The sequence below is a fragment of the Vanessa atalanta genome, chromosome 19 (assembly GCF_905147765.1).
Source record: "Vanessa atalanta chromosome 19, ilVanAtal1.2, whole genome shotgun sequence".
NCBI classification, from domain to species: domain Eukaryota; kingdom Metazoa; phylum Arthropoda; class Insecta; order Lepidoptera; family Nymphalidae; genus Vanessa; species Vanessa atalanta.
This window is the reverse complement of record NC_061889.1, coordinates 3,219,176-3,363,354: the sequence shown is the minus strand read 5'-3', so window position 1 is coordinate 3,363,354 and position 144,179 is coordinate 3,219,176. Positions and strand designations below refer to the sequence as shown.

The following is a 144,179-nucleotide window of genomic DNA, read 5'->3' as shown; positions in this document are numbered from 1 at the left end:
TTTATTCTCAGCTATGAAAAATCAACAATCAAGATCTGGTTTGCCAGTAATTTCAAATGTTAAGTCATTGGCACCACCGCCACCGCTTGTACAAACGACTACTCGTGCGAAATCGAAACGGCATCAGCCTCAGCCTGAACCGGAAATCGTCCAGGCTCCTAAAACTCCACCACCACCTCCCAAACCCCCAACACCACCTCCACCGCCACCCCCTAAAATATATAATCACGTTATTGTAAAAACTTTACCCCCCAATGTAGTGGCTAATAAGGGTACCATGGCCAAACCAATGATGGTCCCAAAGGGTGTTTCGTGTCGCCCCCATCCATGTACGAAAGAGTGCCAGACTGACCCGAGCCTGGAAAGACGAGTCCTCATTCCTGTACCTGTACCAATATATGTTCCAGTTCCTTGCGTCATGTGGTCTCTACCATTCCCAGTTCCTATTCCTATTCCTATACCTATTCCGACCCCAGTTTTTATCCCTACAACGAGGAATTCTGCTAAGGGTATTATGAAGGAAATAAACAAGATTCATGATAAAATGCCGACGGATCCCTTCGAAGCTGAGTTACTTATGATGGCAGAAATGGTAGCTGGTGATAAGAAAAAAGATCAGAGTGATTCCGACACTGAGGACGAAAACGGTACTTTTTGTTTTATTTTATAATTATTCACTTTGCACTTTACAAATAAATATCTAGATTTTAGTTTATAGACATTTTTGTACCATTATTAACGATTTTCCGTTTAAAAATTACCTGGAATAAAGTATACATTGATATCATGTATTGTCACAGAGGAAGGTTTTAGTCCAGTTGGTGGCATGGATGGAAACAATGCCTTTGGTGAGGACATGCTCCAGATGGCGTTAAAGATGGCTACAGAGTATGAGGACCAGCCTGTTGATTTGGAATCTGCGATGACCGCCAACACTATCACGCCCAGCTCTCATCCAGGAATGCCTGGTTAGTTTTGTTTTGTTTTAAGGTACACAACACATTTTAAACAGTAAATTTATCAGCAATGCCCATGAAACATTTCTATTTAATAAGTAACTTTATTCACCAAGAAGATTTAATATATCAAACATAATAATATAGGCATTATAATGATTTTAATCTCTAGGTCTCGAAGGCGAAGGTATGCATCAGCATCACATGATGGTGCTAGAGCAGCAGCAGCGGGCGGTGGCGGCGCTGCGAGCCTCGAGTGCGGCGGGCGTGGGCGCGGCGGCTCGCAAGCGCACGCCGGCGCCGCCCCCCGGCACGCGCCCGCGCCCGTCCAAGCGGCGGAGAGAGCCCGCGCCCGCGCCGCCGCCCGACCCGCCGCGAGAGCCGCAAGAGAAGCCCGATGCCAATATGTGCCTCAAGGTTTGTTCACTTGTGTTTGTGAATAGCCTGTGCCACTAATTCAATTATTTTTATTTCTGTAGTGTACACTATTTTATTCTAATATTTAAAATAAAATATCAACATTCTAAAATGGATGTGTAATGTAATAAATTTTAAATTTAATATTCTCAGTACACTTTCGGTGTAAACGCGTGGAAGCAATGGGTGATGACGAAAAACGCGGAAATAGAGAAGAGTTCGATACGACGGAAGCCGTTCAAATCCGAGATATTACAGTTAACAGCAGACGAGTTAAATTACTCTCTCTGTCTTTTCGTGAAGGAGGTGCGCAAACCGAATGGCAGCGAATATGCACCGGACACTATTTATTATTTGGTTTTAGGTTTGTTACATTTGATATGTATTTGTCAAATATTGTTACTGTTACTTTATCAATTCTACTTATACCTGGATGCCGTAAATATACATTTTTATAACGGTACCTCAATTCCTAAACACCTTAGTATGCCAAAAATGTTCGAATATTTGTACCGTAGTTGAAAATTGAAGATGCGGTTTGGGCAGGTTTAAACGATTTATACTCAACAGTTCTTCATGAATATGAATTCCATATATTATTTAAGACCCTGACCCTGATTTGATGTCAATTCAAGGTAAAATGGCTTAAATCTTTTTATTTCTGCCATTGGATTATATACTATATTGTCCTATCCATATTTCATAATTTAGATGATTTTATAATATGATTATGTTTTAACTCATTTAAAAATCTTTTTTTCGTAGGTATTCAGCAATATTTGTTCGAAAATGGTAGGATAGATAACATATTTACGGATCCGTATTACGAAAAATTTACGGATTGCTTAGATGAAGTAGCGAGAAAGTTTTCAGTTTTATATAATGACTCACGTAAGTGTATGATGTATTAATTTATGTTAAATTAAGATCCATAATAATAACTAAAAATAAAAATACAATTTCCAGAATTTTATAGGTCGATTTTTTATTAAATGTACAATTCATTTTCAGAGTACATAGTAACACGCGTAGAAGAAGAACATTTATGGGAAAGCAAACAGCTTGGTGCGCACTCACCACACGTCCTATTATCGACGCTTATGTTCTTCAATACTAAACATTTTAACCTAGTAGTGAGTATATTATTAACCTCAGCCGTAAATTAAACAAAAAAAAAAACAAATATTCAATCACTTCTATTAGTATATAACTGAAGTGATAATAAGGAAATGCTACCGTAAGATAAGGTGTGCGCGATTCCACAAATGAGTGACCTCTCACAATTAAATGGTAGCAAAAACTTTTTAAGGACACCCAGCTTAATACTACTTTAGATATGATTTTTAATTGATAGATACCAACGATATTTATTGATAATGTCTTTGTTTTATACAAATAAAATATATGTTTTTTTTTTTTCATTTTTCTAGACAGTAGAAGAGCACATGCAGCTATCATTTTCACATATAATGAAACATTGGAAACGCAATCCTAACCAGCCAGGACAGGCAAAGATACCAGGCTCTAGGAATGTTCTTTTAAGATTCTATCCACCCCAATCTGCACTCGGTAAGATCCTTGACAGTATTGATTCAGTTAAAGGATTACATACATTAAAAAAAGATTTATTATTATTTTACACAATAATTTAATATCTTTAATTATAGTTTTATTTCATTTTAATGTTTCAGAAGCGAATTCGAGGAAGAAGAAAGTGTATGAACAACAAGAAAATGAAGAAAACCCACTTAGGTGTCCTGTTAAATTATATGAATTTTATATTTCTAAATGGTGAGTAGGAGTATGTGTAATCTTTATAAACTAAAATATATATGCCAAAAAATTTATCCTATGACTACATTTGCTATATAAATTGATTACCTTTTCTTAAACATATTTTATACTACTTAATAAATAATTTTAATTTGAGTTTAATATTTGGTGTCGCAGTCCTGAATCGGTGCGCACGCGCAACGACGTATTCTACCTGCAGCCAGAGCGATCATGCGTGCCCGACTCGCCTGTGTGGTATTCGACGCAGCCACTCAGTCGTGCCGCTCTCGCCAAGATGCTTCACCGTGTCAAGATGGTCAAAGAAATCAATATCGCGCTGCTAACAAGCTAAGGTGCATACAGGCTATCCTTCTTATTAATCTTTATATACATAAATTTTCTGTATGTGTAACAAGACTGTTGGACCAATTTCGAGGATTTTTTGTGTGTATTGAGATGATTTGGATTGGACCCGGTAGATTACGCTTCGATCGGGAAGTAAATAAAATTCTTATTTCTCCATACTAACTACGTACTAATATTATAACATAACATAAGCAGCCCGTAAATGTCCCACTGCTGGGATAAAGGCCTCCTCTCCTTTGAGGAGAAGGTTTGGAGCATATTCCACCACGCTGCTCCAATGCGGGTTGGCGGAATACACATGTGGCTGAATTTCGTTGAAATTAGACACATGCAGGTTTCCTCACGATGTTTTCCTTCACCGCCGAGCACGAGATGAATTATAAACACAAATTAAGCACATGAAATTTCAGTGGTGCCTGCCTGGGTTTGAACCCGAAATCATCGGTTAAGATGCACGCGTTCTAACCACTGGGCCATCTCGGCTCTATATTATAAATCATGACTATTGAATTAAACCAGTTATGCAAAAATGTACAAAGTAAAAAAGATTTTGAACAGATTCAATAAAAAATAGCTTATTTCTCTTCTGAGTCCATTAATTCTCTTATTCAATGTGATTCCTAATAAACTTAAGCTATTTTTATTGCATTTAAAAAGTTCAACGGGGTACTACCGTTTTGGCGATTTATCGTTATGATTTTCATTACAGCGGCAATTTATAACTTGTATACACTTACAGTAAATGTTCTGTAATATAAACTTAAAGCTCCACATCATTATTATTGATACGTGATTTAAAAAAAAAAATTTGCTTTACAGACTTTGTTCAACAAATATATGGTGGCTTTGAAATTAGAAGAATTTTCGACAGCTTGTTGCAAAGTCCTGTCGCAAACTTATGGAGATTTATTTTGAAAGTGGTATAAACTGTGGTGTTGAGTCAAAACAAACAGTTTAATTGTGTTTGTAAAGTTGGTAACAATGTATATTTTTTCTACTTTGTATATCAGTCTGTGAAGGAACAGTTTATTATTATTAATATTGCCTATGATAAAACCATTTTTTACGATGTTCCAATGAATTAGACTTATGTACTGTGTGCAGGACTGTTTTCGTATGTACAGATTATAATTTTATTGTCAATAATTTCGCTGGAATAAATAATAATCACAATTTTTTATATTCGAATATAATTATAAAATCACTAAAATATTAATGATTATCGATTTTATTTGAGAATTTTTTAAATTTGTAAATAATCACGCCAAGCGATTTGCAACATAAGTTTGTTTTCTCTGTTGAAATGTATAGATTCATTTTATTTTAGACTAGCAAAAAATGGAGACTTGAGTTATTTTCCTCAGTGCCAGGATAAGAATTTATTACATTTGTGTAATATTAATTACATATTTGATATATAGTTATAGATTTAAGTAAAATTCCAAGTTTATAGTGAGGGATGCACACTTTTGTTGTAGTATCATTCATTTTATAAATCGTAAATATAACTAAAATATTCTCACAGATAGAAGTTTTTATTGAAATAAATGATAATATAGTTAAGAAGTCAGATTCGTATAATATTTTAAAGTATATAAGTGTAAGTTGCGAGGTTGAGGTAGTTTATTACTGTGTAAAAAGAATACTGATTCTCGTAAAATGTGTTTCATTGATACTGGACCCTACCCTAAACAAATATTGAATATATTTTGTATATTATTCATTTATAACGGATTATAGACTTGACAATTTAATATTTCTCTTAAGGTATTACTTATACATATGTTTTTTTTTTCTCGAATATGTATAAAATGAATTCTTTAGATGGTTAAATCTTAACTCTTTATTTTGATTTTACTTATATTTAGTAGTTTATTTTTATTTTACTTATTGGATTATTTTATCAATATCGATGATTACTGATGACAACACTGAGTTTTAAACAAAAAAATAGTTATTCGTACAAAAAAGTTTTATTAAAGGTAAGGAAAAATTACTGTTAATCAATTATAAAAAAAAAAAACGGTAAGAATAACATATAAAAAAATATATTTAATTAGAATTTAGTAACTGATGTAAAATATTTGCATGTACTTAAAACGGAATACCTTAATTTTAAACCCATCTTATTTTAGTCTATTTAATCAAATACATTAAATGAGACGAAGAGAACAATTTCATTAAAAATCAAATATATGAAAAATATATTATGGTAACATTCAAATTAATAATCAATCGTTTGAATGAATGAGAAATAGTATTTTTAAGGTTAACAAAATGAAGAATAAAGTGGCACGAAAGAGATTCGATCGGATCTCCCTCTCATACGCATTGAAATACTATCTTAAGATACCGCTACAAAAAATAGATCAATGTCTTTTTATTATAGCCATGTAGCGGCATAGTAAGATCGTCAAAGAAATTTTATTGTATTCGATTTCGTAATTCATATATTGTATAAATTTCTAGTAAAATTAAAAACGAGTAATAAATAAAATTCGTATTATTTTTTGGATTGAAAACGTAGTTAAATTAACGTACATTGAATTTAGTTTGACTTCCTGTCGTTGTTTACGATGAAATATGAATTATAAAAAATATATCCCGATCGCCATTACTACTAGCATGTGTTGTTAAATTAACGGTGTACAGTGAATTTGAATATCTGGCCAATGCTTATAAACAAAAGACATTTTGTCTAAATATGAATAGTGATTTTTTTATCAAAAAGAGTTTATTGTTCCTTTCAATTTTGGCGGGAGAGCTGGCACGTTGTTTTGTGATTGTTAAATGGTGATCTGTCAGCTGTCGTCGTCTGGCCTTCTCGACGCCTTCCATGGACTTCCATGGTTCAGAAGATTTTTAGACCAAAATTAATAGTGCAATTGTGAAATTCCTGTTGTGACACAATCGATGTGGACTTTTGATGATGCATCACGTATAGGTGCGGATATGGATGGCACGCGAACGTGCCCAAGCTACGACGCCGGGTTTGACGCATGTGATCAATTGGGATCAGTTTTTGAGTGGTCGGGACGTGGACCTGCGAGGGTTTTAAGGCGACGTTGTCGCAGTGAAGGCGTCGATCGGTCGCCGTACGAGGATGCCGTGCGCGAGCCACATCGCTCCGCTGATAGCATTACTCGCCATCATCGTGCTCTACCCAACAAGAGTTACTTTACTATAAACAACGGCCACAATTTCTGTTACGATAGATTTCATCACGAGTGTTCCCTTCCGGCTGCTGAAAACGGAGATTATCTAATGTCTCACGATACCAATATTCATCATGGGTAAGATATAGTAGTGTGATAATTCCTAACCTATTCCTGTAATGTAAAAAGTGATGAAATAATTTGTCGTAACCCTTTTTAGTTACCAATCAGGACGAACTAAATATCATAGATCAAGTCCAACAAGGCCATTATTAGTGACTACCTTATCTAACACGAAGGTTGATGATAGTCGTTTACCGAAAGTCGAAGAACTTTTTGAGAAGATGGATCAAGATATGATGGAAGTGACAATGGCTAAACAACCCCTTAAGTCAATACTCAACAATCCGTTGCCAAAGTCACAACCACATAGTATACTAAAGAAACCCAAAAATAGATCATACCAGGAATCAAAGTCATCTCTAGAAGGAAGAAGAAGGCAGAGAGCTTCTAGTGAATCTGATAACTTTTATTGTAGTTTTCACATAGGTTCTCCGATACCAGGATATGACAGGTTGGTTTATTGTATATGCAAAAGTATTTAAAACAATCTGGTTGGTATAATGTTTATCATTTGTCAAATTGTCAGTTTCTTTAATAATAATTGAAAAACATTACATTGTGTAAATATTAGTATTTTTTTAAAAGAATAACTTAGTTTATTTATATTTTGCAGTTTTATGGAATTACATTTAAAGGTAATGTAAAATTGCTTAATTAAACATTTTAAAAGTAAATATTTGATTTCAGCCATTTGTCTTATCTGTCAAGTAACATGAAGCGCGCTAAAGACAATTCTGGTACGGGATATTCATATGGTACAGCAATAGCTGCTCTCGGCAATTCTCCAGCTAAAAATTCTCAAATATACTCAAACAACTCAAGGTGTACATGCAGAGATAAAGTTATAGCACCAAAGGAGGATATATATAAAATGCATATTTTAAGAACTACTGCAATAAATAATGACAATGTTGATGATATTTCCGATGAAGTGGTAAGTACACATTGACTCTATATTACAGTGGACTCTCGGTAATTTGGCCTCTAACTAATCTGGCACCCCCTGTAATCCGATATATCTATTATTATTGAATATTTTTTTTTCAATCTTCGCTAATGTGGATCATGCATGGTTGAGCAGGTTGTTTGCACCACTACTATAGTGCTCAATGTTTTTTTGTTTTGATTCTGATTGCTTAGTTTGAATTTGACTACATACGATAGTAGATTAGTAGGAAGTATGATTGGTACATCAGAGAATAACATGGAATCTTATGATTGGATATGTAATTTGTTGGATTACAAGCTACTCTTTTTAAAAAAAATCCAGACTGTTGGGGGTCTTAGGCAGTACTCTATAATCCAACAATTTCCACTCCACTCCACTGTACTTACATTTTTATAATAATAGTTCATAATCAATATATTTCATCCAGATTCAATATAGTTAACTACAAATAAGAAATTGATATTATTAGACTTAATAATTGAATATAACAAAGATAAATTATGAGGTTACAATATTTGACATCTCAACGGTAGACATGATGGAACATGTTTATAAATATAAAACTGCTATCAATCAATTCTAGTGATACTAAAAATTATTACATATTTTCTAGTGTTGTATTATTTTGGTATGCAAATATGGGTTATTTTTAATAGTACTTGATCTGGTTTTATTTTAAATATTATCATTATCTGCAAAACAGTTGGTACTAGTGGTTTTGTATGGGTGCAATTTATTATGGTTTAAATATAATTTATATCATATAGCATTCGGGGATAATATAGCTTTTTATCAATGAAAAAAAAATTAGGCTCTGATCATTAGTTTTGGAGATTTCCCCATATATACAAACAAAAGAAGTTTACCTCTATAATATTAGTATAGATTTTATTTAAAAGATTATTATTATTATTTAACTTGTTATTTATAACTCCACTAACAATTAAACATATTATTAGGTGTTCAAGCATTTTGTAAAAAATGTGTTTTAATTAATTGTTTAATTTAATTTGACTGTCTCTTAACACTCTGCAGAGTTATGTTTGGTTCAATGATTTCTGATCCAATTTTTACCTGGCGACATATCTTTAAACCCTGTCCAAGGACTGCTTAATACTTTGTTACTGATAAAATTGAATAAAAGTAAGCCAATTAATAAATATAATAAATAAATTAAAATATATATATTGTTAGATATAGCATTTACATATGTTGATGCTGCTTGTATCAATATGTTAAATATAGATATGTATTTTTATCCAGACTTACTGTGATCCGTGCAAGGTCTGCTCCTATTTATTCCAGTGATACGAACTGTAAAATACACATGACATTTTAGCTGTTTTTATTGATTGATACTGCATTATATATTATGCATTATTCAAGTTGAAGAACCTATAGATATGATACAATGTAAGGTTACCTGAGTATATTAGAGATATTTGAAACATCTATACAAAATTTACTAAATTTTTATTAGAATTATATTTTTAATAATTCTAACTCTTTTGTCGGTGATAAGTACTATAATTATTTGATAAAATGCATTTAATTTTTTTGTGATACTTTCTCACATTTCTATCTTAATTACTTTCTTTGTTTTTATTGAGTACTTATAATTGATATGTCAATAAGCTAATTCGATTTTTTTTATTTTAAATTAATAACATCCCTACATAGTTAATAAAACATATTTCTTGAACAGATAAAAAATTTTGTTCAGCTCAATTATATTTATATCATTAGACAGACAATTGAATTTTTTAGTTTGATAACATGAGTCCTTTATTTAATATTTCAGAGTACACACATAATAAATTAACATAATTATCATAAATTCGTGATTTTTATCATGACTATCAGTAATTTAATTGATATTTCGATTTTTAATTATTTAATAAAGGGCCGCCTACACACGTTTTTATTAAATTAAAATTAATAAACATTTAATTTCTAAATTTATTTTTCTTTTATATCCTTACTATATATTGAATAGTTTATGTGGACGTTTTTTTATCTAGCTTGATTACTGATAGTATTAAATACGTAATTTAAAATATACTTTATTCAAGTAAGCTTTAACAAGCACTTCCGAATCGTCATTAAAAAAAATATTAAACGGAAAGCTACAACCGTTTCAGATAGTTCTACCGATAAGAATCGGCAAGAAACTCAGTAGTAGTTAATGGTGTTAGATTAATCTGTTTAAATAAAACCATATAACTATGTCATAATAATTGCAAAGTTTGTCAATTTTAACTCCTCTATAACAAGAGTAAAATCTATACATTAGATTGAATTATTCGTTGATATTTATAAAATGCGTTACGGAAATTGAATTTTTTTATTGTATTTATAGATCTGTCTAGTATTGAAATGTTGGAGAAACACCACTAAATAATAGGTAAATGCTGTATTTAATCATATATTTTGTTAAGTTCGAAAGTGAATATATTTTTATTATTTGTAGATTTAATATAATGGTAATACTGTTATTTTATATTATATTTGTTAAGAATAATTTTGATGCTCGGTTCAACATCAAATTTAGATTATAGAGTTTCAATTTGTTTGTTATATTCGTTACAAGAAAAACAATACCTACTTAGTTTAAATTATTCCAACTCGATTTGCATGTTAGTGGTTGTCTTATTGTCATTGAAAATTAGATTTGATAAGTTGTATTTTAAGGCGATTTCACGGTTCGTTAAACACCTGGCACATCCCAGTACGGCGCCTACGAAATATTTACGCGTTTTATCCGTATAACAATAAACCTTATCTTAATATAAATAAGGTAGATAATTGTTGTAAAAATGTTATTATAAAAAGTATATTAAGGACTACTACACTGACGCACAAATTGCTGCATAAAAGGGTAAAAGCAGTTGTTTTTTACCACCAAGTCGATTAAGGAAGGGTGTATTCTCGTGCGATAACTGACAGCAAATGCACGTTCGAAATTAAAAAAAAAAACATTTTCAAAACTTCACTTATTAGTTAACTATAACGTATAACTTTATTTATGACATTCTTTCGTTATCATTGTTTTCGTAAATTATTATGTTATATATAAAATTAATTGAAAAAGATTTAATTCGTGATACGCTCGTTTGTGGGTGGCCTTTCATAATTTCGCACAATGTAAATTGTTTACACAAGCGCGTAGCCGCATCTATCGTGTTGCGGAAGTTGAGTTTTTTTTTTACAAAGATATTTTCGATGTTACCGCGAAGTGTTGTGACGACAGGTTTTATTGCGAGACTATACTTTGTGGTACGAAAATATTGAGCAAGTAGTGACTATGAATATATTGTTTACGAATGCTAATAATAGTGGTCCAGATATCGTGGAATTGACTCATTCATTATCACCATGCCATCGCTGAAAAATATTATATCAAAGTTATGTCACTCTGTAAGTCTTTTCGTTTTTATCTGTACTAATAATAATATTTATTTAATCGTAATAGTTTAGTTTAAATTTCGTACGATAAAATTATTTTTCTTCTGATTCTATTTTCATGATCAAACTAAATTCTGTTACTGCGGCCATAAAGATTTTAAACGCGTTATATAATGCAATTGAAATTTCTTTTTATATGTGAAATCTACAAAATTGTTGCGTACTAGTATAGTTGAATGCATACCGGCTGTGGCATACCGGCTTGAACTTGTTAAATATTAAAATTACTGTCGAAATTTTCTTGGTAGATTAAGTTCTTCATCCAGATACTGAAACTACGAAATCTTCTGAATAATCTTCTATACCATTCACTGTCGTTTATGATTAATATAGTAACAACACAAAATATATTTGCAATACATTTTTGCTCTGAGAAAATTACAAATCGTTGATATTATACGAGCACATATTTTATGGTAATAATAACAGTCGTTACTTGCCTGCGTTTGAATTCCTTACCATTGACGAATACCCCCACTTGATTAGGTGCCGTGACGTTTCCACCTTCGTATACCATACATCATCGATCTTTAAATAGTAAAATTAATAATGAAATTGATGCATCTTTTAATGAAACATTTTCTAACAGTCCACTAAAGCACGTGAGTGGGTTTAGGCTCTTATTGCGGTAGCGATTCACGAGACCGGGCGATATGCCAAGTGTACGAAATGTCAATACGATGCATTAATACACTTACCACCACACCGTTTCGATGCTTAATCGATCGAGTGCAGGGTTTAAATATTATTTGTTATAACAAACGCTTTTCCAAAAAATCGATAGGAATTATAAATCCCGAGGCCGGAATCACGGAAACCTTGACATGATTACGGTTACGTTTAAAAAAAGATCGTTGACGAATCCAAGGTGCGGTATGTGCAGTGAAATAAGTAAGAAAGTGATTCCCTTGGTGTTCCAGTGATGGTTGCCAAAGGCATCCGTGTTACGGAACTGCGCAGCGCTGGTAATTTGTTGTATTAATATATATTTTTTCGTGGCTATTCTTGTACCAACTCAAGTGTTGCTTGATTGTTAACCTGTTTAACGCTTTCCACGTGGCAGGTACGGTAATAACGTGCTTTCAGTTTACCGATGTTTTAATAGTAAGTGCTTAACATATCGATATTTATTTTAATACGGATTTTCAATACCGTAAAACTTTTATTATTTCGAGTTATTGAGATATTTCTTTGTTTTATTAAACACGTGTTTAAATATCTCGAACGTTTGTTAACTCTGCTTGGCGCAAATTGAAATATTTTGAATGTTTAATTAAGTATAAAAATATTATTGACTGTCAAAAAAACTATCACCAGTTCGGAAAGAATTACCTCAGACATGAGTAGAGCAACTGCGAAAATTTCAATTACTGCTTCGTTCCCGATATCACAAATTTAAACTTAAATTTTACTTCTTTAATAATTGAGCTATACAACGCAAAATTAACTTCTTAAATTGAGCTTGTAGTTTCTGATAATACCGTTTTCAAATATAGAAACTCTAACTTTAGAGTGTTATTGTCTATGACCCGCGGTTTTATAATCGTAATATACGATGAGAACATAACCAAGGGCATCTCGTTAACAAAATATTTGTACAGGTTGCCAGATGAGTTGGCCTCTATTAAACCGTTCCTTAGGGTAACAGCTGGTATACAATAACCTTACTTAATAAATAGGGTTTTATAAAGCAAACATATTATTTTTCAAATAAAATATATTATTGCGATTCAATTATACAAAATATTTTGTTTAATAATGTACCATTATTTGATTAGGGTAGGATTTTGTGCAAATGGTACTGAGTATCACCCAGTCCCTCAGTATTGCGTATAATAGTAGTAATCCATTGAAATTAGAGGTACAAGGAATTTATAACTTATAGATCCTATACTGTGTATAATAATGTAAGAAATGGTTAATATTGACTAACAATGACAATAGGCGAAATTAAGCAGTTACACACATTTTGAAACTTAAAAAAGAAAACAAAATCTCGCTAAAATATTATATACATATACATGTATAGTTTTTATGTACAGCGAATTGTATTTCCAGTTCATGGCGCAGCTGATTGACGCGATGTCAATCACACTAGACGGTATCAACTCGTTACTCGTCTGCAAATTCCTTTATTTTCCAATATTGCTTTCTGACTGGCATGTGGAATTTAAGAAATATGAAACAATTTGTTTGTGTGCAATATTCAAATTATTTACATCTATTTTATACGGTTAATAGTCTGTCTCTTTCTAGCGTATTCGGTTAAAAAAGATAGCAAGACATTTAGTGCTGTCAAATAAGTATGTATTGTGTTCAACAGAATTGTTATCATGTATGAGCCAAGTGCGAAATATACAATTTTGATAGATATAATAAAAACTATATTCGCATCTTACCTGCGTATAATATTAAGAGCTAATTCTGTGTCTAGAAACAAATAAAATACAAAATACTAGCTTTGTCACCTCTCCAATACAATATTTTATGAAGATAAAGTGCAAGATCCTAACAATATTACGCGTTCGCCCAGATCTTAGCCAATTCGAAATAGTGCTTATTCCAGAAAGCTTTTTCTAAAAATAATCTTGTTGAAAGAAAACATCGTGATATACCTGCATGTGTCGGAAACAATTCTGCTACATGTGTATTCACCAACCCGCAGTGGAGCCGCGAAGTGGAATAAGCTCAAAATTTATTAAAAATACTCTTTTTTCGTGTAAGAATAATTTCAAATTGTGTTTCATCACAACAATACGATTGAATATTTTTTTTTCGTGTCCTGTTATTGTAGTATTAACTCGTTAGGTACTTAAATATTTTTTTATGCATATAACGTATTCTGAGACTACATAAACTATTTTTAATCTACTAATTTGTTTTGTAATATTTATCTTTTAATATCATATATATCATTAATATATATTTATTTATTAAATTTTCGTAATTGTCTATCATCAGCCTCGCCAAGATACTCATACGCCCACACGTCCCGCGGTCAGCCCCGCGCTGCCCGTCAGCTCGGTGACGGCGATACCTGCCGCTAAGAAAGCCGTCAAATCCAAGAAGAAGACTAAGACGAAAGCGAAGGTCGCCAAGATGAAGATTAGCAGTAGGGAGTGTAATGGAGACGACGGGGAGGTGGATGAGTGAGTATAGTAATGATGTCTTAAATTTTGAGTACTTACAAAATAAGCCCGTGTTATAGATGCTCTTGAAAATGTAAAGCTTGGTATAAATATTTTGTATAATTCAGGAGCTAAGTTGCGATAAAAAGCTCCAAGGCGAATAGCAGTATCCATTTTTCGATGATGCATTCATAATTCAACTCTTTAGAATATATAAGAAGAAAATAAAATATTGTCTTTAAACAAACACAACTTGACAAATAAAAAACAATTACAGCTCCCACAGTCGGTCGCCGTCACCTGACCCGACAATAGAGACATGGCAGATGGAAACAGATGCAGTCACAGTGATAGAGAAACAAGATAAGCTCTCTGCCCCTATAAAGAACGATATAGAACAAAACTCTATGGTTAAGTTGGCCAGCAAACTCAATGGAGCAGTCGTGTCTCTTAAGAAAGCACCATCGAAAGGTAAGTTTTGTAAAATTTTCATTTATTATAGAAACAAACGGTATATACTTTGATAACAATTATAATATATCCTATAACGATGTCGACATATCTATAAAAACAGACAATTATCCTTTAGAGACCCAGAGTGACTTCTTCCTTATCGATTTCGTCATTTAGTCTTTCCCAAGGGAGACTAGACATATGCGCAGGAGTGTGTAAGGAAACACAAAATTTTGCCTATAAACTAGACCTTTGTTTCACTTAATTTGCATTATAGAGTCAATACTTATTCAAAGACATTACACCTGTTGTAATTAAATACATTATATCTACAAAAAAAAACGGTTACTTTATCAGTGACTTTAGTCTTGGTCATCAGAGTAACATATATAAATTATGCATATGTATAGTTTAATAGTGTAAAAAATAAAATATATATTTGCATCACTTATCTAAATAACGTATACCAAGGTAGTAACGCGATCTTGTTTTTTTTTTTAAATTAAGATTTGATAATTTTCACAGCTGGCAACATAAGCAAAACAAAATTAATGATCGCGAAAAAAAAGAAAAAAAACTTATTTGTTCTCAATTGTCTTGTGTGAAATATTCGTGGCATTGAGAATTTTATTAGCAGTATTCTTAATATGTTTTGTAAAATGCAACACATGTCGCCGAATATTCGTTTTCACGAATAAAATCTTAGCATCAAATTGTACTATTTTTAAGACACGTATATATTTATAATGTATGAGTAAATATGTATGAAATAGCTTATATTAGTATTCTTGTAAAATATCTGTTGTTTCAAATATCAATGTTTGTATTTTACAGAGAAGCCTAACAAGGATCAACTATTTATGACCGCTTTACACACACCTAATCCCTTCAAAACAATAGCCACTCGAAAAGGTTACACAAAATTTGATCTTCAAAATTGTTCATACTTCAATAAATTTGGCTTAACAGTTTATTATTTTAGCTAAACTGCTGTATCATTATATGAATCATAGCTTATGACATTTATAGACTTAAATAGTAATAATTTATACGACATTAGTGCTAGATTATTTTAGAATTACCAAATATTCTCTAACAGTATATTTGGTTAATAATGATTATTATTGTTGAAAATTATCGTACGTTTTAAAATGTAGCATAAACTCAGGATACAGAATAAGTCAGAAGATAAATTCAATTTTTTGCCGCGCAATGTGTCCAAGAACAATATGAATCTACCCATCTTCTCTTTCACTTAGTGTTGCTAGTTAAATTATTATAATATTCGCTAAAACAGAAATTAATATATTTAATCTGAAATAAATTAAAAAAAATAAATTAAATGAAATGAAATGTTATTTTTTATTATTTTTAAATATGACAGTGGAAGGAAGATCAAACTCGATTTACGCTCTAGTGTTAGTCCACGCGCTAAAACGTAAAATCACAGTATTTAGGTGTGATTTATGTTCCTTCCCATTTGGGACGCGTTGGCGTCTTCTGATTTATTCTGTATTCTGAGAGTATTTATTTCAAATAACATATTTAGTCAGTAACTGCTTCAGGGTTAAAATTGATTTAGCTTATAATCATATTGTTGCATAAAAATAGTTGTTCCATAGACAGTTTAATTAATTTACTCGAAAAAAATAATAAAAAATAATTAAACATAATACTATTACTGACTTAATTTACATTAAGTTTTTAATAATATAATAAAACCTTTTCACAGAATCATCTCCAAGCTTACCGGAGTCACTGACCAGTTGTCTCCGATCATCCCTTTTTCCACGAGTACCGCCTTACCTGAAGTTCGTAAGTCACGATGAGACAGTTCCACTGAAAATACCTACAGCGATTCAGAAACATCTCAAGTGGAAGCTGACGACAATCACTCCAATAGTTGTTAAGAAAACATTGACGAATTCTGGATTTAGACTGGTTAAGAGCGAGTGTGATACAGCGGAATGTCCTCAAGAAGGTATTGTTTGTTTTAATCTGATATAGACAAATACAGCCTTAAATTATTTGAAATATAAATTGTATGAGAAAGTATGAGTTTGGACTTCATTATAATTAATTAATATATTTGTAATGGGAATAAAAGCCAATACCATGCTATATTATATATATTTTGCATTTATATAATGTTGTTTTTAGAAACTGTAGACTGGATAGGTATATGGGGTAAACATATGAAGTCGATAATGTTCCGAGCCATTAAAGACGGGCAGAAGATGAACCATTTCCCGGGTACTTTTCAAATCGGTCGAAAGGATCGTCTCTGGAGGAACCTTCAGAAGTTAGCTTCGAAGTATGGAGTTGCAGAGTTCGGTATAATGCCTAAGACCTACGTTCTGCCGCACGATTTGAAGATATTGAAGCATGATTGGGAGAAATATGCTGCTAATAACGAAAGATGGATTATTAAACCTGTAAGTATTTGTTAATTACAATTTCAGGGGAATCACATTATTCACATATTGGAAGAAATCGCCAAAAATGCAATCATTAATTCAGTGTAGAAGATTTTTTTTCCAAGTAGTGTACAGTAAAAGAGTACATCTATGTATTGAAAAAGCAAATACATGCCAAGAAATACATCTAATAATTTTATTTATTTATGACAATTTTAACATCTAGCGAACGTTGACGTAGCGATAAGCGTATATGCACAAGCACAAACAGCATCAACTGTTAAAAAACAAAGAAATAAATTTTTAAATCAGGTCATAAATAACGGACTTCTTAGTTAAAAAAATGCAGACGAATTGATAACCTCCTCCTTTATTTTAAGTCGGATAACACCAAATACCTCGACCTTAATACATAATATTTTGAGCTATATACTACAATACTGAATTTCTTTCTAGCCTGCTTCAGCCCGGGGGACTGGCATCAAAGTTGTATCTCGATGGACTCAAATTCCTAAAAAGAAGCCGGTTGTTGTTCAACGTTACGTATCGAAGCCATATTTGATAAATGGTAGCAAATTCGATCTGAGATTGTACGTGCTCGTGACGTCAGTACATCCTTTACGAATATATTTATATAAAGACGGATTAGCTAGGTTTGCTTCGGGTGAGAATTTATTTTCATTTTATAAATAAATAAATAAATGAAAACCTTACGGCTTTTCACTTTCCATCAGGTGAGCCTCCTGCTCGTTTGCACCCAATTAAACAAAAAGACTATATTTTAAATATTTTAATTTTAATTAAAAAATTAAAATATTAAAAAGTTTTAAAATTTTATTTAACATTTATTCTTTTTTAAAACTAAGTTAGATAAATGGAATTTAGTCAAAAATTATTTAAGAAAGTAATATGAATTGTATATTGTTTTTCAGTAAAATACAATGATGAGCTGTCATCATTGAACGATAGATACATGCATTTAACAAATTATTCAATTAACAGACTGTCTAAAAATTATACTCCCAACGAAGATTTCGCAGCTTGTGAAGGACATAAATGGTAAATATCTTCAATGAACATTTTAGCATTAGCAGCCCGTAAATGTCCCACTGCTGGGATAAAGGCCTCCTCTCCCTTTGAGGAGAAGGTTTGGAGCATATTCCACCACGCTGCTCCAATGCGGGTTGGCGGAATACACATGTGGCAGAACTTCGTTGAAATTAGACACATGCAGGTTTCCTCACGATGTTTTCCTTCACCGCCGAGCACGAGATGAATTATAAACACAAATTAAGCACATGAAAATTCAGTGGTGCCTGCCTGGGTTTGAACCCGAAATCATCGGTTAAGATGCACGCGTTCTAACCACTGGGCCATCTCGGCTCTCTTCAATGAACATTATAGTTAAATTGTGTGTGAACAACCGTCCGAACAACCGTCTATTAGAAGTAAATAGCATAAAGGAAAACAAATGATACGTAGTTTATGTTTGTTTTAAGAATTTAAAAAATGGATAATTAAAAAAATAAATAAACAGCATCTTGACAAAATCAAAAATAACAAAAACTGTTTGATTTAGTATCTTATAAAATTCCACTTGAACTTAAAAATGTATTAATTTGAAAATCACAAGCTCATACATTAATTTTATGTATCTAATAAACACAATATCTTACAGGACACTTCAAACCCTTTTTCAATACCTCAAGACTGAACAGAATGTAGACATAAATGCATTATGGGAGTCTATTAAGGACTTAGTAATCAAAACTATTATAGCCGGCGAAGCTAGCATCAGTTCGTTAACTAAAGCGAATATAACTTCGAGATATAATTGCTACGAGTTGTTCGGCATTGATGTGCTTCTCGACGAAGATCTGAAACCTTGGTTATTGGAGGTGAGAATTTATTTTTACATTATTTTTATCTTTTTTTTTAAGCAAATTAGTAGAAATACATTACTTAGTTTCTTTATTTCCTTTTTTTGTAATCATGAATTTTATAACGTATTAATTTAATTTAATTGTGGTTTTAATATTTTGTTAAAACAATTCAGAATAATTCTGTACAAATCCTAAATTTAGATAGAAAATGTCAGCACGATGTATCGTATATAAAACGTCCGATAGAAGCGCGGATGTAAGCAACAAAGTTTTGTGTTCTTTGCAGGTGAACATCTCGCCCAGCCTGCATAGCGCTTCGCCGCTGGACATACACGTCAAGGGCCCGCTCGTGGCGGCCGTGCTCAACGCCGCGCAGTTCCACGTGCCGCGCGCCGAACAGGTACACGCACACACTCACACGCCTCGACGCACACGCCTCGACGCACACGCCGAACAGGTACACGCATATACTCACACGCCTCGACGCACACGCCGAACAGGTACACGCATACACTCACACGCTTCAACGCACGGGCCGAACAGGTACACGCACACACTCACACGCCGAACAGGTATACGCACACATTCACACGCTTACAGATAGATTCACACACTTAACTATACATAAATGAAAAGCCCGGGAAGTCTTGGGGAATATGTCTATAATAATATTATATATGCAAAAGTATCTCTGTGTCTGTCTGTTGCTCTTTCACGGCCAAACTATTAAAACCTTTATAGGTTTTAATAGCAAGCGAAGCTGCAGGCGAAAACTAGTGTAATATAAAGAAGGAGATGGAGCTACTCTTGACTTGAGACAGGAAGCCTACTCCCAATTGTGAAATATTGATCTGCTGTCACTCGAATCTTTTAATGATTTCACATTTAAGAATTAAATTAATAACTTATTTTTATTTTTGGATTTCAGGCAGGTCTACCGTATGATAGTAGATTGTATACAGTATATTTATCCAAGGAAGAGAGGGATAAACATATAATATATACAAACATGGAAGATAGAGACCTGGTAAGTAATTAGATCAAGTATTGCTAAACTATTATTATGACAAATCTCAAACACTCCTCCAATAAATATTAAGCATATTAAGCAATATTAAGCATATTCAAAAGGGGGCAACAGTCATATTAATTTTTGGATACAGTCCTGAAAGTCTCAAAAGCAGCCTGGAGGGAAGTTCGCAGTATTTATACTTTCATGTCTCGGAAAGCAGGCATCATTCCTTCGCGAAGCTAAATTCCGTGGAGTTGAAAAATGATAACAAAATGAACAAGAGTTCCCTGTGCAGTACCTCCGCGACATCCTGTCGACGCTGACGCCGGACGACGTGCGCCACCTGCTGCAGGCGGAGGACGAGCTGACGCAGAGCGGCGCGTTGCAGCGCGTGTTCCCCACCCGCCACTCGCACAAGTACCTGCCCTACCTCGCCGGCCCGAGGTACTACAACCGCCTCTTCGACGCCTGGGAGACGCGGTACGCGGACGACAGGGAGCCCGGTGAGTACGATTGTTCTGCATATTTTAGTTGGATTATTTATTCCCTTTATACGTCTTTATCTTACCTAAGATATGACATCAAACAAATAATAGTTTAAATATATTAATTACATTTGTTCTAGTTTATGTCATAGTTACTAAGACAATAAGAAATCCTTATATAAAGTGATCCCGAGTGCGACAGAAATGTGTACAGAGAAATATTACAGAACATTTTCTTTTTATTGCTATTGGAAGAGCGAATGGTAAAATACAATTAGATAGCATATAAGTAAAATAGGAATATTAAATTAAAGTGAAACTTAACTTATTTTATGAGTAATAAATCAATCATTGCAACAGGCTTGCTCATGACTATTCATATTTAAATTCTAAAATCGAACAAATATAATCAACCGTATGTCTCGTTCGGCAGGTGTGGAGCTGCTGCGCGCGCTGTGCGACATGGGCTACCACCTGCAGACGCCGGGCGTTCCGCTCAAGGTAACGCGCGCCGCACGCTCGCGCACGCACGCGCACGCACACGCACACTGCACGCTCATGTCATTGGACGATTACATGTCCGGGAATGTTCAAATGTGTATGAGTATGTCGATCGTTGTTTAAATCGGGACGATCCCAACGCGAAACTGAAATGAAAACGGTTACTTCGAATATAATCCGCATTGTTGGTCAAGTAACATTATGTTTACATATTATCGTACAGCTATATCGACCGTACGTTATATATGAAACAAATTTTTGAATAGCATATCCCAATTAGTTTGGGATAATATTTTTCTTACTTCATCGTAATTAATTTCATAGATAAAATATTATTCTACTTCTAATTTAATTTCGTACGATAAAAATAAGCTTTTCTTTATTTAAATTCTTTCCGTGTAAATATTTCATATAATATGACATTAGTGTGGAGCAACGCGTTTTCCTCTTCTAATCGTTCTTCATATAAACATATATATTATGTATATTATCGTATTGGGATTTGGTTTATTGTCTTGTGTATGTATGTGTATCATTTTCAATCTTCACTAAGATGAAAAATATCCATTCATTTATTTAATTGAGTTTAAAAACATGAAAGTTTAAAATTATCTTTTACACTTAAAACACGTTCATTGACGTTGTATTTTATTATAAACAAAAACGTAATAAAAGCTCGTATTCCTGTATAGAAAAAAAATAAAATAGAATATTTTATTAGTTAATTTTTATTTTTTTGTTATTAGGTAACACCAACAGAAGTGAAGATTGAAAATAAACAAATATATTTTGTATGTTTATTTTATATGTTTACGTTATATTTATACATATTTTCATATTGATTATGCCCCTTATATACATTTTTTATATAATTTTTCGAGAAAAGGCTATAAACACTTCACTGCCATCGTAGGATAGGTTAATGAGTTAGGTAATAAGTCAAAGAGTGTTATAATTGCAGGCCAAAACCGGAGTTAGTGTGGTGAGATATTTTCTGTTCAAGCATGACATTTTGTCCTTTTTTTTGTCAATTTTTATATAATAAAATGATCGCAGTCAACTAGACTTTGAAGAGAAATAGTATTCACATTTAAAGATCGGTTTTTCTGCAACGTAATATACTTACATGAGGGTGTAGTATTAAACCTTTTTATTGTCCATTTTCAGTGTTTGTATTGGATATAATAATCAATACGCAAATATCGTTTGCGTCTATATATTTGTAAAATAATTAAAATGAAATGTTGTAACTTGTCAGTCTTAGCATGGATACTAAGACGTTTTTGTTGTGGCTGTCAGGGCAAAGTCACAAATGCGCTCAGGCGAGCGTACTTGGGTTGTAAACACGTCGCTCACAGTAAGTGTGTAGATAGGAACGGCCGAGAGAATATGGCAACGTCGACTCGAGCGACCACCTTAGTATTTTGTATCTGTACACAGCTAATGGAACCACTAGGGCTGCCATAGACAATAAATAGCAGTTCGTTATTTGAAAATAGACATTACAAGCTAGATACTCAATGTTAGTGCTAGACATTTGAACGACAAAAACAAAAGTTAATGGAACATTTTGATTTATCTAGATCCGGATATTTTGAACTTGTATATTTGCATATTGTTGTTGATATGTTATTTTGTTCATCGTTTTTGCTTAATCCCGAATTGTAAAAGCAACCAAATGAATATTTATAGAATGCATGATTGGATAAAATGTGTATCCCTTGAATACTTCACTGGCGATGTGTTCGAATTTTAAACTTAACATTATATTTTTTATAATGATAACTATTTTTTAGAATACAATATTATAATAGAAAGAGAAATAGTTTGTATAAAGTAAATTATTTAAATAATGTAAGCTCAATGTAGTTACATAAAATCGTAGTTTATTGTAATTAATTGAATATTATTTTTCAAAAATAGAATTCGTAAAGGCTACATACATAGTGTATTTAATGAAAGCCGATTGTTGGTTATGAATTATTTAGTTATTATGTAATATTGAATGTATTGTTTTTTAGTCGGCTACGTTTCGGGAGCTAGGAAATGTATATGACCTAACAGTTTTATTATCTTCATCATCATTGTAACAGGTAATACAAGTTTTGTTTAAACGCTAAAATGTGTTGTGGTCCCGTATATTTGTTATTAAATATTGTGCAGTTATTTTTTGTAGATGTGTAAGTCGGTTAATAGGCCATTTTCATACGAGTTTTATATTTAGGAAGATTTTAAGATTTTTTAGATAGCTCATTTACAATATTCGTGTCGAATATATTATATATATTTTTTTTATATGTAAAACTTATTTATCTATATACATACATATTATCATTATATGCTATTTATTATTATTATTTGTAATATATTATTACACATTGCGCTTTAACATGCTTTTCTATTCATAGATAACATTTTATTTTTTAGTCAAATGAATATCAACAAACTGACAATTATTATTTATGCTTTGAAAATAGTGATTAATGTATTTTTCATCCAGATCAATAGACAAAGAGTTTTGTAGTCTTTTAATTAAATATTTATTATACAAAGACCTTCAAGGTGGTTTGATTTTTGTGTGTATTATAAAATTAACTATCAATAACTAAACAATAGTTGTAGTGTTTTTGGATGAAAGTCGCATATTTGATCTTAACTCAGTCAAGTATATATGACATTTTTGTAACAGTTGTAGCGTTTTTTTTTTTAAATCAAAATCTGCGACTCTTGTCTTTTTTTTTTGTTATCATTCGCCCTCTTCGTTGTTCATTCATTATTTTATGCTTGCTGTACACTAACCTCACGCACCATTTAACTCGCGAAATGTGCTGTTTTTCCATCTCATTGTGAAAATTAGATGTGTTATATCCATTATTATATATGAGCCTGGGATTACATAAGCCGGAGCTTTTGAGTAAAAATCCAGAAGCACCACGGAATTTATAAAGTGCCTATTTTGTGTTTATAATTCATCATTTGCCCGACGGTGAAAGAAAACATCCTAAGGAAGTCTGCATGTGTCGGATAGAAATTTTGTCACCGAAGTTTCGTTGGAGCAGGCCGATAGAATAAGCTCCAAACATTCTCAAAATGGAGGGAGGGCCTTAGGCTTAAATATTGGGTCATATACAATATTTTTTTATTTAATTTCCTTTCATATATAAAGTTTAATATGAATTTGGTAGTTTTGTAGGTAATTTAATTAATAAATATAAGAATGGATTTAACAAACTGTCGCCTCCAACATTTTATTATATTTACTTTCCTAGATTTTCTCACATTTATACCAAAGTAAAATAATCATCCATCATTCGCTTTATTTTGTATTGATTCTCATTTAGCTAAATTGCTTTAGCATTAAATATCTCTAGTTAATTTAAGTAATGTATAAGCTATTGTTTTAAAATTTTATAAGTATAATATTTATTTTTCAGTCCAAAAATGTTTTTAAGTACTTTATACCATATGTAAATCAGCACAAACGTAGACCACAAATGCCGCTTTACCGACCGTTAACTGTCAGTTTAAATTTAGAAATGTTTTTTTTTTTTAGAAAATACATTATTTCTTTTTAATAGACCTGTTTTAACTACTCGTACTTTAATTCATTAAATCAGATATAAAGACTGGAATCTGTCGTAGCGGACTCCATCCGATTTGAACACATACGCTGTACAGTGACGGTAGTAAGGCGGCAGGTTAGCGAGTGAGTAACGGTGCCCCCCTCCCCTCCCCGCCCCGCTCCGCTCCATCTCCTGCTCCACTCCCGGTGTTGTAGCGGGCGGCGGCTCAGCAGTTGGATCGTTGCAGAATGACGTGGACGCGCCGTCGCCGCCCGCCTCGGAGAGGCCCTCCGTGCCCTCGCTCGCGTCGGAGCGGGCCTCCACGGTCTCGCTCGGGCCCCTCACTCCCGCAGGGCCCCCGCGCGCCTGCGCAGACTCGTTGCCCCGCGCGCCGCCTCTCGCGCCGTCCGCCGCGCTGCAGCCCCGCGCCTAGCGCCGCGCCGGCCGCGTCACCGTCACCGTCGCCGCCGTCACCGTCACCGTCGTCATCTCCGTCGCCGCCCCCGCCGTCACCGCCGCGCACCGACCTCAACATGAACGAATGCGACGAAAAAGAACATTGCTGACACGTTGCCTGTAAGCCAGTATACAATTTCTGCTCATTTCTTTCGATCGAGTATTGTAATGTCATGCGGCACGTACGATGTATGCTTTACAAAATATAATGCCATCGACTAATTGTCAAAATCTTAATGTAGCCACCGTCAAACATACGAGCTACCTAAGTTTAGTTTTATCTTTAACTTGTGTTACAAAATGTTTCACTCGAGTCACACTGGAGCCAAATATTCGACTCTACTGCGCACTCGTTCCTGTTTTATGAAAAGATTTGTTCTAGAATAATCGATTGTAAATTTAAAGTATAAAATTCAACGATTGGCAAATATCTGCTTCTTACTTATTTCAACTGTTAATGCGATTAAAGTTTGACTACAAAAATAGTTTTAAATTGAAAGAAAGTATAATATAAGGGATGACAAATAAATAGTAACATACAATGTTGTATGTGGGTCTTTGACTAGAACACACGACGCGTTACTGTCGCAAGCAATAACGGTTGTATGTGCAATTGGCATTTACTACGTACGGCTGAGAGTCCAAGGCCCCACGGTTACAGGGGATTCCTATTACTTTAAATTCTTGTTATAATATTTTTCTACGGTCTCATTGCTGTTAATGCTGCCATCGATTGGCACGCGACACGCCTTGTGTGCTCCAGTTTATAAGATAGACAGGAGCTTAATTCTCTTTAGTATTATATAGTTAAATAGATTCTGTGGTAAAAATTAATAAGATTATGTCAAACCACTCCGTCTTCTTCATTTCTAATATTTTGACATTCCTTATTTTACTTCATTATCATTCAATTAAATTATTTAAAAAAAAAAGTTAAATTAGATGTCAAATAAATTTAAAGTATAAGGTTATGATATATTTAACATAGTACTCTCTCTTATACTTTGAAAACGCAAACGTCGGATATAAATTGCATTTGATTATGTTAATATAAGGAATGTCGGGTTTGTCAAGATGTATTTAAAAATTATTACAATGTGTTCATTGTATACCTAGTGTTGCTAGATTAGTGGATCGTGGTAAGCTTGTGATGTCATCGAATCGTGTTCAGATATGTTCGGTTAGAATCGATTTAAATTTTATGTGTATATATCATGGTATTAAAATAATCGATTTAAATTTTGATGTCAATAGTATTCATTCCTTTTGCGAAACAGTTAAAATGCTAACCTTATGAATTGTGTTTTAGGATATTTTAATTAGGTCTGCGTATTTATTTGTAACGATGTCTTTGGTATTATACGCTTTTGGAGTCGCCAATACAAAAGATAAATTTGTGTTCTTTATTTGCATGAATTATTATTTTGATAAATGTTAAAAATACTTAAAACATGCTTTAAGTATAAAACATTTTTTTATAATTTGAAGGACAATGAGAATTCATAATTCGTCCTAACTTATGGTATTGACGTCTTCATAACTATAATATGCTGATGATTTCGCTGAACGTATTTTAACGTACGACTAATGTTGATATTTTTTGTTACTCTTACTACATATACTTTGGGCAGTCCATTTTATACCTTTAGTTTTGAAAACTCGAATTTTATTAACATGTCATATAGCAATCTGTTATTTTTGATCGCAAATACATATAAAATAGTAGTTTTAAAATTGTAACAACCAAAGATATGTCAGGCTATCAAATTGAGCAATTTCTTAATGATTTTGCGTTTACTCAAGCTGAACAACTTAATAATAAATATATACGCATTTAATTAGTGTTTCGGTGGTTTTTTTTATACATCCCTATGGCGAAATTATTATGCTACATTACTTTGACATTGATTCCGACGACGGTATATATTATCGAAGTATGCAAACACAGCATTTCTTAAAATCCCATTATGGCTAAGGACGCCAAATCCAACACGACCGGAAAAGTAGGTTTTTTTCTAGGAATGGGCCGAAAAAGATCCGGGTTTTCCAGGGTTTTTTTTAATGCCTGCAGTGTTTTTTCAAGATCTAGATGCAGTAGTGCAATAGAAATGTTTTAAAAACTAACTTTTGCAAAAACTTGGAGATGCCGGGGATCGAACCCGGGGCCTTTCACATGCAAAGCGAACGCTCTACCACTGAGCTACATCCCCGATAGTGAACATGTCAAAATACTCAATCTATTACATAATAAAATATATTTCAGTAATTAAGGCATCAATATTTTTTTATTTTTATAACGTAGTTCACTTTCATCAAATCAACATAAAATACAGTATACACATTTCGGAGTGATTTATGAAAAATTAAGTATATGACAACGAAAACAATCTTGTATTTCCTTGCCAACTTCACAAGGTTAGTTTTTTGCCAGGTGGAGCCAATAAAATATAAACGAATTGTTCTTTCCCCATGAATATAAGAAAAATTATTAAGAATATCCTTTTTAATTTTTCCATTCTTCCTATCAAACATTTTTCAATATTTGGTACTAATAATTCTGATAATATATTAAGAGTAAAATATATCTGATAGCTATAAAATGATTATACATGTAAATAACAAAGATTTTACATTGGTATACCAGCAGTATTACGAAAACGAGGAAGGCAAATTATGACTTGTGGTGAAGACCGTAGGAAACTTGGGTACTAGTAACTAGAAACAGGACAAGTAAGCCATCAATGAGGCCTGCCACTTCAAGGTATCACTACCAGTGGTATAAATAGATGTAGGAATTTATTTACTAATATAGCATTCAGTTTCTCGTTAACAAGGAGGCCTTGAAATTTAAAACATGAATATATTCATTATTTGAATGGGAACAAAGCGATATTTTGTAAAAAAATACTTATGAATGAAATGCTCTATGTTGCTACAGAATTATTTATTCTATTTATAACAATTTTATCAACAAGATAACACAGTAATACAAAGAAATATTTTAATCAAGATCATTACAAATATAGAGATTAAAGTCTGACTTTAATAATTATATGAAGCGTTATATATTAGTTAAAAATATGAAATTACAACATCATGTTAACTTTATTAATTCCTTTATAAAATATATAATAATGTTTTTAAAATTAATAAGTTATCTATCAAATATGATGACTAGAAATAAATATATTATAGCTTTTTTTTCATTTCAATGCACAAATTTACATTTGTATGTTTATATTTAAAAGAAAAATTAATACAATATGCTGCCTCCGTCAACTGACATACACGATCCCGTTATACTCTTGGCTTGGTCACTTGCTAAAAATGCTATAACACCAGCCACATCGCTGGCTTCAACTGCCTTTTTCATAGGTGTTCTGCTCACAATATTCTGAACTAATAACTCTACTTGAACTTCAGTTAATCCTATATCTTTTAGGATGTTAGTCTTGACAAAGCCAGGATTTACAGAGTTTACACGAATACCATCTGGTGCTAATTCCAAGGCTACACATCTTGTGAAATGGTCTAATGCAGCTTTTGAAATATTATATGGCAAATAAATGGTATTGGCCTTGGAAGAAACGATACTAGATACGTTAATTATGCTACCCTTGGATGCAGAAAGATGTGGGACACACAACATCGTTAAATGGTAAACCGCTCGCATATTCGTTGACATAACTCTGTCATATTTCTCCATATTCGTATCCTTTATTCCTCCAGTAGCTAATACACCAGCATTATTAACTAAAACATCGAGTGTACCATAGTGTTCTATAGTTTCTTTGACAAGTTTTTCAACGTCTATATCTTCTGTTAAATCTGCCACAACAGTCAAAGGCTTTATTCCCTTAGCCTTCTCACAATACAAAGCAATCTTTTTCAAATTATTTTCTTTTCTACCGGTTAAGGCTAGCTTTGCAGATAATTTAGAGAAATATATCGCTGTCGCCGCTCCGATTCCTGAACTTGCGCCAGTAATTAATATAACTTTATTTGTGAAATCCATTTGAGTTATTGATTATTATTATTTTCAAATAGAACCTTTCTAAAGTATAGCTCCTATTTAACTGGCCGTTGAATAGTGAATAATTGAATATGTATACAAAAATAGTTTATATTTAGATCTTTATATACAAACAATATTGTCTATGTAGTAGTATGTAGTATTATGTAATTTTTTGACATTTGGTGTTACCTGCTTTTAAATCAGATTTCTACTTCTAATAAGTATTTAGGACAATACGAAACAGTACCTTAGAAAAATAAAATACCTGAGTTAATTTTTCAATATCGTAAAATTAAAATGTGTTAGACAGCTTCTTTTTTTATTTTTTTTTACCTTCTAATTTGTTAACTTTTTAACTATCCAGCTTAAGACTTGTTTTTTTTAGTTTAAATTTATCGTCGCCTTACTTTTCGATATCATTCGATTAACGGTTTAAATATAAAATCGTTTTTTTATTAAAATTGCTGTCACTATAGCTTTAATACGGATTATAGGCGTAAATTAAACCATCATGTCAGAACAATAAACAAGTAAATTAAAATCTCAGCATAACTACTAAGACATTCCTGCACCTTCTGCGTTAATCAAAGAAAATGAGTCAAACTGAAATTAATGAAATTGATATAAAATATAATAAACTTTTATCTTACTTAAAACATTTCATGTAATTCTAGTTTTAGATTATGATTAATATAGTAGGATTTAAGAAAACAGCAACACTGTGCTCCTCGAGTTATGTGATCATGTGACACTAATTAAGCATTTTGGCAATAGGTGGTATAAAATATATTACAATACTAATATTTGTCTACATTTAATATTTATACTGTGACAGGACCGATTGAATTTAACCTTGTAGTTGAGAGCTAAGCAAATATATCTTTTCACCTTTTGACCTTGCAATATTAATACAGAGTTAAAAAAAAGCTTCCCTAATTAGAATATATTTCGCAAAAGAAGGAACTAATGACGCGATTAGATAGGCGTTGAAAGATCGATGGCTCAGTTATATAGCCTCCACGGTCCGGTCCGCGAAACCGTATTGACGAACCCTTTTTTTTTTTTGTTTAACGAGGAGGAAATGCATATACTTATGCCGCCCGGTCGGGTAACCCGGACGGGGATGTGGAACTCAACCGGGAACTAATGCCCCGTGCCAGGGCACGCTAATGCTAATGCCCCGTCCCACCCACTAAAACCATCCTCGGGTTTCCACCATGCCGCCGAGTGGTGAGGCCACGGGATCGCCAAGGGCATACAACCGCGACCCCACCAGCGGCAGCCGCCGTAAGGCGACTGAATATACATGGAAAGCGCGCCTAGTGCGCGCCTTCTCCCTCATCTTCCACGTGGGAATGTGGCAAACTCCCCCGAGTCCACTACTGGAGGCTGGGCGTCAACGAAGCTGACGCCCTGCGGCGGATAAGATGGTAGGCTCCAACGCTGACCGCTGGTGTAAAACACCTGGGAGGCTCGAGTAGCGAGCCCTCCCACTACCTCCTAGCCAACGAGGCTACTCACATGGCCCGTCCTGACGCCGATACCAGAAGCAGCCCCGCGGCATCCCTCCCGCCAGTCTTAGCCGTGGCCGACGAGCAAGCTCAAGCCGGCCCCGTTGCCCAGGGTACACCACGAGGAGGTGACTGACATGTACCCCGTATTGACGAACACTGGCTTATAATATGTTCTCAATTTGTCTTATATTTCTTAAATATAAACAGTACGGACTAAGGCCAACTTTACAATGTTTGGTTGCAATATTATATGTTATTAAAGTTGTCTATAATGTCCACGAATTGACCTCCGACTCAGCGGGACCGGATGTTGATTTACTGAAACCGAAGTGATTTATGTAATAATCGTGACCATGTTTTAATAATATATTTAGTAAGCATAATGCTAAATGAACTATTTGTTTTGATTCTAGTACTTAGTAGTTAGTACTTGTACCTATTATCTTGTATAGACTAGTTATTTTTTGCTGTGAGGCTCACATAGTATTTTCGATTTTATTGCTAATTTGGCTATCAAATATTTATTTACCATTTATAAGTAAGTAAAATTAATTTAAAAGCCTACATATTTGTATTGTATTTAAATAATTTATCTCGTGTTCGGCGGTGATGGAAATAATATTTCTAGGGGTCCATATTGCGTAGGCGGATGGGCTAAAACGTGTCAATTTTAGCTTACATACAATTTTGGTCTTGCCCCGCCCGCCTATATACATACTGCTACTTTTCCTCTATATGCAGTTAAAAATTAAAATGTATCAGAAAACTGAAAATGCTTTTTAATATAAATCAGGCAAAGGCAATGTTTTCTGTTTTGCGGTTGTTCAAACATGAGTTCAACCATATCTATAATTCTATTTTAAACAAGCTGATATTGATATATTTACCAAATCTGAATTGAATTATAAAAATAAATTAAAGAAATATTTTTACTATAACATTTTAAATTATATTTTTGTTTCTTTGTTCTTATATATTTACGTTATAAATTGAAATTTGAATTGTTTTTTTTTCTTATAAAATTCATAGTCTTTTTCATTTTTGTTATTACTTAAGTAAGACTGTCAGAGAGATGTACATTGAAATATTATAAGACTTGTAGGTATAGAATTAGATACTTTGTATATCACGTTGTCTTCCCAAATAATAAAAATATTGACTTTAAAAATATCGCTACCATCGTTTTTACCCGAATCTAAAAAAGAAAAATAAAACAAATCAACTGTTTTTTTAAATGTTTCATTTAAATCTAGGTTACTGACTACCTTGCCCTACCTGATTACGAATAAAAAAGTACTTGATACCTATTGTAAATATTTAATAAAACTAGTTTTGTATTATACATTTTAATAAAATAAAATAAAATTAACATATATTATTTTCGACCCAAAGGATATGTATTTGTAAAAATGTGAATTCCCTACCCTTAGATGTGCGGCAGTCGAATAATATATTCAAGACCTAAAAGATGCATATTATTAGAAAAAACCAAAAACTAACACATTTTTAAAATAAATTAAAATGCAATCAGAAGAAATGTGACAATTTTTCAGCAGATTTTTCAACGTAGAAATATTTAGATAGAGAAATATCTAAATATGTCTTCTGCTATACCTGTTTCTAAAAATTGAAAAAAGGGAGTTTTATTAAAAAGTACTATGCTTATTTTTCAATCTGCAGCTGAAGAAATAATAAACACATCGTTAAAGCAATTATAAAAATAATATAATTTATATTTTATGTATTATTCTGTTAAACATGTCTCGTAAATCATTCGCTATCCGTTTCTGGGGCAAGACATTCGTCTTAGATCACATTTACATATAAAACATTCCAATATATCAATTCGGCCACGAATGCAATTTGTGAATGGGTCCCATAAATAACTATTTCCCGTTTGACACATGGCGACCCTTCGCTTAAGCGGGCAACACCGCTCTATGTTTTCTCGCGTTTATTTGACAGATGCGTTCCGAATTTGAAAACCGGAAGGATTTTTCAAACGGCCCAGCCGCGCAAATCAACTGTGAAATTCAATTGAGCGGCTATAAATTTTCTCGCTTTGAAAAATGACTCTTTTTATCATTTCTTTCTGTTGTGAGCGCCATATTTCTTATTGCTAGAATTTATATGGGTTATTTTTCAACCGCTTTAGTGATGTTTAAGGTTCCATATTTTTAGTTGCTAGTTATTATTAATATATATTGTAAATAAGTAATTATGTCACGTCAATAGTGTAAATTTAAGGCGTGTGACATTGAAGAATACCCTATAATAGTAGTATACAAACGCCTATTCTAAAACATAATGCATCTTTTGGTATAAGTTTTATGTTTATCGATTTAGTACTTTTATCAGTTAGGTGTAACAAATATAATCCTCTGTTTTGATTTATTAGTATAGATTATTTTGTGAACTGATTTGAAAGTGGGTATCGGTGGAATTTATAATTAAACTATATTTCGATTATAATAAATGTGAACTTAACATTCTATCACCCCTATTTTCGATCGAGTAACCGTAGATTCGCGTATTAAAGATTCAGTAACAGCGCGAAGTACGGCGCCATTACCGCGATGGATGGTGCCGGTGCTGATGTATCGTCTCATCCTCGGATTGCACTTGGAATGGGCTATAACTGTCAATTTATATGTTTACTAGCTACAGGTTGTACGATTTACAGAAACTTATACGTAATACAGAGAAACAATAACGCGAATTAATGCGTTGCTCATATCGCGCTGGGCTTGAGTTACAATGGACTAGATTGTACTTTTTACCTTTTGTTTATACATACATATACATATCTACGCAAAGCAAAAATATTGATATTATGGGTATTAATTTCAAGTTTTATGTTAATATTCCAGAAAAAATAATAATAAAATTTCTTGATATTCTCAAGACAATTTATTATATTTCGATTCTTATTATGTTTTGATTTTAAGAATATATGATTACTAAATTAAAATAATTCTTTGTCACAGTTAATTTAAAAAAAATTTGGAGATGCCGGGGATCGAACCCGGGGCCTTTCACATGCAAAGCGAACGCTCTACCACTGAGCTACATCCCCGATGAGTAACATAGTGTAAACGTTGCTCGATTTCGAATATACAACAGTGAAAGCCTTACTTACGTATTCGGGCGACGCATGTGCATGGTTGGCATTTCAAACGAGTTACAAACATGAACTTTTTAACATCAAGGATATGCAGAAGTAATAACTATTACGAGTGTATACGAACTACAATGTATATGATGCGAAAAATGGACATTTTAGCAACAAATTAATGGCTATTTTGTATCTCAAGTATCTAGGTATATTTCATAATTATGTTTGAAAACGAATATATGGAATATACCGTAGAATACATGCAAATATGATATTAAAGGGACAAGCAGTCATATAATACTTGTCTTGGTATATCAACTAGCATCCAAGGTGTGATATACAGGCGTCGTAAGTCATTCTTAGGGCTAATTTTTTCGAGTTTTATGACGTAGACATAGATGTAGCCCGCGGCTTCGCGAGCGTTTTAGGGGTTGGTTATCTGGTGTTAGACATAAAAGAGTATTATTCATAAACAAATTTCAACAAATTCGGTTCACTGGTTTGCAAAAGAGCAACTGACAGACAGACAGAGTTACTTTCACATTTATGATATTAGTATAGGCTATAATCCAATTATTTAATTAGCTGTCATCTAGCTTCCCTGCTGGACATAGGTCTTAGGTATTCTTTGGTTTCTTAAGCATTATTATCTTAATATGTGGCACTTACATTCTACCCGGTCGTTTTGCTGATGTTGTCACTCAACCTAGCCCGAGGGTCTCAGGGTGACCAAGTCTAACTTCCACTGAAGAAGCTGTTTACCTTATTGCTCATCATTCTGCGGCAAATGTTAACAGTCCACTACTTCTTAAGCTTGCTAATTCTCCAGGATACGTCGGTTATTTATGCTTTCTGTCGAATTAACTAATTTCTGATGCGACCCTTTAGTAAAACTCCGACCATGACTTTTCTTTAGCTCGCCGATAAAGTGTGAATTGGTTCATCAGTAATCTTAATTATCCATGTTTACGTCATATCTTAACTTAAAGTATGTTTTAATTAGAGAATTTAAAATGTGTTATATTGCTTAATTTCCATGATTGGCGGTGTATTAACGGTGTAAGGTCTAGAATATACTTTTAACCAGTATTTACGTGCGATGGTTACCAAGCTAGATTGAATTCTTAAAAAAAAAAACAAATTGATTTGACTACATTTTTTAAATATTTTTTATTTTAAAGTATAGTAAGTATACAAATACTGCGATCAAATAATACAAATTCGTTGGTTTATATAAATTCTAAATTCAAGTGCAGTCCTAATTAAAACAGAGTACCCAAATTTTTCTCAATTTCCCCGCGATCCAATAAAGAAATGCAAATGAGGTGCGGCCAAGAATTATTGCGTTAGAAACTAGGGGTGGCTATATTTTTCTAATGCTATATCGATAAACATTGCCAACAGTACCGATTAAGTAGATAGTTGTAGGGGTTATAGATTGGAATATTTCTTATTTTAAACAATTTCTGTGTCTCTGATCTATTTGGTGACTTAATCTAGTATGAAGTTGAATATATGGATAATTTTTTTTATTGTAAACGATAAAATGTCCGATAATCTCCCTTTTTTGTAATATTGATGAAGTCGCATCACTAGGCTCACCTACCGTCCTCGCGTTGATTGTAAAAAAGTTTTTATTGCTAATTCCGGCGTTACAGGGTGCAGCCCGGCCATTCTACCGCGCTTGTCAATCTGCTGTAAATGAACTTTGGAATGACTTCGACATTTGTTTTACTGTCAATTGCTCGTTTATGTTTTGCGGTTAGTTTTGTACATTTCGTGTTTTCTCTCGTTTTTTTTTTATTATAATCTATAATTTAAATGTAAACTTTTGTACACAAGTAAATCTCATCTGAGTAATATAAAAAAATGCTGAATTAATAACATTTCGTATATTTTGCACGTAGTTAGAATTTTTTTTTAAGAAAAATTTTATTCTTCATTTTATGGCTTAAATATAATATAAAAATCTGAGGCAGGGAAAAAGTTTTTACGGTTATTTTTAACTTATACATTATTTATTATGCCATTATTTACTAAATACTTTTTTTATATTTTTCACATAATTTTAGTCTTTGTTTGTGAAACTATTAATAGCATATTATGTTAATAATAATTTATTAAATGATTACAAAAAAATAAAAAATTAAGGGCGATTAAAGTTAGTGTTATGCATGACCATGCATTTTTTTGTTTTACATGCATTACAATAATTGTGGCAACGTAACTAAGTGACAAAAATTGGAGATGCCGGGGATCGAACCCGGGGCCTTTCACATGCAAAGCGAACGCTCTACCACTGAGCTACATCCCCTTGTATTCATAGTATCTAAATACAGTAGCACGAAATAAGAAGAGCTTCTTTCATTAAAAAAAATATACATAATTATCATCTTAAAATAAAACAAATACCCGCTGTTTAAATACCTACACTAATGATGATATTATTATAAAACAAACAGTTGAACAAATAACCTTTCAATTCAAACTCTTGTTAAGTATTAGACCTTCCTACATCTGTGATCTTGAAAATTACGGTGTTATTGATAATATACATCGATATATAATAATAAACTACGCAGTGCAGCCCTCAGTTTTAGTAAACTTCCCAAAAACCATCTCTGTTCAAAAGAAAATAATGTTTTTAAAATGAATATCACAATTAGCTAATGTTTTACATATTTTAATATTTACCCTATTCGTTCTTAAATATCGCTGCTGCCTGAAAATTAGCATCAAAATGGTTTTAGTGAACAGAAACAAGAAGATAGATCACAGTGGCGTGCAATTGGAGATGCCTACGTCCAGCAGTGGACAAGTTTGGGCTGCTGCTGATGATGATGAACAGAAACAATGCCGTGTTCAAGTGTCTTAAACTTAGAGTCACGATTGTATTGTAATTTTATTCCGTGTAAACCTCATTAGTGTGGTATTCAAGGCAGAATAACAAACGAAATAATAAAAAAGTAAACGTAATATTAGAACGCAATTAAATTAATGGATTCAAAATCAAAATATTCTTTTCTCAGGTATTTTGTTATTACATAATAAAATGTTTATGTGTATATAAAAGTATTTCCACACAAAATTAAAGGGTCTTTATTAAGTTTGAATTAAATATCAACGTTTTATAATCAAATAGTACGTAAAGCATTAAATCATAGAGTTGTCAAGGGGAGTGCGTTGTGGATGGCTGATGACATTCTTCGACGCCCATAAAAATATTTGCACGCACCAAATAAAGGATTTAATCCTATTTAATGAATTGACGCTATTATTTAGAAATTATGATCTATATTTTTATATAAATACGGCTTCATCTGAAAGATAATTTGAATTGAGAGGTGGATTTTGGAAACTGTAATCTTATATCAAGGCATTTAGAAGTGAATAATAATGAAAGCATATCTTACAATTATATTATTGTTTTAATATGAGCTATAAATTAATAAATGCTAGATTATAAACAGGGAGTTAATGTCATAGACTAGTTATAGTAATGGACCGCCCGCGTCCCGACGTCTAGAGATTTAAACATAAAGCGTAACCTTGGGGCTGTGGCCTTGAGGTCGTGGGTCCTGTTTTAGACGGCCCTGATGAGGAACGCAGCTGGAATGGCTTCATGCTGTCGTACACTAAAAAGAATAAATAGTGTCGTGCACTAAAGAGAAGTTCAGATGGGGGAAGATCACCTTGACCCCTCAAAGAGAGCTCAGCCGAGCTACGAGCTGAGCATAGCACGTGAGGGATAGCGTTGTATCGTTAGTTATATCGACACGATTCTGCAACCCGACAGATCTGCGGTAATGGCGGCCATCGCATTGGTTATAGTGGCTAGGAACCCATTTCCCCCCCAGGGGATGGATACGTTACTGAAGCTTACCACTGCTTAAAAAAGGTATATTAACGAACTAAGCTTAAACAAAACTATATAACATAAATCACCTTTATAAAACCTTTTATTGAATTTTATCTTTTAATAACATTATTTATTAAAGATAGTGGATACTGAGTTTAATTTATTTTGGAAATTAAGAAATAGGTGAGGAAATTGTACGTGGTGGATGCAGTTGTACCTCTTTTACGTGTATGTATGTATGACCAAGTCATGGAGCAGCTTGATGGTGGTGTCAAGTCCTATCTGTAAAATTATAGCAGGTGTTTTTATTTTAGTTTACGAAAGCAGATAACCAAACGCACCAAGTGAGTGGTAACTAGTCCATAGTCATCGGCACTGCAAGCCATGTGAACCGGTTCACAAACCGAGAATGCCCTTTAATTTATGGGTTCTAAGTAGTTTAAACCCGATTATAAATACCCTGGCTGACTTAACCATTAAACCTGAATTTGCCAATATCGTTAAAATAAATAAATAATAGGTGACCACACAGACAGGCCTTCACAAAGACTACTACTACAGGCTGTCTAGCCGTGGCATATTTGCAGCTGTTACTTTCACTGCTCTTTGCTAGGCAATTCATTTATAGATGTTACCAACTTACTTTTTTAAGGACTTTATCCTTTAAAAAAGAGCGCTTATAGCACCGTCTCATAACATGATCGTGCTCGGAACGTACTCTTTACTGTTTCATAATAACTTTCAATACAGGTTTACTATTAACACATTATATTCATTATAATAAGTGCCTGTCTATATGTAATGACTGAGCTATATGCATCATATAGGAAGTTACTCGTGAGGAAAATTAATCTCAGCTTCAGTACTTGAAGGCAAGGTATTGACAAAGTTATCGACTTGATGTTACATACGTATATCTACGTCTATCGCTTTCTGTAATACGCAGGGGGCACGTAGTCGGCACGTGACCGGCATCTTCCGTTTCCTGTCACAGATACACCTAAAACGAAAAACAAGATGGAAATACGGAAAATTATTTCGGAAATAAAATTTCTTCTCTGGTAACACCTGGTTAGAATGCAAAATATTTTAGAGAAATGATTTTTAGAATTTCGTAAGGACTTAATAATTTTATGGAATTTATTTTGTATTATATATAAGTAATTCAATTTCTGAAGTGATGTTAGTATATGTTAAATCAATTATATATCAATGTAACATAATATATTAATAATAAAATAGAGTTACCATTAAATTTCTTCGGAGTTCTTCTCAGCGTCTACATTCCGGTCAGGTGGTAACTTTACTTTTAATTTATCTTGTTATTAATTTAATTGTACATCATTATTTAAGGGATTTGATGAAAAAGGAGTAACTACTGAGTTTTTGATGGAATCGATATTTCGAACCAGTGGTAGTTTTTTATTAGTGACACGACTAATATTTAATAGTTTAATATTATAATATAACGATGCAAATTTGGTTGTAGTCTACTTGAATAAAATTGTCATAGAAGTTCTCCTAAATGTCTACATTGGATTCGGTAGGTGACGTTGTGCTCGTTTTACAAGACTTTTTTTTAATATATTAGGTCCTTACATATGTAATTGGCGTACTTATTGTATGGGAGGAATTTAAAGTTTTTTTTTGTAATTAATCAATGCACCGTTGTTATCTATGTATGGATGTGTTTATTGATCCCTTTACTAAAAAACCACTGGGGAGAACTGCCACATCGGAGTTGAATTTTTTTTCCTTGAAAGAAGTTGTCCAAATTCCGGAAAAAATGGTAATCTGTTGGAACAAGGTCTGGAGAGTATGGTGGATGTCGCAAAAATTCCAATTGTATTTGTAAATTTATATTTCGCTCATCTAACTTAGTGGTTGTTTGTTGTGCAGAGTGTGTGTGCGTTGTGTTAAAGCAGCAGTGGCCTAGAGCGATTGACTAATCTTAGTTGTTAAGCAGCTAGTTCTTTCTTCATGGTTTGCCGTTGCTGACAATAGATATCTGCCATATTCGTTTGGCTAGATTTTAGAAAGCTGTATTGAACAACACCAGCGCTAGTCCACCACTCACAAGTAACTTTTTCTGAGCCAATTTACGTTTAGGACAGGATTTGGCTAGGTCTTCGGGGTTGAACCATTATCCACTTTTCATCACAAGTAATGATACGATTTCAAATCTTTTATTATTGTGTCGGTTGAGCAAAGTCGACGCGTGTTTGTAAGTTCGATTCACTCAATTCATGAGGTTCAAGTTTTTTTACTTTCCCGATTTGTTTCAAGCGGATTAATACAGTTTTTTCATTTAACCTGAAGCCTGCAGCTATCTCTGAAGTGCTTTGTAATGGATCCGCTTCCATAATAGTTTTTAATTCTTCATGTTCCACTTTGGTTTCCAAAACTAAAAACGTACCTTGCTTTCTTTTGCGACACCAGCGTCGTACATATCATTAATCCTTCGAGCTGTTTCTGCAGTACTGGTGTCACAGAAAAAAATAATGAGAAAAAAACAAATGAATGAGGAGATATTTCAGATGAAAGTGGTCAGTACGATAAAACGCTAATTTCATATGTAAGGACTTAATATATAAAAAATAAAAAATATTTCATCTGTTCGAAGTCGGAACGGCTAGTAATAAGTATATATTACGAATTATTCGTTGTTGTTTAATCTAATGTATTCTATTTTTTTTTAAACAAATGACCTCGATGACTCAGTAAATAGAATACGTTGATTTTAGCCAATGAAGTCAAACCAGGTCAATCCCACATTTTCATTTGTTTAATTTGTGTCTATAATTATTCTTGTAATCAACTTTGAAGAAAACCTTGTGAGAAAATCTGTGTGTTATTATAAAGTGAGGAGGTCTTTGCCCAGCTGTATGCTGTCTCTTCTACTGAGCCGAGATCTCTACTCTTATCATCAAAAGGATATATATCCAACATCGCATCCAATGTTTTTTGCTTTATATTTAAGCATGACTTTAATACATATTAAAAGCGGATTGGTTTTAACAGATCCGTCGTCTGAAGATCATGTTTACACCATATTAACACTAAATTTTTTTACAATTAAATTACAATATACTATTCATTCATTATTAAATACAAATAAAATTCAATTGCTCTTGTAAAGTGACGAAACTGCTCGTATTATTGCAATAAAGTTAAAAAGAAAGAAAATAGTTTTTGACGTATTCTATTTATGTACTAACTTATTTCGGCCGTCAATCTGTTAAATAAGTAATGTAATACAGGTATACAACAAAGTAAGTAAGTAAGCTGTATAAAAATAATAATTTTAAAATTCAATGTGAAATTAAAATGATATAATTAAAATCATAAAAAAAAAATTAGCAAATATTTTTAATTTTGTTAATCCTTTAATTTAAAATCGATTGGGAAATCGTTGGAGTTAATTAATGCAATGTTTGTTGAATTGAATGAATGTTTTATACGAATTACATACAATTTGAACTGAACAGAAATTACATTAATATATATATATAATATAATTATAATCATACAAGAGAATATGATTTTTTGCGTATTTTTAAAACCAGTCCGTAAATTCTGTAGAATCTACGTACACGCGTAGTAATTCTCCGGGCACCCACGTACAACGTACGTGATGGGAATCCGTCCCCCTAGTATTATGACGGTAGGGGGTGATTAGGAAAAAGATCAGCTTGCGTGTTGCGGCGTCATTGGAAGGTGATAACTGAAAATTGTTTTAAATTTAATTTAGTGTATAGATTTTTGAAAGCTTTATTCAATTTATTATATAGTGCACTTGTCCAATTTGTTTTTATAAAAATGGAGATGCCGGGGATCGAACCCGGGGCCTTTCACATGCAAAGCGAACGCTCTACCACTGAGCTACATCCCCCTTGACGATTGATACAAAACAAGTTACAAATATGCACTGGCACCAAAACAAATATTAAAATAAAACCGTTCCTTATATCGCGTCACCAACATTTGGAAGTTCGATGTCATGTCTCTTGTGCCTGTCATAGCATTGGCTCACACAACCTTCAAAATGGAACACAACAATACTAAGTTTTGCTGTTTGGTGGTAAAATATGGCCGAATGGGTGGTACCAACACAGATGATCATGCACGAAGCCCTACCATGAAGAAAAAGGAGTACTAGAAGGTAGAAGGCTTAAATTTTTTTTTATCAATTTAAAATGTGTTTTGTTTTTACCACCTAAAAATGTGATTTTTTTTAGGGTTAATTCGTTAAAGACACTATTTTGCTAGATTATTCATCATATCTATCGAAATGAATTTCAGTTAAATTATAAAATTTGAAACCGAACATAATTGAAAGATTATAATACTATAGAAATTTTATACGTTTGACTGTAATGTGTACCTTACATCTTCATCCTATTGACTGTTTACAATCACGCTAGATCGATTATAATCGAAGGGTCGTTATTACTTTACGTGCATTATATTTTCTGCGTTGGTTGTTTATGCCACGACTTCCAAACTTTATTCATATAGTTGGATTTTCTTAAATAGTTTCATTTCGAATGAAGTCACTTTTATGTATTCGAATATGTAACTAAAGTACATCGTAATACGTGAATCATAAATATGATCATTTATGATTTAATTGTAAAAAACAGTTTTAGAAATTTAATATAATTAATATCGTTTAACAGAGATATATAATCAAAATAGAATATTTTTTAAAATAGCTAAAAGATATTCACAACTTTAGAGTATGTGTGTGTGTGTTATACACATATAATATGATAGACGAATTAATATATAAAAAAATGGAGATGCCGGGGATCGAACCCGGGGCCTTTCACATGCAAAGCGAACGCTCTACCACTGAGCTACATCCCCTTTGACAATTGAAACAAAACAAGTTACGAATATACAACTATATTACACATGAAAAAAATTGTATCATATAAATTATTTTAATTGAAGGATTAAAGGATATGTAAGTAATTAATTTGAAGTAAAAACTCGTGAAACAAAATGTTTTTATCATTTAATTAATTAAATTGTTCGCTTAATTTATCATCGGGGATGTAGCTCAGTGGTAGAGCGTTCGCTTTGCATGTGAAAGGCCCCGGGTTCGATCCCCGGCATCTCCATTATTTTTATAGGACCAAATCACAAACCCGATATCTATATTCAAATATAATTAAAAAAAATACTTAACAATGCATTATTTCATTTTGACATTCATCTCATATTATAAAGAGGTAAAATTTGTTTGTTTGTATGCTATATAAGGGTATAAATTATATGTAAATCATTTAATTTTATTTACGTGGGAAGCGTTCTTATGTGTATAAATTTTCATATTGAAATTCTAAATAAGGTGAAACTCTAGTTTGTTTTTTTTTTTTATTTCAAATATTCTTCTTTGGTGTCTATTCCCACACGATGCGAGACACACTGCCATTAACTTAAACCTGAAATTCAACATGGGAACTCATGATTTACAGTAGCAACGATAAGCTAAGCCACTACACAACGACGCAGTTGAATTCCGATCAATAAAGTCTATAAAGAAAGGTTTTTATCCGACTTATGCTTAAGGAATCCGTCTTAGCGAAACAAACGAAATTCATAAAAGTAAAATAAAAACTTCGTGGCGATTTTAATCCACTAAACAATCTGTCACATTCTTCTTTATCTCATTAGATTCAGGCGAAATTTCCAAACAATAACAGTATAAAAAGCGTCCATCTTAGCTCAGATGGTTTTTTACGAAGGGCACTGACCGGTTCCGCTGTTATATTAAAAAAGTGTCACAATAAGTGCTAAAAGATTACTACTGTGACATGTGCTTGGACAACATCCCGAGGTCACGAAAAGAGCGTTTTATTGGTTCTATTATAAAATAAAAATTAAGTTAAAAGTTAAGGTTAGTTTAATTTTGAGCATATTTATGCTTTATTGGAGGTTTATGTTACCATCAATTAATTTATTTCTAACTTTGATCGCGCGATTGATTTTCGAACAGAATATTAAATGTTTTGAGCATGCTGAGTGCTGTATTATAATATAAAAATATTTAAAATATACTAAGGATTCCGGTAGTCACATTTCAAAAATGTCTCATGTTGATTGAAATCAATATTATAAAAACGTTTACTATACTTAGACACTGTATGAATACAAGTTCACACCAATAACTTGATGTATCAGAGCTTATCATTTTATAAACAGTCTGCATCAATATCTACAATCAAAATCTTTTTAGCTCTAACAAAATAATTACTTATTATATATTGTTTTATTTTTAGAGTATCACACACTGTATCGGTTTGTGTATTTTTCGATTACTTTTTGTGAATAAGCCGATGATGATTTAAGTAAATCAAGTAAATAAATAAATAGATTGTATGCATGCTATAAATAGCGTTGTTATTATGATCTCGTGGTAAGGTTAGGAATGCTAGTAGTATTCCACGTTCAAATTTGATTAGTTATTTAACTGTAATTAGCCGTTATTTATATCGATTATCTATATAGGCTCGAAAGAGAACCAATCTATTTCACTAGTTGAAACTGTAAGACGGAGTTAAAAATAAATGCATCTTCTTTTCAAAAGGGAGAGCAGTTAAAAAAAAACAGGTATCATAATATAAGTTAATAATATAATATCCACTCTTGAAAAATAATTTAAATACTATAATTATATGAAAAGTTGTTTAATGTAATGAAAATAATATTCTACAAATAAACGTTTCGTAGCCCCAAGTAATGGCTATCGGGAGAGCAGTAATGGTGCATTTGCCCTGCGACTGACGTCGTAAATCATAAGTAATCCGGGGGACATCGTGGAGATCACAAATTGTTTGATTGCATCTTAATAATAATAAAAAAACTAGATATTAAATATTGGTCAGATCTTATATTGAAAATCGATTTTGAATTTCAAGTGCTAACAAATAATTATTTGTGTATTCAAAGAGCGGAGTCAGTTTTAATACGTGAAATTATTAATTACAACATAAAAATGGTAATTATTTATGAATTTGTCATAAGTGTGCCTTATAATAAATAAATGAATGACAGAGATTTGACCGTGAAACGCTGAAAGCGCTTTTTGCAGCTGGGGTGAGCGAATTTCAACAGCGAAGTTTTCCAAGTAACGATATAGCTCACATAGCGGTATCCATATAGGCATTCTTCAAACAACATAGAGTTAATAATTATAGTTTTAGTTAATACATTGTACATTCATTGTTTTCTTTTTTTGAAAAAGTTGTGACATAAAAAAAGCAAATGTATATAGCAGTAGTAGCTTATAGTTAAATAAAGGTGCGAATGAGAAAGAAATGGAAAAAATTACAATTCTTATGACGGATATAAAATTATTTAACATACATAGGCTTTATTATTAACTCCTCAACGCTATTGCTTCTGAAACGAAAAAAATATTAAATTGTTTTTTTTTTTTTAGTTTTGTTGAGCAACAATGTTTTTATATTTGTTATCAACAGCCTGTTTTGTGTTTTTCTATGCAATGCAATCAATAAAAAAGAATACAAAAATATATAATTCGAAATTCAAAAAAGGCTTTTGTTACAAAATTATACTCCCGTAGGAGTAACTCAATTATAATATAAGCAAACGACTGTATCTCTCGAATCGCTCTTAGAATGAGAAAAATCCACATATAATTTAACAGCGTACATTAATGAAATAAATCGTCTTACTCATCGTCTCCTAATTGCCAATCGGAAAAAACCGGTCGCATCCACTCGATTTTCTTGAACCATCAAAAATCCGCGATCCACAGAAAAATCTCGATGCAATAAGAAATCTTTCGAAATGGCATTTTCGTCAATGCGAATTTAATACGTTTCTGCTTACTTCTCCATCATCACGTTCTTTTTGTCTTTATGTTATAGTTTGTTGCCTAAATGCATATTAACAAAACATTTAAAATTAAGTCATATATACTCATATTTAGAATTCATTTTCTGTTGCACTTTTGAAAATGCACTGATTTCTATATAAAATGCATTGTCGACTCTAAAATTTGGACCAAATAAGGGTGATATTGGTTTGAATTATAAAACTGTAGACAGTTTCTTACTTGTAGTTCCGACTCACTTATTTTGTCCATACTAAGACAATGTATGCGATGAATTCGCGAATCTACGTAAAAACACACACGGGATTTTGTAGGGCTGAGTGTTGTGCACAATATCATATTCTGACCAAATAAATAACATAAATCAATAAATAATAATAAAAATACATTACAGAAAATTCTCTTTGACTATTGTGTATTATAATAAATACATTAAATAGAACAAGGCTATTAGTTAAGTATTATAATATTATTATGAATTATATCCAAGAACCGTTGGATTCTAGAGTGGAGAACGCGAATCGGCAAGTGTAGTGTAAGAGTGGTTCGGTGGGACGAAGATGTAGGGAAGGTGGCTGTAGAAAGTGGATGAGTAGGGCCGAAGATCGGGCTCAGTGGCGCGTCTTGGGGGAAGCCTTTGTCCAGTAGTGGACCGATTATGATGATGACGATGATATGAGTTAAGTAGTAATGAAAATTTATATATATTAAAGTTGCAGGTTCAATCCTAAATTTCAATCGTAAACTTAATTCTGGTACACACACTTATTAGTGATATCTTGAACATAATATATTGGTATAGAAATTCATGTGCACGATTATTATTTATGTACCACAGTCAACCCTATGAGATTTCCCATCGGTTTCACGGTGTGACTGAGATGTAGGTATGTAGATCGTAACCTATTGTTCTGTCAAATTGACGCCTCATGAGTCATCCTGTACTTAGTTTTAGCATCTCGATTTTCGTGCAGATGCGCTGTCAGTATGGCGGAGATGTTTTCATTATTTAAAATAAAAAAATAAAAAACTGTGAAGTATTTATTTACGTCCGTTAATTTTATTTTGTACAAGCAAAACTATTAGCTTTATGTAATTCAATATATTTTTTGTTTAACTTAAAATTTACTTGTGTACTAATATGGTGTATTTGTTGTGTTTGAACACTGGCTCACCCTATAAACCAAATTAAAAAAAAAACTTTTTTGGCTGTATGATATGCGATATGCGACCATCAACTTGGTGGTGGCTTTGAGTATGATTGCCCCCATTAATGAAGTTGTCGAGTTCCAATCAAACATTTAAAATCAGAATTAATCTTCCTGATATTTTAAGTACAATAATTTGTATCAAATTAGGACGACAGTAATAATATTAAGGAACAAATCAATCATTGCTTTTAAATAAATTATATTAATAATAGACTATTTACTATAGAAACATTCTGAATGACATTTGCTGACCATAAAAAGGCCGTAAGTCTAAAGTTTGTAGAACGAAATTAGTATGTACTTTAATTACAAAGCCTGGGTCTCGGTTCATAACCTACCAATTCCCAGTATTTATTTTACATAATACATATATTTCCAAAGATATATTTGTATCTAGAAAACAATATTATTCGTAACACAATTATCTAATATATTGTATTATTGTAGACACTATGTATAACGTACATACGTATAAATACAACTAATGTAAAGTTTATAAGATATTCGGTGGATAATTCTGATTTAATTTCAACATCTAAGTCGCAATTATCTGCTTCAGTGACTTTGACCCGTGTATCAATTTTAAAAGAAATATTTCACTTCAAAAATTCGTTATATTATTTTTCTGCTGATGATTCAATTCAGATCCATAAAAAGTCGAATATTATAGTCGCTTTTATTCTTAACTTGTTTAAAGGTGCACAGTAAAACTTGTTACAGATATTCACTTTGAGAGAATTGTGATTGATTGGGTGTTGACTCTACAGCTAAAAAATGGAGATGCCGGGGATCGAACCCGGGGCCTTTCACATGCAAAGCGAACGCTCTACCACTGAGCTACATCCCCGGTGATCATTATGCGAAAATTATCCATTTAGTAATTTTATACCAAGTAATACAATATATGTTAAGTAAGCATACACGAACGTTCAATAGAATAATAATTGTTTGTTCAGCCGATAGATGTATTTACATAAGTATGTACGTATGATTAAATTCATCAAAATAGAAAGTAGATAGAAGCTCAGCTATTCCACCTTAAAACAGCAAATAATTCGTATTACTGCTTTTTGTTTTAAAGGTTTATGTCAGCCACTAACAATAACCCTTATCCGCCAAGAAGTAGTGATCGCACTATACAAAAAAAAAAATTAGAAGTGGAAAATATAAATTTGAATTTTAGGTCTAGTTTGAAGTATTTGATAAAGATCTATTTATTTATTTATTGTACAGGAAACAAACAGTGAAATAATTACAATAAAATAAAAAAAATATAAAACAATTCTTAAACCAAAACAGTTTCCATTTATAAATTAATCATAAGTAATTACAAAACAAGACATTTTTATATTTAATAGGTGCATGAAATTATATAATTCATTTATACAGTTTAATTTAATATAAATTTAATTTTTTAAATCAAGAAAACATAATTTAATAATCATAAAATTAAGTGTTTTTTATAATCTGTGTCAAAATATTCAAAAGCATATATGGGTCAGAGGTGTAAAAGACCTACTCGTAGCATCAGATGGTCAGAATTTAATAAAAATTCTTACGCTATGTCAATGTATCAGAGATTAATATAAAATTTTAAAGATAACATCGTAATATTTAGAAAAGTGGTTTAGTAATACATATAAATATTATCATATATTCATTTATAATATAGTAGTGAGGTTACTGATTTTGTTTTTCATTAAAGGCTAGGAGAAAATTAAGTTAAAAAAAGTAAAGTCATTATACCGTGAAACTGAAATAGCTGATTTTTTTCGTTTATTATAAGAAAAATCAAAACGAATTAAGCCCTTAAAATTTAATAAAAATCGTAACCTGATCTTAATATTAATTTTATAATAATACAATATAAACTAATTATTAACAAATAAAAATATAATATCATTATTAACCTTTAATAATTCCCTGTAATATCCAATCTAAGCTTAAAAAAAACATAAATACTAAAAGATACCAAACTATAAGAAATATATTATTCTAATATGTTTGCATTTTTGCCTGTTACGTTTAACTACTCAAACAATCATTATGAAATTTTGCATACAAGTCAAACGGTTTGTACAGAAAAGGATATAACGTAACTAACATCTGTCCCCACTCAGTCGTATACGAAGACAAGGGTGCCTAGTAATGTAAAAAGTCATGTTAGGTTAAAATAGATTTAAACCTATAAGTAGAGTCGAATGGAATTTGATAATTGCAGTTAAAAATAGACGGCAATTCTAGAAATTTAAAGTAAATTATAAATAGGTATTTGCATCGTGCATTGTTGTTCTTAATTGGCAGAAAATAAATAAAACTATTTTATAATTGTGTAAGTAATACAATATATATTTGTTTTCTTTAAAATTTGCTTAAAAAATGTCCATTGTTAAGTAAAAATACTATAACGACGCATGGCGTGACGAACTTAACAAAATTCCTAGATATTCATCTTTTTTGTTACAAATTGTTTTCTAATTTAAATTGAGTACATGTTATGTAATCCTTTGATCGCGAAGTTTATATTAGAAATGGCAACCGTATTTATATATTGCCATTTAAAACGAGTAAGAAACTATAATCAATACATGTCTTCTAATTCGGTCATTACAATTTTGAAATTTTTTTAATATAATAATTTTGTATTTATAATGATTTAAGGGTATTTTATGATAGACCTTTGATGAGAGGTTAATATTTAAAATAGGGATGTACATATTAACAGATAAGTAGGTGTTTTTAAGATTACAAATGAATATAATATAAAATTGTTATACAAAGTCATATTTAAAATAGTCTCTCCTGGTTCCCACCCGACGCAAAGCTGCCCATAATGCAGGCTGCATTTCCACGCTGTACGGCAATGGACAACCTCTGCGCCAGGTAGGACCCGGAGCGACTGTCAAATCCCCTCTCTCTAAGGCGATAGCCAATCTCCCTGATTAAAGCAATTCTTTAATTAATTCTTTAATTAAACTTCTATAATAAATTTAATAAATTGTACTTTAAAATTTCAAAATCAAAATTACTCAACTTCATAATAACATTTTATATCATTACAGTATTGATTTAAAATTAGAGCTACCATCGGTTCAGAATGTAGTTTCCATATAATGATTTATAAGGTTTAGAACTTCTATTATACTCAGAGTTCTGAGACGTTGATACGATTAACAATAAAAAGGTACGGAGACAAGTATAAAAATATTCAGTCTCAACGCAACGATAAGTATTTTCACACTGGGCGTGATAAATATTCAATAAATCGCATAGTAATTTGAACAAGCTCCAATTTTTTTATTATTTAATATAATTTTTATTATAAATATATTATCATTTAATAGAATATTGTGTTAAAAAAAATAACAACAGTATTTTTATAAGAAATCAATTTTGCAGCCGAGCAGTCTCCATGTTTAACGATTAGAAATTCACAAAGGTTTTTTCGACCATAGAATTTTATATAGACTTTTATATTATACATTCTATCGTACATAATAAAGCACGACACATTATTTAATGTCCACAGGAAGCTAAACAACATTCTATAGTGTTAGTTTACAACGAAACGATTTCAAGGAATTTATAACAACGTGTAAAACAGCCCTAAGAGTCATTATCGGCCGTCTCAAAGTAATTATAATAAATCCAAGGAGGTAAGGGACGTTTTTGCTTTTCGGTTCATCATTGTCTGCTCATATACGGCGGATAGGCTTGACCGGTCTTTGACGAGTATTAAATTTAACATCGATTTGTTGACTTAATCGACGATCAGTGTAAAAATGGTGTGCTAATTAATCTCTACATTTAGGGCGTCTAATTTTGTATCCTTATGTGCGTGGATGCTAATGAGATTTTAGTAACGATATTCTACACTAATTACTTTTTTAAATACTAATTGTCGTGGCATTAGAATATCATTCGTGATCTGATTAATTACATGTACTAATAATTTAGGAGCCGTTTTTTTTGCAGTACATCTAAACGCAGCGCGTTTCGGAGAATGTTTTAGTAAATTACAAACTACCTGGATAACATCTGCCGGCGGTTTTGCTTGTACAATAAGGCACATTCATACATGACATAAGCGAGTGAGTAAAAAATTTACAACAAATTCCGGTAAATTAATATAATATTTCAAAACTTCAAGTCGATATTCAAAAAGAGAACTATAATTATAATTGATGCAAAGTTTACGTATTGTTTTAGTAAAAACAATGTATACTTGATATTGATATTTATTAAAAAAGTTAGTTACATATAGTGTCTTGAAAAGGATAGAAACGTTTATCTTACGTGTTTTAAATAATATAAATACTCCATCGTTATTATTTAATAAGATCGCAAAAACTTATAAAAACAGCCAAGTACGAATAAAATTAAAGTATATAGGATTCTGTATAGTCTATGAATACGAATTAAAAATGTATTTAGGATTAAATTCGTACAAAATTAATTTCAAAGAATAATCCAGTTTGAACTGGTTCGAACAATTTACCAAACGAATTTACATTTCCGACTATTTATTGAGTAATTTTAATAACAATGCGGGCTAGAGATACTTCATTGCGTCTTTTATAATCTGTGGACCCTTAATAATATAATAATTATAGGTATGCAATACGAACGAAATAAAAGTCGGAGTATATATAATATATACAAATTATTTTCAAAAGATGAAAGGGAACAATTGTGTATTGTACATATTTGGTGTACGGTTTTGCTCGTGTTTTGTATTATAAAAATACGACATTGGAATTAATATGTTATTTTCATTGTTTTGTTAACGCATCTATCTGTTTAAGGAAAGACAGGCAGCTCTATCCCGACCGGTTCGCAAGTCGGAAGGAACGTAAAATAGAAGTCCTCGTCCAACAGGTTTTGGTTAGGTACATATTACTTTTTGTCTAAATCTAACCATCTAATGTTTTATTGTTTTTATTTTATCAAATGTTTGTAAAAAATTCGATATTTAAAATCCGATTTCCGAACGATTTTGATAACGACATTGAAAAATGCCCTCAAATAAAAACTAGCGAATGCATTTGAAATACTTCAAAATTTTTCACACCTATCTGTCACACCGAACCGACTATCTTACATAATATTCTTTAGGTTTCATTGTTCTACTTTTTACGAGAACAAAGGCACCGAAACCAACACGCCGGGCATCCGAGACATTTGCGACATCGATTCTATATCGATACGAAAGAATCCGCGGCCGATGCCACGAAACATTGTCATATACAAGTAATTGTATATAATTGGTATTTCTCAAGAACAATGAGTGGAAATTACCCTTTGAGTGAAATAATTACAGTATTTTTTGCACGACCCGACGGCTTTGACAAAAGCCGGTACTTTTCGATTTTATATTCGATCGCAATGTATCGGTTATAGATTGTTTCATTGAAAACGATTAAAGCGAACTCGCTTTAGGTAATGTTCATGTAACTGGATGATTCGAAATTAAATGAAAATAAAAAAGTTTTTATACAATTTGAGTATGTATTCATCGTGCATAAATTTTACAAATTCGTACGCGATGTCACTCGGTACAATTTAATGTAAAAGATACTCAAATTATATACATCTGTCGATAAATAAACTCATGTAGAACTTAACATGTGAGTTTAATAAGACTTATTTGTACATAGCTTTAAATACGCCAACCATCTGTTCGTTTTCAGTTTAAAAAAAAAATCATTTCAACAAAAAAATGTTTGCTCAATACGAAGATTTCGCTGTACTTTAGAAAAAGATCATTCTTACCTAAGAGGAACCCATACATCGTGCAGACCCCGAGTCAATTCGGTTTTTATAGGGTTTATGTTAAAATCTGGAATCTCATTTTTTGCAGGACGGTTTATGTCAACCCCCCACTCGCAGCGCCTTTTTCCGTTTTATTTAAAGCATTAATGAATAAGAATAGAGTTTGAAAAAGCGGCGTCGTTTGATTTAATACTTATCTTTCGAGATCAGTTGATAGTACGCTACTCTAAGCACTGCGGAACCTTAGTGTCTACATTTATGGTATATGTTATGGCGTTTCGATGCTATCTCCCAAGTTCTGTAAGTACGCTATCTTTCAAACCCCTCATGTATAATATCGGACAACATTAACTCGTGTTCAATATCAATTGTATTCTATGGAATGAGGAATCTTATAAATGTTTTTCTGTTTGTAACTTAACGACTAGGCCCCTGAACTCGTAATAAAATTTGACATTAAGGTGCACTGTGACATGAAGGGCAAATAAATTATAAGTATTTAGGAACAAAAAAGTTTCGAACTGGAGATAATGCGAAAAAGTTGTTAATAATAATTTTTGCATTTGTCTACAATTTGCAATAACATTTTAAGGTTATATTTATAAATTAGAAATTTAATGAATTATAATAGGATTACGTTATGTGCAGTTATTAAATCACAGTCTTGCAAGTTCTAAATATTTAAATAATCAAAAATATGTTAGAATGTATCTTTGGATTTTGTATACATATCTTAGTTTCAACTAATAAAAATTAAAAATAAAATTATTGTTTAGATTCGCAGTCATTGGTCTCGCGGTCATTAGCGCGGAATCCTGTTGCTTTGATCAATGGTCAATGGTCGTCATTAAAGTATATTTTTATTTGTAATGGCGGTCTGTTGAATGGACTTGATGGTTAGTGATCACAGCTTTCATCAGACATGAGTCGCGTAAGAAGTATGGTATAACTTGCATCATCAATGCTTTATCGAACCTGGGAACGAATTAGTTATTTCCTTTATACCTGAAAATACACTAACTAACACACTTCAAGGACCTGTCAAAATAACTTTTTGTCTCAAATGCTTTATCGCCAATAATTTCTTTTAAATGTGTTATTTTTTGTATTTTTCTTTATTTTTTCTTTCTTGTTATGTTTGTATTATCGTTTTTATTCTTTATACTTATGTATTTATATTATATACCTGTAATTTTATTTATATTGAAAATATAATATGTGTTTTTATAATTACATTTATTTATTAGTTTTAGTTAGCATTAGCATTATCAGCCTGTAAATTTTCCCACTGCTGGGCTAAAGGCCTCCTCTCCCTTTGAGGAGAAGGTTTGGAGCATATTCCACCACGCTGCTCCAATGCGGGTTGGCGGAGTACACATGTGGCAGAATTTCGTTGAAATTAGACACATGCAGGTTTCCTCACGATGTTTTCCTTCACCGCCGAGCACGAGATGAATTATAAACACAAATTAAGCACATGAAAATTCAGTGGTGCCTGCCTGGGTTTGAACACGAAATCATCGGTTAAGATGCACGTGTTCTAACCACTGGGCCATCTCGGCTCTTTAGTTATAGATCAATGATATTTTATTTATTATTACAGTACCACCCATTTCTTATTCGATGAGGTATCACCATTGGTTGTCTGGAAGAGATCGCGATGTAGCAATAAGGTCGTAAGTATGCTACTTTTATTAAGGCTATATGCAAGTTTTTTTTCTCTTTTACAATAAAGTATAAAGTGAAGTAAAGTAAAGTGTACAAGTAAACCGGTGCACTTATGATTTAAATACAATATACTGTGTTGCGCTGTTTTATATTCAGTACATACACATACAGGCCCTCACAAAGCCCAATACAATTTCGTTTTTAAAAACAACAGATCTGAGTAATTATATCTGTTAAATTATTTGCGCAAACCTGGCTTAAGTTCTCTTATCCCTTTGAGGGAAAGATTTGTAAATATTTCACTACGTTGCTCCAATGCAGTTAGAGGGTTACAAGCTATCAACTATCGTGAAATTATTTTAAATAAATGAAACCTTTTACATAGACGTATAAAGTCCATGCCTATCAAAAATAATGTACGAACCACGCACAGACCCACACGTATATACACACGTACGGGTAAGCAACGCACACACTCAAGTGATCACGGTTGGGATTAATTTAAAATAAGAAAATTAGTTTTAAGAACTAAGTGTAACACTTTTAAAATTGAACTTGTAATGGGAATTTACTTCTGACGCACGATTAACACTAGATCAGAGGTCTGAGCTGCACTAATTTAATATGTAATGTATGCAATAAAGTAAATTAAAGTATTTAAAGTTTCCCCTCAATATCTCCCTCCGTCGTTGAAGACGAGACACTTACAAACATTACTTACACAAACAATATTCGGTTAAGATTCACGTATTATATGACATATTTCTGGGATTATTACCGCAATGTTACTAGTGAACAATAATTGAAATAATATTTTATAATTTCATATTTTGTTTTGCATTCTTATTTTAAATTAAAAGTAGCGTTGGACCAGCATTACAAAACGAATATTAAAATTTAAGCAGTTGATAATTTGGTGGATTGTTTTCAGAAGTGCGCCTGCGTCGAAGTGCGTCTGCGGCTTTTGCCCCTGCTGACCAACCACATTTTCTCTGGCTTGTTATTGCAGTAATTAGTTAGCGGTAAAACATTAACATGTGCTTAAAAAAGTAGTAAAATAATGAGCGGAAAAAAAGTTCGAACATTTTTTTAGCCGGGGCTCAAAACAAAAATGTAATTTGTGGGTTGAAATGATTTCGCGAGATGAATGCTACAAGGATTCTTCTGTAATTCTGAGCAAACATTTCTATCTAGAGATATATTTCTAAATTTTTTAATAATGCATAAATAAATGCAGCAATTTAACACGTTAAATAAATAGTCTACGTAAAGGAATATTTGCCAGAACTAAAAACAGGCATTGACTTTTCGGGATACGAATGTTTGGTAAACCGATGGAATTTCGAAGATATTAAGAATACTTGGGCCCATATGTAATAAAAATTCAGTGAGTATTTTACATTGAACGAGAAATTATGCGTCATATATTTTTATTTAATTTCTATAAAACCGGAATACCACAAGCGTGCGGAAGGCGGAGCGTGCATAAAAAAATATTGCTATAATATTTAATAAGTGTAAAACGTCGATTGGACAATTTTATTGACACTCCTATGAAGGATATCGGCGGCCCAGCGTAATTATAATTTCAACCTATCAGAAGATCGCGACAAGGTCCTTTAATTACTTTAATTGGAGCATCAATAAGCCATGATGGCGACTTATCTGATGAGTTTAATTAAACCGTACATTAATTACATTATAATTACTGGCGGACAATGACGCCACCTGTCGGCGGAATGCCGAACTAACGATCGATGTATTGATCGATTGATCGGCCGCTGAAATGTGCCGTGCGCAAGCGCATCCGTTCGTATTTGGAACAAAAAGGAACCTATGGTACGGCCACGCAATCACACGTATATGAGCCAGCATTTATATTGTTAAAATATTTAAGCGACAAACCGTGGAATTGCGAATGAAAAAAAGTCATAAATCTGCAGGTGCCGCCTTTGATTGACTTTCCATTAATGTATTTAGTTTTTCCTCATATTACGAATACGTACATGTATAGAATGGAAAGTTCACTAATTGCTCCTAATTGCAGCTAACTAATCATTAAGACTTCGATCGAAAGTTCAACCTTACTCGACTGGGCTATTGTTATCACTCAATTTTACGATATGCGATAAAGAAGAAATGGCCGAGCGAAAACAAAAACGAAAGAACTAAGCAATTTATTAATAAATCTTAACGTTTAATGGCTGGCGCAAATGGTAATTAAAAAGTCGGGAATGCTAGAAACGACTACAATTAAATTAAAGAGCAAAATCAAGTACTTATGAATTCGTTAATGGCTATAAATATTCTATTATATTCGCCTTCATTTTATTGTTATAAATATTTTCATCATATATTTTCAATAAGTCACGTAACAACTTAGTATAACGAGTTCTATCTGTATATGTTTACATATTATGTTAAGATAATTAACTATGTCATATATATTTTATAATATATATGACCTATTTTAACAAAAAGTTAAACCATTTTTTTTACAATTAAAATGTCCGTTGAAATATATTCAGATACATTTATCATTTTTCTGACTCATGAGAACACGGGGATCTTAATCGTGGCTCAAATCCGGATAAGTGATTGAATTACTACAATCCATTCAAGTTGAAAATGGTCATCTTGTATATATGGGGTAGTGGTATGTGGAAGCCAATGGATGGATATAGTGATCATTTACCTTTCGCATTTGATGACCTGTAATAATAGTTAAAGAGGCGTTGTCCAGCAGTCAGATATTAGGTTAATCTCCATAATCGATAATTCTAATTTAAATTAAAATGAACACACTAAATAATCCGTTTCAATTGTCTAATAAATTCAATTTATGTTAGACATTACAAATTATTATTTATCAATTGACACGCAGTACAGGTTATTTGTTATCGAAGATAATATCGTAGTTTAGATAGGAATGAAGATATCACTTGTATTGTTAGTCGGTTGCGCCTGCGCACAATGGCGCAGCTTCAACCCGTGCGCGCCAAAAAATCGCCTCCACACTCTATTGATACGACATTGACGGATTCGGGCATCGCTCAGGGCTGTGAAAATAACAATTTATATATTAAATAAATTGTTTTATATCATTGGTTATTTTTAAATCGATTTTACTTGGTGTTTATATTTTGTGTTAGTCATTCAAATATTAATCAGATAAAAAAAAATAGTTAATATATTCAGAACTTAAATGTTAATGAATGTATCTCTAAGCAAACTTGTTTTAAACTATATTAATAAGTAAATAGACTTATTTAAGGTGGGTTTATAAGCATCATAAATGCATATTATATTAGAGAAAAGCCAGGTATTTAAACTTTCCTATTCAAGTGAAAACAAGAATTTTTCTTTTTACGTTTGTTTTTCAATAAAAAGTTGTATATGTTATTGCACCCGTGTGAAACTAGCCAGGTAGGGTAGCTAATTGATTATAGAGTAAATTTACGAGGAACACATTATGGTGGCAACAATGAACGCCTAATGACATTTTGAACTAATAATTCTATTAACAAAAATATATATTTTATTTAGCAATAGATGAAATTAATTATGAAGATACCTTTTAATATACGCTTGCGACATTTGTCACTGACCTTTAAGTTTTGATATTTTTTAATAATAAAATGATGTTGACGAAACAAACCGTCACCCCTGATGTAATATACATGGTAGAGACGCCGCCCTGACATGTTTACGGGCCAATTATTTGTATGGATTCCACCGTAATAATGATTTCTTGCGGTCCGTCCGTCCACACCGCTTCATATATTCAATCTTTTTGCGTTTTCACGAATTTTGTTATATTTCGGACTTGGGCGCGAGATTTATCGATTATTTAAGTAAATTAACTTTGTATAAGGAAGTCCGGTTTTTATGACATCCGCGAGTTTGTGCGTCGCCTTATTTGCGCCTTCGATTTTACCTACATTTCAACCAACCGCATAATATGCATAAGAACAAGGACTTGGGATTGGCCGTGGGCGATTTTTCATTTCGACGTACATGTTTGAAAGTTTTTTATTTATACAAGTGTTAGATTTCATTCATTAGATTAATGTTTTATATTGCAATAAAATCAGGGGATGTAGCTCAGTGGTAGAGCGTTCGCTTTGCATGTGAAAGGCCCCGGGTTCGATCCCCGGCATCTCCAATTTTTTAATACCAAAATTGATCACTGCTTACGTTTTTTAATTACTAGTTTATTTGCGATGAATAGTTCTTGATATTTTGAGAATAAGGGAGTAATAAAATATTTATCTAATTACCTTGCAAATAATATTATTATCATCGATAGTAAAGAATTATTTAAGCCATATATATATTAAGATTTCAAACAGACATATTAAATTGAAAGAAGATTTTACTCACAATTGAAAATACAATAAAAAATATATAGATTCAATACAGTTTATTAATAGTGACAAAATATAAATAAGATTATATTTGTTTTATTTATATTGCCTTGTATATCTCTTATTAAAAAATCCAAAAATATTCAATTGTAAAATTTAATAGAATCGTTAAAGAGCGTTTGAGTGCTAAAAGAACAACACTAATGACTTTTTAGTTGATTTCACACCTTGGGAATGAGATGATCGCCTCCAGGCTATTTCAAATAACGAAATTATGTTTATTATTATTGTACATGAAAACATGAAATCAATACTTGTGTTATTGTTATTAAGAAATAAAAAAAAAAATCCCGTTGAGTTTCTTTCGTCGGTTCTTCTCGGGTCCGAGTTGCTAATTTCTGAATCGGTAGTAGATTTTTGACTATTAATAAGTAAGTGTAACACTTCCATACTGAATTGAATTTGACCTTGACTGCCATAACAATAGCTGCATCCCCCCGGCTCCACTCGCATGAAATTCAGCTTTAATTTTATTGAAAAAAACAATACTAGGTTTATATACCTGGCAGTAGAATATATGATGATTAAGTGGTACCTGTTCAGACAAGCTTGCACAAAGCCCTACAAACAATTCATTTGTAGCTCGTCACCAATATTCAAAAAATGTCTATTACCATTTTGCTATTGAAACCTTTAAGTTCATCATTCTCCTGCCCTTATCCCAATTTTATTTGTCGTCGGCGTAGCATGTCTTCTTCTTCCATACTTCTCTGTTTGACGCCATCTCACAAGTAACATTATTTCTAGCCATATCGTCTTTCACACAATCCATCCATCGTTTCATTGGTCGTCCCTTATTTCTATATAATTTTTTTAATAATAATGTATATTTAAATTAAAAATATAACAATATCAATTAAAAATTAGGATACACAGTTAGTTTAGAATGACAAAACAACAATCCTAAGATACATTTTACTTTTTACTACGAAGTTATGTCTTGCCGTCAACTAACACTAGGCTAGCGTGGCCTACTAATATCATAAACAAAAATGTTATATACGAGTTTATTAATTTATTCATAAGTTTTAACGTCTGCGTCTATTTGCACATGTGTGTAACAATTTAAACACAGAACACTATCTGTGCTTAACGTTCGTCTGTTCGTTATCTGTCATCGGGGATGTAGCTCAGTGGTAGAGCGTTCGCTTTGCATGTGAAAGGCCCCGGGTTCGATCCCCGGCATCTCCATTTATATTTTATTATTATTGTGAGTATAACGAATGATATAAGTTTTAATTTAAACCATATAAAGCATTTATTTTTGCTACACATACATTACAACGATTATAGACAAGAAAATAATTAAATTCAAGGAATACAGTGTAGGTAGCAAGGGGTTCATCTCAGTATATGCTGTGCTAATGCACAACACTGATTTTCAGATGGCCCCTGAAATTGAGTGAACATAAAGACACACGCGTGCACACGAGGTTTTTTAATTAAATTTTCACGTGTTCTGGTCACTGGGCTATGTAGGTATTTTTATATGTTTTTCTATATTGTTTAATTCGCCAAAAAAGAAGACATTTTTTGAGACCGGTCTTGTCATCAGTACGTGTGCCAATTTTAAAGTTCATCAGATGTCTTGAAGAAGGGGAAACCTTTAAAGATTCTGTTTCCTACTAACAGATGAAGCTAGTAAGACTTTGTGTTTGTACGTTTGTATATATGTAAACGTATCAAACCGAAATAGAAATACACTTCAGAGATAGATTATATAAAGTTTGGTAGAGTTGACATATCATTTAAAAATGTAATTTTTTTTATAAAATAGGTAGTCAGACGGGCAAAAGGGTCATCTTATCGGAGGTCACCGCCGCCCGTAGACATTGACGCCGTAAGAAATTTTAATCATTCCTTACATCTCCAATACGCCACCAACCTTGGGACTACTAGTCATCACAGTATTTAATTGTTTAACAAAGAAGTATATACTTCAAATAATAATCATGAAAATTTGCCGGTACAAAACAAACAACAACTACATTACAACATGCATACAAGTTGTATTTGTGTTGTAATGTAGTAGGTAATTGTAATAAAATCAAATTTCGTTTCACTTAAGTTGTCATCGGGGATGTAGCTCAGTGGTAGAGCGTTCGCTTTGCATGTGAAAGGCCCCGGGTTCAATCCCCGGCATCTCCAATTTTTTAGACGTATAGTCACAATTCTGTAACTATTACCACTTCATTTTTATTATTTATCTACATGAAATAAGTATTACAAAATAAATATGCTATGATAATATTTTTATAGGACTTAAGGTCGTTAGAATCTTTATTCTAACGACCTTAAGTAAACCTTCTTATCCATTTGAATATAAAACATAAAGTCACAGTGCCATATAATAGAAAAATAAATAGATTTAACCATGGGTATTTAGAAAAAAAAACAGGAGGTACATTTGTAATCTATACTATTAAATAAAGCTGAAGAGTTTGTATGTTTGTTTGAAGACACTTATTTTAGTATCTACAAGTAAGTATATCTGTTACTACAGAACATTTCTTTCGCGAAGGTGCGTTCCACGTTTAATTATTGACGTGCATCATCGTAAGCATAAAGACGATAACCAAAGTACAAATTAGATCATATTTGCCAATAGACAACCATCAGATCTATACTGGTAAATAAGTAATTGTTCGTTAGAGAAACTTCTGATTTCTGACATACGATCTGAAGCCAAAATATTTGATATCCAATTAATGTTGGAATAATTGGATATAATAATGGAATTTAATTTCAATTTTAAATCCGTTTCCTATTTAAAAATTTCCTGTTTTTCGTAGTAATATCCGAAACAGCCTCTCGAAGGCGTCTGACTACGGATCGATGGAGGCACGTGACTTGACAGCCAACTGTATGTACTGTAGATCGGGTAACGTAATATTCATTATAACAATACTTTTAAACGAACTTGGCTCTTATTGTAAGTTGTATAAGTACCATAATTTTATGAACGTGAGATATTTCAGCTCGGTATACATTAAAGAATTTTCATAAAAACTGTAATACTCGCGTTAGCGCTAAACTACTCTGTTTTTAACGACTTTTTGAAAGCCATATTTAATTTTTAAGAATAAATATATTTTTATCTTAATTTTCTGATAGAATATCGACTACGGTTTTTTATACGTTTGACGAAGTTGTTTATTAAACATATAAGGCATCACTTTGTACAAGATTATATCTATTAATTAACTATATTTTTGTATATGTTTTTGTTTTATGTGTTTATCGTTCACCCGATTGGAGTGAAACTTTGCACAGCTGTTGTTTACTTGTGCGCGAAGGTTTCTAACAAGGTATAATCAATGGATGATAGGAAAAAAAATATATTAACGTAGATAAGTAATTAAGCACGTTACTTTGTTTTGGAAATAAAAGGTAACTTGAAAAAATATCAGTAAAAAAAAAATAAGAAAACTTATAGATTTGCAATTTTTGTATTCGATAGCAATATTTATTGCTACAAATGGTATTTTTTTTAGCAGCCTGTAAATTTCCCACTGCTGGGCTAAAGGCCTCCTCTCCCTTTGAGGAGAAGGTTTGGAGCATATTCCACCACGCTGCTCCAATGCGGTTTGGTGAAATACACATGTGGCAGAATTTCGTTGAAATTAGACACATTCAGGTTTCCTCTCGATGTTTTCCTTCACCGCCGAGCACGAGATGAATTATAAACACAAATTAAGCACATGAAAATTCAGTGGTGCCGGCCTAGGTTTGAACCCGAACATCATCGGTTAAGATGCACGCGTTCTAACCATTGAGCCATCTCAGCTCAAATGGTAAATGACTTAAAATTAAATATACTTTATTCATCTATGTGTACATTGGTCTATTCAGAGTCTAGGTAAAACTTTCAATAGTAATAGTACGACTATATTTTTTTCCGACCCGTACGTTATAGTACCGAGAAAAGTTATGCAAATCTTCGAAGTCTTGCGACATACTTGACCCTCCACGAACCAGTAAATAAGGTTTATGAAATGCCTTCCTCTCATATAGTTTTAGTACAAATAACTATTAATAATATCTTGTATATATAATCTTGTTTCAATTGTAACTATTTAGTACTAGATTTTTTATCAATCGATCACGTTTCTGTACAATAATACTGTTACAGGCTGTATTATTGTTAAAATAGTGTCGTATATAACGGGTATCTCAGCTAATATTAGACATCTAAAAGTGAGTTTATTTCGAAATTGCAAATGGATATTAGTATATCGCAGTTGCTATGTATGTCATATATAATGTACATTATATACTTATTAACTGTCTCGATAGTTTATAGGCAGTAGATCAAATAAATGTATATGTTGGGCTAATATAAAACTATTGGTCTATATATCAAGAAATTCTGGAAATCTATGAAAAGTGGAAGTTTAAAAGTCGTCAGTGTTGATATTCTTGTCTCGGAAAGTACATAAAACGATTACCATTGCAACTGTCTTATTTTCAATCTTGTTGGAATTATCATCCCATTGGATTATGAGAGCTAGGACATAGAGGATGCAAAAGAAAACTTTCCATAGAAATTGGAGCTGTGATAAATTTTAACAATTCCTTAAATCGCTTATGCGCCAACAACCATGGGAACTAAGATATCATGTTTCATGTACCTGTAGTTGTATTGGCTTACTCACTTTTCTAACAGTAATACTAAGTATTGCCTATCCAAACGGGCTTGCACAAAGCTATGTTGGCTAGTTTTCCTTGACTTGGTTTCGTGACCGAAATCAGCCAGGGCATCATCAGATGTCACGTATAGTGTATTTTTCTTCAGTTTTTTTATACGTAATTAGATCAAAGATATTATATATATATATATATATATAATATAGAAAATATATATAATATTATTTATTAAAAAATTACATTTGATTATAATATTTCAAATGAGTATTAGTTATGATCATAAAAAAGTAATTTGTATGTGATTTTCCCATTACTTTCCAAATACGCCCCGTATGAAATGAGTGTTATATTAGGTACTTATAAAATGATTATTAAAGCGTAAAAAAAAATTAATATTTTCTTTATTAGTAATTAAAGATTACGAAATAACAAATTTTACATTATACTCTTTATAACGGCTAAATCTATTATATCTTTGCAAATTTATCTCTACTATTATAAAACGGTTCTTAACTTACACAAAGAATTAGCCGAAGTATTTCCATAGTCATAAAAAGTATATTTTCCTTTAATGTTCACTGTAAAGTCTTGAATTTCGGTAGGTCTCGTTTCCTCAGTGTTATCGATTGCCGCCTACGCCTCAAGAATACCTAATGTGAAAGCTTGCACATTTATAAAGAGGTTTCTGGTGAACCGTATTTTCAATACAATAACGATCAAATTCGTATGATTTGTTGTGTACGAAGTATGCGCTGGTTTTGCAGAAGGTCAGTATAAAATTCTGAGGTACTTAAAGAAGATAATAGTAAAATTTCAAGACACTTAATAGGAATATAAATTTAAAAAAAAACTTAATATATTTTTCATCAAACACATAATGTTGAATATCAGCTACGACTATACTTAGTCCTCGGTATAATAACCAGACTTTCTGTTTGTTTGTCGTATACCGCTGAGTATTATATAAATTTATATTAGATGTCCCGCCATATAGGTATATAATAACACTTTAGTAGCTATGACCAAAATAGTCTATACTAGTCTATGTATGCAATCAAATTTTATTAATAAATTAATGATAGAATTGAAAAAAAAAATACAGTATATGATTTTTATTATGAATGATCTTAAATTATCGATAAATTTTTTAACATAAAAAGCAGTGTATATGAAACAGCAATTATGTATAATTTAAATAATATTTCTGAACATATTGTGTTATTGCTATATCTACCTAAAATATATCATTTTTTTAAATATAAATAAAGATTTTTCATATAATCTGTATAAATCTAAAATCAATAGCTGTTTTTGAATGCAAAATGCAACTTTCTACAACCAAATAGTATCCTAGTTTAATAAACCCATTTTCATCATCTTAAAACTCTACGCCGTAGCACCGTAGCCCGTAAAGGGTGCTTATGCTGTAACAAAACTAATTTATTATCCGTCAGAATTCACACGTAATCAGCTGACCACGCCCATCAGAGAACTCCCCTCTACATCGACGTTTCACGACCAATGAGCACGCGACATTTGAATTTTAAATCGGCACTCGCTCGATATAGCTGTTTCGCTCTATTATAGTGCGTGACACTTGAGACGTGTGTAAAAACTCGATTTTTATAGGTTTTTTGTGTAAAGCCTAAAGGATAATCTTTGTTGGTTTAATTTTATCAGCATTGTTTTCTGTTGCGGTTCTCGTTTAGATGACAAGATATTTATTTTTGGTTTCGTTTCATATTTTCTTAGTTAATATACATGTTTGAGCTTCTTACGAAATGATATTAAATGTTATTTTTATCAGAACCGAAATAGAAATGAAGATTATCTTCATGAATCCATTTAAAAAATAGCTAGCCTTTTAAATATGTAATTTTTTTACGCTATTATTTTTAATTTTTTTACTGGTAATTTTAATATATGTGTACTTTTTTATTCAAGTTATATTTTTATAGTTATATATAGAAATATAACTTTGGGGATAATTAGTCAGAGGGTCGTATATAACACAATGTCAAGAATATAAAATGCAAATATAACAAGATATCGCAAATAATAAACATGACGTATGTCACTTTAATTTATTAATTACACATTTTAATTTTTTTCTCTTTAAGTATATATTTCTTTATTGTGAATTTTTTTTTATATTTTACGACATTTTAAAATAAATATTAAATATTTTGTAATGTATATTTTTTATTTTACTCTTTATTGAATTTATTATTCAAATATAATTACCAAAATTCTCATTTTCACATAACAATTACTCATACCTTCAAGACACAGTTACGCATTAGTCATTCTGTATCATTTCACTGAGCAATTACTACACACAGCAAATATAAATTGAACCCTAACTTCTATCACATATCCTCCTTTTTATGAGAGCTAATATGAACACGGAGGGGAAGAGCAGATCAACTAATACTGGGAGTTCATTCACTTGAAAATTGCTTGACAGTTATAAACAAAATGTATTCGGGGTTAGGTCATAGGTGTAATGTCGTGAGAAATGAGCTTATCTCCTTTATTGTCAAAGCATTTTGATGATAATTGTACATTTCGAATGGTTAGCTTTTTAGGTTTTTTATTAAAGGTAGATATTTAAATTGGCATGTATGCTGAATTGTACGGTAAGATCTCGTGATATTAAATAGCTTGTTAAATTACGTAAAGACGTGTTTATGTTTTTAAATAAATTACTTTTTAAGAAAATTCTATGTCGTTATTTTTGAAACAAAAAATAAAATAAAAAACGCATAATTTGTTTATTATGTTAATAGGAAATCGTCATTTATTTAATAGCCATAAATACATAAGTATTTAACAATTATTGCAATATCCGACAGATCTATCGTAAAACATTTTCCGTAAACAAAAGATTAGCGAAAGCAATAATTAGGGCACACCCCAATAACATGGCGTGAGACGTGACACTAGCGCGCGTCACGTAAAGGTAACCCAATTACAACGACGTGACGTTCAGATATTCGACAGCACGCCCCGTCGAGCCGCTGTGCTCGAACCGGGCTTGTTTCGTATGCCGTACGCTGGGCCGGTTCGACGCACACATCCACGAGTATAGTTTTGATAGCATCCTCTCAATGACCGCTGGACCGACAGACTCGGCACACGTGTTCGCGGCCGTCTTCACCAAAATGCATGTTAATAACACATGCACACGCGCGCGTTTCAGAACGTATCATTGCGCGCGCGGGAAAAGTTTGGCAGTCGACGTTCGCGCGCTTCTGTTTTTGTTTTTTTAAATTTCGGGTCCTCTATCGCGACGCGGCCGTGACTGTGGATTTTTTTTTGTGATTTGTAGTCTGTGCCTGTGCTAGATTTTTTGTGTCATAGTGATGTAGTGACGCTACTTTTGAATACTGGTATAGTAATAGACGGTTAATTTTTCAGCATCACAAAGTACTAAACTACAACATTGATAACTTTTCAATTTTTTTTCCTATACTTTATTTGCACACTCCTTATTAAATAATGTTAATTATTAAATTATTATAATTGAAAATCATTAAGCTAGTAGGTATTGTAGATAAGTATTACTAAAGTAAAGATAATTTAGCGAGTCTTAGTTTTCACTCCCGCGCACCCGAGCCAACTCAAACAGATGTTATTGCTTCACAAACATTAAAAGTACCCAAACCCGTAATCGCTGAGGTTAACAAAACACTGCGCAATAAATACTTTAGTGAAGAGTAAATATCGTAAAGACTTCAATAATAGGTGCCGATAAAACATACGAAAAATATTGAGTGCGCACACGCAATTAGTAAATATATCGAATGACGGGGTCATGCTTACTAGTGAGTCCGAAACGAAATCTTTAATGATTTATGTATTACATTGAATTATACTTATAGTTATTCAAATTTTAAAAATGAAAAATATTCTATTTCACATTAGAGCTGTGTGTTTTGTAATTTAATGTTGATGTTAATTTAATTAATATGACGTCTTAGATTTATCATTAAGATAGCAAGATCAAGGATTTGATTGTTTTTATATAATTATGGCAAATAAAATAGAACATTTGAAATTATTCAAAGCTGAATAAATATCGTTGAACTGTTTTTAAAGTGAATTTAATTGTACAAAATTAACGACCACAGATTCTTGCAATTTTATGACATTTAAATTAAAAGTATTATAATCTCGTATCTTGTATTTTCTACCCTTTCAATGAAAAAGTAAATTAATAAATTGAAGTACTCAAAGAGTATATTAGGCTTTCGGGTATTTGAATAAGTCATGGATTTAAAAAAAAGTTTATCTATGTGTACGTGTTAATAATTCGTAATAAAGATCTGGGTATGATAAAATGCAAGGTTCACTTAAGTGGTTCTTCTTGTCACAGTATTTAAATTAAATTAAATTGGAACAATAATTTATTCAAGTAGTCTTTTCTATGAACTATTCAATTTACAAGTCCGTCATGTGAAGTCGCAACGGAGTCTAAACGTGAATTTTATCGATGAGGACCGACATGGACCTCACTAACTTCACTTTCATAAAGTCATATTAATATTCGTTTTTTGGAATAATGTGTAACTAAACTAATTTATTAACATTTAAAAAAATCATATGATACGTTTATTAATGATATTTTTAAAAATATCATGATATAGGATTATTTTAATCGTCTGTTCAAATAAATGAATGAAATACATTTTTAAATTGTAATATGTATTTATTATGTATAAATAAAAACAATATAAGGATTTCAATCAATTTAAGAGATTTTTTTTTAATAATCGTTAGCAAATTTTGAGCAATCGAAGATATAGTTAAGGAGAAAATGCAATACAAGACTGCATACGTATTCATTATATTGTAGTTATTATGCCGCGGAGAATCGAGAAAAGAATACCAGCAGTGATTCAGTCTTCAATTGCAATTCCGATACTTAGAGTGAAAAACTAACCAGTTCAATATATGAGTTTTATTGCGCTACTAGTCCAACGTCCAGGTGTTTTAAGTACAAACTGAAAGATATAATTAGAGGCGAATATATTTGCGTCATTTGTTCCCTTCAGGATAATCCGCTGTGGCTCCAACCAGCACGGAACCAATGTGTCAATGTAGAATCCCAAAATATGGCATATTATGTAAACCAGATCTATTGCCATAATCATAATTAATTCCAGAGCTCATTGAGAGTAGGAACATTGGTGGCAATAACCCTCTTTATTCTTTTGCACTTAAACTTCTTGGATAAAGACAAATTTAATTGTTAATTTAATAAATTAATTATATAAATATCTATTCTAGGAAAAAAAATTATAAACAATAAACTATTGTGATACAATCAAAATGACATGAACATTTAACTAGAACCATGTGTTTGTATAAAAACTAAAGTGAAAACTAAAAAAAATCAAAACAAGAATGAACGTGTGTTAATTAGTGAAAATGGAGCACCCAGGTGGATTCGCATCCTCCCCCTGGGCGGCCATGCTGGGCCACGGCATGCATGGCATGATGCAGCACGAATACACGCACCCGCACGCACACGCATCCATGCCAATGGATCTGCATGTGCCGCAAGCTTTTCCGTATTATCGGTAAGTGTACGAGTTTCTTTTAAGCTATAATTATTGCGAAAACAGCCATCGAATCGAAGTTTGGTTATTTTATAAAGGAAATGCAGTTAATGCGGTGCTCATTAGGAATAATTAAGCAACGTGCTCGTTCGCTCGGAATACTTTATGAGGTGACATGTAAATTATTACATTATAAGGTATTGTAGGTAATTTAAAATCTTAGATCGTAGATGTCGAACGTTGTTTCATTTATTTATATTTGGAACGAGCGGATATGGCTCAGTGGTTAGAAGATGTAGATCTTAAACAAAAATTGCGGGCTTATATCTGGATATTGTATTTCATTTATGCTTATGTATACGAGATTCATCTCGTACTTGTGATAGTTCAAGGAAACTTGCATGTGTCGAATAAAGTGCAGACGCACGTATCTATCAGCTCTTATTCGACCAGTTGTAGCAATCTCCAAATCTATTCCATTAGAAGTCTTGAAAGTATGACGAAATTTTTGGGCCTTATTAATAATTTTATATTGACAATGAAAATGACCAAATGCTGCAAAATATCTGAACAGATTCAATTCTCTCTCATGATAATTATAAGGTATATAAAATAGCAGCTCTTCTCGATTTCGTACGGAATTCAAGAATTCATTCAGAATGTATACAAACCTGTCGTACCTCCTCTCATTTCTGAAACGTAAACCTTATAAAATAAACCTGCGTTCCAAATTTTAGCTTTCTAGACTTAGTAGGTTTCTTTAATAATAGCATTTTTTTTTATGGAACTGTAATAAATATTAATCAGTCCTTATATCGTCAATGCGTCACTAAAATTGAGAGCTAACTTGATACGTTCCTTGAGCCTGTTGTTACACTGACTTCAAACGGCAACACAACGATACTAAGTGTTGCTGTACGGCGGTAGAACACAGACGAACTTGCTCAAAACTCTACCGCCAAGTAGTAGTATAGTAGTCAGCTAGAATAAATATTTTTAAAGTTTCGATACCAATGCTTGTCGAAGTGTCGGTGTTTTCATTGAATTTATACATATGTTTCCGGATTTTTGTAGATAATTATTAAAAGTTCAATTCAATTTTTGATATTGTAGAATCCATCCTTGAATAAATCGAAATGTCAAGTAGTCAACAATGAACAAACGTGTTTTTGAAATTTTATTAAATAAAAAATTGGCTATTGTTGTCGGAAATAAATTTTAATGCAATGTTTTTTAAGCCGATTCATTGTACAATGAAATTGTAGACGAGAGTTGGGTTATAGCAAATTATATTTTATTTTGCTTCTGATTTTCCTTACAACTTGTGATACAAGCTATATTTAATAGAGACGATATGTTTAGCTAATAATAACTATAAGTCAATTGAAAACATTCATATTAAAATTAAAATTGTAATACTTAACACCATTATTATAAAGCTGAAATTCGAACGCGCTAATCTTTAGATAGTTTAGTTCAATTTTTATTATGTTTGGTAGCACCTTTATTGACAAAGGGCAGTGACATTAGAACACTGTTTTGCGGGTAGTTATAACATTTATTCTTAAAGTTTGACGGTTGGTGTCGTTTAAAAGTCTATATTTTTACAATCAACTTTGATAGTTAGAAGCACATAATGTACTAGTTGACGTTTTAGTAGTTTATCAATGTTACTACTACTTGCAATACGATAAGAAGGGTAAACACGATAAACCTTCCTATATTTCCTGTTATATATTATTATACAAGTGACGTGTGTGCGGTGTGCACTGTCTAAGCCAATTTCAAAATTACAGACAAATTAAACTTTAATACGATATACCGAAGATGTTTCGTTTCTTTTTTTTTCAAAGTACAACAACTCACAATTTAAGAAAAATGTGATTGGAATCTTATCCTTTTAGTTTTCAAATTCAAATTCACCTATATTACTACTAGCATATAGTTTCACTAATAAGGACAAGTTTCTCGTAATTTTTGGCGGTAAACTGAAGAAACATGGTTAAAGCGTAATGCGTTCAACAACATTTTAATTTTTTTTTACTTTATTAAACATATGAATGGTTCAAAATAATGCTCAGATTTAAAGATGTATGTGTGTGTATATGTGTAAAGCAAAGTAAAGTTTTTGGCATGATTCAGATTCTCATCCGCCACATGCAGGTTTCCTCGCGATGTTTTTCCTAAACGACGTCCACGAGACGGACTAAAAAACAAAATTAAGCACATAAATTCAGTGGTGCCTATCCCGGGTTTGGCCGTAAAATCATCCGTTAAGATTCAAATCTTCTAACCACGGGGCCAGCTCATCCTTATTGTGTACTCACATTCAGTATTAGAACATCTTGTTCTAATTTCAAATTACATTGAAAACGAATATATGTATATCTATCTCTTTCTTATTTTTATAAATAAATATCGTAATAAAATCAAATATTTTCTGATAATAAAATTGTCGTTTACACTTTGTCGATTTTCCTTGTCAGTTATCAGTAAGCGGCAATAAATTTTGGTGATAGTACGAGTTTACAACTTTTAGTGATACTACAAGATATTCAAAAAATAAATTTAAGCAGTAAGAATTATAAGCAGATATGGACCAGAAGAGATCGCTTGCTTGATTAATACTTACGAACAATACAAAACTTTAATTTTCCCGTGCGAAGTCGGGTAGTTAGTACAAAAAAAAGAGGAATTCAAACGTTTCCTAAACGAAAATATTTTTTTGTTAAGCCGCATGAAAATAAATTGAAATTCCGTTGAAATAAACTGTATAATATTCTATTAAGGAAAACAATAATTAGTGCCACACTAGTTCACGTCTACTTCTACACAATCTAATGATACGCGTATCTTATTTAAAAGAAAAGATGTTATAATTGTCTATTAAACGAGCGTTATCCAGTGCGGGGCAAAATCTCAGCGTAAAAAGCAGGTTCCTCGGATAAGGTTACCTATTACGGCTGGATGCCGCGAGCTGCGGGTTTTTGTATGACACGTCGCATAAAGCACGAGATGAGAGGATCCGAGGAAAGTTACGACTTTACGATATCTGTGTTCACTTTTTAGCGACCGAGGGAAGTATTTTCGTATTTTCAAGGAAGTTTCGCTTTTAGGAATTCTCGTGTGTGTGCGTGTGTACGTGAATGTTTGGTATGTGTTTTTTGTCGTTGAATGCTTGAGTGATGGGTATTGGAGTGTTATTTTAATGGAAAGTTTCATTTTGAGTACATTCGTTGAAAATGTATTTGTGTTTACATTTATCTATATTTTACACACTAATAAGCCTAAATATCAATTTAGGCTTATTAGTGTGTAAAATATAGATACGAACTAAATATATTACTTTGTAACATGTTTCAACTATTTTAATTTGAAAGGTATAATATAATCGAAGTGAGGAGTTTAAATTACATAAAAGGGATAAATAAGGAACTGGCAATGATTAATAGATTACTTTTACCTTAAAGAAAGATAGATAAAAAACGAAGAATGAATTGTAAAATCATGGCTTTACTTGATAGAACAAAATAGGACGCAGTAGTGCTAGAGCATTTCGTTTAAGCAGCTTTGACAAATAATGAAATAATAGAGGAAAAAAGGGATATACTTAGTATCTATTTTCCGAATTTACAATTTCTGACTACCCTGCCTATCGGTTTGTTTGTATGTCTGTTACGATTTCACGGTTAAACCATTTGATGAAATTTGGTTTTAAGCAAGCTTGAACCCCAAGGAAAGATAAACGCCACTTTTTATTCCTTAAACTTACGATCGCCCAGAACACGCGGGCAAAGTTGTGTGCAAAAACTAGTACTACAAAATTTGGAAAGTGTATTTAATTAAGTATTGAATTAATGTAACAAAGAGTTAAATTTTTTACATATATATTCTTAATAAATATTGTTTGTATGTTTGTCCTCTAAATATCTTCTAGTCCTATACTTCACGTTATGTGAACCGTTATTCTACTTGTACGAAGCCGGGATGCGTAGCTAGTATAAAATAATAAGGTAAACAAGTATTTTTTAGAATCAGTAGGTACAGAATTAAAAACAAAAAGAATAATATTCCCTTGAGCAAAAAAAGAATGATAATACAACATCAGTACAATTTTTTTTACAGATTTTGTTAATTCCAATTTAAAATTAATCGTACAATAAACTTACTTCTACAATAAAAAACAAAAAACTAACTTAAAGAAAAATATTGTATTAGAGAAATGTCTTGATGCGTTTATAAACTGGATATCGCCACTAGTATTTTTATTATAACCGCATTTTTTTCACAAATCATATGAGCGTATCGTATTCGAATCTGGCGTCGTGTGTCGTCGTCCTACCGCACTATAATCTGCGCGTACACACTCCGAAATTACAATCAAAATGGCGGCAACCGTGTCATTTCGCGGGTCGATGTGGTCATCCGATCTGATCCTAATTACAGTTTCTTATAGAGTCCGGTTACGATTTGTACGACATCGATAGCCTACCTGCCTATAAAAAGTTGTTTTGCTCGCATGAAGCGTTGCTTTTTTATTCTTTTGCATTAGCATTTCCCTCCTGGATAGCTCTCGATAATAAATCGAATTGATACATATATTGAATAAATGTTGCCAAGTTTTAAACTTTTTTTAACTTTTTCATACCCATGCTGTCTTTTTTTTAAAAAAAGAACACATACGTATTTAAAATAACTTAATCAAAATTTTCATTTCTATATATGACCAGAGAGAGAATTAATAATCTTAAAAACTTCAACGAGAGATTGTTATGAACATCGCACTAATTCCTTAATATACGTGACGAGCGTTACTCTACATCCGAACCTTTTTACACGTCCACCAGTATTATTGAACACGTCAAGACCACCTGTATGAGAGCCCGAAATTAAATAAAAAAGTGACATTCTCTCAAAATTTTTGACTTAAGAATTAATTGTGATCGAAATACATGTTTTTAATTCAAGGAGGTTCTTATTGTTATGTCAATATTTGGTCTGTTGCTATTGAGACCACTTTATTAGTTTTGGTGTCGATTGGTTGCGTTTGTCCGATTTCTCTTAATCATCAATAATTAATGATGAGCGACCGCCAGCATAATTAAAACAAATACCTCGTATTGTAAACGGAATTTTGTTTTTTTTTTTTTACGTTTTAAATTTAACTCGAAATCGGAGCATTGGTTCTTTAGATACCTATATATTTTAACGAAATTATATTCATCAACAGATGTAGTTGATATGTTGCAACACATATAGTTAAACATATCTTTTTCACACATTGAATAAGTTTTCAATAGATTTTTATGTAAAATATATAAATATAAAAAGCAACTCATTAGTTTGCTAGGCCAATAAAGAACACTATGAATATGTTGTTCTTAGCTGACGTTCGTAGGCTACCATTTAGACAGTGTTTGAATTGATTTCGTATGTATTGTTAGTCGGATTAAATTCTACCATAAGTGTAACCATCAACCAATTAAGGAACATAGTCGAACAAACTTACTTGGTGGTAGGATTTTGTGCAAGTCCGTCTGGATAAGAACCACCCACCACCGAACAGCAGTGTTCAATATTGTTGTAGGTTGGTGGCGCATTGGCGCTGTAAGAAATGGTTAATATTTGTTACAGCACCATTGACTGTGGGCGGTGGTGACCACTTACCATCAGGATACATTTCTTACATAAATCATAAAAAAAGCTCTTAAGTTTATCCATAATACGAGAGCAAGCCTTTAAGCCCAGTAGTGGTTTATTGAGTTTTTATTAAAGTAACAAAAAAGATTGAATAAGGACATTTCCTTTTACACTTATAATATTATTTAGTGTCAACTAAAACATTAATAGATACAAAATAACAAATTTACTTTTGCATTTCTCAATTTCTCATTTTAAAACTCTTTATAAATATCCTATTAGAGCGTCTTTATACGGCATTCAAACGACTTTAAACGCTACTAAATAGCAAAATCAAAAAACGCTACTTACTTCGATTGCTCTTTAATTCTTGTGCAATGCTAGTAAAATATTCTTCAATTAGTCGAGTAAAGAGTAAAGACGACTTATTTACGGTCGAGTCAAGTTATATTCTATGTGCGGATTTACCTCTGAACGATAGTATTCACAGTAATTTTTTATAATGTTTTTTTTTTAATGTGAATGTACACTGAGCACGATGGGAGTAATTTTAAGGTCCAATTTAAGGGGAAAGTATAATAAGTAACGTCTCATTGAAACGTTTTCGATATAAGATACGTTAACGTATCCTGACAACTTCGTTGTAAATTATTATTTTTCATAATTTTGGTAGACAAACGAGCGAAAGTACTATTAACGGTAAGTGGTGGTAGCATTACTATGCTACTAGTATAAATAAGCTTTAATTGTTAACAAATTTGTTTATAAAATATATTTATAATTACACATTTAATGTGTTATGAATTTCTAATTCTATGTATTTGGTTGATAAATATTGTTGTAGATATTTTTCCACGCGTGATACATACCCGCGAATTTCTCTAGAAAACATTTTTTTTTTTTAATTTTTAACTTACAAGGCTAAGGACGAACTGGATAATTACACTGTGCGATTTTTATTCCGCCATTAAAAGCCGCACCGAACACGTCTAATATGTATCAAGTTAAGAGTTTTTCAAGCGAATTTTAAAATCGTAAATGCGTGTATTTGCTTCTAATGGTACGAAATGATATAACTCCTTCATGCTATTTAAATATATATTCAAATCATATGTGTTAAAACGTATAAGTATTTCAGATGCAGCCTAAGTATTTATTTTAATAAAGAAATTTAAAACAAACTAATCGAAACAAATTCACGCAGGTGAGTTTAACGGCAACTGGTATATCTTGTTAATAATTTAAAACAAACAAATTGTTCCATAACGTAGTTTATTCTATTTGTCGTACGAGTTGATGGAGTTATCACTCTATTGTATGGCTCACTGACTGTTCATACATACATAGCCTTAATAATTTGCAGTGGAATGTAAAATTTAGCATAAATTGCAATCGGTTTTATTTTGACTTTACTTAAATTAATTTTGCCAAATGACTTTGAATCTTATGTTCAAAAGAACGTAAGAACTCAATAAAATATTGTCTCAATAATAATAATAAAGCGTGGTTATTCTATCTTTTTATTTAATTTATAATATATTTAAATGTCAAATTTAATTAAGACTAATATGGATCTTAATTAAATATTAGGACATTAATACAGAATAAATCAATTATGTTAATTAATTATTTATTGTTCTGCTCATATATAAAAATAATCACCAAATAAACAGCATGATTAATTTAATGGAATTCGGCTTAAACTGATGTCAAGACTCTGTTATATATAAAACGAGTGTGTGTATGTGTGTGTGAGAATGTGAAAGTGTGTGTGTTCGTTCATATTGTATGTGTTGCGTATATTCTAATTGAGACAAAACTTTGTCCAATTGTCGTTAGTACACGTTATCTAACATAATATGTAGGTAGGCCATTACAATAGGTAACATGGGATTCGTATCACTCAATTGTTTACTAATAAATTTAAAAATGCATCGATAGATGCCAGCGTTTAATTTATGTTTTTTTTTTATATTGCCATGAGCTCAAGCGGCATCTTATAAATCCACGATAACTGAAGCACTAGACGCGACACTATGACGCATTATATCATGACATAAATAGATATTAATGAAAATTTAAAAGTTTTATCGATTCGTTTTCACGGTATCTCTTTACGGAAGAGATCGGATTAGTCTTAGAGTAAAACGTTGTATATGAAATGAGTAATATTATAACCGCAGGACCGACGTTGACGGATTGATGAAGGTATAAAGCACTCCTCTGTTACTTTATTTAGACATGTAGGATCTATCGAAGAAAATAAAAAATCTGTACACTTAAGACATGTGGTATTGTATATGTAGAGGGGTATTTGCACACGAGATGTACGATAACTATCTTGTTTTAATTTAAAAACAGGAAGAGAATAAATTTGTATTAATATTTATGATGTGAGAATTTATAGCAATATTAAGACATCTTGGTATTTATTTGTGTACATATGCTTAGAAAACTTTTTTTAAAAAATATGTATTGATGTATGGTCCAAACCGTCTCCTCAAAGAGGTGGCTTTAGCCCAGTAGTGGGAAGTTTACAGGCTGTTAATGTAAAGTAAAAAAAATGGCTGAGTTTTCTATCACAAGTCAAAAAATATAATTAGAAAACGCGCCTTGAGTCGAAATTTTATGAGTTAAATCCTTTGTATGTCGAAATTCTTGTTAAGTCGAAAACTCCTTAACTCGAAATTTTTTAAATTTCTCTTGTCATTCGAGGTATCGGGATTCCACTGTAGTTATAAGTTTTTTTTTTTTAATTATAATATATTATATTCGAACAAAATCAAACAATTGATTTCGACTAATTCTAGCTTTATATTTTAGTTGCAATGCACATACCAATGTTTGTAAGGGATCGCTTCCAATGTCAAAACTGACTATCATCCAACTCTTGTATAATTTGCTCTATACGTAAAGGTTTTAAATGTGCCACTGTACTAAAACTTCTCACTTTAATGAGATGGTTTGGAGCTAATTTCAGCAAGCTGCTCTAATACGGGTTAGGGTATATATATATGTGGTAGAATTTCATTGAAATTAGACACATGTATGGTTTCCTCACGATGTTTTTCTTTACCAAAATAATACTAGAAAATCCGAACAAAAAAGGATCAACATTTTTACGTGTTGAGACACGGGACAGAAAAACTGAATATTCTTTTAAAGACCCGACCCAAGATTTGATCTCAGAACCGCGGGATTTGTAGCCTTTTTATATTGGTCACTAGACCACTGAGGCAGTCAAAGTTTCTAATATGTTAACTTCAACGTAGTGGCTCGCGTCGTATCAGATAATTGCTTACAAGGAAATTGAAAGTCTGACTGCCATTAGCTAGTAAATAAACGAAATACAGTTTTAGAAATGTTTCGATAATTAAGTTAAAAGCCGAGACGACCCATTGGTTAGAACGTCTGATTTTTACCAAAAACTGCAGAGCGAATCCGTGGTTTCGTTTGTACATATATAATTCATATGTGCGCGATGGCGAAGAAAAAAATAGTTAGGGAATCCACCACTAGACCAGTTGAGTATTTCTCAACTGGTCTAGTACATCCTTTTCCATTACGGCCTGAATATTGACTTAAATTTAAATATAAAAACATAAATTAACCATTTTGGAAACTGAATTGTACCGTTAAACACGTATTCTACATACAATATTTCGTAAGGCTCCTTAACCATGGCTAATTGCCCTATAGAAATTAATTCGAAGTCGGCTTGTCTATCGATGGATTGTCGTGTGAATGGTGGGTAGACGCCGTGGCGCTGATAGTGGTATAATCTGATCACATTCATGTAATGCATCGGAGGCGATACGTAGGTGGACCTTTAGATTTACCTTCTGCTGTGCCCAAGTTTAGTTTATTTTATATTACCTTTATGATACTAGCTTCCTCCCGCTGCTTCGTCCAACGTGTGTGGGGTTTCAGAGTCATGGTATAAGATACTTTATACCAAATTTAATTAAAATCCATTCAGCCGATCATACGAATTTTGATCGCTATTAGATGGTGATCTATAAGATCCCATGTATTTTTTTTTTTGGTAAACTTTCTATGAAGTACTAAATCTAGACATTTTTATTAATAGTTGTATTTTCTAGTTTAACACTATAAACTTAAATAGTGTAATTTTTTTTGAGAATACATACATTTAAAAAAATGTCTATATTTTTGATCAATCATGATTATATATAAACATATATTTATTGAAAAATTGACATACCATGTAAATTGATTGGTAAGAATCTAAACTCACGTGAGCCATGGTTCTATATAATATATGTTGAGTAAACCCGTTTGCGCAATCAAGCGCGTGCTTATTACGGCATAATGCTGCTAAGGCAAAACAAAATGCGGGGTTTATACAAATGTCAAAGATTTAAACCGCGTGGCTTTCGGGTTACACACACATACTCGTAAACAGCATACAATACAAACTAATGTGTGCGTTTGTTATTTCCCAGTTATTTGACTAGTCAAATTATTAATTGTAAGCTTTAACATCAATTTTGAAAAAGGAAAGCGATTTTCTTTCAAATTTTGAATTGCAAAATAGATGATCATACTCACCTATAGCCATGAGCACTGTAGAAAATAAAAACCAGTTCTTATCTCGAATGCGCCGCCATCCATGTGATCTAAGATGTTTTGTATAATACACTTAGTGGTTTAATGTTGTACCATATAGTATATTAAACCATTTATAATTCGAATATTGACAATTTAACCGAGTAAAAGATTGAATGGTGTGTGAACTAATGTACAAGTATAAGAATATTTTGATAGTGTATACTGTTGAGCTATTCGAGTCATCGCAGGACATAGTACAGGGCACAAATGTGCACAAGGTGTGATCTCTATTCCTCCCTTTACCACCAATACAATAGGTATTAATGTCGCCTGTTTTCAGACAATTTTTGCGTCAATAGCGCAATGGATTACGGCCCGCGTAGCGATGAAAAAGTTGCAGGATCGATACTGACCTCTTGGGCTATTGTCATCCCCATACCTAACCCAAGCTTTAAGCTTAACTGGAGGAGTAAATACGAATATTAGTAATACTTTATACAATACTCTTCTAAAAAAATGTGCTTGTTAAGAATAGCATTATAATAATTATATAATGTGTTAAATGTATTAGGAATACCGATTTTACGGGAGTGACACAAAACAAAAAACAAATTGACATTCCAAAAATGGTTCGGATATAAAAGTCTGCGAAGAAATAATTCACGTTAACAAATAAATATGATAATTGCTGTAAACGTTACTTAGGGGCTAGGGAAACTAGGGCTTCTTATTAATTAATTTAATTATGTGTAGAATACGTTCTACGTTAGCTTAGTTTAACACAAGTGTGAACGTCAGATTAGTTTAACGCCAGTTTAAAGAAACGAATGAAGGTAAAGATACAAAACAAAGTGGGAAATATCTAGATTAATAACTATGCTTTACAAGGACTTAACAGACAATTCTCACTAGCATTTTCATAATAGATCACTACTTACTCGGAAGCCAAGTAGTATAACCGAGCAACGGTGTACGGTAATTGTGCGCAAGCGCATAACCGCAATGTCACTACAAAATCATGCTTATCAACCGCGTAATTCTGTCTAATCATTGCCTCTCATTGCTGGGTATTATACTTTGATTATGTAAACATTTCAATCTCGTATTGTAATAATGATTATAGCACTGGTGTTATATCTATTCTAAATCCGAAAAAGTAGTATTATATAAAACTTATTTTATAATGTATTAGTCTTTATATGGCATAAAACCATATTATTTAATTTGGATTATTTAAAATATAAAAATATGTATAAGAGAAAACTTGGTACTTATGGCATACTACTCCGATACTGTTTTCCTTCATCGCTAAACTCGAGATTTATAAGAATTATAAATAAAAATTAATCAAATGAAAATGAAGGTGTAATGTAAGGATTTTTGTACGTATTGTAATTTCTCCGCAGACGTGCTGTCCGTGGCTTTGTTATATCATATTATTTATAATATTAATTATGTTATTTTAATGTGACTGTATTTTATTGCCAAGCAGCATCACAATTATGCTGCTTGGCAATAAAATACAGTCACTGATTTTTGGTTAGTTGATTGTCAGTTAACATTTATGCTCTCTAACCACTGAGCCATTTGGGCTTTCCACTAGGCCATCTCTGCTCTCCGATATACTGTTATATTATTTACATGTACTATGTCAATGTTTTTTTTTCTAGAAACTATTTACTTTAAAAAATATATCTATTTCATGTATTTCTTTGTATGTTTTTGGTGTTGTATTAAGCATATTAGTATATTATTTAAAGTTTTCTCATTAATTTATTTATAAACTGACGAAATTATTCTCGAAAAAAGTTTAAGACGCCTCAATAATTGTTTCTGCCATTTAAAAGAAACCTTTCAAAGAATTTCACTTTTTATTTCTCCCTCAGGGAGCGAGATAAATAAATTTTCGACTCATAATTAGAATGGGAGTGGATAATCGTAGTCGCGACATTCCTTAAAGGGGAAAGAGTGGAAAAACTGCGAATAAAAGAAACGTGCGAACACAGCGTCGGACGATTGAGCACAAATGAAAGGGCGCCGGACTGAGGGCAAAATCAGGAAAACAATTGGAACAGCGCTGGCTGTGGAGACGAATGCGTTATATTTAATTATTAATTTCAAATGTGATTGACTGTCCTCAGACAAAGACTTTTGTGCTTTCAAAAAAAATTACATAGCCGAGATGGTTCAGTGATTACATCACGTTTATGTTAACTGATAATAGTGGGTACTAGTTAGGGCTTGAAATTTCTTCTATATATGTATCCATATGTATCAACCCGTAGTGGAGCATCATGGCGGAATGAGCTCCATAAATATTCAGTAGCGATGAATTATATACAAATTAAAATGACTTATGTTTGAGTATTATTCAAATGATTATCGAAGTACAGAAAGTAAATACACAGTTTAATGGAAACTGCTTAAAGTTTTTTAATATTTGACCAACATAAATAAATAGATAAAGTTAGGTTATGTACCAAGAAAAGATTATTACAATAATTATAACTGTCATTTTTCGTAGTTTATTCACTGTAAATATTTCTTCTTAATAAATTAGGTTTTGTAGATTAATCTATTCCATATCTCTCATAAGCCACATTTGCAGGCTGCGTCGAACAAATGGGGTGTGAGAATTAAAAGGCGCTCAGCGTCCCGTTGCCTCTATTAGCCGTTTTGATTATTGGCAGACTTTAAAACGGAATTAGGACTGTTTAAACGACATTTCACTTTCCTTATACATCTGCAGCTGTCTTGTTTGAAATGAAGATAATTTTTTTTTAATTTCATTTTAATATAAAAATTAACAATCAAATTAACTTTCCTTTATAGAATGATAAATACGGAAAATTGTAATTTAAATATAAAAGTGCCTTGTTGGTATAATGGCTCCTTATATAGTAGCAGATACGGAGGACTACGACTTAAAAAAAAATATATTTCGTTGAATGAAGTTAATCCCACATACATTGGGGTAGATAGGACTCCTCACCATCTAGTAGGAAAACCTACTAAAAAAACAGCGCTTTACACTTAGTAGTGATTTTTCGCGCATGGTACAGTGATGCCACGACGGTTGGCACACGTATGTCGGTCAGCTAGTCCCCCTAATCCTAGCGACATTTGCATCAGGGGGAATAAAGTGCGGATAGATTTTCGGTAGAGTGGGTCAGCGGAAGCATTCTAGAAGCTCCTACTTTCATTCTGAGGACTCCTTTTGAGAATCATTATTTCTCAGAAAGCGACCATTTCCTTCTAGCATCTTAGATTGGACTAATCATACTCCACTGACCACTATCAGGGAATGCCTCTAAGGACTCCATGTGTCACATTTCATCACGGTATAAAGCGCCGTCTCACTCGGACTTAAAACCTTGATTAGGTCCATGAAACTTCTCAGAAGCAGACAGGAGTTATAAAGTTGGTTTTATACTCTAATACTTCGGAAATCAAGTAAAAGCGTAGTTAAGTTGTATTGGATAGCCGTTCCATTGGATTATGAGATTGATTCTCCCGCTATAGAGAGTGTATGTATGTTTTCGTGTGTACTCGTTTGCTATAATATCTCCTGCATTGGGAACACACGATAAGCACCGCGCCACCAGACCAGTCTATTGATTAAATTTACTTATATTTCAAAAGCAAATAATGACATTAATAAATTCCTGAATAAAACTTACATATAATAGTACTTTCTACAGAAAGGCAGATGGCAGTTACACTAGCCAATATACATAAATAATAACAAACTATATTGACCGTCGTAATGCAGTTTAATTTGGTATATTATAATCGTTGATATTATAATCGTAATAACGTACGAGACGGACATATGTTGTAATTTACAAGGATCTGATAATATTGTCAATTAGATTGCTATTTGTTTTGATATTGAATAAAAGTAAATAATCACAAATTGACAAAAAAAAATCCGCTGAGTTTCTTTCGCCGGTTCTTCTTAGGTCGGGGTATTTTCTTTTCCGAACCGGTTGTACTGTTTAATTTGACAATCAATAAGTGAGTGTATTTTGCTTTTATATTGAAAAAAACAATTTGTCTCAATTAAGATCGGATTGGTAAAAAAAATAAAAATATATCAATAAAACTTAAACAGTTCTTTTTATATAGGTACATGTATTTACAATCTGTTATTAATATAAAAATGATTCCAGCTAAGAATACACTTGTAAAGTTACGAGAAACGCTTAAACTTATGAATTTGTCACAGTTAAATTAACAGAGCGGTCGCGGTATGCAGTAAATTTATGTCCGCCATTACCTCGTACAAGGCAACAGTGACAAAACTCACACTTTATAGTCTATTTGTTTTATTGAATAAATAATTTTATTATCTGTGCCGGAGAGTTATGATACGTCTGCAGCGTGTGGGGAGTGAAGACAAATCGCGTGACTGTGGGGGGCTTTGGAAGGGTTATGGAATATGAGCTGGCGTTTTGACGCTGCGTTTTTGACGCTTCGCTGACAATTGATGTAATGTATAACTATATATGAAGTTATTCATTTGTTTGGCTTATTGCGTAACTTTCATAATTGAATAATTTTTTTATATATATATGATAAAGTAAGGAGTGAAGTAAAATTACAATCGTCTAGTGTATACTTACTTTATTTCAGTTTTGTTTATTGAAAATTTAGTTTGTTATATCTAATTGCGGACACCCTGCGTAGTATTCTGTTAGTACATACTTCGTATGTATCTCGTGATATATTGAAAACCGAGTTAGATTCATGAGAAATTTAGATAAGTTAATGCTTTCAATATTATGATTTTATCCCATTATTATTGTATTTGTACTATTTTGTGACTGAGTTTATTCTTACAGAATAGCTCTATTAAATCCCGTGGATCGTGGATCTTAATTTAAAGTCGCTGTTACGAGTGCAAGTTAATCACAGTTAGGGCTTTTAGCCATTTGAGTAGGCAGCACCCACTCATCAATAATTTTACTACTAGCGCAAGCCAGTGTAATGGGCGCAAGGAACATAGTATCTTGGTTGATCAAACTATGACAAGCGAAATTTAGATGTTTTAAGGAGTTGTTAATATTTCTTACACCACTGTAACTCCTTACGCGTACGTGTGGAAGTAACATCTAGTAAGTTGGCCCATTATTTCGCGCTATAATAAATAGATAAAAAAATAACAATTTAAAAAAAAACGGCAATACTAAAACGTATATACCCATGGCTGTAATTCTACATTACCCCAACAACAGAAGAATAGGTTTAACAATATACTTATATAGCTGATGTGATGACATTTAGTTAATGTGGTAATTCTGTAATGTTTTAAAATAATTTATTTATTATTTAAAAACACATTTAAAGAGCCGAGATGGCCCAGTGGTTAGAACACGTGCATCGTAACCGATGATTTCGGGTTCAAACCCAGGCAGGCACCACTGAATTTTCATGTGCTTAATTTGTGTTCATAATTCATCTCGTGTTCGGCGGTGAAGGAAAACATCGTGAGGAAACCTCCATGTGTCTAATTTCAATGAAATTCTGCCACAACTGTATTCCACCAACCCGCATTGGAGCAGCGTGGTGGAATATGCTCCAAACCTTCTACCCAAAGGTAGAGGAGGCCTTGCCCAGCAGTGGGAAATTTACAAGCTGTTAATGTTGTAATGTTGTATTTATTCAAACCGATTTTCATCTACTTAATACTCGGCGGCGAAGGAAAAAATAATGAGATAGTTTGTATGTGTTGAGTGAACTAGTGCATTCAATCCGCATTGGAGTAACATAGTGAAATAAGCTTTAATAACCTTTTATTCAAAATGTGAATGTTTGAACCTCAAACCTATGCTGGTTTTTACCAACTTTTACTCTAATGACATATTAATTTTTAAACACTAACCTCGTAGAACTCGTATCGGATTTAGTATCAATAGTATTATAAATATATTGTTGCTTCATTTTCATTAACAGAAAATAAATACAAGTATTAATTACCCATTTCTCAGTAAAAGACATCTGCCGAACAGTTAAATTACCATCAAAACCACATAAAGCATCGTCGCGTGGCGATATCTCGCTACACTTTCATTAAAACAAACAAAATACAAGCAAAACGAATCCCACCATTAATTAACTTCAACACATAACGAGCGGTGTCTCGATTGCGTCTCATTCACAAATTACTTAGAACTAGCTTTTATCATGCTACTTCGTTCGTTTTAAAATTGTTTTTTTTTTTAATATTTTTTATTAATTCATATATTTTTCTGTTATTTATAATTAACGATACACGATTCCTTCTTTGTTATATTATTAATTTTTTTTTTATTTTATTTTTTTAACTTAACAATAAATTAAATTTAAAGCTGGTTCAATATATTGATATTGTTTTTTATAATTATTTAGTAGTATACCTATTATTATATATTTTACGTTTGGAGCTTCAATGTTCATATTGGTGGAAGGTAGTATAATAAAATTGCTCAGAAGCTTAGCTTTGGCAATTAATAAATTTCCATCACATTTAAAAAAATACTCTTTATAATATATATGAAAAAAGGTGTGGAATTGGTCAAGTTAGTTCAATTATTTTATTTAATAATCTATGTAACCGATTGTCAAAGAAGAGTAACTACTGAGTTTCTTGATGGTTCTTCTTGGTAAAATCTACATTCCGAACTAGTTTATGTAAAATTACGAGAGCCCTTTTGAAAAAAGTAGATTTTGATTTGAATCACCACTATGTAGTGTCTATACATTTATTACACGTAAATTAATGTGAAAACTATACTATGTAAATTAAGAGATTGGGTAAGAAAAATAAACTACTACCAATAAATAAGTCTAGATTGAACTATCCTATAATTTCGCTAATATCATTATGAAATATTTTTAGGGTATTAGTCTATTTTGGTCGAATTACGTATGGTCTGTGGGGGTATACATTTATTACAACGTAAAGTTTTAATAGAACTCGAGATGACAATCGTCGGACGGAATTTTAGGTTATATAACGTCTTCATTGTTCTCTCCGGGAACCTCGGAAGAGACCTATGTCCAGCTGTGGATTACAATTAGCTGACGTTTATGATAATGGATGTTTCAGCATATGTACATAAAATTGTAGTTTGATGTGCACAGTATAATTGATCTTTCATTATGTTTTTTCTCTTAATTTACTGAAATAATTAGTGGCTATTAATAACTTTTTTTTTTAATTTTAACGCTCTATAAGTAGTCCTTTTGTGCAGCATTTTTATTATTTAACATACAATAATTTTGTTTTAAAGAAAGATTTTTCAACTAGAATTAATATTACTATTGCTTGTTAATTTTCAATGACAAGTTTTGGTTTTTAAGTATAAAAAAACACCTACTTGAATAAAGTATAATTTGATTTTTTGATTGCGATGCCAATCCCCCTTGGTAGTCATTATAGTAGTGGACTATTTCCCAGCCATCATTTTGGTAGTTTTTAGCTTACGAATTCGCTCTGTTGATGACTTCAGTCAGTCAGTTTTTTGGATACCCACATTTTGAGATGGGTTCTATTCTAATCTATAGAAACACGGTACACCTTTTAAATGAGATATTAAGATTTTATCATTCACTTTGTAAGCTGTTTGCACAAGTTATCTCCATGTGTTATAGCTTCTGGGCCATCTTTGTATTTTGTTTGTATGCTTCTTTATCACAGAAAAAATCCGAATTTTGATTTGGTAATAAATAAAGCTAAAATAAATTATATTTATCCATTAACAGATAAAAAAGTTGTTGAATATATTTTTAGATTACCCGATAAGATTAAACCAACGAAGCTTCGCTAGGCGAAGGTGAAAAATACATCGGTCTAATATACTTTATTTCTCAAAGAACAATTACATAAAATATATGATACTTTAGTCCGAATAATGCGACGCGAAACTTTATCAAAAATCGAACACTTGATGACCATATATTTTTTCTTGGTAGAATCTACCAAGTTCGAAAATGAAATGGTGTTGCAATCTTTAAAATCTAAAAAAAAACTTGCTAAATATTGATATTAAAATCCTTTCTTGGTACACTTTTAGAAGCACTAGATTTCAAAACGAAGTTTACATTAGAAATAAAAGCCTAAAATGGCATTTGATAGTCAGTTAGCAATGTAATATATATAGTTATATATTATAGTATATAGTAATATATTTATTTATTTGTTAATATTATTGATTTTATTAAATAATTACTTATATCGAAACTCGACCTTTAAGCAAATGATACCAATTTTTAAACTTTAAAATACAGATAATATATCAATATTAAATCCCGCCAATAATATTGAGGTTAGCTGTCAAAATTTTGACATATCGCACGCCGCCTGCCGGTAAACCGCAGAAACAATATAAGTAAGGAGAGGACATAAGTAAGGTTTGGATTCACGCTGTGAGTGTCGCGGCGAACCGTGTACTTTATTTGTTTAAATCTGTGTCCTGTTATTTGTTCTTTAATATCGCTTCTGACGTCTCACTTAGGCTTGGTTTATTAAGCTCCTTTGCATTTGATTTATGAACGAACATGATACCTATATTGGATTGTAATGGATATTGAATGACTTAAAGTATTTATTTTATGACATGTAATCCACCTTGACTTCTTTCGAATTTAACGCTTAAAAATATATGTAACTTGACTTGTAAGAGCCGGGATTGTTCAGTGGATTAAAAAGATCGAATTGAAGATCATGGGATGAAATTTGGACAAACACTACGGAGTTTTATTGTGCCAAATTCAGGTTATAAATTATTTCGTGCTCGACTGGCGAAATACTCCGTGGGGAAACTTGCATTTGCTGGTTGTTTTTTTGCCAAATATTATCGTTTAAACGTAATAGAGCAATGAGGTAGAATAAGCTCTATTTCTATTCCTTAAGAAGAGTCTTTGCCTTTCTGTGGAATTGTTACGGAGTTTTTATTTTATTTAATAACACTCTTTTTTTCTACACTTCAAGAGAGAGTAAAATTGATGACTTCTTGTTGTATTTAATTTGGATTTTTATATAACTCCTGACGGTTATCTTAATATGTTCCACTATATCCACTATTTTATAAATATTCTCTCGACAAAATCTTATTACCATATCACATTAATTTATTAGTCATTAACTCATTCTATCAACTGATAATAATTAATAACATATAGTTTAATTTGATTAATTATATATATAAATGTAATCCAATAAATCGTTATTTACGCCTTTATAATGTATCAGTTGAATTTACGATTTGAATATTTAAAGTAGTATTCCATATGTATCTGATTCGCCTTATTTATTATCTTGTCTGTTATCTCTCGGATAAGCTAACAAGGAGTATGCTATAGTTAATTACTACAGCCAGTACTTTATGCGTTCAGATTGTGATGGTAATTAGGCCTTTTTAAGAACCGCCGTAAGTGGCGTTTTCGTCGATTTGTTAAAGATAAGACATATCAAAATTTATATTAAAAATCCGTTTGGAAATGTGTTTTTATTGTTGGGTCGCTACTGTTTTTTTTTGTATTGATACTTAATTAATATAATTTGTTTTATCTTTATGACTGTGATGTTTTTTTTTTTAAAATAGATACGAAGTGTTTCAACATTATGCCAAAATATTACTGTATATTTTTAAGTGTTATTTAACTATTTGGTTTGGATGGAATTTGATTTTATTATTTTATAAATTACGAGCGTTATAATGTTTAATACGGAAAGAAAGCAATCTTTAAAAACAAAATTAGTAGCAATCGTTCTTACTACAGTTATATATTTTTTTTATCTGTATTGAAACTCTTTATAGCGAGAAATTGCTTCCATTTCGATTCAAAAACGATTTAGTTCTAAATTTGAAAAATAATCTGTCATCGAAATGAATCGAATCATCATCATCGGACAATTTCGCCACCCGCAGCCAATCAAATGCTGCGATGAGATCAGATGTGCGTGTGGGGTGAATGTGCATAAGCGGGAGCGTTTTATGGTAATAAAATGAAACACGGCATAATACAGCTATACATTGTTTAATATATTTAAAAAAAAAATGTTTCAAATATATTTATAGTTATTTGTTTATTTCCTGGATTTTTATGCTGATAATTTAGGCTTATTCGTTACAAAAAAGCTAAGGAATGATTTATTATGATGAAAAAATACTTATTGGTAGTTTTATATATTTTTAATATTGCACTCTTTTACTTTTATAGAGATTGAAGTTTTATATTTTTCTTGTAAGCCGCAATCGCTTGTAAAATGCAACAAGCGCCTCACAAGACCCCGAACGCCGCCCTGTAATTCCAATACTTACGAACATTACCCGGGATGGTGACTATTATAATGTATTATGGAATATTATTTTACGACTATAGCCCCAGTGCGAGCATTATGGGCGTTTTGAACGTCTAAAAATACCGTCGTGTATACGCACCTTATATGCGTAGTTTCGTATTGATTATCGATATCATATTGCTCTTATTGCTCCACCTGTCTATTCCAAATCATGCGATTGTGACATTTATGACACATAACAACAAGATCTGATTTCGCGTAATTATTATTTTAAGCTAGTTTCACACAAGCGTATAGTAAAGAATGTGTGATGGGCGATTGTTTGTATGATAAACGAACAGTTCGCGTTATGATGTGAACGTTTTAATGTATCTGTTAATGACTTCAATGTTTGAAGTGACGAGTTTAATCTTAAATAGGTTTTAAAAAACAAATATGAGTATTAAATTATGACTGAGATGTGTTCTTATTATCATTACATGAACTGACTATGACAAGAGTCTGTTAACGAGTGTCGGAGGCTGTTAGTGTTAATGAATACTTTTTCCTCGTCTCATCTGCACTTAGCTTTATTTTTAACAAGTACATTAAGTCTTAACATATAAATTGTATGAACAGATATCCTTATTATTATAAAGCGATGACTGCTTCGTTGGTCCAGTGGTTGTATATAAGTCCGTAGATTAGTGAATGGAGCTAGGGCTTGGGCTGGGTGCAAGCCCACCTGGGTAAGTACCATCACATACTACAAACTTGCTGCCAAACAGTAATATTTACCATGGTTTGGAAGGTGTGTAACCAGCGAGCGTGACAGGCACAAGTGTCTAAACATAGTTTACTCTGACAGTCCCAAGGTTTGTAACGCACGATATGAGAGCTGATTAATATATGAAACAGTGGTGACTACTTACCACCAGTTGGCCCATTTGCCATTCCGCCTACTTATATGTCATAAAATAAAAAATGTCGAGGTCCTGATATACAAACCCCATGGTAGGTCATTCAAAAATGTTTCTGCCAAATAATTCTTGGGCGTTAATGGATTCTGGAAGTTAGAAGTGTGTACACTCTTGTGATGAATAGCAAGTTACTCCTTCCGATCGTGTAGGAATTGTGATCTCATGTCATTATGAGAGAAAGGGAATAGAGAAATAGTTCCTGGGTTTGCGCACAGAATTGCGCACTCTTATATATCCTGTGTAACTTGCCAGTCTCCCTTGAGATGGGCTGCCGTAGTCGATCGTCAGGAGTGCACCGTTAATTAATAAAATTAAGCACGCCGTAAAATAAAGCAACTTGGTCATTTCAAAAAATGAATTATAATTAAAATTAAACACAAGTAATTGCAATTATAAAACGGATATTGGTTAGTTTATAAAAGTGAAGCTTCTGAAACAGATGTTTTGTATTTAAAAAATGTAAGGGAATATTAAATAAATGGCCAAGTATACATATAGAATCATTTATCAGCTGATCACGGCATTATAAATTACAAATGATAAATGATTTAAGTAATTATATAGAAACTGTACCAATAATGACCTCGTGTAATTTAATAAGATAATTGATTTTTTTTTTATAATAAAACATGGCAAAGAACATTATATTAATGCACCGTTACACATAAATACTAAGAATTATTTCGCACAGAAATAAAATAGGTACTTAAAATTAATTATTTAATTTTGATTTTCGAAATATTATTTCTTATTTTATTACCAGTTCTTAACATAAAACGTTAAAATAACAAAATTTCTAGCGAACTCTCGCGATCTTTGGCCGACACATTAACACCATAATATTCTTTACAATAATACCGAAAAATACTGGGAAATGTCGCCATATGTTCGTGTGAAAATACTTATTACCGTTATTGTACGGTAAGCCACAGCACTATTAATCCATTTAAGATCATTTCGAACGTATTATCATGGAAATAAAGTGTGTTTTCGGTTGTATTTATTCGTAGTTAAGCGTGAGTCAGACTAGTAACGACTGCCCATTTCGTACTACGTGTCATTATTACTACAATTATTGCATACGTTATGTGATTACTTATGATTGGTGTGAATTTATCGGTTTATTTTCAATGCTGTTGGGTTAACGGATGGGATCTGTAGGTATGAGAACGTGGTAACGTTAGAATGCCGTGATAAATAAAGAACTAGCTTATGAAAAATATTTAATGTTAGATATTTATAAAGTGCCGAAAAATTTCGTTTATTATTTTTGAATATTTTGTGTTCAAAAGCAAGTCTTAATATTAAAGGGATTTTAATATTTGGTTTTCTTTATTAGTACTCTTTAACAGACTTATATTGTTAGCCTTGTCAGTGGCTAGTTTATAAGATTCATTCGTGATCACATCATCACATTGGATTTTGATATTGAGAGAATAGATCTGCACTAGTGTTTACGTAGTGTTTCTTTGAAAACTTCGGTGGCCAGTAGGACAACACTTACAGATTTGGATTTCTTCTTAAACATTAAACTGTTCTGGTTATGCAATCCGTCATCGCAGATAAAGGCTACTGTGACACAGAGTATGGCATGAATTTATTATAAAGAAAAAGAAATACACTCCCATATAATTTAAGGGGACGTTACACTTCCTCAATTTTCAACTTTATCAAATTGATTCGCTTAAAGTGCCAAGCTTCGACATAGGTACTTGTTAAAAAAAAATAACGTAAGAACGACGTATTTAACATATTTAAAAAATGTACAGAAATTAACTCAATCGAATGTATACTCGCGCTCAAAACTCAATGAACATGTTAAAATGTACAATCGCGTCCATTGGCATGCTGACTGCTAAGACTAGGTGTGAAAGGTTATGCGCGCAGCGGATTATGAGAATTGTATCTATGATTTTACACTACAAAGGAAACTTGTTAGGTAGGTAAGAAATAACGAGGATCGGTCGATGCATTTATTTTGTTCATTTTGTTTGTTAATAATATTTGAATATCGAACAAAAGCAAAATCAATGAACAATATATTTACTAATTTATAGATGATAAATAAGTTTCAGTAATATTCAAGTATAATCTTAAAAACAAATTGGAAAAGTTATTTTATAGTAAATGAATACTAAATGTGAATTACGATTTTGATTATTTTTTTGTTTTGTTTTTTTTTTTTGATCATTGGGCAAATTAGATCTAAAAGTCTTATTTTGTTATACATAATATATATGTAATATTTAAAATTTACCACTGGTAACTTTACAGCCAAACCGTCTAAATCCAGGTTGATTACAAAAAATCCGGGTGAAGTGCTTTGTCGGGCGCCGTACCGAGTCATGTCTAGGACCATCGGTGAAGTGCCTTATCTTTGTTGGTGGGAGGGGAGATCGTCAGTTACTTCATCCACCCGGGCACTTCGTGTGCATAAGATAGGCCTGTCTCCAGTTTCTTAAACTAACAATGTTTCAAATACAGTTCCAGGTGTTTAATAAATAATGCATATATTGATTTGTTATTTTTACAATAAAACCATTGGCAGACTTTGTCTTCCATGTGTTACATACAAAAACCTTATCTGGTAGAAGTTTTACATATATAGGGTGTTTTTTTTAGTTAGGAACATAAAGAAATGTACCTTAATTTACTGTTATAGATCAGCTGTTTTAACCGATAGTGTCACCCATGCCTATGGACATTTGCCCACGTCAGCCCATTGCACTGGTAAAATTTACTTTGCTCAAAGTCAATGCACTTTCAACCACGAACCTTATATCCTTTGTTTCTGTAATTAATTCGGCTCGTTCACCCTTAAAATCGAAAAACAACTCAAGGTTACTTGACAATGACAATTATCGGACGAATGAGTGGTATTAACTTGGAAATTACATCATTCAAAAGTGTGTCACTAGTCAAACTTGACTAAACTATAATAGTGTCTTTTATTCTTAAGATTTTTATACTTATTCACCAAACGTCTTGTAAACGTCAAGTAGGGTATAAAAATTATATGTAGAGATGTTTATGTTAGGTGACCGTAAAATATTCTGCCAATTTAGGAATGTATATATAATGATAATATAAAGTTCCGTTCAATCTTATTAAAACATTACGATTATTAAATGTGATAGGAACTTTAATGATTTTGAGATTTAAAATTGTTCTCGTAATTAATACTACTTACAACTAATTACTGAATAAGAATATGTCGTATATGTATCTAAAATACAATTAACCCTCAACAAATATTATTAACACATAAAAATTAATATATTTTTTATTCCAAGTCATTAAACAACACCGTGTTTTAAATAGCAAACATGGCGCGTATGAATTTGCCATCATATTACAGTGGTGATATAAAATTATTGATGGACGGTCACTGCATAAATTCATAGCATGTCATAACTGCCATTCTCTAAAGCAATGAATGTTTATGGTCCGATTATCTTTAGTATATAAAATTTATTAATACTTTAATGACGCCACTTAACGGAATGTCTGTCGTAATTATATTTCATGTTATTTTGGTTTTGCTTCTTGAAATGTTGTTGTCTACAACTAGTAAAAAAACTAAAATGAAGAGTTTTTTTTTTTAATGTTAGGTTTTTAATTTAGCCAATGATCTACATTGTATGTGCCATGTATAAATGAAATTGAAAAATGTTCTATTTTCATTATTGTTAACTAGAATATAAAATGTTGAATAAAAAATATTGTTTAATTAATATAGTAATGGTATATCTTTATAGTCTAGTCGTGTGTTGCGTCTATAATCTTACGTATAGTTATTGTTTTTTCCATACTAATAAGCGGTTGGTGCGGTCATTGATAGAAAATTATTGATTGCGGCGCAGGCGCAGATCGAATGGCAACCCGAGCGATAATGTTGCCCAATGCTTTGTTTCTGATCAAGGATTTAGCGCCATATTGTGATTGCTTCAACTATTATACGCTTGTTTGAATTTCGTAATAAGAATAATCTATACATCTTAAGTTTACTGTAAATAAATAAATGTTACTAGTTTTTTGAACAGTTCATTTAGTGTATATAAATATTTTACTGTACTTGAACAGTTTTGTGATTATCCTGGATTTTATTACTTGTTTCAATAATTGATTTATTTGTATTTATGTATATTAAAAAAGATATAAATTAAAAATTTAAGATCAGTGAGTACTAGATTCTAGTGAATTCCACATATGAAATTAACCAATAAATAATTTATTTTATTTTTTATATAATAGCTGAAAGGAACATTTCGTTATTATAAATGATTCTAAATATAAATACTTTTTTGATTATTAATTGTTTTATGATTCTGTTATATATTATTTAAAAAAAAAAAAACAAACATATGCAACTTCTCGTGATTCTTCAAGATCTAGATTTTTTGACAACTAATATAAGCAAGTTTTACGCTGTTTTACGAAATAAAGACTTCGCCTTCAAACTTTGATACCATCTGCGTGATGTAATCTGAATAAGGAGGTTATCCCACTACAGTACTTTAGGATGTTATCAACATTTGGTCAAAATTCCTAACATCAGGACTAAATCACTTCGCAAACGCTGCAAATTGTAGTATTCCTGCACTGCCTGCCTGTATCTGCATTTCCGAGCACTTACAACTCAAATGCATTTTAAACTGGTGTAAATCCTTATCTAATAGGATTGCTCGCTCATGGTCAACCACATCTTGGCATTACAGCCTAGATTACGATCCACTAAAAAAAATTAAAAAAAATGTTTTGCGGTAGAATCATTTTCAGACCTCAAAAAGATTAGCCAGTATGAATTCATAATAAATAAATAGTAATCAACTGTTAATGTTTCGCTTCTAGGCATTGATTCCTCTAGAGGTATTACAACTTATTGCAACACGATGCTTCCATTATTTACAATATAAATAATTTTGGGTACATACGGATTAACGCCATCGCAGCAAAAAATAAACATCAAATGCGTGAATATAGTTTGGGTTGGGTTAGGTTTTATTTATATATTTATTTTTTTATTTAAAAAAATAAAACCTAACCTAACTTAACCGATATTGACTCATTCGCAGATTTGTTTTATCTGCGGTGGCGACTGCTTTACACACAAAGGCAGAATGTATGGCGCAAAACTTATAACGGAAATGACCCGATTCTATTCAGATCTAACTTCGACTTTTCCTCAAAAAATAAACCTCAGCTTAATCGTAACCAATATTGCTTATTTATATCAGTAACTATAACAATCCGATTATATTCCGATCTAACTTTGTTCGAACCGCAACTTATTGACCGACTACTGGCTGAACTGAGAGCCGAGATGGCCTAGTGGTCAGAACACGTATATCATAACCGATGATTGCGGGTTCAAACCCAGACAAGTACCACTGAATTTTCATGTCCTTAATTTGTGTCTATATTTCATGTCGTGCTCGGCGGTGAAAGAAAACATCGTGAGGAAACCTACATATATCTAATTTCAACGAAATTGTGCCATATGTGGATTCACCACTGCTGTTTTACGATTACTTTTCGATTTGCGAACTGTCAATTTGTTAATAGAATTGGTATTAACCGTATACCGTTTTCTTACGAGAATAATTATAAACGTAAGCCCATAAATACGGTACTTGCTCAGATTTGAATCTAGAATCTTTACACTGATGAAAACAGTATATAAAAAGTTTTTACCAAAGAGGTTAGATACATAAAGAGCTCTAGACATGGTATTAATACCTCGTAAAGCCAGTACTCCATCACGGAAAGGTTCAGCTCGGCTAACAAGGTGTCAGGTATCTATGTTTATCTTAGCTTATCTGCTGTTAAGATAATTCGCTAATTGCTTTCCTCTGTAATCATATACAACACAAGAGTCGCATTGTTTGCTTTATTAACGAGTGAATATTTAGTCGGGATTGTTTTCGCATCGACGTCTTCGGTTACTGTGGAAGTCTAGGATGTGTTGCTTTATAATGCATTAGCTTATAAAGTTACATATTGTTTTGAATAAACGAATTGCATCAATCACTAAACAATTAATTTATACGTGTATCTGTTTATAATTATTGTAGCTCGCGATTATATATTTAAATCTTTCTATGAGTATATACATTACTAGCTACTCAACCCGGTTTCACACGGGTACAATATCGGGTCTATATATGAAAAGAAAAATTCTCGGAAAGATGAAATTTTTATCTTTTGTGTAAAATAATATGCATGTATTATACGTGTAAAATATTGAATCGCTCTGTTAGTTGATAGAAACTGAATTAAAATTTGTCGCGTAGTTTAAAAGATCTAAGCGTACAGAGGGCGATAAACAACTTTATACTTTGTAGATATATCCTAACCAGAGAAATATACAAACGTACCAGAAACAGAAACGGTTAACAAAGGAGGATTTCATTATATAGTTTAACGTAGAGTTCATGTATTTGTGTGTGTCTATGTTACTGGGATTTAATAATGTATTGTCATCTCTCTTATCTGCTTTAAATTAATTTTACTATAGTAAATGGGTATTAAATATTTGTTAGATTTTTTTTAATTTTAAGGAACAGTATGTGTCAAAATATTCTATACGAATGAGTTAAATTAATGTTGCCAGTGTCAAGCTCATGCTTCATTTTATTTAGCTTAGATGCTACAATGTGATGATGATTATGTCTATCTGACCTGGTGAGACGCCAATTGTCTATGGATTCTAGCTACTACTACTAGTGCGCAAATGTGTACGCGAACCCCGTTACTCTCATAATCGTATGAATCGGATTGGTGACCAACTTCGGATCGATGTACAGCTTTAAGACCAACTGCTTTACACACAAAGGATAGCACGGAACTGTGTTTTCAAAACTTAGGCTGTTAGATTTTCTCGACAGACCGAAAAGTAAGTAACTTTTTTTTATTCGACTCGGGGCATGAACCTAGGACGTCCGACTTGACAGCCCTATAAGCTAGTTAATAACTAACGAGGCTGTCAAAAGTTTATAGTATAACCTTGTATAACAGATATAACCTTGAAAGAAAACAAACAACTTAATTATATTCTTAACAATTTGGTTATACTACGTAACTTACAATACTTCTCGGAATTTTAATAAAACCTTAAATAACACAACCAAAGCAGGCAGTGCGTTGAAGATTTGAAATAAGAACTCGCTGGCGGGTGGCGCCCTCTCCGACAAATTACTGTAATATCCTATCTGTATGCGCGACGCGAACGCTCCCGATATTAGAACGTGTCTGCATCCCTATAGACGCACAATATTGTATTCAAATATGATTCTTATTACTAATAAAATAGGAACTACAGATAGTTAAGAGCAGATTGCAAACATTTCATACTTTTTTACACTACCGAATCTATGTAAATAAGTATTTTTTTGTAAATTTGCAACGATAAAAAAATATTGATCATGCTTTTTTTTTCAGTAAAAAGTATAAAATAATTACTGATAAGTTTTTATAAAAACGAAGAGGTAAATTATCATCACCGCCTTCCCAAACGAAAGCCTTTTTTTTAATTTTGTATGTAAACTAGAGGCCGCCCGTGGCTTCTCTAGCATTTTAGGAGTAGTCAGGTGCTAGGCAAAAAAAGACTTTAACCAAATTAGGTTGAGTGGCTTGGCCGTTAAAGAGCAACACACAGATAGATACATTACATTCGAATTTATAATATTAAGATTTGGTCCATATGTTAGTGTAAAATATCTTTTATTGCCGTAGGCTAAACGACAAATAAAAAAAAACAGATATTCGACTATTACAAAAATTTTAGGTATAATAACTATTATATGCTAATGCTAATTACAAAAATATAAACATAATTTTTATTTATTTGATGACCTCATGAGAAGTTCGATATGTGTGTGTATTTTTTAGTAGAAAAGCAGACAGATTGTTTATACTTAAGTAATCTTTTCCCCCTAAGATATTGACACCATAATATTAAGTTTAGCTTATATGGTCAATGAGCTGGCAATTCTATGATCTAAGAAATAATCATCTGTGTCTACGTTAAGTGTACTTAAAGACAGATATTCACAGAATCATTGATTTATTTTTAAAAAATGTGTTTAATTACAAAAACAAAATTATAAGCTTATTATTATACATAAGCACTGCATGCAATAAAGTTTTAAATAAATTAACTAACGTTAATCTTAACTATAATACAATATTATAATTATACAAAAACATATACAAGCATTAACTATGATACTATAAATATAAATAATATACTGTTCATAAAAAGTAGGTATCAATGTTTGACGGTAAAATAATTGAACACGACCGAGGTGGTCGTGGTCAATTATTTACTATATTACAGTTTTGGAAATAGAGATGACGTTAATACCGCTCACGAAAAATGCTTATATTATTCAATAAAAAATTTATAGATGATAAAAAGGCATAGTATTTATAAGTCGTTGAATATTAAGTAGAATAATATTTACTATTAATTGCAATTACATATTAAAAAGTGATAATTTAATCGCTCACCGGTTTCTATAGAATCTACATTTAGACTAGAGCCAACTTGACTAAAGTTAATTTTGATATATTTTTTTAAAACTAGAATTAAATTAAATCGATCAAGTCATATATAATAATAATATAAATCAATACACTGTCTCACCAAGTAAACAAAACTATACATTTAACATATAAATTTAATTTATTAAATGAAATTAGTAAGTTACAAAATGTAACTTAAAATATCAAAACGAACAGGAGATATTTTAAGAAGAAATTCGCAAATAAATATCCCTGGTTAAAAAACAAGGGGTACCGATATTTATAAATTGAGGTGTGTATAAATAGCGGCAATATCGCGCACATGCTTACACTCTGTAGAAAATTTTAATAAAACAACATCGAATAGGGCGTAAATTCCCGAAATGAAATACGTCGAACAATAATAATCTTCGCTAGCGTTGATGTTATCATAAAATGGCAATTCTTCCTACATATTGCGAAACCACAATGGCGTTAGACTTTAAATATTTTCGAGTTGCAATTGGGGTGATTATTTAAGTAAAACGTGTTTAACCATGACTTGTCATGCTTTATTTTTATTTGAGTACAACAATTGTTGTGTAATGTATAGTGAATCATAGTTTCTCTTCTACCACGTGGATTTTGTTCCGTTCCAGCTAACTATATTATACATTATAAAATCCCTTCAGCTTTTATATCAGCAATTCAAAATATTAATGTACATATTCAAATATAAAATACTATATATTTTTAATGTGTAAATTGTAACGTATAAATTTAAATAAACAACTAATATCATCTATTTAAACGTAGAACATGAACATTCAAAGTTCGAACGTCATAAAACGTAATCGAATTTAGTTTAGAAACGGCGTTCGACGAGTTCTCCGCTATTGTCAACACCCGCGTCCTGTCATTTTGCATTTTATTTCCTTATTTTAACGCTTCTGAACGTTTTGTTGACATGCTAATGTTGCCATCAATTTTAACTTGAACATTCAATGTTTTTTGGAAATTATTCAGTGGTGCAACATTTTTTCCTGTGTGCTATTAACTTTTGTTTCAAAGTTCATAGAAATATGTTCGAAAAACGTCATATTAAGCTTAGGTCATAGCAGTTACTATGAGTATTTTTATTTTTATTTTGTGGTTGATGAAAACAATATCGCAATTGTTTTGAAGACGCTTTCGAAAGTTATCAACTAAAATATCAAATTTACATTTGTCAAAGTTTCTTTGAACTTCTATGATTAGAAGTTTCAAACGAGCGAACTTGTCGTCATAAAACACACGTGACATGCTTTGCCCTAACACTATGAAATAGTTATGTTCGTAGGAGATTTAATGACGAAAACAAGGGAGGGATAATCGAAGGAACAAAACATTCAGCTTAATACCTAACAAAGCGAATTTAAAATATTAAAGTAACATGTTTTTGTATTTTTTATTAGGAAAATATATCTTTTTCGAATAATAATACAAATATAAAATAATATTATAGTATTACTTTTTAATATTATGGGGATAAGTCATATGAATAATTTTACAACAAAAAACTACTTCATTTTATTTAAAGTAGTCCACTTTTAAATGTTTTATATAACAATAATGTATTGTATAATCGTTCGTCATATCACAAGCCGCTATAACAGCCATTTCGCTAAGTAAGGATGTGTGTGATTGTAATTTTATGCGCAAACGCGTGCTGAGAGCGCCGAATGCGTTCCAAATTAGAAAATTTAAATTCAAAACGCGATGACGTTGTTGCATCCGACTGGGAACATAAACGTCACAGATTTCGTAATTAGCTTAACAGTTTCGCGTTTTCGGGGAATTTATTCGTTATCAAGTAATTTAAATTAATCATAAAATGATTGCTCTATGTTTTTGTTTCTTTTTTTTATATATATTCACAAAATGTATAATTATGAACACAATTCATTAATTTATAAAAACTATTTTACTATAAACAACGTTTACAAATTAAGAAGGAAATTTTAGTTACTTATGGAAAAGACGCATTGAAATTGTAATAAGGACATTAAAGAGTAACCCAGTTAAATGTATTCATTACATTGAACTTACGACAATCTTTCTAAATGTTTAGGCTTAGCTTTACGTGAAAGGTTGGTTAGCATTTGAACAGAACTTACTCTTATCGGCTTTGAAACATAGCAACAACCTTTTATTCCACATTGTAAGGATTTCCTGAGCAGTTACTATTATATGATTCTATATATTCATATTAAATGTGTATATATTATATATTTTGCACGTTATTAAAAATATAGTTTTATGACAGAAATATTTTGTTTTCATAGAAATAAAAAAACACTTTTCACGTACAAACCAACGTTATTTTGGTTTACGTTATTAATTCATTTTAAAGAAAAAAAAATTCATGTCCAGCCTTATTCTGTAAGAAACCATTTTAAAACTTAATACCGAATTCGACCATAAATTGAATTAAAAAAAACGTACTGCTTGACGTGCGATATTTAATACAGTAATTATGATAATACAATGGAACCAAATAGCATAAATACATAATTGATTTTTTGATAGTTCTTGATCGAATTCGTTGTATCATTATTTTTTTTTAATATACAGAGTAAATCAACAAGTCCGAATAAAATTGTTTATAGAAAATGAGTTGGTTTGTTTGTTACGCTTTCACATCCTAACTCTTCTTCCGATCATCATGAAATTTGCATATACGTTCTCAGGGGTATAGAAGAAGACAAGGTACCTATCTCCTCCCCCTACTTCACCTGCGGGGTAAGCTGTGGACGAACTTATAGTTTGGACTATAAGCGCTTGTTTTATACAGTTTGCCATATGAAATTTATGGTTAGGTTTTGCTACTTAAGGTCGCAGGATCTTCAACCTCCCTCAATGAAACAATTATTTGAGTAAAATATGAAGGTTCTCTTAAGAATATTTCGAATGTAATTTTGAAAAATTTAAATTATTTTTTTTCTGCAATAAATCCAAAAAGAATCTCTATTTATATTACGATTTATAAATAACAAAATACTTTAACTATTTCAGAAAAATAATATTAATATTTTTTGTAAGCCACGAGTCGAAACCACGTCAGTAGATGTATGTAGAAAATCGTAACTCCGTATAACACGAACGTAAACTGACAGAATCTGATAGCTATATTGACGAGCAATTATACAATTAAAGGATACACGTATCAAAATATATGACCGTAGTTGTCGACATTTCACGAGTGAGATACTAAGTGAATTCTTACAGAATCGCATTGCAGATCACTAGTCAGCAATAAAAGTCATATAATAATATATCACTCGGCATCTTGACCGGTACTGGCCCTACATACGCGAAGCGCGGTAATGCGTTTAGTTATTAATAATGTAGCCACGCTGTAGCCAGCACTGAGTTCTGAATTATTCATTTACGGCCCGGGAGGTCGTAGACTTCGAAAATGGCCTAGGTCACGGATCTAAAGATAAGGTTTATTGGAAGTGGTTGTTTTAATGAACGTTTGTTTATAAACTGTGAATAATATTATAATATGAATTTTAAATTAATAATAAATTCGGTTGAGGAATCATTTAAAGGTAATCATTTTTAATTGAAGGTGACTGTATAATATTGTATTGATAATTGGTGTTTTATATTAGTAATTATTATAAGTAACACAGAGAAATAATTTATTATACACCCTATTAGCGCAGATCTTTTTTGTGTTTCGGTTTAGAAGATGCCACTATTTGTAGCTGAAGGCAAAGTTTTAGATCTTAGATCCAACTTTGACCAAACCGTAACTGTATAGTTTTTCTTGAATAGGCTGAAACACACGGCTGAACGGCAACGTTTACGTTTCGATTCGATTGCGATAAACTGTCAATTTTTCAGTAGAATTGGTTCCATGAATGGAAATACGTCATCTTTCAATGATATGTAAATGAAGTCGAAGTCTATTATTCTCAAACATACACCGATGTCCATATTTATTTATAATTGCATTTGTCATTTCCAGTTAATAATATCCGTGTCAGGTGCGAACGGAATTGTCGTAGTTATCTTTAAGTTAGAATACAGAATATTATTTCAATATCTCCATTATCGCTCATCTCATGCCTTATTGAGTTTGCTTTTTTAATTCAACACTCAACTCTTATGAGATATCAGCGCTCGGGCGCCGTTTTTTTTTACTCTTTATTTACTTAGGTTGTATATTTAAACCGACTTGTAGCTACGGTTTTGCGTATTCATGATAACTTACTCAGATTTATTCTAAGCTCATAAAAAGTACATGGGTTAAAAAATTGTAAGTGATCTTGAAAAAAAATACGAATTGATCGCACAGGCGTCTGTCAAGTTCCTTGTTGCCATTAGATTGGTATAAAAATTACAGCTCATTGGTGTAGTGGCAACGGCAAGCTTTTACGGATGAAGATCAGGTAATAAGCGTTATTGGATTAAGTTTTCAAAATAATATCCAGTGGCTGGGAGTTTCCGTGGTTTCTTTTGTTTGTTCTGCGTCAGATATTTCCTATACATGTACACACATTGTCCCGTAATATTTCCTTCGTTTGCCGTTCACAATCGAAAATGTCGTGGAATGATCCAATTTTAAAAGAAAAATCTCTGGTAGAACACTACTGGTATTATACTTATTCCTGAGCACTATAGAGTATAAAGTATACTTATGATACATCGTTTTCTTTATTAATAAATTGCACCGGTGCAAAGCCGGGGCGCGCACTTGTATATAATTTCGATAAATTTATTTTAATAATTATTATTGATTTTACAGGTATCGAGATGAGGCGCTGTGTTGGTCGGACAGGTAACAGCAATATAGTTTGATTATTATTATTATTAAAATATAACATACTATATTATTCTACGACTTCTAATGTAGACTCATATTAATATTGCAAATATATCGTATTTAAAAATATATATCTTTAAAATGAAATTGTGATTGTCTCTGGTAATAAATCAAGCAGGCACACTATATACGGATAAAAATTAAATATAAGTTTCACTAAATGCACGGACAACATGACAAAATACTAATAATATAATATAACAATAAAAACTATATGAAATCATAACTATATTAAAACCAAAAAAAGTTTAGATGAGTTCAAAAATATATAATAAATAATCAGTTGAGCTACAGGACAGAGGCTCTTCTGGTGGAATAATGATCAGAAGCTCATACTGCCTTAATACTGCCGCTTGACACGCGCTACTTATCATACCTTGTTATTACTATTATCACAAGATTCATTGTAAACATACATTTATATGTCAAAACATAATCATACACTCCTGGATTTGAATCTACGACTTACCCACCAACATAACTCAAAGACAATATATATTGGTATAATATTTTTCTTACATATACAATAAAAAAAAAATCATTTACTCGTTTAATATATGCATAGAAGACATTTTTAATTATGTTTATTTTTAATAATTAAGCAAACAAAAGCGAAGGCCACATAATACAAATTCAAACGTCCAACAGAATAAACAGCGCTGTCCACTCTAATATTTTAATCTCGAAGCGAACAAATATTTGTGTTCCGCACTAATCCGACGGATTTCGTATTAGAATTTGATTTAGGGAAGTACAAATATAAACTATGTATGTATACCCCGGATATTGCCAACATGATATATTTGTTAACCAAATTTTGGATTATAGAAATGACAGACAAAACCGTAGATAAGAATAATTTAAATAAAACTAATAACAATTATGGCTATACTGAAATTACACTCGCTCACTCACCTTTCAAACCGAAACACAAAACTACTAACTAGACCGTTGGGCGGTAGAATATCTGTTGAGTGGTTGGTACCTACCCAGGCGGGTTTGCACAAACCCCGTGCTGCTGAGTGAGTTTGGGGGATGAAACTTGTAAAATCGAGTAGTTGAAGATATGACAAACTCAAAATTATTTATTCAATTCAATTAACAACCATTACATTTAGAGTAAATCATATTCAGAGAGGTTCTAAGTAGATAAGAACCGGCCAAAGAAATTTAGCAGGTTTGTTTAGTTTCGTTTAAATTTGTAATATAATCGTATACCAATATTATAAATGTATGTTATGTTTGTTTGTATGTTACGCTTTAACCGCTGAACCAAATTTGATGATATGTATATGATATGTTAAAGGAGGAACGAATATAGGTTACTTTTTTACCCTTCAAGGGGGTAGTTGTAGAGATGTAGATAGTAAAGTTGTTCACGAACTTGTTTACGAGGCGTTTGTAAAATGAATTCACGCGGGCGAAGCTGCAGGTTTAGCTAGTTTTATCGATTTTTAATATAACAACGAAGAACAAGGGATAGTAATAAAGGATATTACACTTACGGATTTTTGCTCACCCCAAATTAAATGGGACAAGGGTACGCGGGTGATGGTGATGATCATGGAATTTATATTTCAATACATAAACAAAATGTGTTTTGCAAATATTATGCATAAATTGCTGTCCACTCGGAACAAAAATTGTTTAAAAAAAACTATATAAATAATATAATAATAAAATAAAAACAACTCTAAATAATTTAATTAAGTTCAACCGAGCGTGAATTACTCATATACTTTTTAATTCTTACAAGTTTGAATTTGTATTATTAAACATCGGTATTAAAATTCTATTGTTGATCATTTATCTTTAAAGCAATACAATTTAACCCTCTTATACTGACCATGGTATAAAAGACACATGGCATACGGAAACGAGTCAATACATCCATCACAGATATTAAGGTCTACATCATAAAGCGGAATGGTCACAATCATGCGGTTTCAATTGGATATCGACATCCCCTTTCAAGGGGCGGTCAGAAATGGCTTATTTTGTGGCTTGGAAAACAATGGGAATATTTGCTAGGGCTGTCACTTTGTTTGATTCAAGTTTTTACGAGTATTTAATTGAAGTCAAAAAGTGACTAATAATTCGTGCAAATATTGTGCAACCTGCACGATGTTTTCTTTCACCGAAAAGTATGAGATTTAATATAAACACAAATTAAGCTCATGGTAATTCACTGATGTTTGAACCTCCTTTTTTCGGTTAAGATTAACGCGTTCCACCATCTTGACCATTTCGATTAAAAAAACCTTTTTCTATGAATTTATAAATAAGATTATTCTTTATTTCAATTTTATTGTTGTTGCAATTATAATTTGCATGACAGAAGTTTTTTTAAAAGTATTCACTTAAATTATTATTTTTAAGCATGTAATAATAATAATAATCAAAATTTCACCTAAATTTTCAATATATTTACTATCTGAGTATGTTTTGAAGATAATTTAAATTTAGCCAACCCTAAAACAATGGGTCAAACCGGTCACCGCAGTTTAAGTTAGGGTTAGGGAGTTATGTATCGGGTACCGCGGACGGGCAATTACGGCGGATTTGGGCCCGCGCCTGGGCCATAATGACCGTGTGTCGCCGCAACGGGTTGAAATTGTTGTTTAATTGGCTTTATCACTTGTATGGCGGAAGTAAGAAAATTTTACATACGTCTTTGGATGATCATCCATTTCTCTTTTACGATTATTAAATTCTAAATTCGTTAGTAATACACAAATAGATTTTAATTTCAAAGTCAATATAATATACGATATAATTATTAAATTATCTTTTATTGCAGAAAGAGCTTATTAGAAATTAATAAGTTTAAGTATGAATAAAATTATAAATTAAACGCAAGTCTTTTCATCATATTGGCAAACCAGTTATATTAGAGATTTTTGGAGCTATCTCTGGATAACATATTTAACTCTCAATTAAATTTTTTGACGCCTCAATAAATAGATGAAATATGATTTCATAAACAGATTTAATAATTTGATTAAATACTAAACGCTCATTGGTCGTCTATAGCGTCACCTCTTACCATAGACTAATTAAAATTCACATGCACATTTATGCATGTTTCCAAACAATGTTTTCCTAAACCACAGAGCACAAGTTTAGCACATAAAAAAATCAGTAGTTGTTGTCTAGCTTTGCCATAATCTGAAATAAGCGATTTATTGTTTTTCAATATTGTGTTTCGTCGCATCCCGTTGAATCGCCAAAGAGGTTTTTTGGACCTTAAGTTTTCCATTGATTCAGTCAATGCAGGCTGAGTACATTCGGGTGGTCTATACACTTGTCAGCATTCTTTTCCAAACAAAAAAATATTTGAAGCTGTTAAAATGAAATACTCTGTAATTACAATAGGCGGTTCAGAACAAACGGAATAACTTAATTGATCGGCCTAATGTGGTTTTATTTGCATAACGACCGATGGCGTGGGAATGATAAATGTACAGAGACATACATTTAGGGACAAGTTACTTAGATTAATGTGCGGCTGATTTAATTCCTATCTTGTAAGTCGTAAGGTTTAAATTATTGTGATTTGTAAAATGTTTATGTTTGTGCAATGGTATTTACTTTTTGCTGTCGAATGCATTTTTCTCGAAGTGAAAATATGTCGTGTGTCATGTTTTATTGTTTGTCTTTTGACACAACCGTTTATTATTTATGCTTCCTTGTACTAAACGACTTTTATATTTTTTACAAGCATTGATATTTTTGAAATTGCTAAAAATTATATCCTTAACATACTTACATTAAATTTTTATATTTAGGTTCTTCATATTTATTAAATTATGTAAATATATCGGAACTCTTTGCTCAATTTTGGAACGCATTTTTTTAAATTTTTAAAGAACATATATGTCAGCTGATGTCAATTATGTCGATACGAAAGCCGTATATTGTAAAGTAGATGGCACATTGGCTGAAACATCGTGATCGCAGCCGAAGCTTCTTAATTCTCAGGAGTCTTCTCCAAAGTAACTGATTAGTTATTGTTTTTTCTTCATATCTTAAATATAATTTTCTCGGTACAATCTACATTCCGAACCGGTGGTAGCTTTACTTTAAATAGTTTGTTAAATGACGATTCAAAAGTGCTTGTAAAAGCCTACTTGAATAAAGTATATTTTGATTTTGATTTTTTTTGATAATACCGCGTACATACATATATGGCACCGCACATTTAAAATGCAAGAGCTATTACATATTCTGAAACGATTATTGTACAGATATACCGGAAAAAATAAATATAATTGGGTTAAATATATCTTCACAATTATGAACTATATAATTATGATTATACACTAATAATATAATACCGAGACAGATTCCATGTATCGAGTATCGATCAAATACGAGTTAATGTTACCTCGTAAACTTGCACGTCACTTATTTGAATTTCTCGAACCTGTATTTATTAAAATCGCCTTCGATCGACGTATCCCAAAAACTTTGATATAAGTGAAACCAGTTAGTGCCCGCCCGCGATGTCGTCTTACATTTTTAAACGTTTTTCGTTTAACACTTTTAAGTATCGCGCTCTGAGGCCGATGTTGATTAAGATAACGATAACATGTGTAAAGGTACTCAGATCCAGATGTGGCCGAGTGTTGATTTACAGATGTAGAATGTACTTCCTTAGAAGCCTTCTTGTTTGTACTGTTTCATGGTTGTCTGTATTAATTAGATAACTTTTTATGATGCTTAAAACAATACATATCAGAATTGTAGGTTTAATGTTCAGCACAAAGTCCTCAAATATAATACTGATAATATTATATTATTTTTGCTGATTCGATTCGATGGATGAGTGCAAATGACCCAGTAAAAACGCGGGTAAAAATATACCCTATATATAACTAACACAATCCGATTTAAATTTAAATATATTAAAATGTATTTGTGTGACAGAAATACCTTCCATAGAATTCTCAATATGTTTGAGAAATGCAATGTGAAGATAATATCAACCGTCATGCACTTAAACCGACATAATACATCCAGACAATTGTTAATCAGTATTTAATGATAAAATCTAATTCAATTATTCGATTGTCTCACTATTTATAAAGTCCAGAAGTTTGTTAGGACCGTGACTTGACGAATTGTTTTAAGATTATGTCATTTATGGACTAAGACATATGTCCCAGTTACTCTTAGTCTGCCAAATTATATAACATAAGATTACTTTCCAAATGTATAATAGATAAACGTACATACAAGAATAATATACATATATCGGAATTTAATTTTTAAGTTTTTGAAGTAGTTTATAATACTATTTTTAACTTTATACGTTTAATAATAACAATGTTGATTATTTTTATATAGTTTAAAAATTCTTGTTTTTAATTACAGAGATTAATAGTACTCATTAATCGTGGACTATCATATATTCTTGCATTTTTTATAGTCATAATAAAAGGGTATGCTACAACGGACATGCGAACTAATTTATTCGTTAATTTTCATGTATCATTTATGCATTTTTCTTGTTTTAAATTAACATCGAAGTGCGCAAGCGCAGGCAATACTTAAGTTAAACGTCCCAAACTGGCGGCAATTTGCGTGGGTCTGAGTAAGCTATAAATCTTGCTAAATTATTTTTTCATTACGTTCAGACGACGTGCGCAGGCGCAATATTCTATTAGTGCTGACGTGCCATTATATTAGCTTTTGATTAATGTTTTTCCTTGATAATTTATGCGAAATTTTCACACTTTAAATGCGATAATTTGTGAATCTTTAGACATATAAAAAATTGGCTTTCAAATAAATTGTAATAAATGCAATTTTAAGGCTTACCAAGTTTATTTTATAGAATTTAATTAAACTTTTTTTTTATATGACTTTTCTTTTATATGAGTAAAAGTATACGACTAAGATTACTCACTATTTAGATATTAATGAAAAACATTCGTTCCAATTCATTTCTTGCTACTTAAATATTCGGTATGATTGAATGATAAGAATTCCATTGAATTTATATCAGTCTTACACAGGTTTTGATGTGACGTTTGAAATAGATACATAAATTAGGTACAACTATTAACAAACAAAATATTCTATACGTAACAGGTTTTAAGAGAAATAATATTTTAATTTTAATATGGTATTACTAAAAAAAATTAGAATTTTGTTATTAAAGCCATTGTACAACTCTAAATGTTTTTAACTCTACGTCTTAATGCGGGAGACGTCGATACGTTATCAGATGAGAAAAAATTAGCAGTTACAGCATCCATGTAAAATAGATAGTTAAATTATATACACGTAAATTAGCTCAAGTCACTTTTATATTTACCGGTTTTTACTGAAATATAATATAAAAGAACACAGGGCTTTTTAGATTAACCAATTTTGATACTTTAGAGTATCTCGATTTTTTTTTCGTATAATATTATGGTTTACTTATTAATTTTGAAGTCATTGTTTACCCCTTTAACAGGTCTAATGTTTATTGTTTAAGATTTTTGCGTCATCAATTCAACTGGTTAGAAGTTTTTTATTAACTTGTTAGTAAGTGTAGGTCAAATCTTGCAACTAAGCTAAACCAGTTCTACTCAACCGATTGAGCTGAAATTTTGCCCTGGAATAATTTATTTTGGAATAAATTAAAGCTTTTTTAAAATTATTCTTATTAAACTTATTACTTTTTCAAGTATATACACCACTTACCATCAGGTGGCTCATAGGCTCGTCTGCAAAGTGCCAACCTATGCCATAAAAAAGTAACTGAAAATATTAGGAATAAATTATTATATGTATGTTTCAATTCGTACCTACCGCATCTTATTATTTTTTTAATAATAATTACTGTTTCTGACATAAATAAAATATTTAATTTGAAGTTACAAATGTACAATAAATAACATTATGCGTATTTAATAGGTTGGATTTGGGTATTTTCTATTGATTATCGTAGATAAAGCCTCAACTCTAGTGAAAAGGATTTTTATCTTACATAATTCGAGATGTAAATCTCACAATATTGATTCATAATATTCAGTTGTAATCGAGACGTCGGACGTCTGTATAATCGTGTGTGCGAAGACGATGGATGTATGAAACAAAGACGTGTCAGAAAAGGACGAAAGATCTTCGAATGTGATTTACGGCGCTGCAGTGCAAGTACCCACCATATATCTTATGACGGGCGCTTTGATGTAATGCAGTCAGAGTGTGGCAATTTTAATGAATTTAATTATACCATCGAAACAAGACATATTATTTCTTGTCTTAACATTAAAGAAATCCCCTACTGAAATAAAAAAAAAAATGTGTTATCATTTTCCGTAAGTAATATTTTTAAAAGATATTTCGTCAAAACATAAAGTAATATACAAAAAATATGTTTCTGAGTTTTGAAAAATTCGCGTTAAAGAAATCCCGAGCTTCACGGTAGAGAAACCAGTTTGATATCGATTACACTATAACATCGATTCAAAAGGAATTGGCGGTTTTTTTTTTGAAATGGCAATTTTAAGGATATTTTATTTATCAGCCAGTATTTTTTTTAATATAGTATAATAATATTCAATTTGAAATTTTAATTTAAATATACCAGTGAAAGTAAAAAATAGTTTAAGCAAATAAATATACTTTTTCTTCGTATATCAAATACATTAAAATTATGACAAGCATTACCGCATAATGCAGTAATCTTACGTACCTACTTCATTAAATGAACAGATGTTTTGGACCACATATAATAATATCATTATTAATAATGACTAAACATTTACATAAGATGCAAGATATAATAACAAAATTGAACTTAAAATTACCATTTTCTAGAAATATTTCGAAAATTACTTGACAGATTTAAAATTGGAATTACGTTTTGTTTGAATTTTTTTTGAGTAATACGATAATTAAATAAATTTATAGCAAAAATTGTTCCTTTTTTAATTAAATGAGAATTTATTCAAATTTTACAATATTCATTGTTATTTATACAAGCGAACGGCGGATATTGATTTGTTTGACTATGTACTAAAATCTTCACCGTAGTACGTAATTTTTGGTACATTGTTTGATTGGACTTTTTCACTTATAAAATACAAAAAAAAAACATTCACGTTTGATAGTAAATATATTAGACCGAAGATATATTGAGATATATATAAATTATATAAAATTCCAATTTAAAAATATTTGTAATAGGAATAATAAACGAACACATTAAATAATTGAAATAAAGTACAAACACTAATTTATATTTAATTGTTTAGAAGTAATTGTATTAAAGTTTAAACAGAACGCTGACATTAAAATTATCAAAAATAAAAATAATACGCAGATGTGTAGTTAAAATTTTCATAAGCGCGCCAAATTGCTGCTTGTAAATATTGTAGTATTGTGCATCTCTTTCTCTCTTTACAGGAATATCCTTTATCTCATTCACACAGGCTCCGATCTTTCATGTTATATGTGCGCTTGAGCTATAAACGCTAGTAATTATATTAATTTCTGAGGACAAGCCATATCATCACATATTATCAGTATATTGTAGAAGAAAAAAAATCAAGTAAAATACACAGTATAACAACAATGACTTCGAAATAAAATCATAGCATTGAAGAATACTCTGTAACCTAAACAATTCGAATTTTGAATTCGTTTTTTTTTATTGCCTGTTGCGAATTACCTTAATGAGAAACAGTTGAGATTTCTGAACCGTTTTTTTATTGATTGCATATAAATTTATAATCTATATAAACAAGTACATTCTTTGTTTGAAATTCTAAAGCTGTTTAACGATGTATTAAACAAGTTATAATGCTAGAATTATTAAAGAAAATTGTCACCGTATCGAATTCAATTATACCAAGTATAATTGGCGGATAAAATACTTTGAGCAATTTGATTTACAATTAAGCAAATGTAACGGAGACAGTCGAAAATGAACCTTATTACATACGTCATAACAATTCTAGTAATGCTATAATTCACATTGGTTTAAAAGTGATTCAAGACAGCCTATTATCGAATAAAAAATAATAAGGGTTTGTTTCGATGTCATTGAGGAATTGATTGCTTTCTAGGTATCGATTTTAAGTGCCCTTAATTATACTTGGAAATATGAGAGACCTATGTTGGTTATTTTTAAATGGTGATTGTAAAACAGGAATCGATTTATTTTTTTCGAATAAAACAATCTTAGCCGATTGAGAATATGTTGCAAATTTTGTTTTAATCTTTATAAATCCGTTGAAATATAAAAGATACGCGTGTAAAATCGATTTGATTTTTAAATATTTCAACAAAATATAAAATAACTTATATAAATATGCGTTCAAATATTGCTAATTAACTTTTTTTTATAGTGTTGTACTGACTCAACAATATTTATTCTGATCCTCAGTTAACCGAATTATTAAAACGTGTGTACCTTTAAATAAAAACCTGAATTTCAACAGAATGTAACACCGGTCTAATTAAAAAAAAAAACACTTAGCTATATTTATGTTCTCATCAATATATATAAGTATATAAAATATTATGACAGGAGATAATAACCATTTTGTACATATGTGTCATAACAAAAAAAAATATAAGTATTTATCAGAGCATAGCGAGATCACGTTTTCGATTTACAGCCGAAGCATTATAAACGATTACCGATAATTTTTTGGCAATGCTTATAACCACTTACAAGGTGTAACACTATTGTGCGGACGACCAGTTCGTGCAAATGCGTGCAAAAAGCATTACTCTAAACGAAGTGCTGTCTCGACAGTGCGATGTTCGGAATGTGCGCGTCTCAAAAACATGGAATGCAACAATGGTTGGTATCGAATTCGGTATTTGTAAGGGTCGATCAATTTCGAACAGTTGCGGAATTAGGGCATGTCGTACTCGACTTATCTCGATTTAGTTAAGTCTTTTCGATTTTATTAATGAATTATGAAAGAGCTTAAGCGCATTCAACTTGTACGTTGCTGAGTGACAGTTATTGGGATAGTTGTATTGCGTTTTTGTTGGTATAGGATACTTCATTAATTCACTTTGATTTTGTATAAATTACAGGTAAACAGGATTTGATTTGTTATGTAAAGTTTTTAGAATATTTATGTGCGGTGTAACACTATGAGTTCGCTTAATTTTAATTGTTGTATATATACTACTGATTCCATACGAATAAAGTCTCAATAACTTAATTTTATTTAGACAGTTTTTCATGTAAATGTGGATGATGTTGACGTAGATTTTACCCCGATTTCAAACTCTTGTACATGGATCGTACCTTTAACACTGTTCAGTTGAGTTATTAAAAAAGTCGATCGCCATATTGGCTAGAAGCCTAAAAAGGCATAGCTGATATCATTTTATGCGAATAAATTTCCATTAGATTAAATAACACAACACCAAGTTCATAATGTACCTACTAAAGCATATTTTTACAAAAAATATTTCACATGCAATATTCGCTAGTATGTAACCTAACCTAAACAGATTAACTTATTAGAATCACTTAATATTATCTTACGGAGTTAAAATTTTGCATGTTGATTTAATTTAAATGACAGTGCATTTTTTACACGAACATAAGCACGACCTGATTCTTCAACTAGGATAAACTTGGCGCCAAAATATGACGTAAACTAAATTTGAATTCACTAATTTTTTGGTTAAATATATCTAATTCTTTACAATGTATGTTATAATTTTTACATGCACGTAACAAGAACATTGAATAGTCACACTTACAAAGGGGTACAAAAAATAAAGGTTAGTTTCTCACGTTAAGGCATTAAAAAAGTACATTATTAAGGAGACTCTTAGAATCAACAATCAATTTATTAAAAATGTTCTCTAGCATAGCTTACATTGGTAGAGCAATTTTCATAGCCATACATTTGTTGTTTGTTTTGCATTACTATATTTAAGCGAGTGTAATCAATGTATTTCTACAAATTCAAATCGTCCCTTTGCCCAGCACCCAGCGGTCATCTGTTAGCGTCCTTTACCTAGTAATGGCTGACAGACATCATCGTTAGCGAGAAACAATGAATGTACGTTGCATTGTCCAGCCACAGACTGCATAATCACGTATCGTAAATAGTTCTATAAAGTAAATAATATTTAAAAAGAGGTTCATGATACACATAACATATTTAGTGGAATGTACATATCATAGGTTTTTTTTTATAATATTAATTTCATAAGTTTTGTATTAATGCTGCATTTTTAGAATTAACATATTTATCACTGCTTTAATTCTTTACTTTGATTATAGTTCCTTGCAAGGTGAACTAGGTGTCTATCTGAGGCTTTTAATTAGAGTATTTAGGTAGATATAACATCTCAACATAAATGTGTAATCCGTATTAGATTAAGAGTAACTATTGCAGTTTATTGCTTAACCAGCAAGTTTCACTAAGATTCTCGATATAACCTACGAGTACATTCCAAAACGACAGTTTTGGCTTAACATTTAATTTATTTAATGTAAAATGACAATTGAACTATTTGAATAAAACTTACTTTAATTTTTGAGACGAAATGTTACTTTCTTAACATTGTATAGTAACCGTTGTCTGGGCTATTAGTGCAATAATATGTTTCAATTTCTTTTTTTTTTTTCTCTGGCCTTAATATGGATATTTTCAAGGCAGGTGATGTTTTAACGTATGCTAATATCGGTACATTGTGTGTGTTGTTTACGAACTTTGGTAATTTCATTGTAATTATTGTCACAATGTCACAGACGTTGAAAGACCACAAACATCTGTACATCAAAGCTGATCAATACATTTATTTTATGTTTAGATTGTATCGTTATTATGTTTATTGGTTCAACTGGTGAGAGGAGTGCTGGTACATTTTTCGCTCAGAGTGGAATTAGGATTGCGATATACTTGGTTGTAGGTAGGTAGGTAAGAGCCGAGATGGCCCAGTGGCTAGAACGCGTGCATCTTAACCGATGATTTCGGGTTCAAACCTAGGCAAGCACCACTGATTTTTCATGTGCTTAATTTGTATTTATAATTCATGTCGTGCTCGGCGGTGAAGGAAAACATCGTGAGGAAACCTGCATGTGTCTAATTTCGAATGACTAATTATCTAAGTACAACTTAAGTATTAAATAATTATTAATATAATAAAAAAGCGCAAACATAGTATTCATTTTTAAAAATCTAACAAATATCTTATTTCTATCAATCTTTATATGAGATATTTATTAATAGGCATATATATATTTGTTTTTAAATTTAACTATTTTGAAAACTAGTATGCAAATTATTATTAATGTTCAGAGGTAAAACCATAATATTATGTGTGTATAATGATTGAAAGATCACGTATGAAATAAACTACATAAGATTTTTCTATTATATAAACACATTAGATGACCTCAATGTCACAATGTCAGCTATAAGTCGCGACTTCGTCCGCACGGAATGTTGAAAGAGATTCAGAAGAATTCCGAAAAACCTTAAAGAAGTCCGCTATAAAATCGGATATTTGTAAAATCCTTTACCAGTCTACAAAAGTTTTAAAAAAAGAACAAAAAATATATGGAAAAATTCGTTTTATGTGTTATTTAAATAGACTAGCTACCGTCCCGACTTCACATGTGTAAAACGTTTCCATGTTTCCTACTTCAAAAAACAAAGTCTGTTAAACTTCCCTACTTAAAGTTAAAATTTCCAAAAGTATTCTCTTTACAGATGCTTACATTATAAAAAAAATCTATGATCCAAATTTTATCTTTCTAGTCTCAGAATTTTTGGCTGTGCGTTAATAGATGTCAGCCACAAACGATTTTATAAAAAAAGATACGAACACATGAGGTTTGACATTACTTCATTTAGATATGAATTCCACGAACGCTTTGCATGTAAGGCAGACAGTTGAAAAGATTATTTGAGGAAATATAGCCTTTATGTTTTTGTAATAAGAACAACAGGTGCATGTACATGTTTTACATGTGTCGCAATATTTGTCATTACGTTGTAAATGTCTGTCGTTAGGAGAACGAGAGGAGAAAGAAGTGTTTTAGTTCCGCGCCAATGTGTTCTCGTTGATGTCGTTGTATTTAACACTTATTTATACAATTGAAAGTACCGCAATGTTTTGAATTTGTTACTCGTAAAGTTGTGGTTAGTTTTTATCATTTAATTACCTGCCTGTTTATGGATCTACTTTGACATTTTTATTGACAATGTAATATGCTGTTCTTAATTAAAGTTTAACACATTTTTTCTATAATCGTGTGCTACTTAGTAAGGAAAGGGAAATAAAATGAATACAATACTAGCTATCGTATAATATATTTTTAAAATTCCGATAATTATAATAATTTTAGTATTTATTTCTTTTATAAATTATTTAAATAATAAAAAACTGTTCATTTAGTATTCGTTGGCTTTAGTGCAATTAATATATATAACTGCTGAGTATTTATAATTGAATATGATTATTCAAAAGATACCGTAACCGTAACATGATTATTCATAAGTGCTTATTGTTATTACGTTTTTTTTAAAAAAGAAGATTTTGATTAATAATAATATAGCAAGAAAAACTACGTTCAGTACAAGTATAGGTTTAATTATTCTTAAAATTATACTAGCACTTGACAGTATCCAATTCAGAGACAGTAACACGAATGTCAACTTTGTTTAGGCCGACGACCGAGGTTTTCACACCGTCCCATCTGACTCAGTCGGTCAAACAAAGAGGTTTTTGTACTAATGTAAATTTTTATTATCCTCTCACTTAACATGCAGATTGTGAACGTAAAGAACCACCGATTGAAACTTTCAAAATGTCCACAAAACAATGCGTGGTTTCAAAAACTGTTATTAATGTCGATGATCATTATTTTTTTCGTTCGTGTTACGTGTGTTTAAATGCTTTGACATGTGACAGGCTTTTTTTTTTATTGTTTTGCATAATTTTTACACGGTCACCGTTGCTCAATCGGTGGTGCAGTGTAACGTTATTTATGTACGAATAAGATTGTTTCATTTGTTTTTTTTGTTAACTATATTATTATTAGTGAGATAGCGATCATGTATTCTTATTAACAAGGACTATTAGGAGTCTAATTTTACATTTATGATTGTAATTAATAATTACCGGTTATTACTAGACGGGCCTTCTTAGATGGACACTAGTCGTTCCACGATAATTATATCGCATAAAACCAATACATACTTTGTAAGTTTGTTTAATATTTGTTACCTTACCTTTGTATAGCCAATTTGCTCACCTGCCTTACTATGACTATATTAAATAAATGTGTATGTGCAAATATAATTAAAATATGCTATCTATATTCAAAGTATATAAACTCTTGTTCGGTTATGTAAAATAACTTTGTAAGGATAGTTTAACAGCTATATATTATGTTGATTTCAAATAAATGTGTATCTGATATATAACCCATAATCCGCATTAGAATACGTGGATGAAGATTCTACTTAGGATTTAAAAATGAAAGTAATTATTGTATATTTTTTAATGTAGGCCAGATAAAGCGCTTGTCACTTGACTTCTGCAAGGTTTATCTGCATGTTTGTTAATAAAACCAAGGTTAATTCGAGTCAATTTAATGGCAGTCCATAAACAAAGTCAGGGCAGAGGCATAGTTAGCACAAAGTTGACAATTGCACGTCTACATTGCGATATATAATGGCGCCGAGTGACGTCTCGCTTCCACCTTTGAATGCCTGCGCTTTGCATTTCAAATGCATCCATTGTATGCACATTTTTACTGACTTATTACTTTCTAGTACCGTTCGCAAATTACCTTTGACTTGATGGGAATCAGGTGTTTTCTGTCAGCCTTATTCTTATATATTATTAAGTATATCTTAATAATGATCGAAGCAATTTAAAAGATAACTTCTTCATACAAGTTATTTATTTTTTTTAAATTGTAAAATATATACAAAAGTTTGAAATGACTATATATACTATACTATATTACAAGAGTTTAGAAAACTAAATGTGAAAAAAAGACGTTATTATTAACCAAATTATTCTTTGATTTTTACTAATTAATTCAAGGCGATACACAAATGAACTACAAACATATTTTTACAATTATATATCGTTAAAAACCTTCGACATATCAGTAAACGAAATCCGGAGATAATTAGAGAATATAATCTTAAAAAAGAATAATAAGATTTAGATGGAAAGATTTTATTCTCAATTCTTATTACAGCCGCTTAGACTACAAGTACATTTAAATAATAACATTTGTTTTTTAGAAAATCACCAGATTTCAAAGACATTTTTATACCAACGGTACATCGGTAACGAAGCGAGTTCAGCATCAAATCGTCTTACGAAGTAGTTTTGTTTAAATTGTGACTGATGCACCCCGTTAGACATACAGCTAGGTTAAAGGGCCTGTGTTTAAGCGAGTATTTTTATATGATATCAGTGAACCTTAAATCTGAACACATATATAATTTAATGAAATATTTGAAAATCATTATGTGAGTAAGAAAAGTATTATGTCTAGCTGTCTGTGCATATGAAGTAAACGAATCTAAATTTAATTTTGTACGTCTGTTAATTAATGTTCGGTTGACTGAATATCTCTTGGATCATGTTTTGTCTCATCGTTACTGTCTTGTAGAAGAATGGGACGGCAAAGCGATACAATTGGAGGCAAACGACGACCGACAAAAACCAACGGTCTTACTTGCTTTTCGATGACCAGGGGAGAAGTTCTGAGCACATCCAAACCTTAGAATTCCTTTCCAATAAACCTAATGTTTTTTATTGTATTTTACATTTATTTTCTGTCAGCCCTAAAGCTACGAGTATGATCCAATCTATTCTGTGATGAAATCAAAATCAAAATATAATTTATTCAAGTAGGCTTTTACAAGCACTTTTGAATCACCGTCATTTTATCGAGCGACTTCTTGAAACCTAAATAACTGTTCTATTATCCCGACCTGGGAATCGAACCTGAAACTTTAGGTCCTAATAAAGTAGCGGGTAACTGGTACCCCAGCCCCATGCGTAAATAAACATATGCAATACAAAAAAAATCATAGGCAGGTTTCAAGCTGACGTAGCACCAGACGGTCGTAAAGTATAATGTATGTCACAAATAAAACAATGTAATAAATATAATTATGCATAACGCGAAACCCCAAGTTGTGTAACGTAGAGTACGTAAATAACGCGACTGACAATTAAAAGTTCTAAGATATAACAGAAGGAAATGAAAGTTTGTGTGGATTTTACTAATTACTCTATGGGCGTTAGTGGCTTAACCTGGATTCTCTTTGTTTTCGTAATCTCTATAATGCTCGTTGAAATACTTTATAACGGTGTCACAATTATCTATGATATTCAGCATTGACTGAAATGTTTTGTGATAAAGTGTTCTGCTTCGCCTTCGTGTGCGTGGAGGGAGACAGGTATCCTTTTCATATACCATTTTCAAAATTAACATAAACACTAAGCTAATCTGAAGAAAAGGCGGATTTGTGTCCTCGAGTTTCGGGTATATACAGGTATATGCTGATTCATAACGACGCATAAAATATTTTTTTCTTTTCTTAATTGCCATATAAAAATGACATTTCCTCCCTAAAACGCAGGCAAATCCCTCTACGTACTCTTAAATCTTTCGCATTAAACCAAGAGGGTCTTGTAAGTCTTACGCTCGTTTTAAAATTACTTTTAGTAAGATATGGAGCGGATTTAGTTAAGTATCATGTTTTTGTTTCTATTTAATATACTAGCTGTTCCCGCGATCTTACCCGCGCTAAACTTGAATTATACATCATTGGTATACAATTTGAGCCGAGATGGCCCAGTGGTTAGAACGCCGGCATCTTAACCGATGATTTCGGGTTCAAACCCAGGCAGGCACCACTGAATTTTCATGTGCTTAATTTGTGTTTATAATTCATCTCGTGCTCGGTGTGAAGGAAAACATCGTGAGGAAACCTGCATTTGTCTAATTTCAACGAAATTCTGCCACATTGGTATTCCGCCAACCCGCATTGGAGCAGCGTGGTGGAATATGCTCCAAACCTTCTCCTCAAAGTTAGAGGAGGCCTTTAGCCCAGCAGTATGAAAATTTACAGGCTGCTAATACTAAATGGTATACAATATTATACTGTGTGATGTTCATAATGGCACTATTGAATCGCCATGTTTTATTATTAAAATAAATATGAGCTACTTGACATTGCTTTTATGGCATGAAGTTATTTTGAAACAGGAACTTTTTTCTGCTCTCAAGAAATTAATTCTTTGTAAAAGCGTAACAATTTAGTATATTGCAATCAAGAATTATCTTTAATTTTCTGCACATCTACGGCTGGAACTCTTCAAAATGAGACTATAACTGATTTTTTATAAGCAGCCGTCGTCCCATAATCACTGGGACAAAAATCGGCTTACGTTATTAATATATAAGATTTTATTATCTATCCTTTAAGTGTCTTAAGCTGCGCAACAAATAAAATGTTTTATTAATATTTTTTTAATTTAGCACCTACTACGTTACTCAGATCTATATATATAATTAAAAATAGTAAACCCGTGTGAAAATTTAACAATAACATGAACTTTAAATATAGAAATTGGCAACTATTTCAGTGGAAGCGTAGCCTTAGATATACTGAAAGTTTCCAAATCAAATCAATTTTATTCAAGTAAACTTCACAACGAAGCTTTTTTGAATCGTCGATATTAAAATACTACCACCATTTCGGAAAGCAGCCTCCAGCAAGAAGAAACGGCAAGAAACTCGCATAGTTGCTCTTTTCAAATAAACAGATTTACAATGCTGTTTTTTTTACAATAATTAGTGTCCTGTGATGGAACCCGAGCCTAAATCATTGTTTTTGAGAATGTATACAATTATATAAAAAGATTGTTTTTGATTAATTATAATGTATTATTTAAAATAAAATTTTGGACATGACGATTAACATAAAATTTTGCGTCTGTATAACTTTAATTTTTTGTTACAAATATTAACAGGGACGCTAATGAAGAATGTCTGCGACGACTTATGATCGCGATATGGCCACGAGCACGCATTTATAAACGGAGTTCACAGCGGCACAAATATTGGTGCACAATGTTGGCCCAACATGAAATAATTAATCCATTTATATTTTATTGTTATTAAATTTTAACTACAAATATAGTATTTTGTATGAAAATAAAGTCATATCACTGTATTATCTTATGTATAAGGACATTGACACTTGTTCGATTTTTAAATTTTAATTTATAAGCTCCAGACCTTCTTCATAAGAGAAGAGGAGGCTGTTTAGCAGTGACTATTTTGTGATGAGAAATTTTCAGTAGCAGCCCCAAGTAAGCATTTTGACATTACCTTCCTATGCCTCGGAGAGCATGCATGGCCGTTGGACAAGCGTCTAAAGTTTTTTCGCTAGTCTTCAATTGATCTTGGTGTATCGTGATCAAAATTTGTTCAGAAAAACATTGAGTATTTATAAATTTAATTACCGTGTGATTGATAGATAGTTAAATTTAAAATTAATTATTTTGGGTAACTTTGTATATTAAACTAACAAGTAAGTAAAAAAGTAAGTTTTCCTTCATAGCTGATAAAATCCTCTGATATTGATATTCTTTAAATAGATTAATGTATGGCTATTTTCAATATAAGGGACACCTCAGATGTTGTGATTAGCATCGCATCGGCGACATAAAGACTCGCTAATACCTTTTACGTTGACAATCCGTGGATAGGAACGACCGGCTACCATATATTTTTAGAAAGAAGATCAATGTCAAATAGAGACATATTTTATGAAATTTATCTCACATCATAACAGATACAGGATAACTGTTTTAGGAATCATAAAAACATTCTTTTATTTTCAATGATTGCTTGAGTTTATTTTAGAATCATCACTATTAAAAGATTTCCATTTTCAAATCTTATTTCAGTTACTGGTACAATTAAAAAAAAAACACACACATATACGCATTTGATTTTTTTAGTATAATAACATTAATGAAAAAAAATCTTATTTTCAATTGTGCCGTATATATATCTCTAGACCATACACTGGTATATCACAAAAACCGTGCAGTTTTAACATACAAAGCTTAATTACTAATATTGATGCGTTGATATGGATGATTATTTATTTGAATAGAATTCGGTAATCTCTGTGAAATCAATCATTTAATTCCACAAATGAAACGATACTATGACAAGACATGATCGTGATTTTAATAACCAAACTCTTTACGTAGATTTTTTTGATTCAAAGACTAAGTCTATAAAAGACGAAATTATTATTAACAAAAAAAAAAAAAAAAACGGGAAGGCCGAAAAAGGCAAATATATTAAAGATTAATCATATAATAAGTAAATGTTAATAATAAATAATAATAGTAAATTATATGTTTTACGATATTCAATTCAATGTATAAGAATTGAAACATATTACAAAACTAACGAGGTTTTATATAAAAATAAGGCTTTCCTTAAAACCGGTAACCGGAAAAATATTTTACTCCGTAACTTGGTAAAATTTAGCTTAGAATAAATGTGTTCACACTAAGAGCAAATGTATTTTTATTTTTTTTAAACACCATGTATGTCAGTTCACACATACGACATAGTAAAAAATATTATCGAAAGTGCAATCGACCACAGGGCATGTAACATTATGCGTCCTTTTTTTCACCGAGCGCGTCTTGTACCGTATTTGTTTCTGTCATAAATATTTAAACGAAATACTTTAATCATTTCCCTTGTATTATTTCGCTCACCCCGACTGTACGGCTTGGAGGTAAAAAATAAAGGGACCAATGTCACGGTATCATCGAAAGGTAAACTTTGTTCAACATGCCAGAGGTGTTAAACCTTTTTCTGTTACTTTTTGTTTTTTTTTATGCGGTTTTCAAATTTCACAACATAATATGTAAGTAACAGATCATAAATTAATTTTCAAGGAGTCGTTTTAGAGCTTATTCTATTTCGCTGCTTGATACACGTCGCAGAATCTCATTCACCACAAACCAAATGACGAATAGAGCGTCAGACCGACAGACAGATAGACAAAGTTACTTTGGATTTATAATTTTAGTATAGATTGTCAAATATATTTTTATACTCTTGTATTCCAAATGACTGGATGGAGATTTGTAATTAATAATCGAATTAATTTTTCTTTAAGCATATTTTTATATACATCACGTGTTTACTAAAATATTTAAAACTCCTTTAAAGTAGAAAACTCGGTTGCAAGGAAAACTTTTACAATTCTTCAATGTACTTCGGCCCTGACGCATACGTCTCTCACTTCGCATAAATCCTCATTAAGCGCCCCCGGGTTTATGAGCAGGTCCCACTGCGATAGTAAACCGACTTATTACTATTGTATTACCCCAGACTTTTGTTGTATCCTGAGTAAGGTTGTGACGTCAGTGAAAATGTTTGCAATATCTGGTGAAAGCATGTTTAGATGAATTTAAATGTTACATATAAAAAGTGACATATATGTATGTGGCCTCTATGTATTGATTTCTTATATATTTATAATTTATTTGTTACTTTATCGTTATTATTTTTTTGGTGTTTTTTCTATAGATTTTATATGGAAACAAAACAATTTGAGAGGAGAGTAATTAATATTCACCACTGGTAATAACTAAAACAATTTTTATAACTTAAACATATATAAAAACGTTGATATGAAACAGACTACTCAACAAAACAAAATTGAAATCAGGAGTTAGGAATTAATTCATCGTAATATTCATCCTTATTTTAAAGATAGAAGAATCATCGATAACTTGTCTATGGTATAGAAATTATCTAAGCTTTTGAGTCTATGGTCTGAGTAAAACCATTGAACCTTGAGGCGTTTTAGATATTTGTTCGGATAATGCATTATTTAAACGCAAAAAATTAAAATTTCTCTCCATATCAATATTCGATATCAATTTGCATAATCATTTTAAGTAGGTGATCAGGTTGAAGAGGTTTTTTGTTTTGTTTATGTTTGCGATGCTTTCTTCAAAGCGTCGTACGTTTGGCAAGATTCTAAATAAATTACTGTTTTTATGTATGAAATCTTTATTAAGCGTATAATTTTAAGATATAAATGTTATTTGGGATCGAAGAAAGTACAACGATTCTTTCAAATTTGTGTTTAAAAATTCGAATGAAAACGAAAAAGGTACATCTTTGAGGCACAGTTACGATAATTCTCTTGTGATTTTATTTTGCGATTTATTTAAGCAACAGTAGGATTTTATAAACAATTTAATTTAAATTTTAAGTTTATATTTATAAGAATTATATTTTATTTATTATTATTTTATTCGTTAAAAAAGTTTTTCTAAATTTACATTAAATTCGGTAAAATTTTAATCTGAAAGGTACCAGAAGTGTGCTTAATAAATGGTAACAGTATCCGTAGGGTAGAATTACACACATAAATATAATACACAAGTCGTGTAGTACTCGTAATACACAAAATATTCTCAACTAATAATTTTGATAATAGTTTTGTTGTTGCTTAAATATGAAACCACTGCCCACAAATATATATAAAACAGCCCAATATTTTTCGAAAACATTTCCTGACAAAATACAAAATTCCATACCAAAATATCAAAACGAAGAAAGTCGCGGGTTCGTACACAATAAATATTCTTTTCTTTTCTTGTAAACAGAATACTATAGACCACTTCCATCATTTGCGGATAAATAATTGACAGCGCGCGACGGGAGTCCCAATAGTTTATATATTATTCACTGGCTGCGGCTGTTCAACCGTATTACCCTAATATCGGAGATATATTCCGATGCTGTGACTAGAATGCGTGTACTGTAGATGTAGAAAGCCATGTTATGACTAGTTTTCCAAGATTTTTTTTTTTTGTTATGACTAGAACATTCTAGATCAAAGATCATCGGACCTGTTCTCTTTTGATGTAAATAGCACTTAATTATTTATTTTATTGAAGACCTTGCTCAAAACTAAGTCTTGCTTTTGGAAAAAAATAGTGTGAATAAATATCCATACTTAGTTTTAAGAAAAAAAAAACTTAGTTACTAATTACACATATTGTAAATATAGGCAATAGCTATTGATATTCATTAATTTAATATTCTATGTTAACCGTAAAGTTTCAAATCCTCAAGTGAAGAGGTTAAAACGTGTTCAAATTAATGAATCATTAATATGGCTATGATTACAGATTATTATTCGATTACGGCATACCCACACATGGGGACGGATCCTATAGGCATAAGTGCAAGAGGGTTGCGAATTTTCCGGAGGGCGCTTGCAATGTCGCCGCATAAACACGTGGCACGCCGCGACGGACGCAGGCCTAGCCGCTCCAAGTTCGAACTCCAAAACTTCAGTTGTCACTCTCCAAAAAGGTTTTAGTGCTGTCAAAAAATAAAGTTATATTTAAATTTTAAATCATTTCATTCGATTCTTTTACATTGTGCGGTTGAGATTAAAGTGAAATTAGCAACTTAAAATAAATTTATAGCAACAGGAAGACATTAAAAATCTTTTTTCGCGGTTACATCGGGCTTAGTGACGCGAAACGAGTCTGTGATCGATTGCTTATTCGCAACGTCCCGATTAATCACTCGCAGGCCATATTCGATTTATTGTGGTATTTGACGTTTTGAGGAGTTTTCTTGGAAATTCGCGATGTGGGAGTTCGTTTTTTTGCTTTAAATACCGACCGCTTGTAATGAAGACATTTGTATTGACTTGTCGACCACGTAAATGAAAGAATTTAAAACTTATTCGTAGTATGTCCTGTAATTAATTATAAATTTTTTATGATCACTTTGAGGGAATTCGGACTGCAATGGTACCAAGAAAGAAAAATTCTTGTTACAAAACAGATTCAATAGGACTTTTTTAATCGCTGCTAAATCAATAATTGGAGTTACTCAGAAAAATTATTATGAATATAACCTTTTTTTTAAATTAAGCGTAATAATTATAATATTATTACTTTTTTGTATATATTCTTAATATTTTGTTACCGAAACAGATTTGTCTACAAGTATACAAACAAATTATTAGTATAAAAATAATTTATTAAGGAATATTATATTAATGCAAGTTGTAAAGAAATCAACTTATTAGTTTAATTTATTGTGAAAACCAGCTTTAATATCAAACAAATATTTTACAAATGTATACATTACATACTCAAGTATTGTAATTATGTAATTAATGAAATGCTCCAAGTAGGTTTATGATGCATAGCATCGAAAGATAAAAAAAGTTTTATTAGCATTGATCTATTACTTTGAGACAAGTGATATTATAATTCGATGAAATCTGTTAAATAATAGTGAAATGGAAAATTAAGTTTTTTTATTTTGACAATGGACTGCAAACCCGTCAGGGAAGGTGTAGTACCTTCATTCATTACATACTAGTGAGTCTCCGAAACTTCACGTTTATTCAGAAGATATTTTTAGGAATTTCGGAACGTATGACAGGTTTTTTTTGAACTAATTTAAACATTATAAACTGTAATTCAATCATCTACATTTGTCGTCACAATGTAAAACAATCCTTAGTATTTCGACAAGTGCCAATGGGAGGTGGTGACCACCAACCATCAGGTTATTATAAATAAAAATATATATAAAACAATGACTATATATTTGCATGTGAAAGTAATAACTTATTTATTACGTAATATCATAATATACTTTATTTAGCGAGTAATTGTTAAAGACTGAATTAAGGTTCTGTTCAATTGGGTCTTGAAAGCTTCATAAATGTTTTTATGATATTGTTGTTTAAAAACATTTTTTTTCCTTTAAACCACGTATGGCATAATTACAAATAAATATAGAAACGTCGTTTACAACTTTTCCATGACGAATTAACTCTGTCCATTGATCTTGCCGACATCGAATAACAATCGAGAATAAATCGGAATCGAATCGAAGTCGGTGGCGATTGTTGACGGCTAGATCGATTTGTGATCGGTCTCTGATTGATGCTACTTTGCTGAGCTAATCTTGAACCAAGATGCTTAAATTACCATGATTTTTACAATTAAATCATTTAATTTATTTGAATGCATATTGATAACGTTATTAATGATTTTTAATAATAACTGGATGTACCTAGTTATCCATTTTATAATTAAAGAAAAAATAAAATGTCTGTGAAAAATCTAATAAAACTGGCAGAATTTGTAAATTTATTTATAATTTGTTGTTTTAAATATTGACTACTTTAATGGAAGGAAATGGAATTAAGAGTATCAGAATGTGTTGATCGCACTATAATGGGTTAAATGTCCAAGGAGTTTGAATATATAACCTGGATATATCGTAATCGCCCGTGCTTCCTGATTTTCTGCTACTTATTTATTTGTTACTAAATATTGTAACATCAGTTATTATAAGAATTTTAGTAGGACAAACAATCACATTGACTTTTTAAATATATTATTGATCTACATATCGATTCCTGCTTTTATTGCATAGACACAAAGGAGCAGTAGCCACATAAAGAACCTAATTATTTCCGCTTTAACTAGATATCAGCTATTCAAAATCGAGCCCAATTCCGTATCACCGCATGTTGGTGCGCAGCGGGCGCTAACGACATCTTGTGCGCTAAGTGGAACCTTTGTGGGATTCGATTCGGTCGAAACATTCGGCGGCTTTTCTGTCAACTAGCTAGCATTTAGTGACGGTTGCGGTGTATTTTAAATTTGGAATGCGTGGTTTTTGTTGCCAGTACTTACCAAAAGACCTCCTTAGGTTTTATTGTGGTGGTGACCGCCCGCGACCTCCGCTTCTAATGGTACGTCGTCCTTTTTTGTAAGGAAATTTAAGTAGATAACTAACTTCGATTTTTTGCAGCAATTATACCTACTTCGGCGATGATTGAGAAAAAGTGAATAAACTTTAAATTATTCTTCGAAATATATAACTTATTGACATAGTGGTTGGTGTAATATAGTTCTTTATTGTTCAAAATGTATGCGGTGCCAATGATGAACTTTTGTGCGCCATATCATTTGGCAGGGCATTATGGACCTCATAGCTCTGGTATTACAGAACAATATTGGATGTAAGTATAAAGTTATATTTTAAAGTGTGTTTAATCATCATTTTTAAAGTCATCTCGTTTGTTCATTTTGTAATACTCTGTTTTGACTTTGACCGAAGATAAAAAGAGATTTTATTTTAAACGCAATTAAAATGTTCTTATGTCAATTGTCCACTATACTCTGTATTCTATGATTTTAGTATGAACAAACACTGATTAAACTTAAAATTAAAAGTTAATTATATTTATCAATTGGTAATCACTCCAGCCATAACCACTCCTAAAGATCATTGCTGATTTAAATTCCAATATGTGCAATATTGGAATTTAAGTCAAGAGACCATATTTTAATATGAAGTTCCGCCATCTTTGTGAACTTCCTATACGATAATGTTGTCTTAGATTTTCGCGATTATTACACATTGAAATAAAACTAGTTTTTAACGGATTTAATCGCGTATATTAATTATTTTAACATCCCGACGTTTCGAGCACTTTGCAGTGTTCGTGGTCACGGGCAGACTGCAAAGTGATCGAAACGTCGGGATGTTAAAATAATTAATATACGCGATTAAATCCGTTAAAAACTAGTTTTATTCCTATACGATATTAAAATAAATGATACATTATAACAATTATTGTTTTTAGAATGCGATCATTGGTTCCTATGATCGAATTAAAAAAAAAAAACACTGATACAAATCTACATGATTTCTGAGTGTTATATGATACAAATGATATTAATATCAAGCATTTTTTTATTAATAAATCGCTTCCTGGCCGGGTCGCTAATAAAAATTAAAAAATTTAAATCAAGGTGATGCAATTTTTGTTTAAAATAACTCTGTTCTGTGGTGAAAAAAACGTTTTTGTTACAGGAAACCGTCGGTAGATGGAGTGAGCAATGCTGCTTCAGTTAACAGTCGGTAAGTAATAAATTTTATTTATTGTTTTATTTTATTTCATAGAAATAATTATCAAAAATGATTTTATCAGTTTGTGTCAATGATTTTTTTTTATTTAACAATACATTATTAGCAAATATATTTTTCAATAAGGAGTAAAAATCTTTATTAAATAAGTTGATATCGAACTTTAAGGATTGTCTAAAATATGCGTAGTACCGGATAATTGGATATCAAAAGAATTACAACACATGTATATATTAATTATTACATTATTAATAGTAATATTTAATCTTCGGTTGCTAGATGGCGGCACATGTATTTTAAATCGCGCTATCGTTTGTTAGCTTTAAATAATCAGTTATGTATGTTTATTTTGGCTGCTTTAATTACGATCGGTGACGCTATAGTCCTATAAAGCTAGCACGTTTACTTAAATATAGTAATAAAATGTATTAGCACAAAGAACAAATACTTTTAGTCAACATAGTACCTATATTATGATTGAGAGTGGTCTCTAGTTGCTTTAAAAATAATGTAAATTACAGTGGAATCCGTTTATAATGACATCGAAGGGAATCGACAAACATGTCATAATAACCGGACGTCATACAAACCGTTTTGTGAAAAAAATCATACATATATGTATAAATATATATATATCTATACTTATGTATTTTAATTGAGAAACATAGTATATTCAATCCAAATGAAAATTTCACGTAATAAGTACATACGATACACATATGTATGTATAGGTATGCATTAAAAAAAAATAGTATTTTAAAAATATATTATTTAAATTTTTTAATGTAATCTATAATTTATGTCTGCTTTTGTTTTTTTTTTCATTTTTTTGTAATAACAGTCTCTACGTACGATAAACGATTGGTCAATATAGTCGGAGTCATTCTACTATAGTATATATCACTAATATGGACAGGAGTTTACATAACCGAGGCATCACTGGTTATTTAGTATCAAATTATTCTAATAATATACATTAACTTAATGATATAATATAGTAAATATTAACTAAATCTTGTTTTATAATCGAAGGGTAACAGTCGACGCACTCGCAGCCTAAAGCTGTTTTCTAAAGCAATCTGCATATCGCTTCCGAATCGATTTCTATCGAATTTCGAGAACGACCTCAAAATCCTTCGTATCCGATAATCCAATCTCTAAAAATGGTAATTTCCGATCCGCTGTTCTCACGGATGAAACAAAGGATCACTAGTGAAAAAAATTGTCAAGAGTGAGTCGTTTTAAAATAATTCATTGTAACTTTTAATTCGCACTTTCGGCGAATAAAAAATAATAATTAAAAAAAAACTAAAATAAATGACATAAGGAACTACAAAGTAAAAACTTATATGTGTATATAATTTTTTAACTGGGCATATTGTACAATTATTAAGCATACTTGTGATTTTCTTTTTAGGCAATTCATTAATTTATCATCATTTTTATACTTTTATTTGGTTTGAAGATTGAACAGTGATGTTATTTATATATTTCAAAACTTAAATTAATGGTGGAGCGTAGTATTATACATATGTATAAGAAATAATTTGGGAATGAAAATAATTCGTAAAGAAAAGAAGTTCCCTCTACAATGTACAGAACAGTTTTTTGTAGTTCACTTTTGATTAAAAATCTCAATAAAACATCAGTTTTATTACATTACCCAGTGAACCCTAAAGTTCCAATGTATTGAAAAGGGAAAAAGAGACAATATCCAATCACAATTATGTCGATCGGTGTAATTTGACGTTCGGTTCGTATGACGTAAAGGAATAAGGATAAAATTAAAGGTGCGACTCAACCTTTATTTTTCTAATAATACATATTTTAACAACAAGACAATACTTTGCGGTTGTTACTTTTATAGATTAGATTACTATACTTCTATAGATTCGTTTGTATGTATGTTCTTTCATATGTCAAATACAGTAACTAACTTATGTTACGAAGATTTTTGGTATGGATATAATTAAAATTACTACTAGTATGACCGACTTAGATAATAATGTTATTAGTTTTTATGGTTGACCGCGTTATCTCAGGAAGTACTTGTCCTATTTTTGTTTGATAGTTCGTTATTTTTTAAATTAGTAAAAAAGTTATATATGTCTGCGCTGTTAGAAATATTTACCAACTCTACATCGCCAATGCGATCCTACCAAACTTGGGAGCTGATGGATGAAGTTATGACCGTTGTATCTGCAGTTACACTGGCTCACCCATTAAATCGGAACACAACAATGCTATGTATTGCTGTTTGGTGCTAGAATATTTGATGAGTGGGTGGTATCTATTTAGACGGGCTAACCAGATCAAATTCAGACCATTCAGTATGATAGTTCGTGTAATGAGTAAGACTATAGCTTATACCTTTATTCTACGGTTACCTATATATGTTTATATAGGTATATTGTAAATTAATTGATTAGAATCCAAATAAAACGCATGTGTATGTTGAACACACATACACAAATACAACTATAAAGCATATACAAATACAAGCAACTATAAATATAAAGCATAAATATCAGTCAAAACTTGCACTTTACTAGAATTTATAAAATAATTTCCAAATGGAAAAATAATAATTAAAGAATGTTTTTAAAAATTTTACCAAGAAATAGTAAGAGAAAATCGATCAAAATGTAGATTATAATCGAATTATATTCATTAGGAAAAATCGATTTCCATAATACCATCATAAATCATAATTAAGATAAAAACATCAACAAAATATTATTATTATATAAACAAAAGAATAAAATTGCCGTTATTTTTAATAAAAGTTTATATTTGTGCTTATATAAAATTAGTATAAGTTTTTTATGTATTCTAGAAGAATAGCTTCACACGAATGCAATTAATTAATAAAGAAAATTATATTATATAAATATAACTTATACCCTATATCGCTCGGGAATAATGTAGGTAACAATCAGTGAAAAAAAAAGGTTCATACGCAAAGAAACATATGTAACCTCTTTTATAATGTTAATATAAATAAAGCGAATTATATACGTTTGTTTAACATTTTAGTCCAGTAATCTCCGGCTTAAGACACTGGCGAAAAATAATGAAAAACCACACTCGGATAAGCCAGCACAAATTAGATCTTTGTTCGTTGGGGTCACATCCACCCATTACTGATATTATATGTTATCTTACATATTATATATAGATACTATATTAACATTTTTTAATTAGATTTCTGTATATATGTTTGAGTTACCTATATATAGATATTTGTATAAATTGATTAGTTACTTTTTAATTAAATACTATTAAATTGTTATTTATTCAGCATGAAGGTTAACTTGTTCAGCCATAGATCATTTAAAATTAAAAAAAAATTAAAATTGATTTCTGATTTTAATCATGCGACCACAATGGATGTTGTGCCAACAATTAATTTACGCTTAAAATAAACAATCACATTGAATTTGGTGGTAGGGCTTTATGCAAGTCTGGGTAAGTACCACAATGCGTCACTTATTATATCATCTACCAACAGTACTTATTGTTGTACGTATTGTTGTGTTGCATTTGTCGTGTTGGCAATGTAAGTAGTGGTCAATATCTCTCACAGTATATATGAGCGGTGACCTTCAGCGATTTGTATCTTAAACCGCCTATATACTGTAAATAAATGAGGAAAAGCCGAATCATATACATAATAGTACAATTTATTAACAATTCCTGTGCACACGTTTTTTTTAGGACTGCAATGTTAATATTTATAAAAATAATTGTAGGCTTTTCTAACTTCAAAAATCACTAATATCAATTTATACTAAAACACCGATATTTGAAAAATATATTAATTAAAGACATGTTGTCCCTTGTATAATTGATTACTTTTATTGATTTTATAAATGTAACAATAATACTGACTTACATGTCCTGTCACGTTTCCAGAGTAAAAATAATGAAATCATAAATTCTTAAAAACTCTTTTTATTGTATCCCGTTTTATAGTATTTTTAAGTAACGAGATGGCTCATATGGTAGCACTAAGTATCATTTATATAGAGTATATGTTGGGTACATAAACAAACTAAAATATATGTATATATATAATTAATAACTAAAAACAAACAAAAAAGTAAAAATAAAATTGCCATAAAATAAAATTAGAAATTTAAATTTCTATTATAATTAAACGAACCGCAATGTCGTTAACCTTTTAGTAAAACTAAAATAAAGACCCAATTAAATTACTTCTATTTTAGTTATAAGCAAATTTAACCCATATTAATCGATTATTAATGAAATGTCTTGAATAATCGTTTCATCGGTACATATTTACATATAATACGACGTCCAATAAGATAGCCATTTACAAACAGACAAACGCAATGTGATCATTTTGTTGATACATATTCTTTAATTACGATCGTTTATGGTATGCTGGGGAAACACAGGTATTTAGGTTATATTTAATTTTAAAATATCATAAAAATATAATTCCCGTTATATTATGTTATTGTTTTTTTATTTATTAGCATATCTAACGAGAAAACTTTTAAATATTGTATGATATTTTTAAATAAAATAAATATTTTATTACATTCATAACATATTTTTTTATTCAACTGACAGTCCGTAAATGTTGCCAGAGCTTAACAAAACTAGAATAATTCCACCGCTGTTTTCAATTTTTCTTATCTTCATTTTACATCTCACAATTTCTAATAACAAGCACAAAATAAATTTTATTTGAATGATAGAACTACAAAAATATCTATTTTTGGTTTATGTGTCGGGTGAATCGAATCATACTAGTTGCTAATTATTGCTTGAAAGAAACTCGACCTTCTGTTATACCATGTACCAATTTTGAAACGATGTAGCATTTAGTTATTTTCAAATAAGCCTATCTTTGTATCTACTAAAAATAGCAAGATGAAATAGAAACAAAATTATTTAACGTTATTTGTGCGTTAGTTTAATTACAACTTTAAGCAATCTTATGAGTTTCGACGAAACTGAGTATAATATTTTGTTGCTAAACTATTTATACAAAAAATGTATTTTTCTACGTTTGAAGATCGAATTTCTTGGGGATTTTAGATAAAATTTAATCAATGTTGTTAAGAAACTATATTTTTATTTCAGTTGAAGCGAAAATTCAAATAAGTTTATATGTACATTATTTTATCTATAAACGAATCTTTTCTTTTTTCTAGTAAACAAATAATTAAAACAAAAATACATACTGAACACCTTACCAAAATACTAAATGTATGGACGCAATTATATTGAAAATCCTTCATAAATTTAAAGTCCAAACGTAACAAAACATATACATACACTTTGTCATACTTACAATAGTAAACATATGACATAGCTTGTTCAAGATCTCTAGACGAATATTTTAAACTGAAAGTCATAAACATAATTATTTCGAATACCGCTTAACTCGATTTGTATCTACAATCATAATATTCCTTAGCATCGTAAATTCTATACGCGGCGCTCATTAAAACATAACCTAAACCATCGGAGATAAATCTTATAACAATAGTTGGGAGTAATTACTGGATGCCTAGTAAGGGACAAGAATCGACTAGATCGGTATCGATACTCGATGTATCGATTCCTTATTCGATTCAACTGCTTTATTGTTATTGTTTTAATCAAAATGTATTTGCATACGATAGTTATGAGTCGGGATGAACCCTGTAAGTTATGGGTGTTCAAATGGTATTTTTAAATTGGTTGGAAAAATAGAATGCTTTGCGTAATGTATGGCAAATGTTTAAAATTAAACGTTTTTTGCTATAGTTTATACGTTTGTGTTTAAAAATTAAAATGGTTTTTTTTTTTTCTTTTTTTAAATTAGGAAGATAGACTAAGGTACATGATGGTAATAGGTCGCCATCACGGATATATGTCACAATATGCAACACAATATACTACAAGATTATATAGAAGCCATTAAACTAAGAATTGAATTGAAGATTATATAGATAATAAAAAAGCTTGGAGTCAATGCTTGTTGATTTCCAGGCAGGATATATAAGATACATATATAATTGTATTTAACTAATATGACTGTATTTTTAGATGTTGAAAAAGAGTAACTACTGAGTTTCTTGCCGGTTCTTCTCGGAACATCTACATTCCGAACCGGTGGTATTTTAACTTAATATAGTTTGTTAAATGACTATTCAAAAGTGCTTGTAAAAGCCTACTCGATTAAAGTATGTTATGATTTTGATTTTTTTTTAATAACAAAACCTTACCTCATATAACAACCAATCAAATGAGCTAAGATACTGTCCCTGTTATTATCCTGGCTCACTCATATTTTAAGCTGGAATACTTCATAAGTATTATTGATGTTTGTTTCAATTGATCCGTTTATTTGGCGGTAGAATAACAAATACCAGATTATTGGCATATGTAGCCAATATAGGTACGTCTTACGGATCAACGTAAAGTATTTCCATCGGATACCACAGAACACCTCACGCTTTCTAAGTTATATTTTAAAAATTCTCTGTTTTAAGTTCGCGTTAGTCCGAGTTTATGATTTAAGTGTTCGTATGTAGATTTTCATTGAATATGATTCCATAGTTTTTTTAAATATAAAATAGATGAATAATTTTCGGGTAAAAGTAGCAAATATTTTATTTTTATTTTAGTAAAATAAGCATATAAGCGTATTTCCATCGTGTATAATACATTTAAAAATTTGAAAAATCTCCATGTCAAGGTTTCAACAGTTAGCTTATTATGTGTAAATGTTCCAATGTACATTTTCATCAAATTTGACGGCTCAGTTTGTAACAGTAGTTATCACTTGTTTAATATGAGTAAATTTCGAACATGAATTTTTCGATTTCATAATTACTAACATAAAACAATACCTTCTTCGAGATGAACAATTTTGACATTCCTATCTTTATATCGCTAGACGTTTCTGTAATAGTATTACTAGATTTGATGAGCAGTCACTGAAATACCTTCAATATATCAAACGCAGCTATCTCTATTTAACTTGCATAATTTATACATACGTCCATCCCTCTCGCACTTCACGGGCACGTGACCAGCGTACAAGCAACGTAAAGTTTTCCCTACTTTATGGCAGTTTCCATGAAAAATCACCTGGCCGGGTACGGCGAGCTTGCCAAACGAGCTCCCGGATATAATCGTTTGACTATAAAGCTTAGGAACATTCTTGGCTGCATTTTGAAATACTTTCGGCTTATTCGGCCGGAATAAATAACTATGTAATGAGAAAAACATTTCGGACTCTTTTTTTTTTTGGGATGAAATATTCAATGTTTTTATGCGATTGGGTTAATGAAGGTAGTTTAAACTCTGAAATGTAAATCATTATTTTATCATTAGCAGCCTGTAAATTTCCCACTGCTGGGCTAAAGGCCTCCTCTCCCTTTGAGGAGAAGGTTTGGAGCATATTTCACCACGCTGCTCAAATGCGGGTTGGCGGAATACACATGTGGCTGAATTTCGTTGAAATTAGCCACATGCAGGTTTCCTCACGATGTTTTCCTTCACCGCCGAGCACGAGATGAATTATAAACACAAATTAAGCACATGAAAATTCAGTGGTGCCTGCCTGGGTTTGAACCCGAAATCATCGGTTAAGATGTACGCGTTCTAACCACTGGGCCATCTCGGCTCAAATGTAAATTTCATTATTAATTTAAAATAATAACTTCAAGATTAATGTTTCTATTCAAATAAATGTAAAGCTATCTTTGTTGAAGGGTATCGTTTTTTCGTTTTATATAACACTTTATTATACATACCATCAACATAAAATCAGAACTTAAAATAAAAGTCAAGTTTGAATATGGAATAGATGTCTTCCACCCAAAAAGGCAGGAATAATAACATAGACAGGTAATTTACAGACACGTACATTATTAAAAAAAAAACTAAATAAAAATATCCTTTGTTTTATAAAAAAAAAACAAGTTTCAATAAAAACTTATTTCTTGGCTTTAAAAAAATTAAGGAATCGTTTAATTTTGTTATAAGTTTGTCATTGTAGATTTAACTATGTAACATAAACATTAAGATTTTTTAGTTGAAAATAAATCGGAATCCAAATATTTGTACTTACATTTTGAATATCGAACGTCGGAAAAATATTTCGCTTTTAAAAAGGGTCTCTAAAAATCTTATTACACGGCCATTGTGCGAGTCCTATGCTCCATTCAATCCGAGGAATGTCAGTGTGAAGAAACGAAAGTGAATAAGTATTGTCCGTGAAGCATTCGTATGCAAATACTTTTCTATAAGGGGATCGCTCTTAGCTGTTTTTTCATATTTAAGGTAGTAACTCCTATTTAAAAAAATATTAGTCTCATATGTGGTTGTGAGTTAATTTTGCGGTTTTTACAGCCGTTGACAATATCTATGAAAATCTTCAACCATTACTAAGATCCGTGGTTATATAATATGTTACCTATATGTACAACTAGATAAAGTTATTATTATGTCAAGTAAAATCAAAATCAAATTCTTCCATTAACCTTTGAGATATAAAGGTGCTATGGACATATATAGCTATATATCATCAGGGATGCTAAAGCACTTTCTAGCCGTAACGGAAACTATTTGATATCTGAAATAAAAATCTATCTGAAATTGTAACTGAATCCGATAAAAAAATTGTTCATTATAATTGTTTTTAACTCTGTTATATATATGTATATATATATGCTAAAATATTTATCATATTAATTTACTAACTAACCTTATCTCATTGGAAAATGAAAATGACACCCTATAACAGAAAAGTTTAATTTATATCCGACTTGTATCTTTCGCGCGAATATATGTTACCTCTTTTAGCATGAGTATGAAGATACAATTTTCTACATATAAACAATTGATGACTCTCATTTGTATTAGAGAGATAGTCTATCCGGAGCCAGTTCCCTTTGTAGCGGTGTAACCGCCTTTAAATATTACAAACACAATCCGACCGTTCTATGCAGAAATGTACCAACCCACAGAATCATAAAAGCTGTTATGATTGAAACGAAAAAAGTAAAGTTATGACAAAAAAAAAATGCTATGAAATATTTTTAAAATAATATGCATAGCATTATAGTTATATACGTGTACAATTGAACAGGGTTACTCTAACTACAAAAGAGATTTTCTCTATGTAAATTATCTTTATCTAATAAATACTACACACATACATACATTTTATAACAAGATTGAAACACTTGTTAGCTTATTGCCTTTAAAATTGAAAATGAATCGACTATAAAGTAACCATGTATATTTTTCTTGAGCACAAAATATATAAAAGAGAAATGATTAATTTACCTTCGAAGATAAACTACGTTTTGCAGATCGTCATTTAAATTCCGGACAACTACTAATTTACAACCGTTTACCTGTTTAATTCGTTTTTATAAACCATCTTATGAATCGCGGTTACAGAAATTATCGTGCAGTATCCGGCAGTAGATTAGCGAGGTTGAATCAAGTCTAACTTCTTGACAGGAGAAAAGATGTACACCCAGCATCATTACGCATACTAGCTGAATTTTTTTATGTCATGAATTGCTTATTTATTTATTTTTCAATCTTATCTAATTTCAAAGTTACTATTTTGTTGCTTAAAATTTTCTCCACCATATTATATGTATGTATGTTAGCAATGTTATTGTTTTCTAAAACCTTTAATCGAATTTAATAAAGTTTTATATTATAGAGTAAAAATATAAAGTAGTAATTAGTGGAAGGTGAAATTTATTGTCTCGATTATAACGCCGTTTGACCCTCGACTTCAGCACTTTAAGTAAATTAAAGACATAACGTGGACATTCCGGAGAAAAAATAAAGCGCGTGCTCGTGAGCGTTCTTAATTTAAATATCTAAATTCTTTACTCGAGCAAAATATAATTTCAAGAAAAGTAAGTCATGTATTCGATTGAGTTTATAATTTCTTCAAACCTATTAAAGTTACGTTAATACAGCAAATTATTCAACGAATATAATATGCAATAAATCGTTACTGTTAAGATTTAATCCTTTAAAACCGCAAACAAGTTTTCTATTTATATTTTTTTAATTTTGGATTCATAGAAGATCAACGGCTAGTAATTTTCTTAACACTGTTTAAAACCCGGTAAGAGAAAAAGTGTCAACATCAACATCCTGTCAAAATCAATGTTGTTTACACCTTTAAAGACGTAAGTTGATGGTGTAACTTTTCCAATAAATAAATAAATAAAAAATAAATAAAACCTTTACTTTCGATGTAAATTTTATTATGTACAGCTCATTTATTTTTAGATTACATTATTTTGCCACGTCGTATCCACAAGCTTCTTACTTATCCACACAATTAAAACGAATTCGTATTGGGTGCATTAATTTATACTTTTTTTTCTTCACACTTTTAATTTGTACGCGCCAAGTGTTTTGCATAAATTCTTTGCTTCGCGAAAATGTTCAGAAGCTCCTCGCACAATTAGGGCGGCGGGTAATTTATTTGTTCTTTATAAGAAAATTCGTTGATTCTCCTTTGTTTCCTTAATTGCCTATATTTTTTTTAAATTAATAATTATAAATACATTGTATGTTATTAGGTTTTGTTTTTTAATCCTAATTTTTTTTTATCTAATTCAGTAAGTTGATGTTTTTCTCGATTGTAGTAAATAAATCTATTGAATTTTATTACAATTTTAAGATACTCGACGAAAGATTATATTTGTTATATACAAGATAAAGTAAATAAATCTAAACGATTTTTACTTTAAAAATAATATCGTTTTCAGATAAAAAGTAAAAGCTGTTACTATATACTATTTTTCAATGATTTCATTTATTATATTTGATTTATTAAGGAGCATTTTATATGACGTGTGTAGATTTATATTCCGCAAAATTTTCCGAAAATTCTAAACCATAAATATGTCAGCCATAACTACAACTTAAAGTAATATCATAATCTTACAACGAAATGCTTTCACATTTCAACAGAGCATTCTAGGGGGCCTAAAAATTATTTTGTCAAACCGAAAAACCGTTACATTGTAATATCAACCTTACTTCAATATATTAAGGTTTAATCTCGTTTCTTGATTTCAATCGTGGTAAATGAAGAGTGTCCCTCCCGGCTATTAGTCCCGGGATCAATTCTCTAATCCCGGGATCGGATGACCAGCGTCATATTATTAAACTGGGATTTGGTCACTTGTAGCACTAATTCGTGTTCTTATTGTTTGTTCTCTTTCAAAAACGTTGGAATTGATTTTTATTTTTAAATTCACAAACTGTCTGCACAAATGAAAACAATTGTTTATTATATTAATTTTGATTTTATGACCAAAGTACATTTTTGAGTAACATCTTTTCTCTCGCTTACTTGCAATCTGTGGTAGTGATTTGAAAAGGGACAGAGGAGGACGAGAGAAAATCTACTGAGACCAAATACACGCAGAAAATATTAGGCTTAAAAAATATTGTTATGTCCGAGACATTGGAAGGGCGAGTTAGCCAGTTTCCAGGCACGAGGGACATAGCATCTTATGGTGGTCGACGTTCTATTGCCAACATTGTCCACATACCGCAAATAATTGAAACTTTATGTATTTGTCATTGACACTGTCATGCCAGTTTCTGGTATTGTGCCACTAACAACAGGTAGCGCTTGGATTGTATCAGATTAAATATAAGCTTCAGTATTCTTTAAAATATATTATACTTATAAATAAAAGTTAAACCGCTAACATAACTTTCAATATATTTTCTACTTTCTACTATATCCACGGTAACATTTCAAACGGTATTAAAAAAAAAAACAAACAGTCTGAAGCCGTCTTAAAAATGTCAAGTATTCATCACAAGGGACAAACAAAAAACTTAAAGACGAGCAAACAATTATTAAGGCAAGGCCACACTGTCTGACGCGTCTCGACCGCGCCTAATTCTCTTATAAATATTCATGTATCTGTTATAGTCGTCATATTGTGATACTTTGATTAAGTGTCTCCTACCCTCGGGCTCCTGATTAATGGAGGACGTCGATTGTTCGGGCGGCGCCTTTGACAGTTGTTTTTTCTCGAATAAGCAATGCTACCGTCGCTTAAATTCGTTTGAATTTGTTGACAATGAATGATGTCACTGGATGTTGGATTTCAAATCATTTTACGGTTTTAATTTTATGTATTAATAAAATCTTGGAACGTTCTAGAGATTTCTTTTCAATCTTAAATTGAAGTCGGATTGAAAGTTTAATCTGTCAACGCTTTATATTTTGCTAGATTCAGTAATACATAATTATAGGGCTTTGTGCGTCCGCACAAGTAAGCAGGGTTGTTTATGGTATATTTTAAGAGAAGCTAAATACTTCATAGTACTATTTATTGGTAACGATACTGACCATAGTCGGTGGACGAAGGTGAAGGATTTGTCTTCAATGTCTAAAAAAAAAATATTCTGAATTTCCTGAAATGATATAAATTTCCTCAGGATGTTTCATTCATTTATCGAACATATAATAAAGTGTACAAAAACGTGTAATTTTTATTAATTGATTGATGTATTTGACTTTTGACGAATTTGTACATCTTTATCAATCAATCCAAAGGTAAACCAAAGAGTATATATTCCTTCATTATCAAGCTTTGCAAGTGAAACATAACTGTGCTTGGACTGTTTTGAATCCGCAATCTTTTTATTCAATTCACTAAAGTATTTCTGCCCTCCCAAAGAGTTCATATATAAATATCATGTTTAAAATTAATAAAACTAATAAATTAAATTAAATTATTCATATCACATCCTCGATAAGATCCGTCATTAAACAATACAGATGAATAACGCTTGTTCGCGTTTATCGTTTATTGTATCAAATTTATCAAGACGATTAAACAAGGAGCTGTCGTCGAGAATAAAACAGAACGACCCTTATATAGCTGGGGGGTGTTTTAAATGTTTGATTTTAATTAACTTCATCAGTCAAGAACAACTCCGGTAATACGTCGTTCGTCTTGTTTCACGTCAACAGTAATCGACGACACTTCGTCGGCCCCACCCTTATGATAACAGCGGTGATAATAAATTAATACTAATTTGCTATGAATTTTAACAAGACTTATGAAATTTAATATAAATAAGGCTTTAACTGGATGGAGTGTTAGTTTTCTTCTAAGTTTTTGTAGTGTACAGTTAAATATTTTGTAGGAATTGAGGCTTCCTAAGCCTTCCTAACTTCAAGCAATTTTTTTGTATATTTATAGTAACTTAAATAAAAATGAATTTTAAATATTGGACAATATCACCTACATTACTCTGATCCCAATGTAAGTAGCTAAAGCACCTGTGATATGGAAAATCAGAAGTAGCGACGGTACCACAAATACCCAGACCCAAGACAACATAGAAAATTAATAAACGTTTTCTACATCGACTGGGCCGGGAATCGAACCCGGGGCCTCAGAGTAGCGTACCCATGAAAACCGGTGTACACACTACCCGACCACGGAGGTCGTCTAATAAAAAGTAACTTAACAGTAATTTTACAATGGTTATAAAGCAAAGAAGTCTAAGACCTTTCTGCTACGAAATATTATTATAATGTACTATATATATTAAAAACATGACGTGTCAACAAATTAACGGATGCTAATACCGCGTCTTCGAGTGAAGACATCAAACTTCAATAATCAAAGTGGAGTCCCAAGCGAGACACGGGGAGATGAACTTGAATGTATAATGTAGAGGATGTTACAAGAAAACCGTGTGAAATTGTATATAAATATAGTTTGAACAATTTGTATGTTATTTGAAGATGATATTAAAATAAGGTTATTACTTTATTGGCAATGTAGGGCTTTGAAAAAGTGGTTTTATTTTATTTTTTATAAGATTCAAATTGGAATATTTCGCTCGTGTTCGCTCGATTATTTGTATATCGAAAGATAGTGTCGCGCTACAAAAGGACTAAAACAAAAGAGACAACTTATTATCTTAGTGTGCGTGACAACTATGTTTGAGACTCGGCAAACGTCATATTATTGTATTAGGGTGCGTGTTATTTTCTTTGACAGTCATATTTATTCATATATAAGTAAAGCCCGTGACTTTGTATTCGTTGAATCCTATTACATCATAAATATTATAATGTATTACCTACATCTACATCCATGTATATTTAATATGTTTTTGTAATTATCACATAAAAGTGTGTGATTTATATTGTGTAAACATTACAATAATTTATACTGGATACGATGCTTATATGTAAAAATACAATTTCACCACAAGTGTTTTTTTATAGATATTATACCTTCTTTTATCTGCCTTTGCCTTAAATTCGACGATGAGATATATATTTTTAAAATTGCAATTTTTATTTCTTATAATAATGTTAGCGTGTTATGTGCCAGTACTTAAGGTATATTAAAACATTAATTATTATCTAAGCAGTGTTGGAATATTTACTCATAAATTATATTTGTAATTAGTATCGTAAACAACGTTCGAAGATTAAATATAAATTGTTCGGAACATTATTGTTAGAATTATAACGTTAAGAACAACGTAAACACCAAGCAAGCGGATTTGCGTAAATAGTT

The 144,179-nt window shown here is 31.4% G+C and overlaps 3 protein-coding genes, 1 long non-coding RNA gene and 10 other non-coding genes across 22 annotated transcripts in view; 7 read left to right on the top strand and 7 right to left on the bottom strand.

Annotated features, from left to right (window-relative positions):
- The window catches only part of LOC125071540 (zinc finger MYM-type protein 3), a 12,921-nt gene extending 7,787 nt beyond the window's left edge, over window positions 1–5,134 (top strand). Inside the window, exons 11-20 of one of the 2 annotated variants that reach the window (XM_047681850.1) lie at window positions 12–647; window positions 801–968; window positions 1,129–1,373; window positions 1,527–1,737; window positions 2,139–2,264; window positions 2,385–2,506; window positions 2,804–2,942; window positions 3,065–3,164; window positions 3,315–3,499; window positions 4,332–5,134. In XM_047681850.1, the coding sequence (XP_047537806.1) occupies window positions 12–647; window positions 801–968; window positions 1,129–1,373; window positions 1,527–1,737; window positions 2,139–2,264; window positions 2,385–2,506; window positions 2,804–2,942; window positions 3,065–3,164; window positions 3,315–3,498 (1,931 nt within the window). In that variant the 3' untranslated portion in view covers window position 3,499; window positions 4,332–5,134. The remainder of the gene's footprint in view (window positions 1–11; window positions 648–800; window positions 969–1,128; window positions 1,374–1,526; window positions 1,738–2,138; window positions 2,265–2,384; window positions 2,507–2,803; window positions 2,943–3,064; window positions 3,165–3,314; window positions 3,500–4,331) is intronic. The other variant, XM_047681851.1, reaches the window with a different exon arrangement.
- Window positions 5,135–5,837: 703 nt separating this feature from the next.
- LOC125071534 (tubulin monoglutamylase TTLL4-like) lies at window positions 5,838–26,940 on the top strand. Of its 8 annotated transcripts, XM_047681830.1 has the most exons (17): window positions 5,839–6,805; window positions 6,888–7,241; window positions 7,478–7,724; window positions 14,166–14,353; window positions 14,610–14,803; window positions 15,620–15,697; window positions 16,518–16,766; window positions 16,946–17,220; window positions 17,659–17,866; window positions 18,135–18,261; window positions 18,881–19,100; window positions 19,372–19,485; window positions 20,014–20,112; window positions 20,393–20,600; window positions 21,016–21,083; window positions 22,383–22,440; window positions 23,105–23,349. In XM_047681830.1, the coding sequence occupies exons 1-17, from the start codon at window positions 6,426–6,428 to the stop codon at window positions 23,137–23,139; spliced, it is 3,102 nt and encodes a 1,033-aa protein (XP_047537786.1). In that variant the 5' UTR covers window positions 5,839–6,425; the 3' UTR covers window positions 23,140–23,349. The 8 variants fall into 8 exon arrangements, with proteins under 8 accessions (XP_047537784.1, XP_047537786.1, XP_047537783.1 ...); XM_047681828.1 differs by lacking the exon at window positions 23,105–23,349 and having other exon boundaries at window positions 5,838–6,805; window positions 22,383–22,853; XM_047681827.1 differs by lacking the exons at window positions 22,383–22,440; window positions 23,105–23,349 and adding an exon at window positions 24,894–26,940.
- A 300-nt stretch (window positions 26,941–27,240) lies between these two features.
- On the bottom strand, window positions 27,241–27,312 carry Trnaa-ugc. The gene has a single exon. It is a non-coding gene; the product is annotated as a tRNA-Ala (tRNA).
- Window positions 27,313–28,029: 717 nt separating this feature from the next.
- LOC125071535 (uncharacterized oxidoreductase TM_0325-like) lies at window positions 28,030–29,258 on the bottom strand. The gene has a single exon (XM_047681834.1). It carries the CDS (start codon window positions 29,115–29,117, stop codon window positions 28,356–28,358), a length of 762 nt encoding a protein of 253 aa, XP_047537790.1. The 5' UTR covers window positions 29,118–29,258; the 3' UTR covers window positions 28,030–28,355.
- Window positions 29,259–33,635: 4,377 nt separating this feature from the next.
- Window positions 33,636–33,707, bottom strand: Trnaa-ugc. The gene has a single exon. It is a non-coding gene; the product is annotated as a tRNA-Ala (tRNA).
- A 2,281-nt stretch (window positions 33,708–35,988) lies between these two features.
- Window positions 35,989–36,060, bottom strand: Trnaa-ugc. Its single transcript has one exon. It is a non-coding gene; the product is annotated as a tRNA-Ala (tRNA).
- A 5,365-nt stretch (window positions 36,061–41,425) lies between these two features.
- Trnaa-ugc lies at window positions 41,426–41,497 on the bottom strand. The gene has a single exon. It is a non-coding gene; the product is annotated as a tRNA-Ala (tRNA).
- Window positions 41,498–42,402: 905 nt separating this feature from the next.
- Trnaa-ugc lies at window positions 42,403–42,474 on the bottom strand. Its single transcript has one exon. It is a non-coding gene; the product is annotated as a tRNA-Ala (tRNA).
- Window positions 42,475–42,659: 185 nt separating this feature from the next.
- Trnaa-ugc lies at window positions 42,660–42,731 on the top strand. The gene has a single exon. It is a non-coding gene; the product is annotated as a tRNA-Ala (tRNA).
- A 4,727-nt stretch (window positions 42,732–47,458) lies between these two features.
- Window positions 47,459–47,530, bottom strand: Trnaa-ugc. Its single transcript has one exon. It is a non-coding gene; the product is annotated as a tRNA-Ala (tRNA).
- A 10,686-nt stretch (window positions 47,531–58,216) lies between these two features.
- On the top strand, window positions 58,217–58,288 carry Trnaa-ugc. Its single transcript has one exon. It is a non-coding gene; the product is annotated as a tRNA-Ala (tRNA).
- Window positions 58,289–59,669: 1,381 nt separating this feature from the next.
- Trnaa-ugc lies at window positions 59,670–59,741 on the top strand. The gene has a single exon. It is a non-coding gene; the product is annotated as a tRNA-Ala (tRNA).
- Window positions 59,742–60,626: 885 nt separating this feature from the next.
- Trnaa-ugc lies at window positions 60,627–60,698 on the top strand. Its single transcript has one exon. It is a non-coding gene; the product is annotated as a tRNA-Ala (tRNA).
- Window positions 60,699–68,656: 7,958 nt separating this feature from the next.
- LOC125071519 lies at window positions 68,657–129,594 on the top strand. The gene is made up of 3 exons (XR_007119923.1): window positions 68,657–68,782; window positions 103,521–103,553; window positions 129,544–129,594. It is a non-coding gene; the product is annotated as an uncharacterized LOC125071519 (long non-coding RNA).
- Window positions 129,595–144,179: the final 14,585 nt, after the last annotated feature.

What these genes read in the sequence shown, in the direction of transcription:
- LOC125071534 (XM_047681825.1), top strand. Translation starts at nt 6,426, where the DNA reads ATGTGGACTTTTGATGATGCATCACGTATAGGTGCGGATATGGATGGC. An exon ending in ACGTGCCGCGCGCCGAACAG is followed by an intron (nt 19,486 to 20,013) that starts GTACACGCACAC and finishes TTTGGATTTCAG; the next exon opens with GCAGGTCTACCGTATGATAG. An exon ending in CGCCGGGCGTTCCGCTCAAG is followed by an intron (nt 21,084 to 24,861) that starts GTAACGCGCGCC and finishes CCGGTGTTGTAG; the next exon opens with CGGGCGGCGGCTCAGCAGTT.
- LOC125071535 (XM_047681834.1), bottom strand. Translation starts at nt 29,117, where the DNA reads ATGGATTTCACAAATAAAGTTATATTAATTACTGGCGCAAGTTCAGGA.